The sequence below is a fragment of the Paroedura picta genome, chromosome 16 (assembly GCF_049243985.1).
Source record: "Paroedura picta isolate Pp20150507F chromosome 16, Ppicta_v3.0, whole genome shotgun sequence".
NCBI lineage: Eukaryota > Metazoa > Chordata > Lepidosauria > Squamata > Gekkonidae > Paroedura > Paroedura picta.
The window spans coordinates 9,979,752-10,087,282 of record NC_135384.1 but is presented as its reverse complement, the minus strand read 5'-3'; the positions used below and the strand labels follow the sequence as shown (position 1 = coordinate 10,087,282).

The window sequence follows — 107,531 nt, the reverse complement described above, 5'->3', positions numbered from 1 at the left end:
GTTGGATGTTGGCCAAGTATAACGACAAAGTAAATTATCAAGTAAGAGTCTTGGAGCCAGAGAAGAAATCAGTGTCTTAGATTATAGCATGGGCGTCCTTGAGAATGCCATTGGAATGTTCTGGATGGAATCTTGATACTCTTTTGCATGAGTTTAATGCCTTCCCAAGACAAACCAAGCCGTCCAGTGTTCTAGCTCCCGTCTTCATAAAAGAACTGAAGTAAAGAAGCTGATAATATACTATGGGGGTGAAGAGCAAGGTCACGGATGACCAGTGTTTTAATGGCATTGGAAGGAAAGAGGCACCTGAGGGTTGCCATTTGCACAATCTCCTTCCTATTCTCTCTGGTCCCCACCTGTGTTCAGTCAAGTGACAGGGGAAATGATGTGTGTGTATGTGGGGGGGGGGGGGGAGGATTCCAGAGTCATGTCAATATCACTGCCCGGAAATGATATTGGTGATGCTGTAGGAATTTTCCCTTATGGCAGCCATATTGTGATTGGTTCCACCCCCTTAGGAGCCATTGCCTAGTTCTAGAATTCCATTGGTGATGCTGTAGGAATTTTCCCTTGTGGCAGCCATATTGTGATTGGTCCCACCCCCTTAGGAAACCATTGCCTACTTCTAGAACTCCAAAGGCATCCAGAGGCTCATCCATGTTGATGACCCCTGTTATATCTAAGCATATAATCCTGAATCGAGTCAACCTAGGCAATTATGCATGCATGTAATTAAGTTAAACTACATTATCTCATAATGTAAAATGAAATGCAAGTGAATGGCAGATGTTCTTTATTTTTAATAGGTATAAATTGTACAGGTGAATGTATAAACACAGATTTAAGAGTTCCTTTCTGTGTAATGCAAATCTTGACTAATTTGCCAACCATTTGTTTGGCTAGTGACCTCTATATGTATGTGGTCTTGTTTTTAACAACGGTTTTACATTGTCTGTAGTCATTTATTTCTCTCTTCGGTGATCACAGCATCAACTTGCTGATCAGGGAAACACACTCTACACATGCCCAGAAGACACACTTCATCCATTTCAGTCTTTGTATTGAAAACAAAAGTTTATGCTTGACTAAATTGTATTTAACCCTCTCCCCCCCCCCCCCAGAAAAAGAACCTCAGTAAAAATTTATAGGGTTCAGACCCATCATGAAATGTTAGGATTGAGTTTCAGACTGGAAAACTAAATTGCTTCTCAGAAGTTCCTTGGATGAAGGGTTGATCAATTGAGAGAGGAGGGATCCAGTACTTGCTGCAAAATCTAATCTAATCAGATTGCATAACATGACCATTTGATGTGCCACTGTTTTGTCATGGTTAGAGTGCCAAACCAGGATCAAGGAGATCCGGGTTCCAATTTCCATTCTGCTGAGGAACTTGCATGGGCAGTCACTCTTGGCAAGGCTAAACCTACTTGGATGCTTTCAATAGATTCAACATATATACGGGCCAATAATGGACTTTGACCTCTGTGTCCTGCCCCATGCTGTTCAGTGATTCTGTAATCTTGGAACACAATTTATGTAAGCCTACCATTGAAGATTACCCAGTACTCTGCCGAAACCAACTACTGGGATACTGAACTTCTACAATGCCTGTTCCTTAGGAGCCATTCCTTGTTATTCATCTCATGCTTCAGTATAAGAATGTAGCATTTGGGAGCAAAGATGCACCCCAGAAGACCCACCCCAGAGGCTAAGATGGAAAAGATCTCCACCTCTACCATGTGTTTCCCTTTGGTACTCAGGTAAGCTGGAACAAAGGACAACCAAACAGTGCAGAATACTAGCATGCTAAAAGTGATAAATCTGGTTTCATTGAAACTGTCAGGTAACTTCCTGGCAAGGAATGCCACAATGAAGCTGACAGTGGCCAGGAAACTCATATAGCCAAGAACACAGTAAAACATAGCAGGTGACCCTTCATTACATTCCAGTACAATTTCTTCAGTCATTAAATATATATCTGCATTGGGGAATGGTGGAGAGGTCACCAGCCACACTACACAAATGCCTGCTTGAATAAGAGAACAAAACAGAACAATGGAGTTTGTCAGTCTTTTTCCTACCCAATTCCTCATCCTGGATCCTGGCTTGGTAGTCTTGAAAGCCAAGATCACCACAATGGTTTTGGCTAGCACAGAAGAAATGGCCATTGAGAAGCTAGTGCCAAAGGCAGACTGGCGAAGGAGACAAGTCATTGTCCCTGGCTGGCCAATAAATAGCAATGCAGAGAGAAAACAGAGCAGTAGGGAGAGGAGAAGCATGTAAGAGAGGCTTCTGTTGTTGGCTTTGACAATGGGGGTGTTGTGGTGCTTCATGAATGTCCCGAATACCAGAATTGTGACCAAAGAAAATAAAAGAACAATAAGGGTGAAAGAGATTCCCAGTGGCTCTTCATAAGACAAGAAGCTGAAAGCCTTGAAGATGCATAAATTCTGGTCTTTATTAGGATAGTGATAATCTGGACATAAAGAACAATCCACTGTATCTGAAAAGAAAGTTTTTGTACAATTATACAAAAATGTTTGCTTTTCATGGGGAAATGTGATATAATAATAAAGGTAATATTACTATTAATTTATTATTAAAGGTAATGGTAAAGGTATCTCCTGTGCAAGCACCGAGATGTCTGACCCTTGAGGTGACGCCCTCCAGCGTTTTCTTGGCAGACTCAATACGGGGTGGTTTGCCATTCCCTTCCCTAGTCATTGCCGTTTTACCTCCCAGCAAACAGCTGGGTATTCATTTTACTGACTTCGGAAGGATGGAAGGCTGAGTCAAACTTGAGCCAACTGCTGGGATCGAACTCCCAGCCTCATGGTCAGAGCTTCAGACATCATGTTGGCTGCCTTACCGCCCTGCACCACAAGAGGCTCTTTATTATTATGAGTTATTAAATTTACTCGACTCTCAAGGCAGTTAACAACCAGAGGACATGGCTTGCAATCAAAATATCCCAGATTTTATCCCTGCCACCTGCATTTAAAAAGACTTTAGGTACTGGTGATAGAAAAGGCCTTACTATGTTTGAAGTCATGTAGAGGTCATTAAGGGTAGATGGTACTGAGCTATGTGAAACAATGGTCTAATTTGATATAAGGCAGTTTCATGTATGCATAACTTAATAATAATGTATAACTTAATAATAATGTATGCTTTAGGATGCTTAGGGCTAATCCTGCGTTGAGCAGGGGGTTGGACTAGATGGCCTGTATGGCCCCTTCCAACTCTTTGATTCTATGATTCTATGATTCTATGATTCATAACGTAGGTGAGATTCAGTCAGTTTATCTGTTTAATCCAGGCTTTCTCAACCAAGGGTTCATGAAATGCTGGGGTTTCTTGATGGCCCAGGAAGAGCTTCCCAAATAGGTGGGAGTTAATGTTTAATATATTTTTAAAAAATGTTATGCATTAATTGGTTGATATAGCCACATATGGTCATGTCAACCCAGCTACCCACTCCCCAAATGGCCAGTGATGGGTCTGGAAGGGGTAGGAAGGAGAGGGGCCCTGAGTGGGCATGTACACAGCTATGCTTCCCATCCATATTCGGCATGGTTAAGCAACTTCTGGGGTTTCTTGAAGCCTGAAGAATGTTTCAGGGGGGTTTTTAACAGTAAAAATATTGAGAAAAGCTGGTTTAATCTCACTCAATCCTACTCCATAACATAACCACCATCCCAAATGGGTTTTGTACGTGTAGGCCTCATGATCCTCAGTATAAACTTTTTGGATGGTCAGTGGGGACCTATCCTTCATGTTTCACCAAACAAAAAGGTGACTGGATCTAACCCCAATTATAGTAAATTAGAAAACTCACCTTCTTTCTTGGACACCTTGCCTGCTGGACATGGAATGCAATCATAGCAACAGAATGGTTCCCCTTCCTTTATTTTCTTTCTATAACCAGGATGGCATTTGTCATTACATAAAGAATAAGGTTGTGCCTAATTGACCAAACAGGTTGACCAAACAGGAGAATGAATGTTAATCGACAGAAGACAGGCTTAGAATCCTTACAGTTCATGAAAGAACATGCTAACCAATGAGTAATTGTCATTTCTGTCCTTGAGAATCTCTAGCAATCATGACACTGTCTAATTAGAAATGTAACTAGATTTCTTGATTTTGACCATGTTGAGCATTAGAGAAATAGAACTTTGGCCATGTTGAGAATTAGAGATATTGATTCGAAAGTTCAAGTTTTTCTTCTGGATTCTCTGCCATTGGAATAAAATAGTGCTTGTCCATCTCCCTGGCCATACAAAAGAGAAATTCTGTCTTTAAAATTACTGTCTTTTCAGTTACATATAAATGGAATAAAATGACATGTAACATTAAAATGATCTAAAATGGAACATCATATAAACATTTTGTTAAAATGCTGGGAAAGTAACAAGAATGAGAAACTTGCCGGGGGAAAAAATAGGCAGACTGAAAATGGTTTTGCCATGAGAAGTATTTAAACTAAACACACACATTCATACACACATTCATACAATCATACAATCAGTAATTCTCATAAGATTCAGGTTGGGTTAAGTCTTTTATTATCTGTGGTTGAAAAAGAACACAGAGCCTTGTTCTCCATCATGCTATCTTACATGCAAGATAAAATCTCCGCTATAATTGCCGTGATTCATTGTTCATTAAAGGTAAAGGTATCCCCTGTGCAAGCACAGAGTCATGTCTGACCCTTGGGGTGACGCCCTCCAGCGTTTTCATGGCAGACTCAATATGGGGTGGTTTGCCAGTGCCTTCCCCAGTCATTACCGTTTACCCCCCACCAAGCTTGAACTCCCAGCCTCATGGGCAGAGCTTCAGACTGCATGACTGCTGCCTTACGACTCTGCTCCACAAGAGGTTCTTCATTGTTTATTAGGTTATCTCAAAAAGTGTATATTTCCAATTCCTACCTGATTAAACCAGCTGTGCCATACAATGAGTTCCTTATTAATGGTGAGGGCTGGGGGAATAGGAGCCTGAGGGTCCATTTTGCCCACATTCACTCTAACAAAAGATTGGTTGGGAAACGTGACCCAGTTGATAACATCAAATCCCGCTTCCAAGTCCCCATTCTGGTCAAAGGAAATCTTATCTCCAGCGCTGTTGTTAAACGAGACTCGTTTCAGAAAGTAGTGGAGCTAGATTGTGAAAGGGAACAGACATTTTTAATAAACAATATACACCCCATTTGTTACTGTTAATTGTTATTTATAATGTGGTTTTGCAATGTTCTGATGCTTTATTTGAAAGTTGATGTTACATACTGTTGTTACTATATATTGTTCCATGTAATTTGTATTATATAATGTTCAATGTAAACCACCCAGAGCCGCAAAGAAATGGGCGGTATAGAAATCTAAATAAATAAATAAATCTCGTTTTGTTTGACTTCTCTTCCTACATCTTTTGCAGTGACATCCTCGACTGTCCAACTAAGTCAGGGGTGTTTAGAAGGTTGTAACTCTGCCTATGATTGCCTTGAAAATGATGCAGGTGAGAGAGACGCATCTGCACTGGATGCAAATAAGTTGATATTTTTAAAACATTAGAACCTTTGTACTTATCTTTAATTGGAAAAAAATGCCTCGCCTTGGCCAGAAGATAGGCTTTTAATGGGAAATCCATCTTATCTGGCTGTATCTAGATGCTGGAAAGTTATTTCCCTTGGCAGATAGATGCAGAGTGGGTTATAGATGAGAGACTGAGAATCTTGCCCAGGAAGCTTTTGGGCAAACAGAACTCTGCCAGACTCCTTTCTCAGCTAATACAATGGGGTAGGGCGGTAAGTGAGAGGTGAGCTGGACATTTCTTGGATTGAAGCTGCTATGTCAAACCTGTGACAGGGAAGATGGAGTCTAGTTGTGGCAGACTTTAACAGTGCTTGGCTTGGCATCAGCCTACAGTATCATCTATCCATCTATCCATCTATCCATCTATCCATCTATCCATCTATCCATCTATCCATCCATCCATCCATCCATCCATCCATCCATCCATCCATCCATCCATCCATCCATCCATCCATCCATCCATCCATCCATCCATCCATCCATCCATCTATCTATCTATCTATCTATCTATCTATCTATCTATCTATCTATCTATCTATCTATCTATCTATCTATCTGCTATTACTCAGGGCAATTGTCGCCCCATGGTAGTTTACAATATAAAAGCAATAAAAATCACAATAAAACCTCATAATATCCCATTAAAAATTACAAAACAATAAACAGAACAATACATGGTGGCATAAACCAAAAAGAAGTTCTAAGTCCCAGCTCTACTATTCCAGCCTGGTGATCTAGTCCTAACCTAGATAATATAAACCCGGGGGTTGATCTCAATGCATAGCCAGGGGGGACACAGAGCTGATAATTCCGGTCATCCACCCGGTCTTCTACCCAAAGAGGGAAAGACCCAAACAAGGGACTTGACCAAAGTTCATAATACAGTAGCTTGAAAAACAAAAGGTGATGACTTTAAATTGTTGTCTTCTAGTTAGGGTGCATATTATAATCTTCTCCTTTTAATCCCACCTTAAAATATGAGTCAGAGAAGAAATGGTCCCTCTTATTTCTGCATCACCCACTCAGTTATGAGGACACTGTGCTGATGATGCCAGACTAGTAGCTTGGAGGGAGAATAAGAATTCTCTCTCCCTTTCCCTTCTATGGTTCCCCCTTTCTTAGTGCCTGGAATGTTTCTAAGGCATGATTACTTGCAAGTGCTGGGTTTCTGAGACATGTTGTTCTCCCAGGGTTTCTGAAACCCACAAAAAGAGCAATAGATGAGAGGCCAGGGAAGTAATTTTATAAAAACTGAGGAGTTTGTCTTTTAATGCCCAAAACTTGCTCTACTATAGGAACCAGACAACACTGGTATGGAAATAGCTGAACACCCAGCCTTATGCATACAATCACACTGACATCCACCACAGCACAGCACACATTGTGGATCCCCACACCCCCAATGAATTATTCAAGCTTTACCTCCCATGGCTGGTGTTTCTGAAGATTCCATCTCTCTCTCAGAGTTCCGCTTTGGAATTTGGATGAATACATGGCATGCAATGTGTTGGCCACAACATAGACAGCATTGTAGATACTGTAGCTGTGGCCAGTCATCTGCGTTTCAAATACAGGCCCAGGGAGATTCTCTAGGAGATTCTCTTCAGAACACAGATCCTCCCCTATCAGGTCTGAAACAGAATCTGGAAAGACACAGTTGAAAGCTTGTGCCCAGAAGGCCCTCATGAAACCATCTTCTGTTGTGTTTAAATGGTCTCTGCTTTGAAGAAATTGCTGGAATCCATAGACCTTCTTGGAATGAAGTGCAAGAGAAAGGGCACCGTGAATGGGCTGAATGTCCCACCATCTTTGGTAGCTCAGTGATATGAAGTCGATTTGAGCGGTCAGAACCCACACTTTACCCCTGGGGGTTTGTACTCCATCCTCTTCATACAGATAATGCAACCACCTGAAATTGATCATGGAATCAGCTTCTCCGTAGAAGATGATTGCATTGGCTATGCTGTCCGCCAACTCCTGATATATTTCCACCATCCAGGATGACGTTCCACTTATATCATCATCAAAACCTAAGCTGTGATATATGCTTATGAATGCAAAACAAATGCCGCTCTGAGAAAAGGCCGGGAGCACCTTTTGTACAAATCTTTCTCCGTTCTCACTGTTATCAGCAATGAAACCAACCCAAGTCCACATGAAATGGAAAAGCAACTGGAGGATCCCTGCGTACTGAAGAGCTTCATTTGGGACCATGCTGTAGAAGGGAAGAACCTGGATTTCGTTGGGCATCCTTGGAGCAAATCCATACAAGAGCTAAAGATGCATTTTGAGGGAGGCAGAAGATAAAGACATTTGTTTTTAAATATATATATATATATATATATATATATATATATATGCCTTTGTGCATATATATACATGTGCATCTGATATCATAGAATCATAGAGTTGGAAGGGGCCATACAGGCCATCTAGTTCAACCCCCTGAACATATGCTTGTTTTTTAAAAAAACCTATGATGACTGTCTCTATTTATTAAATAAAATCATTCTTGAAGTTCTATTTGTTCACTAAGCCCAAAAATGTGATGTTTCAGCTTGCTCCATAGTTTATCCTCCTTTTTTAACATGTACAGGCCAGTCAGAAATATATACAATTTCAATGTCATCATGAAATTAAAAAAGCATTTTCGAAAATCCCTCACTCAGTGGCAATCATGCAACCATTCTTCATGGATGCTTTAGGGTGATCTTGCATTGAGTGGAGGGTTGAGCTAGATGGTCCGTTAGGCCCATGATTCCATGATTCTATAAGGAGAGCCTAGTATATAAAGTTTGAATGAGTAATAAACATTTCCTTCATGTCCAACTTGTGGTTTTCAGGGTTTTTTTTCCCAAGTGACTGACAAAGGCCACTAGAGAGATCAACTGGAGGTTGAACTACAAGAAATCTAAAGAGATCAACTGGAGATTGAACTACAAGAAATCTAGAGAGATCAACAAGAAATCTAAAGAGATCATCTGGAGGCTGAACTACAAGAAATCTAGAGAGATCAACTGGAGGTTGAACTACAAGAAATGCCATGTTTGACAGGAAGATGACCTAAGTAGAACTTCTGTGGAGAGCTCTCCAGTGGTTCCCACACACACACTGTGCATTCTTGTGCTCAGAGCCAGATTGCTTTGCAGCCATAGTTGCTTCCTGAAATAAACTACTGAATCCTTTTGCCTAATTTTGCATATTTGGGGGGAATTTACTATAATACATGACACAGATATTCAGAGAGGTAGATGTACAAATTGTTTCCTGGGAAAGTTTGTTGCAAGTGCAGAATGTATTTAATCCACAAATCCATGCAGATACATGGGGACCTGTGGTATCATAAACAATATCAAAAGGCAACCTGTAAGGACCCTGGCTTGTGCGTTCTGCGAAGGGCAGGCCCAGGTACAGTAATTTACAGAAGCCCACTCAGAAGGTGACTGTTGCATGGATGGCTGTGGCCAAGCAATCCAAGAACGGGTAGGGCGCTAGTCGTCTCACTTGGCACAATTCGAAAAACACTGTGCGGGCTACTCATGTGACCCAGGCCTGAGAGGGAGGCATCCAAAATCACATCCAAATTATACAGTTTTGTTTGGAAGCTTTTTTTCCGTCTCATCATCAGGTTTTTCTGTTCACCCAAAATACAAGATCTGATGGATTGCTTTCAGTGCACCCCAAATATTTCTATGCTACAAAAGTTCATACCTGTGGGACAAAAAAAGAAAAGAAAAGAAACACAGATACCATTTGAAAATGTCCATACTCTGTACAGACAACCTACCTGTGGAAACTTGTAGATGCCCAAAACATTTGCAATGTGCTGAGAGGTTTTAGCATGAAGTCCTCCAATGACTGCAATGACATTGTCCTGGATGTCACACTTGTAGTTCGGGACAAATCTGCTCCTTGTTGAAAGAAGTTGCATTGCGGCATGATAGGTCCACATTGTTTTCAAATAGCTATCATAGATATGGAATCCTAGAGTGACATTGGGCAAGATCTGGGGGTTTTCATTGATTTCCTTTATAGCAAACACCAAAGCCAGAATGTGCTGATAGTTGTTAGTTTCTGCCCTAAAACGAGATTTGCATTTTGTATTAACAGCGGATGAGTTACCTTGTAAAATCACGACCATTCAGTTGTCTATTCAGTTGTATTCATTATATGTATAGATTGTGCTTCATGCCACAATTCATATCACAATTCATACCATCAGTTATGTATAGATTGTGTTTCATTACACAATTCTTACCAGCGTTTGCTGGCAAGGGCTCATGGGAATTGTAGTCCAAGAACATCTGGAGGACCACAGGTTGACTACCCCTGAACTACAGTACATATAATGCAATTCTTACACAAAATCTTCAGATAGTAACCAAGGAGGCTGTTCATTGAAGGTCTTCAGACCGCTGTGGAAGATGATATGTGAAACGATGCTTCCAATGATGAGATCTCCTGGCTGATAGTATTTGTGAAGTGTGGGCTGGGGATCCAGCATGCCACATTTACCCCCACAAGCCCTACACACAATGGAAGCCTGCAGCACAAGTACTAATACCCACATCCTAAGGCAGGAAATGTTCCCTCTAAAACTGATATCCCTTCTCTCCGTCTACTATCGCAGCTGCCGTTCCCAGGTGAAACACACACTCAGGTTCCACCTATCAATAGTTTACTTGGCATTGGTCTAGAGAGAAAGAAAGAAAGTACCCAGGTACAGCATGACCCTAGAGTATAAAATGCACAGAAACAAAATCCTGGCAATCTCTAATTCTTCACTTTACTTTTGAATGTTATGGGGATATATTTATATAGCTTTTAAACTTCATTGCAACCCACTGGCACTCCACATGGGATATAGCAAAGTCACAGAGTTATTATCTGTTTTTTTTTCTTTTGTTAATTATGGGGTGGGTTAACTTAATGCTTATTTTTCTCTTTTACAATGGGAATAAAGAGCATGATTGAAATCAAGGGCATAGTAGGTAAAAACATGTGGAGAAAAAAATGACAAGGGCCTATCTTTGTTTCCTAAAGAGGCCATTTTCAGTCAGTAGGGGAAGAAGAGAGTATATACAGCATGTAAACAGCCACAAGTTGATTGTTCCAGAAGTGGTGGTCTAAAAATGTGAATTTAAAAATAAATTAATTAATTAAAAATACACCACACTAGTCATCGATATATTTCCCTGAGTTTCAGTATTGTCTCAACACTATTCAGCAGCATATATGTCACATTGCTAGGTGGGAACTTGGAAGCTTTCTACAGTCATTCAAAGACAAAGATTTCTTATTTGGAAATATTGTTATGGAGGGGCTAAATTTTAGGGCCTAGCAATGCTTTACACAATCATAGGATGTGATCAAGAAGAGCCTGAGATGTCATGATAAAAGTGATCAGTGAATCTTGGTCCAGCTATTACCATGGTCATTATGGATACAAGAGAAACTGACGTGATACAAGAATATTACAATATGAAGGTGATAGTTAGTTTGGTGCTTTTAATTAACTCCTAGAGAAAGTTGAATTGTTTAACTTCCACTGTTTATATCAGCATCAAAAATCTTCATCTAATGATAAAGCAAACAGCTGTAGATTTAAAGTTTTGGGAATGTATTGTTTATTGAATCTATATCCTACTCTTTTTTTGAAGGACTGAAGAAAATAGGTATTCTACCATCCTCTATTTTCATAAAGAAACAAGGAAAACCACAAAAATAGGACATTTTTCTTTATTTATCATATTGCCAGTGGATAGGTCTGTTTCTCTCTGTTTGGTTTAATTATTAGACCATCCTTATACTCTTGTATGAGAAAGAGTGACTGCAGAAAGGTCACATTTCACCGTCATGATTGAATGAAAATTTCAATCTAGATCTCCTTTGTCTTGGCCTAACAAGGTTGGCCCAACTGTCAAAGACCTGCCCAACAAAGGAAACTTTAAGACAAAATGTAGCTACATTTTGTCTTAAAGTTTCCTTTGTTGGGCAGGACTTTGACAGTCAAGAGTATTTTCTTTGATACTATTATTGATGTGGAATTTTCCTATTATTCCCTAAACTGGAAAAAAGCAAAGAAATCTCAGAGACTGCATTGTGTTTTCCTAAATGCTCAAGTAGGTTGGGAAAAGCATCCATTCAAGGACACGCCACTGGAACCTGAATGTGAACTAGATGAATGAATGACTGTAAGTCTAGCTTAGTTGCAAAATACAATTGAATAGACCAAAAGACTAACAATAGTCTAGGAACAAAAAAACTTGACTTTATTGAAACTGCTCAGTAGACTCCAGCTAAGGGAAACCCAAGTGATGCTAAAAATAGCCAGGAAGTCAATACAGCATAACAACAACTAAACATGACATCTGGCATGAGGGTTCCTTTGACAAAACGCTGTCCCATTAGAAGTCATACATGCCATTAGGGAACTAAAGTTCCAAAAGCCATGCTGGGCTTTGATTCAGCAAAGGAATGTTGGGTGGGATACGAAGTTTTGTATGATCCCTCCCAAACAATTTTTTTATGGGGCAGTCACTGAGACGGAAATGGTCATAACATGACAAGAGTAAACGTACTTTTGTGTAATTGGAGAGATGAAATGACAATCAGGGGCCTGGACCTTTCCCCCGTATCAATGCTTCCCTATTGTTTAACTCAGGCCTCAGACAAATTAAGTAGCACTTTGGGGAAAAAATTAAAGTAAGCAAAGCACCACTAGAAGTTAAGATAGAGAAGATCTCAACAACTACCATGGACTTCCCTTTAGTGCTCAAGTAGGTGGGAACAAAGGTTAGCCACACACTGCAAAACACCAACATGCTGAAGGTGATAAACTTGGCTTCGTTGAAAGTATCAGGTAGCTTCCGGGCAAGGAAAGCCACAGTGAAGCTGACACTGGCCAGGATGCCCAAATATCCCAAGACACAGTAAAACAGAGTCACAGAGCCCTCATTACATTGCAGTATGACTTCTTCTGTGATTGTGTGCATGTCAACATCTGGGAAGGGGGGAGAAGTTGCTATCCACACAGCACAAATTCCTCCCTGGCCAAGGGAACAGGTGAGAACAATGGCGATGGCCAGCCTTTTCCCCACCCACTTCCTCATCCTGCTTCCTGGTCTGGTGGCCATGAAGGCCAGGACCACCGTGATGGTCTTTGCCAGGATGCAAGAAATTGCAACAGAAAAGATGCTGCCAAAAGCTGGTTGGCGCAGCACGCAGGTAATTTCTTCAGGTTGACCGATGAAGAGCAAAGCAGAAAGGGAGCACAGCAAAAGGGAGATGAGAAGAGTGTAGGAGAGACTTTGGTTGTTTGCTTGGACAATTGGAGTCTTGTGGTGCTTTATAAATGTGCCCAGCACCACAGCTGTGATCGATGAAAGGGAGAGAGCAAGAAAGGCTAAGCTGAGTCCCAGAAGTTCATCATAAGACAAGAAGGTGATCTGCTTTGGAATACAGAAATCCTGGTTTTTGCTTGGAAAACTTTCATCAGTGCATTTAGAACATTCACTCATGTCTGAAAAAGGGAAAAAAGAAACATGCTTTTGATGTTTTCCTAAAATTGACCCTCCATTATTCATACACCATTTATTATTCCAGTGTTCTTTCAATTTTCAGTTTTGAAGAGATACTTTCTTTCTATGTCTATTTTCAAAGCTCCTGTAGGGCATACCAATGGTACCGACACCTGGCTGGTAATATTCTATCCTTTCCTGAAAACAGGAAGCTTTCTCTGCCCTCCACTAAGTGGTAACCCTTCAAACACTTAAAGAGAATAATCGTGTCCCCTCTCAACCACCTCTTCTCCAGGCTGAACATTCCTAAGTCTCCCAGCCTTTCTTCATAAGGCTTGGGTCATCCTTGTCATTCTCCTCTGCACCCTCTCAGTTTTGTCCATGTCCTTCTGGAATTGAGGACTCCAGAACTGCATACAGTACTGCAGATAGGGTCTGACAAACGCAGCATGCAATGGGACTCTTACATCTTTTGATTTCGATGTGATGCCTCTGTTGATCTTATCCTGCACTTCACAACCAGGGACTTGGATACTCTGTGATAAAGGAAAACCAGCTGCAATAAAGCTAATACTGACATCTCTAGTGCCGGTCTCTTCTCTAGACATTGATCCTGCTTTTGATTCCCAAAATACTGTTATTCGGGTTTCCAAGATGGATAAGCAAGAATATTTCCTCTGATGTCAAACCTGAGTCTGCTGCCATCACAGTCCTCGTTCTCAGCTCTTTTTCTGGTCTCAATAAGTTGCATATGTGAAGAACTATTGTTATAACCCCTTTCACTGTCTGTATAGGAGTTATACTTCGGGACAATGCAAATCCTCAGGGATCCAGACAAGCTGCAAGGTTTTCAATTATGGTTTTTTTGATGATCAAAGTTGAAGGAAAAGACACGAGATGGGATTCCCAGTGGGATTTCAGGTAAATAATATTTATCACTTCTGAACAGAGGTTTTCCATTCCACTGAGGTGGATCTAAAGGGACTTTTAGAATATGAATGGATAGTATCTGATTGTTTTGATGTGCAACTGGGACTCCAGACAAGAGACAAAATAACCAATTACTATTAACAATAGGAGAGCAAAGCAGACCGTAAGAGGATTGAGAACAAACCTGTGTTAGGAAAGTGAGATGTGTAATCCAACCCTATGTAGTCTGATGGAGAAATGTCCTAAAATATGGGGTGTTGCCCATCAATTGATACACAGGATTGTTCCTGCCTTTGCCAAATTTTATCGTCAATGAGACCAAGAACTTTATGCTTGGATAAGACACTACCAAAGGAAAATAGAACTGTCCAGTGCTTTCAGCTGCCTCCTTAATGCTGCCTTTCCTCTTCCCACAACAGACACCCTGTGAGTTAGGTGAGGCCGAGAGAGCCCTGATATTACTGCTCACTCAGAACAGCTTTATCAGTGCCATGGCAGTCCCAAGGTCACCCAGCTGGCTGCATGTGGGGGAGTGCAGAATCGAACCCGGCATGCCAGATTAGAAGTCCGCACTTCTAACTACTACACCAAAGCCCAGCTCGACATGACATGTGGCTTCAGATCAGGGTTCCAATGACTGAAACCTGTTCCTTTAGCAGTCAGACATGATGGTAAGGAATTAAAGTTGAAAAAGCATGCTGGGTTTTGAATCAATTCTCAAACATTTTGGGGGATAGGATGAGAATGCACCTTCTGCCCAAAACCATTGTCCTGTGGCAACAGCCACAGGGGCACCATGTGCATATCAATTAGTGGAATTGGGTGAGGTGTTATAAGCCTGAGAAGGAAAAATAAACACATGGATAAGACACAAACAAAAAATAATAGAATTGTCCAGTGATTTCTACTGCCTTCTTAATGCTGCTTCCTAGTTAAATTTCAGTACAACCACAACCACAGCAAATATTATTAAGAGGCAGCCTCTGAGAAAGAAACTGTCATAGGTGTTCTAATATGAGCAAACATAATTTTGTGTATTGTAAGAGAGGAAATGACAATTAGGGGGGTTGACTTTTCCCCCATATTAATCCTTCCCTATTGTTTAACTCAGGCCTCAGCCAAATTAAATAGCACTTAGGGGAAAAAATTAAAATAAGCAAACCACCACTAGAAGTCAAGATAGAGAAGATCTCCACAGCTACCATGGATTTTCCTCTAGTGCTCAAGTAGGTGGGAACAAAGGTTAGCCACACACTGCAAAACACCAACATGCTGAAGGTGATAAACTTGGCTTCGTTGAAAGTATCAGGTAGCTTCCGGGCAAGGAAAGCTACAGTGAAGCTGACACTAGCCAGGAAGCCCAGATATCCCAAGACACAGTAAAACAGAGTCACAGAGCCCTCATTACATTGCAGTATGACTTCTTCTGTGATTGTGTGCATGTCAACATCTGGGAAGGGGGGAGAAGTTGCTATCCACACAGCACAAATTCCTCCCTGGACAAGGGAACAGGTGAGAACAATGGCGATGGCCAGCCTTTTCCCCACCCACTTCCTCATCCTGCTTCCTGGTCTGGTGGCCATGAAGGCCAGGACCACCGTGATGGTCTTTGCCAGGATGCAAGAAATTGCAACAGAAAAGATGCTGCCAAAAGCAGGTTGCCGCAGCACACAGGTAATTTCTTCAGGTTGACCGATGAAGAGCAAAGCAGAAAGGGAGCACAGCAGAAGGGAGAGGAGAAGGATGTAGGAGAGACTTCGATTGTTTGCTTGGACAATTGGAGTGTTGTGGTACGTTATAAAAGTGCCCAACACCATAGCTGTGATTAATGAAATGAAGAAAGCTAGACAGGTTAAGCTGAATCCCAGAGGTTCATCATAGGATAGGAAGGTGATCTTCTTGGGAATACAGAAATTCTGGTTTTTGCTTGGGAAACTTGTATCTGTGCATTTAGAGCACTCACTCATGTCTGAAAAAGAAAGAAATAATTTTGATTTTTTTCTAAAATTGTCCCTCCATTATCCACGCACTATTAATTATTCCAGTGTTGTTTTTCAGTTTTGAAGAGATACATTCTTTCTATGTGTATTTTCAATGTTCCCGTAGGAAATGACAGTGGTACTGACACCTAACCGGTCATATTCGATCCTCTGCTGAAAACTGGAACCTTTTCCTGCCTTCTACTAAGTGGCAACATTTCAAACATTAAGGAGAATGATCATGTCCCCTTCTCTTCTCCAAGATGAACATTCCCAGGTCTCCCAGCCTTTTGCCATAGGGCTAAGATCATTCTTATCCATCTCCTCTGCACCCTCTCCGTTTTGTCCACATCCTTCTGGAAGTGAGGCTTTCCAGAACTTCTCATAGTACTGCAGGTGGGGTCTGACAATAGCAGTATGCAATGGGACTATGACATCTTGTGATTTAGATGTGATGCCTTTGTTGATACAGACTGTACATCCCTTCTTTACTGCTGCATCACAGGGGCATTATGTAAATCACACATATCAATGCATAAATAATAAATAAATATTTAGTTTACAGTCCATTAAACAAAATAAATATTTAGTTTACAGATCCCATTCACATACACTGGTGCCCAGAATTTTATCTACAACCCAGGATCGTCTGTCTGTCTGTCTGTCTGTCTGTCTGTCTGTCTGTCTGTCTGTCTGTCTGTCTGTCTGTCTGTCTGTCACTGTATTTGTTCACCACCATTTCCAGCCATCCAAATCGAGGCTGTTTACATGTGGGTAAAAACCATAACATAAAATAACCAACAAACAACCCCTCCCTTCCCACCCATACCCATCCTTCAGCTCATTGGTTAGCCCCCTTTTCAGAGGAGGAACCCAATTAATGTTCCATTACCTGGCCTCAATCAAATGCCTGGTGGAAGAGCTCCACTTTACAGGCCCTGTGGAAATGTGGGAGCTCTGACCAGGTCCTTCTGAAAGCTCATTCCACCAGGTCAGGGCCAAGACTAAGGAGGCCCTGGCAGTGTTCAATGCCAGGCATAACCCTCTTGGGCTGGGACCCACTACACTGTTTTGTGCTCTGTGAGGGGCATATGTAGCCAAACAGTCCCTTAGGCATGCTGAGCCCAGACCACTTATGGCCTTAAGGTAAAAACCAATACCTCAAACTTAATCTTGAACACAATTCACAACCAACGCTGTTATGTATGAATGCTTCTAATTTTTGTGACCCAAATGTAGAACTCTGCACTTCTCTTTACACATTTTTACAGGTCTGTCCTTCTTTCCATTTCATTCATTCATTCATTCCCTTTTGGCTTTCAGGAGAAGAAGAGTTGGTTCTTATATGCCGCTTTTCTCTACTTGAAGGAGTCTCAAAGCAGCTTACATTTGCCTTCCCTTTCCTCTCCCCACAACAGACACCCTGTGAGGTGGGTCAGGCTGAGAGAGTCCTGATACTCCTGCTCAGTTAGAACAACTTTATCAGTGCCATGGTGAGCCTAAGGTCACCCAGCTAGCTGCATGTGGGGGAACGGAGAATCGAACCCAGAAGCCTGCACTCCTAACTACTACACCAAAATGGCTCTCTTCATTCATTCATTCATTCATTCATTCATTCATTCATTCATTCATTCATTCATTCATTCATTCCCCTTTGGCATTCCATAGCATTACAAAGTTTCTTGAACATTTCCTTTTTCTTCCTTAGTTCCTCCGGAAGTTCTCTGTTCACCCAAATAGGATTCTTGGATCCCCTACTATGTTTCTGTTTTGTTAGAATATTGTTGTTGTTGTTGTTGTTGTTGTTGTTGTTGTTAGATTTATTTCCCGCCTCTCCCGATAGGCTCGAGGCGGGTCACAACAACTAATCCCATTAAAATTCCCATTAAAACATCAATCTACTAACATGGCGGCTAAAAATCCCATCCCTCCCCCAATTATTAAGAGGTGAAGAGGAAAGGATAGGGGAGTAGTGTACACTCGAACTCCTAGGGGGGGAGCGATGTCCCTGATTCGCTGACCCCAGCCTCAACCATAGACCGGGTGAAAGAGCTTCATTTTACAGGCCCTGCAGAAAGCTGACAAATCCCGCAGGGATTGTTTGAGCATACAATAGTCATTGAGCATACATAGTCATTTGAGCATACATAGTCATTGTTTGAGCATACAATAACACTCGTTAAAGAGAGACCACCCATCACATATTTTATATATATTATTATATATACATATATGTGTGTGTGTGTGTGTGTATATATATATATATATATATATATATATATATATATATATATATATATATATTATATATATTATATATATTATATATATACATAGACCAACTTCTGCCTAGGGATATGGCTGAAGGAAGACAGTATTGGAGACGGAACAAGCACATAAGTGAGCATGCCTGAGTAACTCAAATCTCAAGTAGAAAAAGGAAAAGCACTCCTTTGTTTGTGGCAAACTGCCCTGTACAAGGGCAGATGCACACTGAGATTCTCCTCCACTGTTCAGGCAAACTTTGGAACATGTTTTCAGTGGAAACATCATGACACATGATAATTACCCACCTGCAAATTATTCCACCAAGTCAAAGAGCAATCCAAGACGTACACTGCACTGTCATGCAGACTTACCCCATCCTAAGCTCAAGGAATTCAGAATCCCAGTGACAGTTGACTCTTATAGATACCCCCCCCCCCACACACACACACACACACATGTCTCCTTTCTTCCCACTCCAAAAAGATGCAAGTTTTTAATCAGCTTACAAACTTGAAAGAGAGATAAACTCATGGGCTAAATTTCAAATGCCTTTCCCTCTGACATCAAAAAACGTACACTTTCTTACCCTTCTGGTCCGACATCTTCCCTTCTGGACATGGGAGGCAATCATAGCAACAAAATGGCTCCCCCTCCTTCACTTTCTTGAAAGATCCAGGAGAGCAACTCTGACTACATTCTGAAACAGGCTGTGTCTAATCAACAAATGGAAAATGAGGATCCTTATATTGATAAGTTGTAATATATTAGTTGCATAGAAATGGGTACCTGAGCAGAAGACAATTATACTTTGCTTCCTAAAATTCTTCTTCATCAACATTTGAAATGCTGAGGTCACATCCAATGAGCTAACTAATAATTCATATACAATTTATTAAGTAAAAGCGAGGACATTGCAACGTATTGCCGGGGGGCATTGCATTTCTCCTTGTATCCCTCTGCTACTATTTCCTCTTCCAATCATCTGAAAGTACTCATAACCTCTCCCCCTTTCCTGCTTTCTTTGCTCTTTTCCCTCCACCCACCAAGCTACTTTAAGCTGTGTTTACCTTTTAATAAATATTTTAATGTCACGTCAAATTCTGTGATATTTTCAAGTCAAGTTCAGGACTTCATCTCGGCTCATTGTTCTCCAAAGAACTTCACTTTTCACCCTAAGTGCCCATTCACAACTGAAAGATTTCCTAAAATCCAAAATATTTGACCCCACCTGGTGAAAGATATGTGGCCATTGTATTACTTTCTCATTGATGGTGAACATTTCCTCTGGAGGAGCCTGGGGATCCATCCTCCCAATTTTCTCCCTATAAAAGGTGAGGTTTGGGAAACTGATCCAGTTCATAACATCCAATCCAGCCACCAGCTCCCCATCCTTGTTGAATGAAATTTCATCTCCAGCACTGTTGTTAAATGCAACACCGCGAAGGAAGTGATGGAGCTGGATGGAAAAACAGAAGAGGTCATAAAAGGCTGAAACTTTGCCCTAGTGAATTTGGAACTTTCCCAGTGGCAATTATGAGCATCTGACCTATCTGCCCATTTAATTTTAATATCTGAGGTCCAAATCTAGGAAGACTTTCTACACACACATACATGCACATTGTCAATAGCATGTTTGAAGAACACTTTCTGGGACTGCTACCTGAAATATGAACTAAAAGAAGATGTAATAAGAAATATTTGCAAAAGAGGAATTAGGCAGGACCACACAAAATGGACCCTTTTGTTCCACCTATCAAACCGAAGCTCTCCCATATTTGATTCTTATAACCTTACCTGCCATTGATCTCGATCTGGAACACTCAAGTTCTCACAATTTATTGGTCTTCCGTGCTTGGTTTTAAATGACAGCATAGCATGTACAGCATGGGCAACTGCGTAGACAGAATTGTAAATGCTGTAACTGTGGCCAGTCATGCTCTTCTCAAAAAGAGATGCAGGGAGGCTCTCCAGCTTCTCTTGTCCTGTGCAAATTTCTTCCTCATCTCTCTCTTCCCAGTCCTGAGCTTGACTTGGGAATTTGCAGTTGAAGGCATGGTGCCAGAACTTCTGCATAAAGCCATCCATTTTTGCATTGGAAGGGTTTCTTCTCTCAGCAAATTTCTGAAATCCAGGAAGATTACTGGAATGAACTGTGAAAGCCAGAAACCCATGGATTACTTCAGGATCCCAAGTTGTTTGATATGCATATGTAGTGAACTCCATCTGGGTGTTCAGTATTGTAACTTTACCTTTGGTTTTCCATGCCATGTTGTCTGACAAATATGGTAACCACATCAAGTTATTGAGGGAATAAGATTGTCCAAATCCTACAAATACGTTTGCTTTGCTGCCTAAGATTTGATTATATATCTTTACCCCTTGTTCCATTGAATTTGAAATTTCATTGAGAACATCTAGTCTGGGGCAATATCCTATGAAGGCAGTGCAGATACCATGCCTGTAAAACTCTGGAACTAAATATTGGACAATTCTCTCTCCATTCTCATTATCCATAACAATGAGCCCAATCCATGTCCACTTGAAATAAAGTAATAAATAGAGAATCCCTGTATGCTGAAGGTCTTCATTAGGGGACATCTGATAGAAGGAGAGGACTTGATTTGTATTGGTCACAGGAGCAGAGCCATAGATGAGCTGAAAGTGATTTGGAGTAGAAAGAATAATATAGAGGAAGATATTGGTCAAGAAAAGCTTTTCTTAGATCAATGCTACAGAGTCCACGTCTGTTTTTCCTTACTGGTAAATAAACCAAAAAGCCCATTTTTATTCTTCCCTTTATATGGCATACACACCAAGATACAAGCTATTTGGATTTTTAGAACATCGTCCCATCTTTCTTCAAACCAGCCAGCAGTTCAGAAGAACAAAAGACTGATGGAGAATTTTAGGTTTCAATCCAAATCACCTCTCTTACCTGTGGAATCTTGTATATGCCCAAAATGATTGCCACATCAAGGGAGGTGTCAGAATCCAATCCTCCAATAATTGCTCGTATGTTGTCCTGGCTGTCACATTTAAAGTTAGGGACAAATGTCTTTTGGGAAGACACCAGTTGCATGGTGGCACGATAGGTTTGCTTTCCATTGAAGTAGCTGTCATAGATTTGAAAACCCAAGGAGATGTTGGGTAAGAGCAGAGGGTCTTCGTTGATCTCTTTTACAGCATACACCATGGCCAGGATATGCTGGTAGTTCTTAGGCACCGTGCTAGAATTACAGATATGTATTTTAACAGAAGGAGATCTAACAATTGAAAACTCATCACAGAATCATCTTTATTAATATATACAATTACAATAATATTTTAGGTTGGGATTCCATCCAAGGGTAGCATCCAGTGGTGTCTTGGGGCCCACCCAGTTCCCCCCACCAGGAACGTGGGTCCCCTTGCCACTGGAGTCCCATCATAGGGAATTGTCCACCTGGAGCACCAAGAGAAAGCGTAGACTTCCCTTGGACCCACCCTAGCCCACCCTGCACTGTTAACCCTGGGGTGTCCAGGAAAGGCATCCAACTCCTTTGGTCCCACTCTGGGATACCTGACACGGTGAATGCTATGCCTTCTCTGCTGGGTCAACCTCACTTGCAGACCTGCCACCTCTTAAGGAAGCCACTCACCTGGGGAGGCACAGATCCAAGTCTCTAAGCGGCATTGCAGTAAAGAGTGCTAAACTGCTAATCCTTCAACAAGAGATATTCTATAAGGCTAGAAAAGTAGCTGTGGAAATACCAATAGAGAACAGGTAATTCGGGAATCAGAAGAAGAGTTGATTCTTATATGCCGCTTATATGCCAAGCCCTGATATCACTGCTGGGTCAGAACAGTTTTATCATTGCTGTGGCAAGCCCAAGGTCACGCAGCTGGCTGCATGTGGGGGAGTGCAGAATTGAACCCAACATGCCAGATTAGAAGTCCGCACTCCTAACCACTACACCAAACTGGCAGACACACGAGACAGCAGTGTTTTTTACACCTCCCACACGGACAGAAATGTGGTTTAAGAACAGCATTTTGACCCTTTTGATATTTCTATTCCTTATTGGTTGCTTTACTCCTAAGTGGGAAGTAAAGTGAAAAGGGCAGGAAAAAATGGGATTTAATCATTCAGTTTTTCATTTGTCAGCTTTAAAATATCTTAAAAACACTATAGGGTTAAAAAAATAACTTGATGGCCAAAAAAGGAGTGACTGCAAATCTAATATTGTTCCTTTGAATGTCATTCATTATTCATTATTTAGGAAAACCTAAATAAATAAATCTTTATTTTTATATCCTGTCCTTCCAACGCAGCTCCAATACAGAGAATGGCTTGCAGTTCAGTTGTGGGATACTTGCTGTGCCTACAGATAGCCCGAGGATCCAGGGAGCCATCATGATTACATGTAGTTAAAATAGGACAAGTAACCATTGCTGGGAAAGATCCTTCAGTGCTGGGAATCATGGACAGATCCTGCTTGTCATATGACATGACTGTGTGACATGCTAATGTCTTCTGACTTGTTACACAAGTCATTTTGTGGCACTGGGAAGGAAGTCAAATCAAATATACAGCAGAGATGGAAGAAAGTATGCACAAGAAAAACTGAAGAGGGTAGGAGAATGGACCATCTATGAATATTCCCTGAAATGTGGCTAATGGTTGTAAAATATCAGGTCAACAAATATTGTCATGTCAAAAATATCATGAACCTCAGATGTTAGACAAGGCCAGTTCCGAATTGGGTCCTGTGCACAGAGTGTCAGGCTTGCCTCTATGCCTGATGTCCAATTCCCCTTCTTTCCCACTCACCCAATGGCAACTCCTTTTGGATCATCTTTCCCCACCCAATTCAATCTCTCCCATTGCCTGTGACCAAGCGACCCGTAACAGCTGCACACCCTTACCCTACAGAGCTGGGCAGTGGGTGCCAATGGAAGTACCACTGCTGTGTTTACAAAAAGATCTGCAGCATGATGTATTACATAAACGCCATTCCTGTACAGTGTTGGACAACCTATGCTGCTAGGAATAGGGTAGACAAAACACTCACAGACTAGAGAAGAGCCTGAGTCTGGGGGGGAAATGGAGATGCATGGGTGGGAAGAGATTAGCACAAGGCCTAGTCTGAAGCCCTGGCCTCTGGCAACTGCCCCAACTCACGGCATGCTGATGCCAACCCTCCTCCTGAGGATCAGGTGGCCAAAAATGAACTGAAAATACAAAAAGAGTTAATGGCTTACACCAGCTCTCCAAATGATGCCAGCTGGGGATATTCATGGAACTCTGTTGGATTGAAGTCAAAGCTCTGAGAAACAATGCCACCAACCAAGAAGTCTCCTGACTGGTGATACTCCTGGACTGGAGGGTGTGGATCTCTAATCCTGCACTTCACAACCAGGGACTTGGATATTCTGTGATAAAGGAAAACCAGCTGCAATAAAGCTAATACTGACATCTCTAGTGCCGGTCTCTTCTCTAGACATTGATCCTGCTTTTGATTCCCAATATACTGTTATTCCTGTTTCCAAGGTCCAGAGTCCTTGATCTCAGTTCTATTTCTGGTCTCGATAAGTTGCATATGTGAAGAACTATTTTTCTACCACCTTTCACTGTCTGGATAAGGAGTTCTACTTTGGCACAATGAAAGTCCTCAGGGATCCAGAGAAGCAGCAAGGTTTTCAATTATGTTTTTCTGGATGATCAAAGATGAAGGAAACAACACGATCTGGGGTTTACCAGGGGGAATCCCAGGGGGATTTCAGGGAAAAAATATTTATCACTTCTGAACAGAGGTTTTCCATTGCACTGAGGTGGATCCAAAGGGACTCCTGGAATTTTAATGGAGCACATCATCTGATTGTTTTGATGTTCAACCTGGATTCCAGACAAGAGACAGAATAACTAATAACTATGAACAATAGGAGAGCAAAGTAGACTGTGAGAGGATCGAGACGGAACCTAAGTTAGGGAAGTGAGATGCGTAGCCTAACCCTATCTAGTTATAGGATAAATAGGAATGTTCTTGCCTTCACCAAATTTTATCATCAATTGAGACCAAGAAGTTTATCCTTATTGATAAAAGCCAGACTACCAAAATATCTGTGTTAAAGTGCGAGTTCCTTGGACAGCACGGTGAACAAACCAGTCAATCTTAGTGGAGTTCAGCCCTGACTGCTCTTTAGAGGGCTAGATCCTGAAGATGAAACTCAAATACTTTGACCACCTCATGAGAAGGAAGGACTCCCTGGAGAAGAGCCTAATGCTGGGAGTGACTGAGGGCAAAAGAAGAAGGGATGACAGAGAATGAGTTGGCTGGAAGGAGTCACTGAAGCAGTCGGTGCAAACTTAAATGGACTCTGGGGAATGGTAAAGGACAGGAAGGCCTGGATGATCATTGTCCATGGGATTGCAATGGGTCGGACACAACTTTGCAACTAACAACAACAACAAAGTGTTAAAGACCTATCTGAATGAAAGAAGTAGATCCATGGGTTTGAATAATCATCTGGTGTTTATGTTTATATTAAGGCACATTATTTCTGTTGCCTGTTCACCTCATGAGTCCTAAACCTGCTTCTTACCTATCCATATCCCACAAAGAGAAAAACATCTTCCAAGATTTGATTCACCACCAGACTCCTGTGTACATGTATCAAATGAGGACAAAAGAAGGATTTTAGTCAAAATTCAAAACCTTTAATGAGTCTACAAATACGTAAATGAGTAGTGACAATTCTATAAACTAAGGATAAATATATTTAATCAAAGTGACAGATAATAACAAATAAAAAGTAGAATAATAGCAGTTATACACATTCCTCCATAGATTCAAATGAATAGGTGTGTTGGTCTGAAGAAGTACAACAAAATCAGAGTCCAATGGCACCTTTAAGACCAACAAAGATTTATTCAAGGTGTGAGCTTTCGAGTGCAAGCATTCTTTCTCAGACTAAGCTCCATAATATGGCAATTTCTGTCTGGGTCTCCAGGGTTTTGGCCCAACATACTTACAAGAACATTCTATCACATTCATTTAAATTTTTCTTTATTGGGCAGGATTTTTACAGTTAAGAGTATATTCTGCAAAAGTTATTATTATGGATTTAGACTTTTCTTTTATAATGGAACAATAAACCTCAACAATTTATATGTGGATGATAGAGTAATCCCAGTGACTGCCGAATATTTCCTTTAGAGATATGGTAGGTTGGAACACAGGACAGTTGAACAGAGCAAAAGACAAACTACAGTCTAGAAAGAAAAATTAGGCTTTCTTGAAATTGCTCAGAATCCTTCAGGCAAGAAAAACTACGGCTAGACATGACATGTAGCATCAGATCAGGGTTCCGTTGACTGAACCTTTAGCAGTCAGACATGACATAAAGGAATTAAAGTTCAAAAAGCATGCTGGGTTTTGATTCAATTCAGGAACATTGTGTGGGAGAGGAATTTAGGTGTGACCATCGATGCCTCCCTAACTATGGAGGCTCAGGTCAAAAAAGTAACTGGCCAGGCATTTTACCATCTGTTGTTATGGATATGTCCATTTTGTTATGGATAGTCCATTTTAATGGGGTTTTTAATGGGTTTTTAACGGGTTTTCAGTGGGACTTTTGTAAACCGCCACGAGCCTCAGGGAGTAGCAGTCAATAAATTGAAGAAATAAAAATAAATACATTCAACTAGAAAAGAGAACATGACAAGAGAATTAAAGTCCAAATAGAATGTGGGGCTTTGATATAATTCAGGAACATTGTGTGTTCTGCCCCACACCATTGTCCTGCCCTGCAACGGCCATAGGGGTATAGGCCCAGGTGTACTGACTAGTTAGCAGTCAAAATGTAATGTTGGATACCATACATGGGAAGTACAATTTGGGGCACTAAATACCTATCAATGTGTGGAAATGGGTGAGGCATTACAAGTCAAACAAGACAAATGACTGCATAGATAAAACAGTAGCAAAGAACAACAGAATTGTCCAGTCCATTCCCCCCCCCACACACACCTTCTTTGTGATGCTGCTTCTTAGTTGAACAGCAGTAAAATCAAATAGCAAATATTTGTAAGGGGCTGCTGAGAACGAAACTGTAAGAAATGTTCTAATATGAGTGAATTTATCTATCTGAAACTTGAGAAAGGAAATGACTATTACGGGCTTTGACTTTTCCCCTTACTAAGCCTTCCTTACTGTTTAAATCAGGTCTTAGCCAAATTATATAGCATTTAGGGGAAAAAATTAAAGTAAGCAAAACAGCACAGGAGGCTAGAATAGAGAAGATCTCCACAGCTACCATAGCTTTCCCCTTAGTGCTGAGATAAGTTGGAAAGAAGGATAGCCACACACTGCAAAACACCAACATGCTGAAGGTGATAAATTTGGATTCATTGAAAGTATCAGGTAACTTCCGGGCAAGGAAAGCCACAGTGAAGCTGACAATGGCCAGAAAACCCATATATCCCAATACACAGTTAAAGAAAGTCACAGACCCCTCATTACATTGCAGTATAATTTCTTCAGTGACTGTGTACATGTCAACATCTGGGAAGGGAGGAGAGGTTGCCAACCACACAGCACAAATTCCTGCTTGGACAAGAGAGCAGGAAAGAACAATGGAGTTGGCCAGGCTTTTCCCCGCCCACTTCCTCATCCTGCCTCCTGGTCTGGTGGCCATGAAGGCCAGGACCACCATGATGGTCTTTGCCAGGATGCAAGAAATTGCCACTGAAAAGATTATACCAAAAGCAGGTTGACGTAGCACACAGGTTAATTCTTCAGGTTGACCAATGAACAACAAAGCAGAAAGGGAACAGAGCAGAAGGCAGCCAAGAAGAGTGTAGGAGAGACTTCGGTTGTTTGCTTTGACAATTGGAGTGTTGTGATGCTTTATAAATGTGCCCAACACCCCAGCTGTGATGAAAGAAAGAAAAAGAGCCAAAACAGTTAAGATAATTCCCAAGGGTTCTTCATAAGACAAGAAGATGATCATTTTGGGAATACAGAAATCCTTGGTTTTGCTTGGGAATGTTTCATCTGTGCATTTATAGCAGTCATTCATGTCTGAAAATGGAAATATTAAGGTTTCATTTGATGTCTGGTGTAAAATGTAAGAGCACATGGGAACTCTCCCCTTTCTACATCATTCCCCCCTAAAATTAAAACTGGAGGATTTGTTCAGTGCTAATTGTTGAAACATGGCAGTGATGAGGTGGTGAGAACTGAAATTGTTTATGCTTCACAGTGCTCTCCAAGGCTTTAAGGCTAGCCTGGCCAAACTGCAGCTCTCCAGATTTCCATGGACTACAATTACTATGAGCCCCTGACAATTGGCCCTACTGCCAGAGGCTCATGGTAATTGAGAGCCCTGATATCACTGCTCGCTCAGAACAGCTTTATCAGTGCCGTGGCGAGCCCAAGGTCACCCAGCTGGCTGCATGTGGGGGAGTGCAGAATCAAACCCGACATGCCAGATTAGAAGTCCGCACTCCTAACCACTACATCAAGCTGGCTCCCAGGACAGGGAATCTATTAACTTCAGGACAGGGAATCTATTCATACATGTATACATCAGTTTACAAACCCATGATCAGCTGCTTCCTCTCAGTCTTAGCCCAGAAGTTTCTCACCATTTTAACATGCGTTCAAAATGTGAACAAATGTAATCATCATGTGCTTTTGATTGCAAAAACATAATTGTATAGACTGTAGCCCACTGGAGTGATCACTATGTATATGTTTCTTACCCTTCTGGTCTGAAATTTTTCCTTCTGGACATGGGTTGCATTCATAGCAGCAAAACGGCTCTCCCTCCTTGACTTTCTTGCTGGATCCATGGTGGCAGCTGGCCGTACACACAGAAATAGGCTGTGACTGATCAAGGAAATGGCAAATGAGAAAGACATTCATAATGAGGATCAGAACCTTTATTGCAGAAAGTGGGCGGGGACCTTAAAAACATTTTGAGTTTTGTTTATAGAGTATCCATAGCAAACCGTTTTTTTTATTCCACATATGCAAATGCCACCACGCCCAACCCAAAACAAATCTGTGTTTGTGGCAAGAGAAGACAGTGTGAATCACAACGTATCAAGGGGAAATGCATAGTGCACATGTAATAGAATGTTTCTTTGGGGATTACCCACCCTTCCCGTTTCCATACTAATGAACTTCCATTGGTTTTAAGCTTTCATGTGCACAGAACACATTTATTTATTTATTTATTTATTTATTTATTTATTTATTTATTTATTTATATTTATATACCGCCCTCCCCAAAGGCTCAGGGCAGTTTACATTAAAACTAGTCAACAATACATGAAACATTCGTTAAAAACATACAGTAATTAATAACAGTGGTTGTAACAATATAATAGAATAATGTAACAGGATAACAATATAATAAAATAATATAACGATGGAACAGTGCAATACCACAACAGGTCCAGATTGCTCTGGTGGAGTTCTGGGAGGAAGGGGGGGAGAGGGGGGGAGCGGGGACCCTTCATTCGCTGTTGGTTGTGCCTGGTCTCAACCAAATGCCTGGTGGAGGAGTTCCTTTTTGCAGGCCCTGCGGAACTGTTTAAGCTCCATCAGATACATCTTCAGATACAATGAAATGGGTATTACACATCCACATCTATAAGTAGAGAGTGGGCAAAGAATTAGTACACAGCTTCATGAGGATGTTTAACAGATACAGGGGCCTTACAGGAATAATGCTCAACTCTGGGGTGGTGGGACATAGTAAAGGAAATAAACGTTCCAGATTACTGTGTTTCCCCACCAGCATTGAACAACCCAAATGAATGATGACCTTATAAATGGAGTTTCTTATTCCTATAAGATCCTTGTACCTGATAACGTCATAATTACGCTATGTACTTATTCACGGCCCACCTTCTGCTCATATGTTTGGATTCATAATTCCCATTCCGTTGTCTGAAGAAGTGTACTATGTCAATGAAAATTTACAACTTGAATTAAATTCTGTTGATCTTAAAGGTGCCACTGGGTTCAAAATTGGTTCTACTGATACATAGCAACTTGGCTACCAGTTTTCAGCAGTCTTCTTACTTTAAAGGCATTGTTATTTCAAACAATGCTTGGCTGTGACTTACGGTGGCCGCCATTTCACAAAGGGGAGGGCTGACAGATGTGACTGTCCCAGTGGTTCCTCCAGCAGTGCATGTTGTGTGGGCCCACAGCATCTAATTAAGGCACCATGTGCGTGGGACACAGCCTCTTCAATGGAACGCCATGGGAGCCGCTTCCTTCCCACCCACCCTGTTAAAGTATGTTCCAATGTTGATTTGTTGTTACTTATGTTAAGTTTATGTATTGAAATTTCATCATAGCAGCACGTTTAGCATGAGGAGGGGCCTGTTGGTGGGGAGTTCGGTGTGCAATCAGAATCCCTGGTGCACGGGGCCTCCATAAGAGGTGTCATAAAACGAGCAGTATCAACTTGGCAGGGAAGGCATGTGGGCTTGTTTTGGCCAAGTGGCCAGGGGGCTGGATTGTGCCTTTTTGTGCCTTTTTGCCACCCACACTGGTCGCCTCCCATGATAGCACAATTCCAGCAGCCAAGGGGATCGACATTCCTTGTTGGGAACTACAGCGGACCCCCAGGCTGCCTGTTGGGCTATGCAGTCGATGGACTGCTAGGTCAGGCTCCCTCACTCATGCTGCGCCAACCATCCATTGTGGAGGTAAATAAAAGCTGTGGCCATGTTTAAGCCATCCAGGAGCATTCCAGCAAAAATAATGCCCTCCTACGAGTCATGATGATGATGATGATGATGTTATTCATTCAGTCATGCCCAACCCTTGGCGATTCTATAGGAAAGTCTTTGTCATGTGCCCCTGGCTCAGACTGCTTCTTTTATTTGGTTCATGGTCATCCCTGGATCAGCTTTGATCATGGTGAACTACTGGTCAACAAAAGCTATATTTTGAAACCTAGACATTTGAAATCAAGCACTGACTTGAAAAAAAACATTAACCTTACAATTTCTTTTTGCTATTTTGGCCTCTTTGTTTCATTTGTTTTTTCCTCAGCACATATCTGACCACAGCAAGGAAAGTATTTGTTGACACCAGAGTAATAATTTCTATACTGCTGTACATCAGGGCTGCCCTGGATCAGATCCGTTTACAAAAAAAAAGTTATAAGACTTCTATCTATAACTATATAACTTTATGTTATAACACCCTGAAGGAAGAAGCACATAACTGATAGAACCAGATCATTGAAGAAAATCTTTCGTTCCCAGGTCTGAGACTCAATGCTCATCTACAGTTAAAAAGGCATCTCAATCTTCAGTGGATCCTTACCTGGTTAAACCAGCTGGGCCATGTTATAGCTTCCTCCTTGATGGTGAATGCTTGTTCTGGAGCAGCCCAAACATCCATTGCCCCAACCTTCACTCGGTGAAAGGACTGGTTTGTGGAAAAAACCCAATTCATAATGTCATATCCAGCTACCAGCTCCCCATTTTCATTCAATACAAATTTGTTCCTGGCGCTGTCATTGAATGCAAGCCCTCTGAGGAAGGCATGGAGCTAGAAGGAAAATGAGAAGAAATGAGAAAAGGCAGCTACTGGGCCACAGGGGGTTTCATCCTTGATTGCCCACCCTTGATATGAAGATATGAGGCCCAAAAAGTTGGGTTAAGTTTGGTCTCATTCACTAACAGCCGATTTGTATACTTATCAACTTTCCTTTTTGCCTTATTGTAGAGTGACTTTCCTACTTGTTAGACTGCAAAAGGTCTGCAGATGTTACAGGCAATGCTAGGACTTGAAGCTTCAAAATTCATTTCTACCACTTAATGGCATGCTGAAAAGATTTACTCCTTGACCAGGCTCATTCACAAGAGGCTAGAAATTCCCCACCACCATTCAGTGCCTTAGGGGGCATCATATATCTCTTTGTTTTGCAGTCCAAAACCTTTACTATTTTGGCCCACTACCCACCTTCTAGAGCAAGCAATGAAACAACAAATTGCTATGCAGCACTGGTTCCTATGGGCATGTTAGTCAACCAAATTGTCTGGCCAGACAAACAAAGGACACTCAGAAGTGGTTTGCCATTGCCTAAGTCCACTTCATGATCCTTGTGTCCTTGGAAGAACTACCAATCAAATCCCATCCAAATACTACCGGGGGTTGGCCCAGCTAAGCTTCTGAGATATATGACCAGGATTGACTAGGCTAACCAGGTTACACCATCAAGGATAGATGATATCGCTAGCACAGGAGGAATGGGAGGAGAATGTGTACTACTCAGAATATGGCCTCATGTGACATATTCTGAAATGCTTGCCCATTTTTGCTTCTCCAAGCCTTACCTGCCATTGTTCCTCCCCAAGATTCAGCCTCCTTCTGTTCATCATGGTGTTACGCTTGCTTTGCAATGAATGCATGGCATCTAAAGCATGGGCCACAGCATAGACAGCAATATAGATGCTGTAGCTGTGGCTAGTCATTTTCATTTCAAAGAAAGGCCCAGATAGGCTTTCCAGCATCTCTTCCCCTGAGCAGATTCTACCTTTCTGCTCATCCCAAACACCATCTGGCAAAGCACAGTTGAAAGCATCTTGCCAGAAGTCCCGTATAAAACCATCTCCTTTCGTGTTGAAAGGGTTTCTGTTGTCAATAAATTTCTGAAACATTGGAAGATCATGGGAGTGAACCATGAAGGACAAAGCCCCATGGATTATGTCAATATCCCATTTCCTTTCATAGAAAAACGAAACAAGTTCCATCTGGGCTGAGAGAATCCACACTTTACTTCTGGATTCCCAGGGTCCCTCTGAGATCTGTGGCAACAATCTCAAATCGTTGACGGAATAAGATTGTCCAAACACCACCAATACGTTGGCTTTGCTCTCCATGATTCTATAATATGTTCTTATTCCCTGGAGCATCATGTCTGAAATACCAGCAATAAAATCTAACCTGGGACTTCTTTCTACCAGGGCAATACAAATACCATGCTGGGAAAACATTGAAGACAACGTTTGTACAATTTGTTCTCCATTTTCATCATCCATAGTCAGGATCCCGACCCAAATCCACTTGAAATGCAGCAGCAAATCTCTGATCCCAACATACAGAAGTGCTTCCTTTGGGGCGATCTGGCAAATGGAATAGCCTGGAGATTTGTCCTGTATCACTGGAGCAAAGCCGTAGGTGAGCTAAAGATGGATAAAGGATTTGAACCCAAAAGAACCTTTCTTTATTCCTTGAGGATTCGCAAAGCATTTTACAGACATGGCACCCATTGTAACAACGCTTTCAGATTGTGTCTAGCACAATTATTTCAGTTGATTCTATCTTTAACTGAACTCAAAGAGTGCTCACATAGAAGAAGAAGAAGAAGAAGAAGAAGAAGAAGAAGAAGAAGAAGAAGAAGAAGAAGGTTCTTATATGCAGCTTTTCCCTACCCGAAGGAGGCTCAAAGCGGCTTACAGTCGCCTTCCCATTCCTCTCCCCACAACAGACACCCTGTGAGGTGGGTGAAGCTGAGAGAGCCCTGATATCGCTGCTTGGTCAGAACAGTTTTTTCAGAGCCATGGCAAGCCCAAGGTTACCCAGCTGGTTGCATGTGGGGGAGCGCAGAATCGAACCCGGCTTGCCAGATTAGAAGTCCGCACTCCTAACCACTACACCAAACTGGCACATAGTGCTCAACAAGCTTCAGTTGAGTAGCCATGTTGGTCTGAGGAAGAGTGCTTGCACTGAAAAGCTCACGCCTTGAATAAATCTTTGATATTCTTAAAGGACTCTCATTTTATTGTGACACTTAGCTGTGAGTCCTTTGCAAGGCAGGGTGAGTTTTCTCATGCAGAAAGCAAGGACTGTCTAATTATCCATTTTTGAACCCCTCAATTAGTTTTGGAAAAAATAAATAATTTCTCAGCAAGATGTTAGATCCCAACATTAGAGACAAGCACATCCTACCTGTGGGATCTTATAGGTGCCCAGCATAGTTGCCACATGAAGGGAGATGTCGCTATCCAGCCCTCCAATGACCGCTGCCAGGTGATTGTGGATGCCACATCTGTAGTTGGGGACAAAGGGGTCTCCTGAAGATGCAAGTCGCATTGTGACCTCATAGGTCCATCTGGCATTGTAATAGCTGTCATAGATGTGGAAACCCAAGGAGACATTGGGCAGGATCTGAGGGTTTTCATTGATCTCCTTTACTGCAAAGGCCAATGCCAGGATGTGCTGGTAATTCTTAGAAAGAATTCTGGAATGAGAGTTGCATGCTGTCTCAGAAGAACCATTGAAATTCATCGCACCATATTCTGCTTCTCTGTTGTATTTATGATTTTCTACTCACCATCTTCATCAATTGCTCCACTCATTGGAACTGTCTTGCTTTCTGTGAGACAGCAGCTTAAAGAGGCACAGGTGCTGCAAAGTGAAGCTTTGAGAATTTGAGCTCAAGTTATTTAGGTCACGCATAGCCCTGTTGGGATGATACTTGACTAAAATTTTTTTATACTTTAAAGCAGGGGTAGTCAAACTGCGGCCCTCCAGATGTCCATGGACTACAATTCCCAGAAGCTCCTGCCAGCATCTGGAGGGCCGCAGTTTGACTACCCCTGCTTTAAACCTTAACTTGTAGATAAGAGTTTATGGCCGGTTGTTATCATTTAGAGCCCTAGAGGTTTTCATATATATTTGGAACTTTCCTGTTTTGGGTGAGACTGCAGCTTTAATAGATACAGGTGTGATATGGAGTAACTCTCTCAGCTTGAGTATAATTACCATAGGCAGTTCACAACCCAGTGGGAACAGTCTTTTGGCTAAGCTTCCCGATAAGCTTTGAGCCGAAGGCCAATATATATATTGTTATGTTTAAATGGAAAATAATAGCACAATAAAACCAGAGTCCAGTAGTGCCTTTAAGACCAACAAAGATTTACTCAAGGTAAGAGCTTTCAAGTGTAAGCACTCTTCCTCAGACTATGAACTGACCATCCTGACAGTGGGAATATATGAGCCAAAATTAATCCTGTTACATTAGAAAACTGTGTCACAGCATCCAAATACAGCCATATGATAATTCTTTGCTAAACCAGCCAATCAGACCCAGTGATTTCAGTTGTAGTTGACAAATACATATGAGAAATAAAACTGTCAATGACAGTGATCAACGGCTGCCACCCCACCATTTACTGCTGGCCCCCTCTGTCTCCATACAAGTGTGAAACATTCCTTCAAGTAGAAGCTGAGCTGGCAGCTATCTTTTCCTGGGGCCAGAGAGTTGAATTCAAAATTACATTATATATTACTAACAGTCACATAATCCCAATTAAAATAAATTGTGAGGAATGTGGATACACAAGTTAAACAAGGTTAGCATGTATAGTGAGATAAAAAAAAACCTTTGTCCTTGTTGAGTCCAGGGTATATAGTAGTATTGAGTGTTGTAATAACTTGCATTTCTGCAATCTCCCTTTCTAACCTGTTCTTGAAGTTCCTTTGCAATAAAACAACTACTTTCAGGTCCCTTATTGAATGTAAGAGTTTATTACTAAATGTTATAGTTCTCAAATTGTAATTTAGTAGATTTATGAGTTCTAAAATTTTATTTTATTACAGATTATTTATTTATTTGTTTGTTTATAGATGGATTTATATACTGCTGGTCTCACGGCGGTTCACAGTAAAATATAAAATCACAGTAAAATCACATAAAACCCCCAAAATACCCCATTATTACAATAATTATACAATTATACAATTATAGAATTAGTGAAGGACTAGATCCTCAGTACATACTAGTTGGTAAGACGTGTTCCTTTAGTATTTTCATTTTGATAGACAGAAAAAACCCCAATCTCTTGTTTAATAATGACATTTTAATTTGTAGGTTACCTAAAGGAACAATAGAATCTAGAGTCCATTTTGGTTGTTTGGTTACTATTAAAAGAAGAGATAAGATAAACTGTATTTGCATCCTTATTCATTGATAAATTGTTTAACTGCTAGTTATAGCCTAGGGTAGGTTCTTTTTTCTGCTGTTCAACTTGTTATAATGGACAATAGTTTGAATACTGAATAGACAGTCCTGCTTCCTGCTGGAAGAATGGCAATCAAGGATGAAGCAACAACTAGAATGATCATCCTTTTCTGCCAATTGTAGCCAAGGTTAGATTTATACCATTCTTGGTTCTTCTCCTGAATGCTTGCCCAAAGCAGCTCACATCATTCAATGTACAGATTTATCACTAATTTTTGTGGCTCCCATAAGTTGAACAGCATATATGTTTTACAATTCCCTATCATGGTCAATTAAAGAAGAAGAAGAGTTGGTTCTTATATTCCGCTTCTCCCTACCCGAAGGAGGCTTAAAGCGGCTTACAGTCACTTTCCCATTCCTCTCCCCACAACAGACACCCTGTGGGGTGGGTGAGGCTGAGAGAGCCCAGATATCACTGCTCAGTCAGAACAGTTGTATCAGTGCCGTGGCGAGCCCAAGGTCACCCAGCTGGTTGCATGTGGGGGAGCGCAGAATCGAACCTGGCATGCCAGATTAGAAATCCGCACGCCTAACCACTACACCAAATTGGCTCTAGGAAAGTCATAGGAAAGCCCATTTTCTCACAACTACCATACAAAGACACTATCAACTAAGATAAGCGTACCAATAACTGCTTACAGAAGATCGTTAAACGATGCCAGCTGGGAAGAGTCTTCGAATCCTATTGGATTCACGTTGAAGCTCAGAGAAGCAACGCCTCCAACAAAGAGGTCACCTGACTGATGATACTGTTGAAGTGGAGGGTGTGGATCTGTCATCTTGCACTGAACGTGAGCCCGGCATACCTTGTGAGAAAGGAGGAACAACTTCAACAACACAAAGGCCACCATCCAATGTTCTGTCTAGAAACAGATTCTGCTTTTACTACTGACAAGACAGTCCTCAGAGAATCTAAGATTAAGTGAGTGGGAGAACATTCATGTTGGCCAAAATCACACAGATGTGTGTTCCTGGCCCCAGTTCAGAAAATCCAGGGATACATTTATGTCATTTTTCAAAGATTACCTTATTAATTTAAATTGTGGGCTCTGGAATTCCTTGTGGAGTTAGCCAAGCTGATGATGGCCTTTCTGGTAATTGACAGGAAGGTAATGATGAATGCAAAACTGAAGATTCCCCATTGAACTCAGAAACCCATGTTATCATAACAATACAGAAATTTTCATCTTCAGGCAAGTGAGTAACTCAGAAAAAAAACTATCACAAGCAGAAGACTGTGTCCTGAAGCCAGAGTAAAAGAAATATTTTCATCTATGGGTCAGTGTGATGGAATAGAGGTCATGACTCACAAAGGTGGTATTAAAATAAAGGAGTCACTGGTCTCTAGTTTTAATCTGGCCTTCATGCTCTCAATAGTAGAATGTGAAGTAGGCCTGTTGATGGCTCTGAAAAAATTGTGGTTTGTTTCCCAGGCATGCAAGTAGCCAATGACACAAACAAGGATGTAGAAATCTCAAAACAGAAACATTTATTCTGAGCAAAAGAAAGATTACAGCATATTCAGGAATCACTTCCAAATCAAACATGTCAGTATATAGAAGTCACAGGGTTATATTCTTTTTACGGTAAAAAAAATGCAATTTTATTAGCTAATTATGTATAAAAGGTAAAGGTATCCCCTGTGCAAGCACCGAGTCATGTCTGACCCTTGGGGTGACGCCCTCTAGCGTTTTCATGGCAGACTCAATACGGGGTGGTTTGCCAGTGCCTTCCCCAGTCATGACCGTTTACCCCCCAGCAAGCTGGGTACTCATTTTACCGACCTCGGAAGGATGGAAGGCTGAGTCAACCTTGAGCCGGCTGCTGGGATTGAACTCCCAGCCTTATGGGCAAAGCTTTCAGACGGCTGCCTTACCACTCTGCGCCACAAGAGGCTCTTAATTATGTATAATCACATTCAACTGTTAAATTCCATGTCACGTTCAACCGTTAAATTCCATGTCACTTGACCTTCGTCAAGTGATTACTGAGTTCTTTCTTCCATCAAATGTGTGAATGACAAGTTTCTTTAGAATGTTTGGTTTGGAAATCGGCTGCGAGGCATTTGCGGGCTATTTTGCGGATAAAGTCTTGTCACTCCACCGCGACCTTCCCGCCACAATTAATACAGTGAATGAACTGGAGACCTGTTGGCTGCCATTGGTAGTGAGGTTTGATGGCTTCAGGCGGCTCTCTTCTTCTGAAGTGGACAAGTTGCTAGGTTCGGTCAGGGCGGCCACCTGCCCCCTCGACCCCTGTCCTTCTTGGCTCCTCAAGGGAGGTGGCCAGAAGATAGGCCAGCTCAGAGACATCATCAACTCCTCCCTGAGTACGGGAGAGTTTCCTGAGTGGCTCAAGGAGGCGGTGGTCCGCCCTCTCCTGAAGAAACCATTGCTGGACCCGCTGGACCCTGTTAACTACCGCCCAGTGTCGCATTTAGCGTTCCTGGGCAAGGTGGTAGAGAGGGTGGCAGCCGACCAGCTCCTGGCATTCTTGGAGGAAACTTCAGCACTCGATCCATATCAGTCTGGCTTCCGCCCTGGCCACAGGGTGGAGACGGTTTTGGTCGCTCTGCTGGATGACCTCCGTCGCCAGCTGGATAGAGGCGGGTCAGCCGTGTTGGTCCTTTTAGACCTATCGGCGGCCTTTGACATCGTGGACCACGAACTGTTGGTCCATCACCTGGCCGGTACGGGGATACAGGGCACAGCCTTGTGCTGGATACGCTCCTTCCTCCAGAACCGGTCCCAGAGGGCTGCTGTGGGGGATGAGCTCTTGCGGCCCTATAGACTCCCTTGCGGGGTCCCTCAGGGTGCGGTCCTCTCCCCCACATTGTTTAACATCTTTATGCGCCCTCTGGCCCAGCTGGTACGGAGCTTTGGGCTGGGTTGCCATCAGTACGCTGATGACACCCAGCTCTATCTCCTAATGGACGGTCACCCAAACTCCCCCCCGGAACCATTTGCCAGATGTTTGGAAGCGGTGACAGAATGGTTCGAACAGAGTTGCCTGAAACTCAACCCCTCCAAGACGGAGGTCCTGTGGCTGGGAGGAAGGGGGCGGGAACAGGTAACGCGTTTACCCACCCTAGCAGGGGTGCAACTTACCATCGTGCCCCAAGCTAGGAATTTGGGTGTGACCATTGATGCCTCCCTGACTATGGAGGCTCAGGTCAAGAGAGTAGCGGGCCAGGCATTTTTCTACCTTTGCCAGGCCGGCTACTAGCGCCCTACCTGTCCCCTGACCACTTGGCCACAGTGATCCATGCAACAGTCACCTCCAGAATAGATTTCTGTAACTCGCTCTACGCAGGCCTACCCTTGTCCCTGATCCGGAAACTACAGCTGGTACAAAATGCAGCTGCCAGGGTCCTCACTGGAACATCCTGGAGGGCCCACATCCAGCCGGTGCTGAGGCAGCTGCATTGGCTGCCAATTGCTGCCCGGATCCGGTTCAAGGTTTTGGTTTTAACCTTCAAGGCCATACGCGGGTTGGGACCCACATACCTGAGGGACCGCCTACCGCTCTATGTCCCCCGCAGGGCCTTACGCTCTGCGGGTGTGAACCTGTTGGTCATCCCCGGCCCGAAGGAAGCACGCCTAGCCTCGACCAGGGCCAGGGCTTTTTCAGTCCTGGCCTCTACCTGGTGGAATGAGCTCCCGGGTGATCTGCGGGCCCTGCGGGATTTGTCAGCTTTCCGCAGGGCCTGTAAAACGGAGCTCTTCCACCAGGTCTATGGTTGAGGCTGGGGTCAGCAAATCAAGGACATCGCTCCCCCCCTAGGAGTTGGAGTGTATGCTACTCCCCTATCCTTTCCTCTTCACCTCTTAATAATTGGGGGAGGGATGGGATTTTTAGCCGCCATGTTAGTAGATTGATATTTTAATGGGAATTTTAATGGGATTAGTTGTTGTGACCCACCTCGAGCCTATCGGGAGAGGCGGTAAATAAATATAATAATAATAATAATAATAATAATAATAATAATAATAATAATAATAATCCAATTATCATTTTTTACCACTATGGTCAAACTGTCAGTAAAAAATGGGTTCAGGAAGGTTTCAAAGTCCCTTCCCTGCTTGGAGATTTATTCTGATTGCTCTGAATGCCCACAATGTAAATAATATTTGGAAAGATTATGTCATAAATCCTTGGTCCTTATCTTTTTAAAGTGTTCGTCCAATTTCCTGATGAGATGGCTTAGAAGTTTTCAACAGGTTATAAATATTGGTGACCTGGTCATCCCTAATAATAAACCCCCTTGTAAAGTTGGTGGTCAGAGTTTTTCCTCACACACTGGAAAGTTGCAGACTTTAGAGGATTGTGAAATTTAGTCCTTTAGTCTACCTACTTCCTTATGCTGCTTACCAATTCAGTAGCCTTCAAATCACAACTATATCAAAGATATTAACACTACAGCTGCTATGAAGAAAACATTAAGAACTATTATAATTTGAGCAAACAGATCTCTGCATTACTAAAGAAGTAAATAACAGTTATGTATTATGACTTTTCCCTCTTACTAGCACTTCTCTACTGTTTATTTCAGGTCTTAGCCAAATTATATAGCATTTAGGTGAGAAAATTGAAATAAGCAAACCACCACTAGAGGCTAAAATAGAGAAGATCTCCACAGCTAACATGGATTTCCCCTTAGTGCTGAGGTAAGTTGGAAAGAAGGACAACCACACACTGCAAAACACCAACATGCTGAAGGTGATAAATTTGGCTTCATTGAAAGTATCAGGTAGCCTCCGGGCAAGGAAAGCCACGGTGAAGCTGACAATGGCCAGAAAACCCATATAACCCAGTAGACAGTAAAAGAGAGTCACAGACCCCTCATTACACTGCAGTATAATTTCTTCAGTGACTGTGTGCATGTCAACATCTGGGAAGGGAGGAGAAGTTGCCAACCACACAGCACAAATTCCCCCTTGGACAAGGAAGCAGGAAAGAACAATGGAGTTGGCGAGCCTTTTCCCCACCCACTTCCTCATCCTGCTTCCTGGTTTGGTGGCCATGAAGGCCAAGACCACTGTGATGGTCTTTGCCAGGATGCAAGAAATAGCCACTGAAAAGACAGTGCCAAAAGCAGGTTGGCGCAGCATGCAAGTAAATTCTCCAGGTTGACCAATGAACAGCAAAGCAGAAAGGGAACAGAGCAGAAGGCAGCCAAGAAGAGTGTAGGAGAGATTTCGGTTGTTTGCTTTGACAATTGGAGTGTTGTGATGCTTTATAAATGTTCCCAACACCACAGCTGTGATCAAGGAGAGAGAAAGAACCAAAAAGGCTAAGCAGAATCCCAGGGGTTCTTCATAAGACAAGAAGACAATCATCTTGGGAATACAGGAGTCCTGACTTTTGCTTGGGAATGTGTCATCTGTGCATTTATAGCAGTCGTTCAAGTCTGAAAATAAAAATATTGAGTTTTCATTTGAAGTCTGGTATAAAACGTAACAGTCTTTGTGAACTGACCCCTTTGTTCATCCTTTCCCCTTAAAATTGGAGGATATGTTCAGTGCTAATCCTTGAACCATAAGATGGAGGAGATGATAAAAACTAAAATTCTGTATGCCACCCCGTGTTCTCCAAAGTTCTAAGGAAGGGCTGGCCAAATTGTGGCTCTCCAGATGTCCATTGACTACAATTACCATGATCCCCCACCAATTGTCCATGCTAGGAGGGGCTCATGGTAACTGTAGTTCTAGAGAACCCACAATGATGTCTAAAGTTCTCACTAAGCATTGCTTGGTTATTAAGTCACACATGCCCTTCATCAGTTTCATCAGGATTCTATAACTAGCCTTCCAGGAAAACTCATTAAAGTTCATAGTAGTCACAAAGTATCAATTCCAAAGAACAATCAAAGTTTTGGAACTGCAGTAAGCAACCCACCACCCACACAGAAAGATGTCTTCATTTCTCTTTAGATCTTTCCTACATTATTCCTTCAGGACAGGGAATCCATTCATACATGAAAACATCAGATCACAACCTCATGATCAGCTGCTTCCTCTCAGCTCACTACTTCTCCACCCTTTCAATCAGTGTTCAACAGTGAACCTAAGGAACCACCATATGCTTCTGATTTTAAAAGCAGGTTCCTACAGAGTGCAGTCAAAAGGATTAATCACTGTAGCCGTGTTTCTTACCCATCTCATTGGCTATCTTTCCTTCTGGACATGGGATGCAGTCATAGCAGCAAAATTGCTCTCCTTCCTTCACTTTTTTGCTGGATCCATGGTGGCAGCTGTCCGTACACACAGAAATGGGCTGTGCCTGATCAAGAAAATGGCAGATAAGTTATTCAGAATGATGTTCCGCAAATTTATTATAGAACGGTAGGGGGACTAGCAAACATTTTGAGTTTGGTTTATAAAGTACTCACTATCCATAGCAAATCATTTTTGTTGTTTGGGTATTAGAATATTACTACACCCACCACAAAATAATCTGTGTTTGTGTTGAGAATAACATTTTGCATCACAATATCCCAGGATTAGATGCATATTCCACCTGTAATAGACTATTCTTTTGGAGTTTATCCCCGCCCCTTTTCATACTTACAGCTGTTTTAAGTTTCCCTATGACCGTTTATGCACTGGGAACTTCACTGCCCCAGCTCCCATATAGGAACACAAATCAGCGGTGGATGAGGCGCACCAGGCCAAATGCTCCCCCATATGGGTACAGGAAGAGGTGGGGCAACCTGCCACGACTAAAATTCCAGCCTGCAGCCCAGCATGAAACCTCCAGTGCATAAACGGTCTATGAACAGCACACTTCTTCAGAAACAATGAAAGGGGAATTACAAATTCACATCTATAAGCAGTGCGTGGGCTATGAATTAATGCAGAGCATAAGGAAGATGCTTAACAGATATGAGGGCCTTGCAGGAATAAGTTTCAACTTGGGGGTAGGGGAAACACAGTAAAGGAAGTAAAAATGTCAAGATTACTATGTTCTTCCCCCCCCCCCCCGGTCAAATCTAAAAGAATGATAATCTTATAAACTAAGTTTGTTAATTCTTTAAGGCCCTTGTATCTGCAAAATATCTTCTTAATGCTGTGAACCAATTCATAGTCCACCCTCTTCTTCTACTATATATGCGGATTTAGAACACTTGTTTGATTATGTATGAATAAGTGTGTGCTGCACACAAAAGTATGCACCTTGAATAAAATTTTGTTGATCTTAATGCTCATGGAATGGTTAAAAAGGCACCTCCATCTCCAGTGAACCCTTACCTGGTTAAACCAGCTGGGCCATGTTATAACTTCCTCCTTGATGGTGAGGGCTTGTTCAGGAGCAGCCCAAACATCCATTGTTCCAACCTCCACTCGGTGAAAGGACTGATTTGTGGAAAAAACCCAATTCATAATGTCATAGCCAGCTATCAGCTCCCCATTTTCATCCATTGCAATTTTGTTTCCAGCGCTGTCATTGAATGCAATCCCTCTAAGGAAGGCATGCAGCTAGAAGGGAAAGGAGGAAAAATGAGAAAAGCCAGCAACTGGGCCATGGTGGGTTGGATCTTTGATTGCCTGCTCCTGAAATGAAAACATGATTCCCAAAAGTTAGGTTCGGTTTCATTCAGTCACCACTGATCTGGGTACTTATTAACTTCCCCTCCTGCCTTAGTGCAGGCTGTCCTACCTGCTAGACTGCAGAGGACCTATGGCTGTTGCAGGCAATAGTAGGTATGCTGAAAAGAGCCACTCCTTAATTACCATCTGCCCCAATATCCTGAATATGCTTATTCACAAGAGGCTACCTTGCTGGAAGATTTCCCACCAGCATTTAGTGCCCGAGGAAGCTTTATGTATCTCCTTGCTTTGTGATCAAGAATCTTCACTATTTCAGTCTACTGTCTGTTAAAATCCGGTGCCTGCTGCCTCCTTTCTAAAACAAGGAATTAATCAACAAGTTATTATGCAGCATTATTTTTATTGGTGTGTCAGGCACCCATCATAGCTACAAACAAGTTTGGAAGACATTCAGGATGTTTCTTGTACCAACATACTAATCTTGGGTCCAACGTTGTACATGTAGTTTAAACTCAGTAATGGGTTTAAACTACATGTACAACGATATAGGCTAGATATTAGGGGGGGAAATTCACAGTCAGAGTAGTTCAGCAGTGGAATAGGCTGCCTAAGGAGATGGTGAGCTCCCCCTCACTGGCAGTCTTCAAGCAAAGGTTGGATACACACTTTTCTTGGATGCTTTAGGATGCTTTGGGCTGATCCTGCGTTGAGCAGGGGGTTGGACTAGATGGCCTGTATGGCCCCTTCCAACTCTATGATTCTATGATTCTATGATTCTTACACTCATCTCAATAGATTATCTTAAATTTGTGGGTAAGTCCATTCGTGAAGATCACAGCATCTCTGTGTACTGGTGCTATGTGCAGAAATTGTACCTGGACTCAGATTATAGTCCTTTAGTTCATTAGTATTATTTTGCGATGTTACATAGTTTATTAAATATGGCATAATGCTAGTTACGTACACATCAAGAATATTCCTGCCGGGAGTGTTTCTGCCACTACCCAAATTTAAAATTTATTAATTATTACAGTAATAGGCCATTAAATGTCAAATAAAAAAAACAGTAAAAGCCATCTGATTAAAAATAAAATCACATAAACGAATTTAGCCACTTGGCTTGGAAAAGACAGGTTTTTGCCATTGAATAATTTATCTAAGCAAGTCCACTCTGAGCAGTCATGGAGTTTACTCAGGAGTGGGAGAATAAACTTAGGTATGGACAACGAAGGAGAACATGCTCTGTAGATTCTCTCTCATTGTACATGGGCATAAACTTTCAGAGTAAGGGATCCTCTTATCCTTGCCCTCAATAATGGCTGTGGGCTTCACATCTAGCCAGTGTTAAAGTCCTTCCAGTGGGATGGAGTTCAATAAATGATAGAAAAGGGGCTGGTGACATAACATGCCTCTTTCCCTCCTGAGCTGTGAAACTGGGTGACTTACTTAGGTCTTCTGCCACTACCCAATCAGTTTCCATTGAGCCTCATATTGGGGAGCAAAATGAAGATTCCACATTACACAAATGACACTGTCAAAATCATGCTACCTAGATGGCCACACACAGATTTCCTAATGAAGTCTACAGCAGTTCCGTGGAGAAGTTTGAGGAGACAAAAATAGGGCGGGGAAAGCTGAATCCACTTCTTCCAGTGTGTGATGGGTCAGAAGCAGGAAAAAAGGCATTTTGGAATTACAAAACAGCCATTATGCATGTTCTGCAGATTTCTGCACTGCTCACCACAAATACAAGACCTTTTTAATGTGTAGATGGAGCCTTCATATATGGTAGTCAGTGGACTTAGAGTTGATCTCAACTTTGGATGGCAACCTCTCATAATTGGCTAACCTTGAAGATATTGGCTGGTAAATTAAGTGATGCTGTCAACCTGAGTCCACATCATGATCCCTAGTATTCCTTGGAATAACTACCACCCAAAACCTTGGCGGTCTCCCATCCAAGTTCCAGCTATGGTTGGCCCTACTTAGCTTCCTAAATCTGAAGATTCAAGCTTGCCTGGGCTATACCGGTTACAGCACCAAGGACAGAGGAGGGAAGATGATACTGGGAGTTCAGGAAGAATAGAAAGAGACTGTCTGTTACTCAGACTATGGAGCTAATCATGTTACATCCTCTAAAAGGCTTTCCCATCTTGCTTCTTACCTGCCATTGCTCTTTCCCAAGAAGATTCAGCCTCCTTCTATTCATTCTGCTGGGCTTGTTTTGCAATGAATGCATGTTGTGTACAGCATGGGCCACAGCATAGACAGCACTGTAGATTCTGTAGCTGTGACTAGTCATGCCCATTTCAAAAAAAGGCCCAGGTAGGCTCTCCAACTTCTCTTTCCCTGTGCAGATGACACCTTTCAGCTCATCCAAAACGTGATCTTGGAATGCACAGCCAAAGGCATTTTGCCAGAAGTCCCATATAAAACCATCTCCTTTTGAGTTGGAAGGGTTTCTGTTCTCAATAAACTTCTGAAACTTTGGAAGATCATGAAAGCGAACCATGAAGGACAGAGCCCCATGGATTATGTCTGTATCCCAAGTCCTTTGATAGACCATCGAAACAAGTTCCATTTGGGCTGAGAGAATCCACACTTTATGATTGGTTTCCCAGTGTCCCTCTGAGAGCCATGGCAGCCATCTCAAATCGTTGACAGAATAAGATTGTCCAAACATGACAAATACGTTGGCTTTGCTCTCCAGGATTCTGTCATATGTTCTTGCTCCCTGGCGCATCATGTCTGAAATCCCAGCAATAAAATCTGACCTGGGACTTCTTTCTACCAGGGCAATACAAATACCATGGTGGGACAACATCGAAGAAAACGTTTGTACAACTCTTTCTCCATTTTCATCATCCATAGTCAGGATCCCGACCCAAGTCCACTTGAAATGCAGCAGCAAATCCCTGATCCCAACATACAGAAGTGCTTCCTTTGGGGCGATCTGGCAAATGGAACAGCCTGGAGATTTGTCCTTAGTCACTGGAGAAGAGCCATAGGTGAGCTAATGATGGATACAGGGTAGGAAGAGAAAAGAACATTTCTTTATTTCTTGCCCATTCTCAACGCATTCAGCCCCAATCTAGTTTGATTCAGCCCCAATCTATTCATCCTGAATCCGAAGCATCAATAGAACCCTTTTTTGGCTCCAAATCGGCCAAATCGAAATCGTTTTGGAGCCATGATAACTTAGGATGCCATTAGAGTCAAAGTGAAATTTTCCCTGTGCTTTCTGTTGACTCGAGGGACAAGGGAAAAGTGATTCTCTCTTCTCGTCTCCCCCTCCCCTCTTGCCATTGGAACAGTAGAGGTTGTATGGGTTGCCCATAGAATTGGACCCCTGGCCCAATCTTTTGGCAACTTGAAGGTAAATTTGAAGAAAGACTCCTGCAGCTATGATGCAGATTGGTTGCCTCTACCTCAAGCCTGCTACCCCCAAACATGGAATAGTAGGAAAAATAATATTTTGGCCATTTTAAACTGCCTGATCTTTGCATGGCTGAATCACAGCCAAATCGTGGTTTGATGATGCAGCCCAGGCTGATTCAGGCAGTTTAACTAGAAGGGAAGCGTGACTCTGACAAGATTTGTCAAAAAACTGTCCGAATGAACACTGATTCGGGTATTTTTCTGACTATCCCAAATGGATCACAATTGCCTAGTTATAAATGCAACATTAAGACAGAGTGAGGGATTTTTCGTACAAAAAGTGAGGCCTGTCAAATTATTTATCTTTCAAACGCCAGAATTAGTTTTGGAAGAGTGAAATAATTTCATTTGTCCTGTGTCACTGGAGCAAAGCCGTAGGTGAGCTAAAGATGGATAAAGGGTATGAACCCAAAAGAACCTTTCTATATTCCTTGAGGATTCTCAAAGCATTTTACAGACATGGCACCCATTGTAACAACGCTTTCAGATTGTGTCTAGCACAATTATTTCAGTTGATTCTGTCTTTAACTGAACTCAAAGAGGGGTGCTCAAATAGTGTTCAACTGACTCTTAGCTTAAAATGAGTAGCCGTGTTGATCTGAGGAAGAGTGCTTGCACTCGAAAGCTCACACCTTGAATAAATCTTTGATGGTCTTAAAGGGGCTACTGGACTCTGATTTTATTGTGACACTTAGCTATGAGTCCTTTGCAAGGCAGGGTGAGTTTTCTCATGCAGAAAGTAAGGACTGTCTAATTATCCATTTTTTGAACATAGTTGCCACATGAAGGGAGATGTCGCTATCCAGCCCTCCAATGACCGCTGCCAGGTGATTGTGGATGCCACATCTGTAGTTGGGGACAAAGGGGTCTCCTGAAGATGCAAGTCGCATTGTGACCTCATAGGTCCATCTGGCATTGTAATAGCTGTCATAGATGTGGAAACCCAAAGAGATGTTGGGTAGGATCTGAGGGTTTTCATTGATCTCCTTTACTGCAAAGGCCAATGCCAGGACGTGTTGGTAATTCTTAGGAATGACTCTGGAATGAGAATTGCACCTGTATGCAATTCCTTATCACATTCAAATCATTGAAACAGAGAATTTACATCTCCTATCCCATCTCCTCCCTCAACCTATAAACTTCCTGTTAAATAGAAATGCCAGTTTGATTTCCCTCCCCACTTTTGAGGAAAGGAGGTGTAACTCACAAAGATATTGAAATGAATGTTTTTAGTATTCAAGGTGCAACATCTTTTGTTTTAATCTTTCACTAGCCTTCCTCTCACCAATTCAAAGAGTGATATCCTCCTTCTAAAATGAGTAGTTAAGTTGATGGCCCCCCAAAAACAGGATTTGGTTCACTGGTGTGTGAGTAGCCAATGACATACACACGGATTTGGAAATCTTAAAACAGAGAAAAGTTTATTCTGAACAGAAGAAAGATTCTAGGACCCTCAGGAATAGCTTCCAAGTCAAGCATATTAGTAAACAAAAGCCACAGGGTTGTATACCTTTTAAAGCCAAAATAGTGCAATTTCATTGGCCAGTTACGGAGCAACAGCTAAGAAAGTACATTCGCATTGGTGTGGGTTTTTCTTACTTATTGGCAAACTGTAGACTTGGGTGATACAAAGAAGTGGCTTGGCGCCTGATGTCTTTGGTGTGAAGATTCAAGTTCTTGAATTTACAAATGGGACATCTGCTTTTTCTTCCCCGCCCCTTTTTTGTAACATCCAACTTCTGAAAAATTCAAAACCTTTGACTGCTTTCTGTCACTGGAGCTGGAACTTCTGGGAACTTTCCACACTGGGAACTTCTCTGCCTTGGCTCCCATGTGGGAGCACAAATCCAGGGCAGACGAGGGGCATCAGGCCAAATACTCCCCGCGTGGGAACCGGAAGAGGCAAGGCAACCTGCCCTGGCTCAAACTCCAGCCTGCAGCTCGGCATGAAGCCTCTGATGCAGAAATTGTGATTTTTGTTTTGTGTTTTAATTTGGACCACTACAGCTACCTTTCTTTCTTACATGGGTGTCTTGGAGCAATGGGTACATTTCTTACTATATACTGTATCTGTACAATTTTTTCCCTTGTACATAATTTTGTTCTTTAATGTTCTGGTCATCAGTGAAAGACATTTGGAAAGACAATAATGTCCATATGTGAACTTTTCATACTTTGCCTAATAGATCCTCTTCTTCCCCACTCTTCCGCATGCAGCCAGCTCAGTCACCTTGGGCTAGTCACATTCCTGTTAGATATGTTCACACAGAGCAGTTTCTCTCAGAGTTCTTTCAGCCTCACCTATCTCACAGGGTGTCTGTTGTGGGAGAGGAAAGGAAGGTGATTGTAAGCTGCTTTGAGACTCCTTCTGGTAGTGAAAAGCAGAGTACAAAAACCAACTCTTCTTCTGACAGTTCTAAAATAATTTTTAGATCTATTTGTTGGCTTCATCTTAAGGACAGTTTCTCATCCATTTCTCTTCATCAACTGCCTCTTGTTGTTCAGTCCAGACCTAAAAAGGATCACGTAACATTTAGGGAAAAATATACAAGCCAGCAGTCCAGCACTGGAAGCCAAGATAGAGAAGATCTCCACAGCTGTCATGTACTTTCCATTTGTGCTCAGGTAAGTTGGGACAAATGACCCCCAAACACTACAAAACACCAACATGCTAAAAGTAATGAACTTAGCTTCATTGAAAATATCAGGTAGCCTTTTGGCAAAGAAAGCCATGACGAAGCTCACAATGGCCAGAATGCTCATGTAACCCAGGACCATGTAAAACAGAGTCACAGACCCCTCATTACACTTCAGCAAAATTTCTTCAACTGCTGAGTGCATGTCAACATCTGGGAATGGGGGAGCGGTTACTAACCAGACAGCACAAATGCCTACTTGGATAAATGAGCAGGAAAAAACAACAGAGTTGGCCAGTCTTTTCCCCACCCATTTCCTCATGCTGGATCCAGGCTTGGTGACCATGAAAGCCAGAATCACAGTGATGGTTTTTGCCAACACACAAGAAATGGCCACTGAAAATATGATGCCAAAAGCAGTTTGTCGGAGGAGACAGGTCAACTTCTCAGGCGGACCAATGAATAGCAAAGCGCACAGGAAGCAGAGGAAGAGTGAGATGAGAAGAGTGTAGGTGAGGCTCCGGTTGTTGGCTTTGACAATGGCAGTGTTGTGGTACTTGATAAATGTTCCTAGTACCAAGCCTGTTATCATAGCAAATGAAAGAGCAAGAAAGGCTAAACTTGTCCCCAAGATTTCCTCATAAGACAAAAAGCTTACTTCCTTGGGGATACATGAATTTTGTTTTTCATTTGGATAATTTTCATCTGTGCATTTGTAACAGTCATTCATGTCTGGAAAAAGAAAGTGGCCTCAATCGTACAAATATCTCACCCTGCATCTCACCAAGATGTTATAACTGTTCCTTTCATGGAGATAAAAATATCTGCATTTAGTGCTGTTCCTCTGATATGTGATGTGGTTGTCTGAGAGAGGTGGTGAAGTTGTCCAGTCATTACATACTGAGAGGTGTTTAATTACTTTAAGTGGAACAGAACTTGAAAAGCCTAAACCAACACTTTGGGTTGGGCCCACAGTGATAAGGGGACTTAATTGTGACCCAAAGAATACCTTATTGGTATTTTAAGCATGCTCCATTTAAAGGAACTGCAAGAGAAAGCAGCAGAGAATAGCTGAGTTGTAGATAAAGTGCTCTTACCAGCTCAGCTGATTTGGGCTTTCTTCAGCAGTATATTGATCAGAAAGCCAGGCTAGAACCTGACAGAACCAGTTTCAAATCCCTTCTCTGCCATGGAAGTGTTGTGAAGAGCAAAAAGACAATGAAGACTCCTCTGAAGAAGAGTCAGTGCGCAGACTTGACCCCAATCCCCAGTCAACAGTACAGGTGTTACCAGAGAAGACCATCTATGATGGTCCAGACATGGATTCTCAGCCAGGTACTAGTTCACTAGCCCCTCATGCCCTCCCTGAGCTAGTTGCCAGTCAGTTCACCCACCCCCAATCACTAGAACACCATAGCAGGAAAATGAGGAGATATCTGGAAGTATCAGAAGAAATAGTGCATGCCTGGAAGCCAAGCAACAATCCAGCACCAACAGTGAGGATAAGTGCCTACAGGAGCAAGACTGAGGCAGCCAGTATGAGCATGATGCAATACAGGCTGCTGAGCAGTATTGTGCTTACAAGCAACTGAGAAGGTGTGAGTGTGGAAGGGATTCAGCAGATAGTTACTGTCCTTGCTGCTTGTGTGCTGGATTGTTTTGTATGTCTCTGATCCTGGCCTATACCTTTGTATTTGAGCTCCTAGATTGCCTGTTGCATTTCTAGCTGTCAGTATTGTCAATTTTGTGCCCAAACCTTGGAACCATATTTTGATGACTGGAAAATGCATCTGTATGCCTGCTTGGAGGACACCAGCCTGCAGGATAGTAAGTTTATTAGGTGAATTAGGGCTATTCTTTCAGATTAACATACTTCACAGGGTTGCTGGTGTGAGGATAAAATGAACAAGAGAAGACCCTTACGGGAGAAAAAAATGTGGTCTGAAGTTATGAATACATACAACCCTGTTTTGATGTCTCTTGTAATCAGAAGAATCCACCATGTTGATATATCTGTTCAAGGACAGGTTGAAATGTTCACATACCCTCTAAATCTCTCTGTTTTAGTTAGAAGAATCTGACCTTTTAAAATTGGACCACTTTATGTGGTTTTATCACAGGCAAACACGCATAAACATATATGAGACTTTCCTCTTCTACAAGTTCTTCCCAGAGCCCATCAACCAAAATTTTCAACCACAGTCCAAGCAGGAAACAAATGCAACAGAAGCAAATAGCTTTACATGGACATATAGCTCTGTACAATATAGATCTTACCCTTCTCATTCGAAATCTTTCCTTCTGGGCATGGGTTGCAGCTGTAGCAACAAAACGGCTCCCCTTCCTTCATTTTCTTACTGTAACCGGGCAGGCAACTCTCGGTACATAAAGAAAGAGGCTGTGTCTAAGGTATAGAAGAAAGGTGAGAGCAGAAGATTGATCTTTGAACCCCTACAATTTTGGAACAGTTCTCTGGTCAATGGACCATAAATAAATGGAATGGAACTGAACTGGTACTGCTTCAGATGTTACCAAGCTAATACAGTACTGACTGCTTTTTTTGGGGGGCGGGGGTCAATCTTGCCAAATTCTCCTTCTTCCTAAGGTCTTCCTAATCCAAAAAGGCTTTTGGACATGCAGGTCCCCTGATCTCCAACACAACCCCTTCTAGTGTCTATTGGGCACCATTCATGATTTCCTGACCTGCAGAAAATCTGGTTGGATCTAATCCATCATACATGGCTCTAGTGTATGCTGCTGTGCTGACAAGACTTAAAATCAACATTTCGGGTTACCCTAAATTAACATCTTTTAATATATTTCAATGTTGCCATCTTCTCTTGACAATTTGAGAAATTTGTTCCTGATCAGCTCTTTGCTCCTTCCTTTCAATGAAAAGAAGAAGAAGCTGCAGAACTTATCATGCCATACCTCTGTATACTATCATTTCACTCTGATATTGTTTTTGTATGGTATCTGGCACCCTATCAGGTGTCTGATTTATCTAGGTATTGCAAGAAGGTCAAGCAGTGGTCATCCTTTCATGCAACATCTTGGTTGGAATTTGGCCGAAGGTTCAAGAATCTTGATGGCTGTTGTGTATATTTAAATTAATCATACATATAGAAGCATTCTTTTCCCTTCCTATAGATCACTTTTCCCTTTCTACATATTGTGCATGTGTATAATAATTACAAGAGCCTAAGTAGGTAGAGTTTCATTTCTTACAACTGTTGATAACATTACCCTTCCATCAACCTTCGTATTTATTTCCCAGGATTCCACACTGGCATTTGGCCCATCAAGACTAGAACCTGAGCCTCATCCCAGACTGTTTACAATTGCATCCTACCTGGTTGAACCAGTTGTGCCATGTTATGGCCATTTCCTTAATGGTGAATGCTTGGTCTGGAGGAGTACATGGATCCATCCTGCCAACTTTGACTCTCTGAATGGATTGGTTGGAGGAAACAATCCAGTTGATAATATCCAACCCAGCTGCTGACACCCCATTGTGGTCAAAGGAGACCGTGTCCCCCAAGCTGTTGTTAAATGACAGGCCTCTCAAAAAGCGATGGAGCTAAATGGGGAAAAGGAAATAAACAAGAGGGGCCATGAACCTTGGATAGAACATCTACTTGGCATGCAGAAGACCTCAGATCCAATCCCCAGCATTTCCAATTAAAAGGATTAAATAAGAGGACATGAGAAAGACTTCAGCCCGAGACCCTGGAGAGCCACTGCCAATTGGACCTTGATGAACCATCTGATTTGGTATAATGCAGCTTCATGTTTTCAGGAGTTTACAGAGAATGCAACTGAACCACAATATGTTGGATCTTTCAGACAGATGTCTACAAACATTGCCTTTATGTAATTCTGATGCCCCATCATGTGTCTGATTCATCTAGATATTGTAAGATGGTCAAGCAGTAACCATCTTCTTGGTGACGTGGCTCCATAAACTAGTATGGCCAGGTAAAAAGACCATGACCAAAAAGGTGGTCAATAGCAAATTTGGAGAAATAGCTTAGTTAAGATCTGGACAAAATATAGAGATAGAATAAGTCCCAGTCCTTCCCCACTGAAGATAACTATTCAAAGGAGACTAAAACATGGAATTCCTTCATAAGACTGAATTGATGAGCAAAACAGTGGAGAGGAGAATGATATAGGCCATTTTAAGTCCCCATTGAGAAGAAACATGGATTACAAATGACGTAAATCAATACTGGGAATTCAGATAAAAACTTCCCTCAGAAGGTGAAGCAATTGCTTTGAAGCATGTGCTAACAAAACATGAAAATGTATCATTTTTAGATGTTGGAGAGAAGAAAGAAGATGAAATGGTGAGCACAGGAAGAAATGGAGAGATGTTTTACTTTGCAGACCAAGACCTGTTGCTACAATAGGTATGGTGTTCCTTCATATGAATATATTTGTGCTATTACCTGCCATGACTCTTGATGCTGATGCTTCAATCCCCTTCTGTCCACCATTACTCTATGATTGACTCCACACGAAATCATGGCATGTACAGCATGGGCCACAGCATAGACAGAGTTGTAAATGCTGTAGCTGTGGCCAGTCATGCTCATTTCTAAAAAAGATCCAGGAAGCATCTCCAGTTTCTCATCCCCAGAGCAAATCTTCTCATCCACCTTACCCAAAGATGGGTCTGGCAGCATGCAGCTGAAGACCTGTTGCCAGAAGTCTCTGAGAAAACCATCTCTTGGTTTGCTGGAGGGATTTGTGTTCACCACAAACTCTTGAAACCTCGGTGGATTATTAGACTGAGTTGTGAAGGAAAGAGAACCATGAATGATTTGCTTGTCCCAAGTCCTTTGATAGCCCATGGAAGTAAATTCCATCTGGGATGTCATGATCCATACCTTACCTTTTGGTGTTTTTGAAAGCTGAGGCAACCATATCAGAAAAACCATGGAATAAGAGTTCCCATAGCATACCAAGACATTGGCTTTGCTACCCATGATTTTGCTGTGTATTCGCAGTCCCTGTTGTATCATGTCTTCATAATCAGTGAGAAAAGTAAATGTCGGGCTCCTTTCGATGAAGGAAAAACAGATACCGCGCTTGGAAAACGCTGGAAGCACGGTTTGCAAAATCTTCTCTGCGTTGTCGTCATCCATGGTGAGAACCCCAATCCACGTCCATCTGAAATGCAACAATAAAGAGAGAATTCCCTCATACTGAAGAGCTTCACTGGGGGCCATCTGGTAGAAGAACAGACCTGGGGGTTTTTCATCCATCATTGGAGCAGACCCATAGATGAGCTGAACGGATACAGGAGGAGAGATAATAACTTCACATGTATTATATCAAGATTTTCTATAACAGTCCAGTAGGAAATATCATTGATACTAGTCTGTGCTACTGTTAGAGGGTTATGGGTGAGATTATATTTCCTTTCTCAAGAATTAAAACTCTGCCAGATGCATTTGCGGGTATCCATGGTCCTGCACATGGCACCGGTGGTGTTTCCTGGTATTCACTTCCTGGTATTCACTAGTGGAGAGCTAATCCTATACTTCACTGGAGTAAACCGTTCTTCAGCAAAGCCCAGAAGCATTTGGAAACAGCTGCTTCCATCACAGAAGAATGCTTTGCTTCCAATGTCCTCATGTTTTAAAGACCCTCCCATTGTTTTGTGACTGGACCCAGCCCATTTGTACTCACTCCTTGTTCTCAAAATTCCAATGGGCCAATGAGTTCAACGAGGTTAGAGAACCCTTGTTGAAGACATACATTTAGAAGATAATTATTTTTACAAATCTATGGATGACCAAAGCTGTGTGCTCAGGTTATGGTTTTACAACACACACATTCAAAGCCATTGTTAGTATATCAATATAGATAGGGGAGTAACTGCACTCATGGTTCCTGTACTCAAAATCCACATGTCCTACCTCAAAGGTCCCTTCTATTGTGATATATCAGTTGAAGAACATTGCCTTCTGCAACCATTGACTCAGAGTTTATCTCAGGAATTCTTTTTTAATTGATTCTTTCCCTGTCCCCTTCTCTACCTGATTACTTCCGATGGACCTACTGCTGTCTCCAGTCCCAAGACCCCCCTATCACGAAGCACAAAAGACCCTACTTGAGGAATTTTGTAGATATCCAGGAGAGAAGCCATATGAAGGGAGGTCTGAAAGTCCAGTCCCCCGATGACTGCTACCAGGTTGTTCTGGGTGTCACATTTGTAATTGGGCACAGACATCTTTCCTGTAGATATAAGTTTTATTGTGGATTGATAGGTCCATTTTGCATTGAAATAGCTGTCATAGATGTAGAAGCCCAAGGTGATATTCGGTAAGATGTGAGGGTTTTCATTGATCTCCTTGATTGCAAATGTCAAGGCTAGGATTTGTTGGTAATTCTTAATCACTACCCTAGAATGAAAGTTGCAATCTGTATCAGATGGATTGATCAGACTTGTGATGTTTCCGCATCTCCTCCTTTCATATACACAGCTGTAGTTATACACAACCTTTCTTTGGACAGTCCTTAAGTGACAACATTTCTGCACAAAGTATCATTGTTCTGGTTAAGAAGGTTTTCTTGGAACATTGACAAAAATGCACTACATGAATCATCAAAACAATTAAAACTGTTATGAGCATACATACACATAGTATGATACATTTCTTAGTCTACTTTCTAGCCTTTTGGCCTTAAATATCTTAACACGCTTGGACAACCCAGCTTCATTAACAAAGAACAAAGAGTAACAGATCGTTTTTTTCACATGAAGGATCAGCAACACATCAAGGAAGAGTTGGTGGCTTCCATGCAATGTAGGATTCCTACACATATCTCAGATAGCATCATTAAAAGATGCCTCAATTATATGTGGGGTGGATGGCTTTTTAAAAGTCTGTCTTTGGAATCAAGGATATACATTATTTTGTTAGAAGGGGACTTCTCCCTCTTGAACCAGCAGGAAAGTGCCAGCAGAAAAATCCAGTCCACTGTTTCTAAACATGATAAATGAACTCTTGGTCTATCATGGATGTCTACTTTGTCTGGCATTGACATTCCAGAGTCTCAAGCAGCAGTTTTTTGTATAACCTCCTACTTGTTCCTGTTCAAGCTGGAGACACAGGAGATTGAACTTGGGATGCCAAAACCTTCTGCATGCCAAAAATGGCACTGCCACTGAGCTACAGCCACTCCCTCCAGGAAGCTCACTTTGTATCCTAACATAATGTATTTACAGTGAAACAACTTGTGATAACAATGCAGAAGCTGAGAGAAAGACACATAACATGAGATAATGCGACCAGGAATTTGATATGACAATGGAGTGAACAGAGAGAAATAAACCTGTTCACAAATTCTGAAGTGGTTTGCTCCCCTCTTCCACTCTTAGACAAAAGGGAGTTTCTTTCAGCATTCTTTTAATTTTATTAATGTTTGAATAGTCCAATTGTTATTTACATTTGAACATTCCAATCCAGTGGAGAAAGGCTGTGGCTAAATGTTGGAGTATCTCTTTGGCATGCGGATGTTTCCTGGCATCATTAGGTAGTGATGTGAAAAACAAAACTCTGCCTGAGACCTTGGAGAGCTGCTACCTGCCTGAGTAGACAATGCTGACCTTGATAAACCAATGATCTGGGTTCAGTACACAGCAGCTTCCTGTGTGTTCAATCAGATATGGTGAGACCTCTTAAGCCCAATGGCTCCATTAGCCAGCAAATCAAATGAAATTACAAAGGTTATTATTATTTTTTAAATCCTTACGCAAGTTCTTCAGCCAATGTCTGTTGTGGATCTTCAGTGAAGGCTACTGAAGTGTAGGCAAGGAAAGTCTGAGAAGCAATGGCTCCAGTAATGAGATCTCCGGACTGATCAAACTTGTGGTATTCGTAAAGTGAAAGGTGTCGCTCATTTGCCCTGTACTTATTGACATCATCTTTGCATAACATATGAGGAACGAGTAATAACAGCAGTCTCGCTAAAATCCCCATCCTGAGTGCAAATTTTCATTCTAAGCACAGATTTCCTCTGTTTCCGTCTACTTTAATATCATCAAGTATTTCTGACCCCTAACACACAAAAACTTTAGGATCTAAAAGGGGAAGGATCCAGTCTGTAGATCTTTGCCTAATCCTAGTTGCTCACATCAGTCCAGATAGTGACCAGTTATATGCATAACCCTTCATCTGACCATGTTATTGATTTCATGAGGACAAACCAAATTGACACAGAAGGTTTAACAAGAAGGAGAATTAATCATAGTCCCTTTCTTAATGAGGAAGGAAATCAACCGTTCTGGTCAGGGTGTTCCCCATGGATTTCTTGTTTTCATGTCTGACTAGGGTTTATTTTTTTTAGTATTCCACAGCTGGATCCCAAGGGTCATTTAGTTTTGGAATAGTCCGCAGCAGGAAAACACCACCAGACAGAAGTATCTTGGTCTACTTAGAGAGTCACTTTCGTGTGTTAATTTAAGGCATTTAATTTAAGGCATTTAACCAGCTACGGTGGGAGATCTCCTGCCGTCAGCTCGGGTTGGGCAGAATAATATGGAGAAAATGGCGGTAATAGATGCTATTTCAATGTTGTGATTCCAGGAGTGATATCATTGCAATGGTATGATGCAGTAGGATGTGCCCCGGAGTTTGAGGGGAATCCTAGAGCAGAGATAAATCTGTGTTCCTTTTTTCCCCATGGGATCCATCGGAGCAGGGCTGTGTGTAAGGGGGAAAACTCAGGCCATACCCAGTAGGGTATTGCTCCCCCCTCCAAGTGTTTTTCCATCATCTACCCTTACAACAAGAGCCTCTTGTGGCGCAGAGTGGTAAGGCAGTGACATGCTGTCTGAAGCTGTCTGCCCATGAGGTTGGGAGTTCAATCCCAGCAGCCGGCTCGAGGTTGACTCAGCCTTCCATCCTTCCGAGGTTGGTAAAATGAGTACCCAGCTTGCTGGGGGGTAAACGGTAATGACTGGGGAAGGCACTGGCAACCCACCCCGTATTGAGTCTGCCATGAAAACGCTAGAGGGCGTCACCCCAAGGGTCAGACATGACTCGGTGCTTGCACAGGGGATACCTTTACCTTTACCTTTACCCTTACAACCTTATTTTGTTGTACATTACAATACGATACAATACAAAACATTACAATACGATTCCAAAATAACGAAACAGCCAAAACACACACACACACACACATCCGCTACCACTTTTGGTCAGCACCTTTCTTTCTTTCTTTCTTTCTTTCTTTCTTTCTTTCTTTCTTTCTTTCTTTCTTTCTTTCTAGTTTTTCTTGTTTTTTTCTGAGATCAGGGACAGTCTGCATGTTGGGCTGAGGACGGCATGATAAAACAGCCCACTTTCATCCCCTTGTTTGTGTTGTAACGGTTTCGCGTTACAACGCAATCATGACAATTTTTCAAAAACTATTTTGGACGGAAGGGATATGCTCAAAGGGTGGTGGAAGATGATGGGGGAGTTTTCACCACATGAGTAAAACAAGTGGCGGGAAGTTTTGACTTCCTGTCTCTCAGCTGTCCCGTGCATACACAAATCCTGGGGGCAAATGGGGGAGAGCAGGCCAAAGGTTCCCTGTGCAATTGTGGGAAAAATCACGGCAACTATCCCCAGGCCCAAAACCAGGGGGCAGAGTGGCATGATGCCTCCTGTATGGTAGGTGTCTTTCTGAAGTATTTATCTCTATTCACTTGTTAAAACGGATAACCGTCCTGGCCAACAGATGGAGCTGCAATATAGGTATTATATAGTCTATGTAAGGAACGGGAAATGCAGCTTCAACAGAGAGCTCAGAGAACTTGATGAGGAATTATTGTCACTTACTATATGGTTGCTTGCGACAGAACCCAAATCAGAGAAAGCATGCCTCTGATTTCTTTGAACGATCCACTAATGCAGAGGGTTAGAAATCAAAGTACTTTGCGTAAATCACAGAAGCAAACATACTCCAGAAGCTCTGCTTTCAAAAGAAGCACAAAACATTCAAAAGAACAATGGATATTGCTTTATTTTTTGTACCCTGCTTTCACTACCCGAAGAAGTTCCAAAGTGTCTTACAAACACCTTTCCCTTCTTCTCCGCATAACAGCCCTAAGAGAAGGGCAACCGGCCCAAGGTCACTCAACTGGCTGCATGTATGGTAGGAGTGGGGGATCAAACCCAATTCTACAGATTACAATCCACTGCTCCTAAACACTACACAATGCTGGGTCTCTTAACCATGTCAGAAAGCCTTATTATAGTTCCTGGACCTATGAATATGAAAGGGAATATTCTCAATAACAATGGCTTTCGAGAAACCTCTCTATGGGCTGGATCCAAACAGACATTAAACTCAGAATCAGTCAGTTCTCAACCTTATTACATTTCCTCTTCATCCTGATTTTTGTCCATGCGTTTCCCACAATACCCAGTACAGACCCTTTGAATGGTCAAAGAGGAATGCCTCTCCCTTTTGCATCATCAGAAGAGATGGTTGGATCCCACTTTAAAAATTTATTTTTTATACATCTCCTCGTATCTTTTGCTCATAGACCGTTTCTGCACTGGAGGTTTCGTGCCAGGCTGTAGACTGGAGTTTTAGTTGTGGCAGGTTGCCCCACCTCTTCCTGACCCCCACATGGGGGAGCATTTGGCCTAGTGCACCTCATCTGCCCCCGATTTGAGCTCCTGCATGGGAGCTGGGGCAGTGAAGTTCCCAGTGCGTAAACGGTCATACTGAGACCATCTCTACGTCATCTTCTTTTCTTCCAGGTCTTTTTTCTACGGGAACTGCCAACTCTGTCCAGAAACCCCTGTACATTTGGGAGTATATCCAGAGGACAAGAGGATTTGGAGACAGGAAGACGCTCAACAAGGTATAATCCTGTAGAACTGTGTGTCTCAACATATATATTCCAATAAAATTGACTAACCACACTAAATGTATTTCAGTCTTTCATTTAATCTGGAAGGAACGGTACATTTTCACATCATAGAGTGCGATGAAAAATATCTTCACTTTAACGTCATAGAACAGAGTGAGTAAGAGAACCAGCACTGCAGCTATGAGCCAGTTTTGCAAGTCTTCCTCAGCTCATTCATAAATTAAAGTACAAGACTTGAATAAAATCACACAGTGGCACAACTGGCATTCGAGAACCATTTTTACAAAACAACCTGGTACCCTCCACCAATCAAAGTTAAATTGAGCACATGGTGTCTTAGCAAAAAAAAAAAAAAAAAAAAAGGGGCTGCTGGCAGGCAACATCAAAGCAAAGAATATATAACTACGAATTAGATGCAGGGGCATCAACATACATATCTCTTAAAGGGGCAGTTAAATAATCCTCAAACCAAACAACTAGCTACATATAGTCACAGTAAAATTACTAGCTGGTGCTGCAGTGTCAACACCAAATAGGAAGGAAATTTAGCCCAACAAATACATGGAACAAACACTTAGAAAAATATATAAATACATAATTAAATACATATATAGAAACACACTTAGATGGGTACATAGAATGAACTCTTTAGTTCCAGAGTACTATGATTCCAAATATGCTCATTTTCAAAACTGACACCAAAGATCATTGCTAACTTTATTTGCCAATCGACCCAAAATTAAACAAAAGCAGAAAGGTCAAGACTTATGTTCAGATATTGTAATAACAGTGTCTGGATCCTTGATATCATTGTGGCCTCATATCTCAGTAAAGCTACTGAGATGTCTATGTGGCAAAGAGGTTTGGAGTCTATTGCTGCAAGGACAAAAAAAAAAGTCTTTTTTCTGTCTGGTTAGCTTTGATTCAAAAAGAGACTAAAGGTGCATTTTGAACCTGATTCTAAATTCTAGATCTGTGTTCAGCTATCCTGACCGTAATAAGTCTACTGGATTGCCCTAAAAAGAGTTTTCCACAAGGGCATTGGATTATATATACTCTTTTTTTTTAAATTACAATTGGTGGCCTTAATCATTTTTTAAAACTTTAGGTGGGAATAGATCACCTCTTTTATTTCTAGAAAAAGAAGAAGAGTTGGTTCTTACATGCCGCTTTTCCCTACCTGAAGGAGGCTCAAAGCGGCTTACAATCACCTTCCCATTCCTCTCCCCACAACAGACACCCTGTGGGGTGGGTGAGGCTGAGAGAGCCCTGATATCACTGCTCAGTCAGAACAGTTTTATCAGTGCCGTGGCGAGCCCAAGGTCACCCAGCTGGCTGCATGTGGGGGAGAGCAGAATCGAACCTGACATGCCAGTTTAGAAGTCCACACTCCTAACCACTACACCAAAATGGCTCTATTTCTATTGCCAAAGGGCATACAAAGCAACCTGCTCACTTGTAACATCCACTAATCTTATAATGTCAGTAGCAGGAATACCTAAATCTGTTTGGACCCCAGTGTCTCTCAGTGACTATGTTTGTTTTAGTACCACCAAAGGTTCTACTAGGCAGCCTGGAAGATTTTGCCCCACATGCCCATTTCACCTGATTATTTTCTGAATGTCATGTGCCAGATTGGTATTTTCAAATGAGCAAACCAATTTATTACAGGGGGGATGGCCTTAACCTGTAGTCATTTCTTTCTCTCTACTACAGATGCCGGTGGCCTTGCAGATTGCACTACTCTAAGCTGGAAGCCTCGATCAATTAACCAAGTAGTCAAAATATGTGTTGTGTGAATATAATCAATTTCTTTAGTCACGTTAATTGTGTATTAGATATCTTTTGTATCTTTGATGAATGCATCATCCTGGGTGATTTACTTTTGGGTCATTTTGATTCCTACCAATGGGTCAACAATTCTACTACCATGAGTTGGATCCAACCAGCTTTTTCACCCAGCCTTGCCCAATTTAGTTATTTTTATTTCTAATTTGATTTTTACATCGCCCCTCTCCGCAAGCAGGCTCGGGGTGGTTTACACCGTATAATATAAAACCTCATTCAAACAAGTTCAGCTTCTCTATTTTCCCAACCCAATTGTCTTTCTGTCCCCATCGCAAACAGCTATTGCCCATGCAGGTTTCCTGAAAATCAGCATAGCTGGTTTGTTGCTAAATGTAATTCAACAAAGAATCTAGTTGGATCCACCCCTATGTTTATGGTATCTTTGAATAGTCCAAACAAGGTAAATTTTGAAAAAGCCACCAAATTGTAGACCACATTGGTTTCTAACAGATGGGAGCATCCAGGAGATACCTTTGACAATGTTTTCCCATTGGTAAGGAAAAGAAAGGGAAAACCATCCAGATATGTTCTCAGGTTTATATAGCACTAACTGCATTGCCTATGCCCAATAAAAGCAATTGAATCACTAGTAACCAAAGACTACTGCTGGAGAACCTATTTTTTGGGGTGGCCCCAGAGCCCTGTGGTAGAGTGGTCCTAGTTTCATTTGTTGGGATTAAATTGATAGCCACTTCTGGAGCGTGCCTCAAGATCCATTGGTCATGAGCAGTAACACTAGTATAGACACCAGGGCGTCTAGGGGCGGCACAAGAAGCGCCCCAGCTCACCACCCCAGCCAGTAGCCAAGCCTCATCCCAAGGGCAAAGAAGTGGTCCTCCAGAATCTCCCTGTGAACAAAAAGGAACAACAGGTTATACTCTGTTCTACTGTCCCCCTTCCTGTGGTGTTATTAAACAATAGCAATTCTATGCAGATAGTAGCTTAGATCTTACCAGCTTTCCTGCTAGCAAGCAAAGAAGAAGGGGCAGCCCACCCAAGAGGCACTGATGAGGACCCTGGGCCCCACTGCGACAAAAACCATTCAGGTTACAGTGAAGAAGGGAATTGATCAATATCAAGTGGAAAAGCTGGTAGGATCCAACCCATTGTGTAAGAACCCAAGGTCCACGTGCCAAGAAATTGTCTATTCACCAGAGGAATCTTTCAACCACAGACAGTAGCTTCTGATAGAGGAAGACTCCTTCCACTTCGGGGTTTTAGCATAATGAAGAAGGATGATACCGTTAAAGAAGCTTTTCCTTCCTATTATCTGGAAGGGTTTTTTGAAATAGTCATAGTCGTAATAGTAGTAGTAGTAGTAGTAGTAGTAGTAGTAGTAGTAGTAGTAGTAATAATAAAGCTGTTCTGCACCATTCCTGAAATGGTGAGCCATTGGTGTCAAGCAGGAAGCAGCCTCATGCCACTGAAAACATCAGAAAGTACAAAACTTGTGTGTATTTGTTTTTTTGTGGTGGGAGGGGGAGCCTTTTTTTCTGCTTTATTTACCTTCGATTCACCTCAGGCGGAATACAGTACATAGTAACAACCTGCATGGGTATTAAAAAGCTAAACAGCAACCCTGGGTAGGCGACAGAAAGGTTCAGACTGAAGGAAGCCTCCTATTCCATTCTCCTCATGCAAATCTTTCCCCTGACAGAGCTGCTATTTGCTCTGTTAAGGTTAAACACACGGTACCCTATATGGGGAGAGCCTCTTGTGGCGCAGAGTGGTAAGGCAGCAGACATGCAGTCTGAAAGCTCTGCCCATGAGGCTGGGAGTTCGATCCCAGCCGCCAGCTCAAGGTTGACTCAGCCTTCCATCCTTCCGAGGTCGGTAAAATGAGTACCCAGCTTGCTGGGGGGTAAACGGTCATGACTGGGGAAGGCACTGGCAAACCACCCCGTATTGACTCTGCCATGAAAATGCTAGAGGGCGTCACCCCAAGGGTCAGACATGACTCAGTGCTTGCACAGGGGATACCTTTACCTTTACCTTTTACCCTATAGGGGTCAGAATTTGGGGAGAATGTCATGGGAGTGTCATAAACTGAGGACATTTTGCCACCTGAAGCCAGTCCTCCTCATGTGTATTCAAGAGATCAGGGCTGGTTTATCCATGTAGCATGTGTTATGGGCCCCATGATTCCAGGGGCCCCACATCGTATTTTTACCATTGAGAAACCCCAGAAACATTCTTCAGGCTTTGAGAAACCCCAGAAGTGGCACAATCATGCAGAATATGGCTGGGAAGTATAGCTGGGTACATGCCCACCCAAGGCCCTTCCCCTTCCCACCCCCTCCAGGCCCATCACCGGCTATTTGGGGAAGGGGGGAAATGGGTTGATATGACCATATATGGTCATATTACCCAATAAATGTTTAACTAATGTATATATACAGTATATACAGCAGCATTTCATGAAACCCCAGTTGAGAAAGCCTGATATATGGGAAGGGGGCACTAGGAATGTGGCGTAGGATCCAACATGATGGAAGCCCAAAAAAGTTCAGGAACCACTGGCTGATTAATTTCCTATCTGTCTGTGGTCTGCAGTCATTCTGTCAGTTCTGTCCAAGCAGGGAGGAAGTGTGCTTGAAAGAGCAGGAAGTCTCCAAAAAGCCAATTGGGACACTGGAGGAGAAGACTTGAAAAATTTGAGAAAGTTTCTGTTCTAGTTATGCTAAATACGCATCTCCTCCAATGCCCCCCGTAGGATATTCTTTTTGTTCAATCATGCACACTATAGATCTTGCATATTCCAACCTCTACGAGAATTCAGAGCAGGGTTCATCTTGGCTCAAATTGTGCCCTAGCAAGTGTTGTGTTGCTTTTACCTGGCAGGAATCTTTCATCCCTTCCATGTATCCTGCGCACATCATATCATCCTTAATTATCGGGCGTGTTCCTGGAAGGAAGCTGTAAAGGTCCTCACAGGTGGTGGGATCTACAAGTGGAAGCAGCGCTTCTTGGAGAAGCTCGGGAGGCTCTACGGGTGCTGAGAGAGACAAAGAGATAGGGGATCGACACATGATTTTCTTATCCCGCCCTCCCAAATCTAGGTAGCCTAATTGGCATCTTAAGCAAATTCTACATCTTGTACAAATTATGGAACATAAGCTATCTTATTGAAGCATTGTCTGATCACTGGTATTTTATACTGCACGGCTCGCTGTCCAGTTCTGTTTTCTAAACCACTCTGACCTACCAGAATGTAGTGTGGGGACCTTCTGACAAGTGTTCTTAGGTGGTCCAAAGATAACTGTTAAGGTGAGAACCATCCCATTTTTGCAACCATCCTTAGCTGAGCTAAAAACATCCTGTTTCGTCCTTCCCAGGAATCATAGAATCATAGAGTTGGAAGTGACCTCAACCTCCTGAACAATGCAGGAAATTCACAACAATCTGCCCACCCACAGGGACCCCAATTCCCTGCTCAGATGATCTCCCCCTCCCCCAGAATCTATGGCCACTCTGGCCTGGAGGAAATTCACATCCTGACCCCAAAGTGGTGATTGGCATTTCCCTAGGGTTGTTTGAGGATGACTGCAAGGAAAATCCCAATAATAAAATAAGATCCAGAGAAACAACCTGCATGAAGACCATCAAGTGGACCCAAGCTGAGAGCTGTGCTAGAATTTGATATCCCAAATAAATCTGCCATTTCAATTCCCAGACCATCAAGATACTACCATGGCACCTGAAGATTTCAGGATGGACACTACCTGGACACTTTGCCTCTTTAAATTCTGACATGTGATTCAGGACTCTTAGCAAAATCCCAGAAGAAGCGGGGGAAAGCCAAAGGAATTCTTCAGTTTGTTCTCTTACCATTTTGCTGGGTGCTCCCCCAACCTGCAATCCAACACCCCATCCTGGGAGGGAAGACGATGGAGTGTCCTGGAATACAGGCAGGCTGGATGTGCTTAGTGAACCTGACAGGCCGTTCCAGTTCCAGAAGGGCGATGTCATTGCCCATCCTAAAATTTCTGTAATCGGAATGGAGAATGATGGTCTTCACAGCCAATGTTTCCGATTCAGGGCCAGGGTTTGAGAGATTGTAAGCCCCCAACACGACGTTATACAGTTCGGGTTCCACAACGCCACTAGAACAGAAGGATATACTCAGAACAGGAACTAATGAACAGAAGGGTGCCCTCAGAGCAAATCGCAGCTAGATGACTTAGACATACTGAGCTAGAAAGCTTTGGAGGAGCAGGGAAAACCACCAGGTGCAGCTAGGAGATTGCTTAGGGCACCAGAGCTGGAGGGGCACTACCCAGCTTTGTCAACCCACCCACTCCACCAGTGGCATTAGGTCTGATAGAGCTCCAGTGAGTGACTGGTAGGGAGTCTTCTCCTTCCCTCCTTTGGAGGGCAGGGGCCAGGGCTGCTGGATAGGGAGGTGTGGCCTTCTTCATCCTCTGCCACCCGTTCCTCCTGGCCATCTTTCCTTCCACCATGCAGAGAATGAGGATGCAGGCCGAGGCAACCTGAAGTGGTTTGGGAGGTGAGGAGCTGTCACTTTTGATGCCTCACATCTCACCACATGCCTCACCTTGCAGGTAATGCCCTTGCACTTGACTTGGGGGAGAGGGGATGAAAGGAGGGCAGTGACTTCCTCAAAGAAAACCTTCCTCACCACTGGGGAGGAGGTAGCAAGGAGGGCAGACAGCAGGGAGAGAGTAAGCAATGGGAGGGGAGGAGACAGCAGGGAGAAAGTGAGCAGTGGGAGGGGAAGAGACAGCAGGGAGAGAATGAGCAGTGGGAGGGGAGGAGAATAGGCAAAATAGTGATCGCCAATTAGGGAACCAGAAATCCTTGAGCTGAGACTGAAGGAGCCTTGTTAGATGATAATATAGCTTCTCCCTGTTCATCCTTTAGCTGTTGAAAGATGCAAGATCTGTAGTCTGCATTTTTCAAAAGCATATGCAGAATATTCTACAGGGGACATCGGAGGAGATGTGTACTTAGCATCATTAGACTAGGAGCTTCCTGATGTTTTTCAGGGTTCAGATGGGCTCATTTGGAGACTTCCTGCTCCTTTGATGACACTTCCTCCCTGCTTGCCTCCAGAACAGACAAAATGTATGCAGGATGGATAGACAGGCAGCTAGGCCTCTCTCTCTCTCTCTCTCTCTCTCTCTCTCTCTCTCTCTCTCTCTCTCTTTCTTTCTTTCTTTCTTTCTTTCTTTCTTTCTTTCTTTCTTTCTTTCTTTCTTTCTTTCTTTCTTTACAAAGCTGTATTTTTTATAATAAAATTATTTTATTCCTTTGAGAAGCCCAGGGATTTGCTCTCTATGCATCCTGAAGCTCAACCAGCAATAGCAACCTTGTGAGGAAGATTAGACTAAGACACTAGTAAGACTAACACCTCCTGCTAACCTTCACGACTGAGGAAGGACTTAAAGGTAGCACTCTATGGTCTAACAATCTAGGGCAACTGTAGGTCTGTCGAGGACAGCTCTATGAGGGGAATACTTCTTCTGAATTAGCAGGATGGCAGAAGAGATGAACTTGGGGGAATGAATTTTCTGGGAAAGGAGAAAGGTGGAGGTTGAGGGGAGTCTGAAAACCAGGAGACTACAGGAAAGAGTGTAGCACCGAATAGTTGGTGAATACAGCAGACGGCTGTTGTGTTCTCAGTGACCGAACTAGGTAAGCTCCCAACCAAGTTCTCAAATCTCATCAGCCAGGTTCCTCAAGAAGGAGAGTGACTGTCAACTCACCTGTCAAAGCAATGTGCAGCTGTGAGGACCCATCTTGAGGAAATGAGGGTTCCCCCACAAGAGTGCGAGTCTAGGAGCTGCAGGCTGGCCATCCATGGCCAGGTACCAGTCGCCGCCTCTGAACCTCCCACGATTCGAGTGGAGGGAGCCAGTCGGCCACAAGCTGGAGAAGAAAGCCAGATGGTCAGGTCAACAAGCTGGAAATGGAGCCCATACAGGACAAGTGGAGAAAGCAGGGCAGAATTTAGGAGAGAGAGGAGGGAAAGTTTCTGAAGTGGAACTGGAAAAGCAGGCAACATAGACAATGGGGGTAGAAAGAGCCATCAAGTGGTCGATGACTTACAGGAACCCCATAGGTTCCTCGAGGCAAGAAGGCCTCAGAGGTGGTTTGCTGATGCCTGCGTCTGTGTGGCACCCCTGAATTTCCTTGGTGGTCTCCCATACCAGGGCCAGGGCCTTCTCGGTCCTGGCCCTTACCTGGTGGAATGAGCTGCAGGCCCCACGGGAGCTTTCGGCGTTCCGCAGGGCCTGCAAAACGGAACTCTTCTGCCATGTCTATGGTTGAGGCCAGCATGGCAAGAAAGATCTGATGCCCCCCTCCCCCGTGTTAAGAGCATAGCACTCACTAGGTGATCTGCACTCCCTCCACCCTCTCCTGTATTCATTTTTCTTTGAAGGGGTTAGTGGGGTACAGTCCACCATGGCCTTTTAAATGTTTTTAGGAGTCTGTTGTATATGGAGGTATGTCTGGTTTGGTTTTAATGGCGGTTTAATGGGTTTTTTAAATAAAACTGTAAACCGCCATGAGCCAGTCATAAGAGTTCTAAGCAATATGTCCAAATAGAAAGAAAGGAAGGAAGGAAGGAAGGAAGGAAGGAAGGAAGGAAGGAAGGAAGGAAGGAAGGAAGGAAGGAAGGAAGAAAGAAAGAAAGAAAGAAAGAAAGAAAGAAAGAAAGAAAGAAAGAAAGAAAGAAAGAAAGAAAGAAAGAAAGAAAGAGATTTGGGTCCAACCTTACTGAGGTTTTGCAATCTGATGAGATAGGTCTAGGACAAGTACTGAACCAAAAGCCATTGGAGAAGTTGCTATTTACCTGGTTCCAGCTGAGCCTCTGCAACACCTGCAAAGATAAGGCCAGAAAGGTCAGGACAAGTACAAGTAAGGATTTTCCTGGACAAGAGAGCATTAGGCGACCAGAAGTAGATGAGGAAATGGTTCGTGGAGTTGTGTGAATAGAGAACACGGGAAAGTTCAGATTCTTTTGACCCAGAACCTGCATTTAACATCAACTGGGCCCACCCATCAAAAATATGCCCCTGATCCACATCCACCCGGAGCCCCCTCACTGGCCATTGGGGGAGGGGAACTGGTTGCCATGGCCATATATGGTCATATCACCCAATAAATATTTAGCAATTTTAAAAAAAATATAAAAATTACTTAACTTCCACCCATTCAGGAAAGCCTTCCAGGGCCAGTATGAAACCCTGGTGGAGAAAGTGTGGTCCAAGGATAGAGTGCACAAGAGCTGTCTGTATTTTATTGCCAGTTCTTATTCGCAGGTTCTGTGCCTCTCAAAATAGAAGCCTTACAATGCAGGGGAAGACAGAAGTCGATTTCCTGACGGTCCCCAAAGCTTTAACAGATTAAACAACCCTCCTCTCTCCCACTCCCCTTGAGATGCTTTGGGATAACTGAGATTATTGAGGGCTCTGTTTTTCCGTCGTGTATCTTGTTGTAGTTTAATGACTGCGATTTTTATCTGGGATTTTAATTGGAGTTTTATGGGGGGGGGTTACTCAGATGTTGTAACCTGTCACGAACCATCAGGGAGTGACGGGAAATAAATCAAATTAATAGTGATAGTGATAGTGATAGTGATAGTGATAGTGATAGTGATAGTGATAGTGATAGTAATAGTAATAGTAATAGTAGAAGAAGAGTTGGTTCTTATATGCCGCTTTTCCCTACCCGAAGGAGGCTCAAAGCGGCTTACAGTCGCCCTCCCATTCCAATAGTAATAGTAATAGTAATAGTAATAGTAATAGTAATAGTAATAGTAATAGTAATAGTAATAGTAATAGTAATAGTAATAGTAATAGTAATAGTAGAAGAAGAGTTGGTTCTTATATGCCGCTTTTCCCTACCCGAAGGAGGCTCAAAGCGGCTTACAGTCGCCCTCCCATTCCAATAGTAATAGTAATAGGAATAGGAATAGGAATAGGAATAGGAATAGGAATAGGAATAGGAATAGGAATAGGAATAGGAATAGGAATAGGAATAGGAATAGTATATTAGCTGTATATTCTTTCTAATCTCAGCCGAGCAATGGAAGCACAACATATTGCCCACCTGAAAACAAATGGCAGGGGGGCAACCATGTAAGAGGGACAGCCCTCGTTTGAAGAACGCGTTCAGTCATCGCGATCCCATACAGAGGTCGTTCCCGGAAGAATACAAACACTGAGAGACCAATAGAGGCAGTTTGCCATTGCTTGTCTCAGAGTATCCCACCCACGTACTAAACCAGGGATATCCCTGCTTAACTTCCAAGTTCTGACAAGTTCACAGTATGCTGAGCTATCAAACTAAATTTGGAGGGGGGGGGGAGAGAATTCCTGGTAATGCAAAGTGAATCAAGCAAATCAGTGCCTGCTTAACAGCATTCAACCCCCCTCTGCAATTTCCCCCTAACCCTTCCAAGCGCGGATTGCACAAGGATCTATAAAACACCTCTTTCAACAGGGCAAACCTGTGTGGTCACATTGCATGCCCCCCTTTCTGAGCACTGGCATTTTCAGATCATACAGTGCAATCCTAGGCAACCATTCTTGGGTGTGAATAACCTCCATTAAGAGTCACTGTGGTGTAGAGTCAGAGTACCAAACGACAACCCACTAGACCCGCGTTCAAATCCCTGCTCCACCAGGGAAGTTTACTGGGTGAGCTTCGGGCCAGGTGTACCCTCTCAGCCCAATCTACCTCCCAAGGCTGTTGTGAGAATAGAATGGAGTCAAGCAGAAGGCTGTCCAACCCCATTGGAGATCAGGCCAGGGGACTGATCCAGTAAATAAAATAAATTAAAGCAAATAGACCTGATAAGGGCACTAAGGAGACCTGTTTAGGCTTTCTAGCTTATTTGGGAATATTAGCAAGTGAAGTATATGAAGCCACCTGAGACCTTCACTGTATCCTCCTCGATTTTGTCTCCACTAACCAGCTGGGATGGATCACCAGCCTCTCAGAGCTATTTCTTCCCTAATACCCACTATTATCTGAGATCCTTCTTTTTAAAAATGTAGGTGCCAGGAATAGAGCCTAGGACCTTCTGTCCAGCATAATCATTCCTTCCCATGCCCCAAAATCCACAGGGAAGGACATTCCCTTCTCCCAGTTGGGAAAATCTGGAGATGGAAATGTTCTCTTACCAATCTGGATAGAGAAAAGGGTGAGGATCTTGATGCCCAAACCACTCCACATCTTCATTTTGTGGACTTCTTTCACCTGCAACAGACTCGGAGCTGAGGCAGCAGTAAAGCAGAGTAATATTGCTATGCGTGACGAACTTAAGCCAAATGCCCTCTTCGATATATGTACTCTGCCCTCTCTGGCATGACTCACCTGGACATACCCTGGGAAGTTGCCTGTTACTATTGACTGGGGAATTATTTGTTAAACTCTTCCTGGACATGTAGCTCGAACACGAGTTTGACAGCTTCCTTTCACTCCAGGAAGAAGAGAAGCGGAGGTCTATGTCTCTGAAGAGGCATGTGGCCATGAAGTCAACGTGGGGAATGGGGGAAAGGCAGAATCGTGAAGTTTCTGGGAGGAACTTGGGTTCTGATGTTTCACACTTCCCACTTCCCTGAAGAGTTGGAAATTCCAAGGTAGCCTTACTGGTTGCTCTACCAGGAGGTAAAGTAAGGCAATTGCCTCCAGTGGTGGATTTGGGGAGATAGCAGCCTTCGGTGCCACCACCCACCATGAGACCCCCAAGTAGTTGGGCGATGCATGGTCTTGGGTTGGGTGCAAGAGAGGAGTTGGGTCTCTTTGGTGGTGGCCTCACCCATCCCAGTTGCCAGAGCACCTCACATTCCTTCCTTCCTCATTCTCAAAGTCTCATTACAGACATGGCAACGAGTCAACCATGATCAAAGGGGCTTCCAGAAGCCTCGCAGTATAGCCCATGAAGAATTTTTTTTTCTGTGAAGGTTTGAACTGAGCATTTTTACATTTTCCCCCCTCTCCAGGCAGGGACCAGAGAAGGCAGGTCACCTTCATGACAATGGGTGGGTCAAGTTCTCCTCCTTTCTCCAAGAAGGAAATAAAGGTGAAGAAGAAGAAGCAGAAGCAGAAGCAGAAGCAGAAGCAGCAGAAGCAGAAGCAGCGGAAGCGGAAGCGGAAGCAGAAGAAGCAGAAGCAGAAGCAGAAGCAGAAGCAGAAGCAGAAGAAGCAGAAGAAGCAGAAGCAGAAGCAGAAGCAGAAGCAGAAGCAGAAGCAGAAGCAGAAGAAGAAGAAGAAGAAGAAGAAGAGCTGTTTTTTTGTACCCCACTTTTCACCTGCCCTTTCTTTCCCCACAACAGACATCCTGTGAGGTGGGTGGAGCTGAGTGAGCTCTGAAAAAACTGTGACTGGCCCAGATTCAGCACCTGGCTACATGTGGAGAAGGAGACAGCAATCAAACCCAGTTCTCCAGATTAGAAGTCGCTGCTCTCAGCCAATATACCAAGCTGGCTCTCTTGGACTTTCGACTAGACAGCCTGCAGGAATGATCTTCAGGAGATCTTCAGGGAGGGCCTCTTTGACACAGCCCAGCCTGGTCAGTGGGTGGAGAAACAGAAATAATAAAAACTGCTTGCAGCAAGAGGCAACATTTCTGAGTCAAATGGCATTCCCCACCGCTTCTGTAGGTCTGCAGGCACAGTCAGTCGAGTCTTTAAAAAAAATCACAACCAGTCTGGCTCTGTGTTGCCAGCAAAAGCAAGATAAGACCCTTCTTAAACAGATTGATTATAGCACTTGCCTCACATAGACTGGGACAGATTGATCATAGCATATTCCTTTAATTTAATTTAATTAAACGCAGACTGTTAGACATAGAACTGTAGGAACTTAGCAGTAAAGCTAGAAACGTTTGCTCGCCATTGAGCTGGGGGATCTCACCAAGATCTCAGCCCCTAGCTGCGTACTTCTACCATCTTCCCGCCCCCCCCCCCCCCCGCAGTAAAAAACTTCCCAGGCCGCAAGCTTGCGGCCCGGGAAGCATCTTACTGCGGGAGGGCGGGGAGAGGGAATTAGGGCCGGGCCGCACCCGTGCGGGCCATGCCCGCGCATTGCGCATGCGCAATGCGCGGGCACGGCCCGATGCGTGGCAGTGGTCCGCGGGGGCGCGGCCCAATGCCCTGCCAGTCCCCAGCCTCAGAAAGGTTGGGGACCACTGTGCATGGGTATTATGTGGTTTTATTGTGATTTTAATGTTTTATTGTGAACCGCCGTGAGACCTTTTGGGGAACGGCAGTATCCAAGCCTAAAAATAAATTTAAAAATAATTAAAATAAATACATGTATGTCGAACATGAGTATGAATCATGAAAAATGTGAAAAGCAGTCTTGGAATGTCCATTCTATGACACTTGGGTGTAAAATGCTCCAGAGTCTGCTAGAACAACACCCCAACCAGTTTCCGTTTCTTTCCAATAGCCAACGCCTCTCTCACACCCTCAGATCTTCACTCGGCCTCCTATCTATGACTGGAAAGATCACGCCTACCCACAATGCCGATGGAGGAAAGATTTCCTTTATTTACTTAGTACATTTTTATCCCGCCCTCCTTCTCCAGAGCTTAGACCGGCAGATGTTGTCCTCCCCGCCTCTTCATTCATGAAACATCAGCAGGTGGACCGGTGAATCAGTTGAAAACGTGATTTCGGCATGGCTAGAGAGGTAGGGATGCCAGCTTCCAGGTGGGGCCAGGGGATCCCCTGGAATGACAGCTCATCTTCAGATTACAGACATCAGTTTCCCTGGAGAAAAATGGAGTATGGGGGGTGGATTTTAGGGCATTGTACCCTACTACCATTCCTGTTCTCCCCAGGCTCCATCCTCAAATCAAAGTACAAGGAGGGGGTAAAACGAAAACCTAATTGGAATTAGCTAGGACATGAAAGGTTGGACGTCCATGCAGTTTAGACAACAAGTTACAAAATCATATAAACATGTATTATGTGCAGCTTTTTAAACAATTCTCTGTTAAAAACACACACGCCCATAGGACATTGTTGAAAAATTAGCACATGCACCATACAAATCTTAGGCCTTAGACCTGATGGGTTTCGACCCTCACTGGATCTTCCTCAGAGGTCTAATTTTTGACACACACCCATGGATAAAATACAAAATACACAACAGAACCAGTAAAATAAATACATTATGAGAATGTGTTGTTTAGGGGTCCGTCGAAACGGATCAGACGGAAAATGTCCATCTATCAGATAATAGTCCCCTTCTTTCAGGCTGCCAAGACGTTGTGGTGTGTGCCCATGAAATCAGTGCATGCACAAAGGCAGTTGAGGTCCATCCCCAAATCTCCAGAACTTTCCGAGCCTGAAATTGACACCTCTCCCCTCCATCCACCACCCCACCTACTAGGAGGCCGTTTCTGCCACGGGACTTACCTGTTCATCTGGCACTCTTACCCTAACCCTCCTTCCGGTTTATATGCTTTGTTTAATTGTTTTCGCATTGACTTTAACAGTCTTCTAACGGTCTTGTTTTTATTGCTCTCGTAATATATATATTTTAAAATGTGTTAATGGTTTTGAATGCACAGCACCTTGGGGAGCCTGTTGGATTGGAAATGTTTTAAATAAGTACATTTTCACAGGTAGAGGCACACACAGCAAAGCAGCTTGGCTAATGCCAGTCGTGCAATCCCAAGCAGAGTTACACTCTTCTAAGTTTGTTGAGGCCAGTGGGCTTAGAAAGGCCTAAAGTCTACTTAGATCTCTGTAGACCTCCAAACATCAGCACCTGGAAGTGACCTCACGACTATATTTGCACCCATTAAATCTTCTGATTTGCTTTGTAAATGGACCGCATTACTACAATCCATCTCAGAAGTCACTGGAAAGTACATAAGCGTGACAAAATCGTGCTTCTCGAAGAAAAGCCTCCGATGGAGGTGATGGGGCCTCCTTTCTGTTTTTGGTGGTTTTCTGTTTATTTGCTGTTGCTATTAGTGTGTTGCTCCGTTTCCTTCACTCCTATTGGCCAGCCCTTCCTTCTTTGGCCTGGCATGCTTTTGTTGAATGACAACCTCACAATCTGAAACAGGCAAAGAGGGAAGGCTTCCTGTTCACGCAAACCTTGCGGTCTTTCTCGTCTTGAGATCAAAGGCAACACAGAAGCGCTTCCCAGCAGACTTAATCCCCATAACTGTTAATTCCCCCATTCGGGGGAGTGGAGCTGAAGAGTAATACAGGAATGTAGACCACCTGGTTGGCCCATTACAAGAAATTCCAGAGATCACAGTGGGTAATTCGTTCTTTGTTACATTTCAGCCCGCCCTTCCTTCAAGGAGCTCAGAACACGTCTCCTCTTATTTTAGCAGCACAAGCTTATGATGCAAAGTGGCAGCAATGGTCTTCCATGTGGGCGGTTTCTCTGCACTCTTCCAGCTGCAGTTCCCATAACGGCCAACAGAGAAGGCACTTTTTCTGAAAATATAGGCACTAATTAACCAACAGATATACCATTATAGCTGGATCATCAATATGTCAGTTGCCTTTTGTGGCATTTAGCCCCTCTGCCCAGTGAGTAACGTTCTGTTCTGCTCTCTGAGGCATCTAGGTACCATCCGCTGTCCAAGTCTCCCCCACATGCAGCCAGCTGGGTGACCTTGGGCTCGCCACAGCACTGATAGAGCTGTTCTGACTGAGCAGGGATATCAGGGCTCTCTCAGCCTCACCCACCCCACAGGGTGTCTGTTGTGGGGAGAGGAAAGGGAAGGCGACTGTAAGCCACTTTGAGACTCCTTTGGGTAGAGAAAAGCGGGATATAAGAACCAACTCTCCTCCTCCTCCTCCTCCTCCTCCTCCTCCTCCTCTTCTTCTTCTTCTTCTTCTTCTTCTTCTTCTTCTTCTTCTAGGTGTCAGTTTCCAATGTAAGGTATGAGCCATAGCCGGATTATCCATGTAGTACATGTAGCACTTCCAAGGGCCCTGCACAATGCGTTCCCCCATGGATCAGGCCCATAGCCTCTCTCCTCCCACCTTTCCCCTCATTAAGGACTCAGTGGCAGCTGGGGAGAGCCCTCCCTCCCACCCAGAGAAAGAAAAAGGGGTTTAACTTTTTAAAAAATGTATTCCCTTATTTTGGCAGATTGACCCACCCCTCTCCCAAAGTGGCCATTGTTAGGTCTGGAGGAAGAGGAAGGAGACAGATCTTGACCATTGAATCCTTGCTGACAAGGCTCTTCTTACTTCTGAGGGCTGTGGCCGGGAGGCGTGGCCAGGTGACATCACTTCCTGCTACCTCAAAGCCTGAAAAATATTTCGGCGGGACCTCCAGGGTCCAAAGGTTGAAAAAGCCTGCTCTAATCACTATGCCAAAGTGGCCAAAGCAAGACCAGCTGAAAAACTACAACAAAGAAAGCAAATTTCTCATTTCATTGAAATTCTCCATCAGAAACGGAAAAGGAGGCCAGGGTGTCAGGACCCCTGAAATCTGAAAAGGTCTGAAAGGTGGGATGCAACATTAATTAGATAAAGAAAGATCACAGATGGCCTCAGAGAAGCATGGCTGAAAACATTTAAAAAATAGCTTGTAAGAGAGCCAAGTTTGTGCTGGACTAGAATTTGGGAGCAAAGATTCGAATTCCCACTCTACCATGAAGTTCACAGAGAGACCTTGGACCATCCACCTTCCTTCAGCCTAGCCTACCTTATAGGGTTAGTGGCGTGAGGATAAAATGGAACAGGGGAGAGCGATGGATGCCACCCTAGGCTCCTTAGGGGAACAGAGGGATACAAAGTATTAAATAATATATGTGGAGTTCAACCACGGGAAGAAAAATGGAGCAATTGTTATCCTTGCCACTAGATGGCAGGATTGGCATATTTTTCAAACTGGGAACTGGTTTCCTTTCCTGATGCATCCCCATGAAAAACAGAGTCCTCTTAAATATTTATTGTGGCAGAAACTTTAGTCGCCTACAGCCTGCTTGGTCTGATGCATGATCTGAGTTCTCAGTTGGCACATATGGACAACCGCAGTCACAGAGAGAAAAACACAGCGAAGGGGATCAAAAAGGAAGGAAATGCCGATTACGGCAGCGAGATGGTTACACGCTCCAAAAACGGAAAGCCACAACAGAAGAACGGTTGATAAAAAAGGTGCGATTGGCAGAGATGCCCAAACTTACTTCTTATAGGGCTCCTTATAGACTCTGTGTGACACAAACAAAAATGAAGTTATGCTGCGAGTTGGAGCATTGGGGGGGTGAGATTATAGGAAAAAGGGGGAGTAGATACAAACATAAAGGAAAAAAAATAAGTCTTATTTCTTAAGTCTTATAAGAACCTTCTTATTTCTTTCTCCACCTTTCTAGCTTTAGTTATGCATTCTTCCTTTCTTCCCCTCCCCCGTTCCTTTCGATTTTTTGATGTTATGCTTTAAAACCTTCAGCACAAGTTATCTTTAAAAAGCAATTAAACGCAAGGCACGGAGTTTGTGATAAGCACATTTCACGGTCGTTGTGACAGGCGATAAAACAATCCATCTCCATTTACAAAGCTAACTGGAAAGTGTCAAAGGCGGCCAAACTATAGTTCTCCAGAAGTCCATGGACTACAGTTCCCATGAATTGTGCTGGCAAGTGCTATGCTGGCAGGGGCTCATGGGAATTGTAGTCCATGGACGCCTGGGAAAGCCACCCCTATTCGGTCTTCACTTAAAGCATGAAGCTGCCTTATCCATCAAGAGGAATTTTGCCTACTCAGGCTGGCAGCAGCTCTCAGGATCTCGGAAAGAGGCCTTCCCCATCTGCTGCCTGATTTGACCAGGATCAAACCCAGGACCTTCTGCATCCGAAGCAGGTGCTCTACCTCTGAGCCACAGCTCTTGCCTGGCAGCTTTGCGTGGAAGATTTCCTCTGCTAGTTCAGACTTTCAGATGAATTGCAGAGCGTTCCTTATCAGCTGAGCCATTCATTCCTAGGCGGACAGCAAACTGCAGTGGCTGAGATATGTAGACCCTGGTCGTTTCCCCAAGAGGCTTACGATGTCAGTCTGCCTGCCTCCATCTTATCCTGAGAGGGGACATGGGTGCAGAGCAGGCCTTTGTGTGCATGGCTGAATCTGGTGGCTCAGCTGCTGGGCCTGCTAGGTCAGGGGTAGTCCACCTGTGGTCCTCCAGATGTCCATGGACTACAATTCCCATGAGCCCCTGCCAGCGTTTGCTGGCAGGGGCTCATGGGAATTGTAGTCCATGGACATCTGGAGGACCCCAGGTGGACTACCCCAGTGCTAGGTGATCCATGGTTGCTGCTGCTGAATAATACATTTAGACTAGAAAGAGAGATCTAAGGTAGGAGCTGAGGGTGTGAATGCAACCACTTGAGTGTCACCTCTGGGCTCTGTGGTCTAGGGGCTAGGCAAGGACGAGGCAAACTGGGTTTCAAAAACCCCCACCGGGGCTAGTCACGGACGCCAGTAGTAATTTGAGCTCTTTATTAAGACCCCAGCATAGTACAAGTACAACTGAGAACTGAACCAAATAAACCCCCCCAAACACCAACCGTCCACACTATTGGTCATTTAAACTTTAAACTGATGGGATCTAGCTACACTTTGGTCAATTTCACGCTGTGACTTAAATAACCTTCCATTATTTTGTCATCTATTTTCTGATCCCTATACAAATTCGGGGAAAAAAATTGTACACATCTTTCTTGAATATTTTTATCTCCTATGAATACTGCTTGTCCATCTTTAAGTTTTCTCCTTCTTCTTTTGGCTTTGTCTTGTCTCAGTTTAGTAGCCAGCCATCTACTTGGTTTGTTAGCAAATTTAAAGTTATTTCTTTTAACAAATTTCACTTTTCCTCCCTCCCTTCCTTATCAGAAACTGCAGACACATTCAGAGGTGGTTTGCAATTGCTCACCTCCACGTCACAACTCTCGAATTCCAAGGTGGTCTCTCACCCAAATACTAGCCAGGACCGACCCTGCTTAACTTTTATGATATTACAAAATCCAGGTAGCCTGTTCAAGCCAGGACACCTGTATTTCTCCAGAGGGGCAATTCTAGTTTCTTGAGAGCCACTTTCCGTTTCTGGCGCACAGAACTGAGACTGCCAGATCTGCCTCCAAATTACAATTCAGCAGCTGCATGCTAGAGCTTCCCTCTAAAACTTCTCTCTTCCCCCCTCCCTTTTCCTCCCTTCTTTTCATTTTGCCCTCTTTTTGCTGAAGTCGTTAAACTTTGAAGTCTGCCACTGTGCAGCGATGTGATGGGTGACAAAGACGCTTTGTTGCGTGATCAACAGAAGGTCCCTATTCAGGAAACACAGAGATGCGGGGAGGTCAAGCACGTGAAAGACCAATCTGCATCCAGTCATTGTGTGTGGTAAAAAAATCGAGTCCAGAACTCCAAAATTCATTTCTTTGCTTAAAGACAGGTGGCAGTTTGCAGGAGGGAAGGCAATTGTCAGCCGCTTTGAGACTCCTTTGGGTGGTGAAAAGCAGAGTCTGAAACCAGTTCTTCTCCCCCCCCCTCCCATTTCTCCATCTGAACATTCATCCGGATGAAGAGTTCTGCATAACCCGAAAGCTGGCGTCCTATGGCATTATTCGGGTGGAATAACTCAAGCTAGTCTATGGCTAGTGTTTTCAGAAACCAGAACACACTGGAAGCCATCTGAAGCAGGTCTACTCAGAAGTCCCTTGCTGTTCAGGAATGTTTCCTCCCAAGAAAGTGGACTTGTCAACAGGGCTGCCGACTTTGAGTTGGGACACTTCCGTGGAGCCTGAGAAAAGGAGAAGGTGGATCTGGTTTTCTAAACCACTTTTCACTCCCCAAAGAAGTCTCAAAGCAGCTGACGAACATCTTTCCCTTCCTCTCCCTGTGAGGTAAGTGAGGCTGAGAGAGACCACGGCTCTGTGAGAACAGCTCTAACAGGGCTGTAACTAGCCCAAGGTTACCCAGCTGGCTGCATGTGGAGTGAGGAATCAAACCCTTAGAGCAGGGGTGTCCTAACTGTGGCTCTCCAGATGTCCCTGGACTACAATTCCCAGAAGCCCCAGCCAGCACCTGGACATGCTTATGGGAATTGTAGTCCCTAGACATCGGGAGAGCTACAGGTTGGGCACCTTTGCCATAGAGGCGGCTGCTGTTCACCACTGCACCTTTTCTCCAGGAGAAGATGTCTCTACTCCGGAGTTCCGTTATAAACCTGGGAGATCTGCAGGCCTCGCCTGGAGGTTGGCAACCCCAGCCCCAAACGCAGCCTCTACCTCCCAAGGGTTGGAAGCTTTGCCCCGCCTTGCTCCTTCTGGCCCCGCCCCCTCCTGACTGCCCTCTCGCCCGGCTACTGCAAGATTCCAGGAAAGGGCGGCCAGAATCGCCGCAGAGATGTTTTTACTTTCGTTTCTTGGCTCTTCGCCCTGGGTCGTGGCAGCACCTGCCGATCCGGCTCGGGGACAGGTAAGACCGGAAAGGAGGGAGGGAGGGGCTTCTCCCGTCCATCCCGCCGGAAGGCAGGTTGGATGCAGGGTCAGGGACGGGCGGCAGAAAGAGAAGAAGGTGAGGGGGAGAGAGAGAGACTGGTACATTATAGAGTTGGCCTCTGGAGTCATTCATTTGGGCAAGGAAACCGAAGAATTAAGTTTCCCCTAAAAGCAGAAGAGGTGGGGGGAACTGCAATGACATGCAGCCAAAAGGACCTGGGATGTGTTTGGCCGTGTTTAATGTTCAGAGTGTTATTTATGGAAACTCTCCCCCCTTCCTCCTCCTCCCATGTCAACTCTTGGTGTTGTGGTTAAGGTTGATGGCTTCAAACCTGGAGATCCGGGTTTGATTCCCCTCTCCTCCTCCCCATGCAGCCAGCTGGGTGATCCTGGGCCGCTGGCAGTTCTCTCAGAGAGCTCTCAGCCTCTCCCTAGCGCAGCTGCATACTTACATTATTTCCTGCCCTTATTTGAAAATGTGCATGGTTTTCTCGTGATTCTCTCATTTGCTTCCTGCATGCTGCTCGTGATCTTGGCAGGTTTTTAAAGTCTGTCCTCTGTGGATTGCGCTCAGATCTCCCAGTGGATCAATTCCAAGTGACTCTTAAGTTTGGCAGTTTGCAGAACGTCCATGTGTCTCAGCTGCCATGTTAATGCTGGTCTTCTAGAAACTGCCAAAATAGTTCCCTCCAACATTTTTGTTCACTAAAGCAGGGGTAGTCCACCTGTGGTCCTCCAGATGTCCATGGACTACGATTCCCATGAGCCCCTGCCAGCGTTTGCTGGCAGGGGCTCATGGGAATTGTAGTCCATGGACATCTGGAGGACCACAGGTTTACTACCCCTGCACTAAAGCATTAAAAAGAAAGATGTTTTCAAAGCTTCAGGCTTCCTATCCCAGCTTCTCTCTTTTCAAATCTCATGTCAATTTCATTATGTGCTGATGATTCCCCCCCCCCTTATTTTCTTTGCATGCAGCACTGAAATCCTTTTCTTCTTCATTTTTGCACTGGGCACAGTGCAGTTTGCCTCCTCTCCAATCCTCCTTTCAAGTCAATACCAGCAGGGAACTAAACCTCATACAGCTCCTTTTAAACTTTTTCCTCCTGTCATTTTAATTATTTGTATTCGGTGATCTGAGACTAGCAATAGTCTCATATTGTTAGACTCATGCCACTTGTCAAAAAAAAATTAATGAGTGCAACATAGAGCTTGTGCACCAATGAAGCGAGGAGAATGGCAGAAGGTGCAGAGTGGGTGGAAGGATCTTGATGAGGGCAGGGGGGGATAACTTGAGGGAATTTGTATGCTTTTGAATTATGTTCTGCTTGGAAGCGAAACAAGGTTGTCTTATCTTTCAGAAATAGTCAACGATGGCAGGATCGTAAACAGGAAGCAACCAGTTTGGACTCTTAAGTCTTATTCTATAGATGATGATTTATCCTTGCTACTCTTTTGACTTCTTTTTCTTTAGTACTACTGCTATTTTTAGTTGTTTGTTATTTTTGCTGGTATTTGCTTGTTTCTGATGCGGGCTTTTCCAGGCTTAGAGCACAGCCTTATCGGATGAGTCAGCAAAATAAAGAACACACCCTTTCCCTACAGGAGATTCTGAGAAATGGGCCAGCTGCCTTTCCCTCACCACAGGGCGATCTCAGCTAGACTGCCCCTGTATTAGGGAGCATGACCCACACAACCAAAACACAATTTCTGAGGCATCTGGTATTAGAAGCACTGAGCCACCCTGCCCCTCTCTGATATGAAGATATACAAGACCAAAAGAGAAAGAAAAAGGGGAAATGCTGAGGTTGGGGAGTTTAAAATTGTGAAATTCCTGTGGGATGACTGGAGGAAGCTACCCTACCCGCTCTGAAATGGACTTATACACGCCGCCCTCTCTGAAATGGCGTTATACAAGACCAAAAATAAAAGAGAAAGGAGAAATGTTGAGGGTGAGGAGTTTTAAAATGTGACATTTGGGGGAACAGGGGGAATGACTTTGGGTTGTTGATAGCGCATTGCCCCGCCCCCCGCTCTTTCTGATTACCAGAAATGGGTGGAGAAGACTAGAAAAGCCATGAAGTAGAAGTGAAGCATAATGCCGTAGTTTTCCTTTCTCGTTCTTTCTGCCTTTCTCAGTGCAAACAGTCACTGATTTGGGTGGAAGGCCATTTGGAATGTGTTTTGCCTTTCAGAGCAGAAATGTGGGCATGCCTCGGACGTTTTTAAAAACATATTTTAATGCCTGTGTACATGTGAAGGCATGTGAAGGTTGGCAACTCTGGCTTGAGAAGTCCTTGCCGATTGGGGAGCGGTACCTGGGACAGGTACCTTTGATGCCTTTGAGTCTGCCCCCCAAAGTTGCTAGTCCCTCCAGGAAAAATCAGGTGTAATTCCAAGAGAACTGGACTTCATGTCATTCCCACCCACCCCAGAGGCTGGTTCATGTCAAGATCCCCCAGCAGATTGCTCCAGAGCTGGGTGGCTCTGATTATTTGACCCCCACTGGTTTTTCAGCGGAAGCTTACCCGAATGGCCAGGATGCAGCTATGAGTTCTTGCCATTGTCTCCAATGCATCACCCAGGCCATTGTGAAAGGGGGAAGGCCTCGCTCCACTTTTGCGATGATCTTTTTATATTCTAGGAGGAGGGACATTTATCTCATCGGAGGCAGTTGCCACAGCATTAGCTGCAAGATGGGAAACACAAACACAAAACCGTGAGTTGGGTGGTGGTTTTTACTTGGGTGCATGTCCATGGGGCTTTAGAAATCATACCATGTGGGTGGAAAGCAGCGGGGAAATCACTGGATCTGACTAGCTGTGATATTATTCCTGGGACATTGAAAACAATATATTAGGTCAAGAGGATTTAGGGATTTAGGTAGAACTCAACCAGAAGGTCTTGTGCCTTAGTACAGGGATAGTCAACCTGTGGTCCTCCAGATGTTCATGGACTACAATCCCCATGAGCCCCTGCCAGCAAATGCTTATGGGAATTGTAGTCCATGGACATCTGGAGGACCACAGGTTGACTACCCCTGGTCTATAAATCACATAAATAGATATGGATTGTCTTGCTGTGACACACTGGTTGTCATAAGAAAATGGCTGCAAACGTAAAAAACAGACTTTTTTGTTCCTGTCATGGTGAGACCCAGGTTATTGAGGGAAGCGGTGGGTAGGAAGAAAGGTATGATCTAGTGCAGGGGTGGCCGAACTGTTACTCTACAGATGTCCTTGGACTACAATTAACTGCTGGCAGAGACTCATGGGAATTATAGTCCACGGACATCTGGGGAGGCACAGCTTGGCCACCCCTGATCTAGAGGGCAGTAGCTGGAGATTAGCTGGAAACTTCCCTGCATCCAGGTCCTGCTTCCTGCAGCTAATGAGAGAATTTCATTTACTCTGCTCTTTCTTGCTCCCATGCCAATTTCTGCATCTGTTATCGTCTCTCTTCCATCATCTCACTGGGCATCACCTTTCCGCTTTAAGACTAACTAGTAGGCCCCAGTCTTTGCCCACGGTTAGGACCAGTACCCAAGGACTGTGGTTCTACTGCATCCTGCTGAATCCTTTTCAGAGAAACAGATTTCCCCAGAATCCTTTGCTTAACCACTTAAGGCTATGCTACCTCTAGAGCGAAGAATATATCTGACGGTGCGGAATTCTTTTTCTTCCATTCCTCCCTCCAAATTTAGATTATTTAGGAAGTCTTGGGCTAAACTCGCCTTTGTTTCATCCTGCACATTTAGGGCCTTAAAGTTTTAACTTCACCCCTCGAGCTTCTCCGTCATTTATTCCTTTTACTCCCTTCCTCCAGCAATTCTTTGTAAATCCCAGTTTGTAGGTCATTCCCTGGGGTTTCTTGACGGCCCTGGAAGGGTTTCCTGAAATGGTGGGCATTAATTAATTCGTACATTTAACAAAAATTGTTAAACATTTCTTGAGGGATATGACCATATATGGTTGTGTTGACCCTCCTCCCCCCCAGTGGCCAATGATGGGCCTGGAAAAGCTGGGAAGGGGCGTGGCCCCGAGTGGGCGTGTCCACAGCTCTGCTTCCCGACAATATTCTTCACCATCACACCACGTCTGGGGGTTCCTCAAAGCCCCCAAAAAATGCTTCACGGGATTCTCAGTGGTTAAAAAAAGTCGAGAATGTCCTGTCTATAATGATGTACGTCCTTTGTATGCCCTGCAGGCTGACTCCACCCCCTCTCCCTGCAAAGAAGCCCCCAGGAGGCATGATCCATGAGCTCCAACAGGACATCGTGTGCTCCATCTGCCTGGATACTTTGAAGGACCCTGTCTCCATTGACTGTGGGCACAATTTCTGCAGCGCCTGCATCTCTACCCACTGGAAGGGTCTCTCACTCCGCGGCCATCACTGCCCTGAGTGCCGCTTTCCCTGCAGCCCCGAGCGGATGAAGGTGGACACTCGGCTGCGAAACCTGGTGGAAAAAATCAAAGAGATTCCTCTGCTGGAGATGGAAAGGGAGCCGGTAACTCACAGAATTCCGTGCTAGTGCGGAGGTCACAATGCCAACGCATATAAATGGCCTATCAGTGGGTAGACCAGGGGCAGTCAAACTGCGGCCCTCCAGATGTCCATGGACTACAATTCCCACGAGCCCCTGCCAGCAAACGCTGGCAGGGGCTCGTGGGAATTGTAGTCCATGGACATCTGGAGGGCCGCAGTTTGACTACCCCTGGGGTAGACAGATTTGTGATGGACAGGTCAATCGGTGGCAGTGAGCCTCGGTAACTAAAGCGAAACTCCATTTTCAGTGGCAACAAACCTCTGAACAGCGTAGGAGGCAGCATCAGCACCTTGGCCTCTATGCCCTGTTTGTTTTTCCCTCCTGGGCGTCTGCTCGGCTGCTGGGTGAAAAAAAAGATGCTGTGCTTGGTGGGTGACTGATCCAGCAGGGCACTTCTTATGTTCTCGCATTTGGCTAAACTCTATGATTCTGTGATGAGCCTCTTGTGGCGCAGAGTGGTAAGGCAGCAGACATGCAGTCTGAAAGCTCTGCCCGTGAGGCTGGGAGTTTGATTCCAGAAGCTGGCTCAAGGTTGACTCAGCCTTCCATCCTTCTGAGGTTGGTCAAATGAGTACCCAGCTTGCTTGCTGGGGGGTAAACGGTAATGACTGGGGAAGGCACTGGCAAACCACCCCGTACTGAGTCTGCCATGAAAACGCTAGAGGGCGTCACCCCAAGGGTCAGACATGATTTGGTGCTTGCACAGGGGATACCTTTACCTTTATGATTCTATGATTCTACCTCTTTCAGGCCACGCCAGCAGCTACATCCCAGGCAGCAAGGCAAGCAGTGCAGCTGGTGGGCTTGGATGAGGAAGAGAATCTGTGCCTGGATGAGCAAGCCCTGAGAAGCTGCTTGGAGCAGGGAGAGGTGAAGGGCAACCCCATCTGCTTGGTCTCCATCTTTGGGAAGCAACGGCATGGCAAATCCTTCCTGCAGAACTTCCTCCTGCGGAGACTTCGAAACATGGTGAGTGTGAGAACGTGTCCTTTGCAGCTGGATTTTCCTGTGTGCAGAAGCAACATCCACTCAGAAACAGAAGCTGAAGCAGATTGAAGCTGCGCTATTTAGCAGGTGTTGAAAGTCTCCCTAAGTCAGTGGTTCTCGGGACCCCGTTGGGGGTCAAACGACCCTTTCACAGGGGTCGCGGCAGGGCAAGCAGCTTGGCCGGGGGAGGGAGCCATCTATGCAACAGCCTTGCGGGGTAGATCAAGATAGAGCGTTCGTCTGTCTGGAGCAGTGGAAAAGAGCAAGATGGGCATGGTGGGACAAGAGGCAGAACTGAACTGGGAAACCCTGGGAAAAAAGATAATTTATATACAATCATGAACAAGGGATCTTCACACCACTGGTTAGTTTCGGTTTGATTTCTGTGAAAGAACCCTTGCATAATTTTAGGGTTGGGGGGTCATCACAACAGGAGGAACTGTATTAAAAGGTCGCGGCATTAGGAAGGTTGAGAACCACTGCTATACAAGACTCCTAGCCAAGAGATCGCTACCATCTTGATACCAGGATTTTCTTGCTTCAAAATGTCTTTCTTATGGGCAGGGAGCAGAGGAAGCATCCTGGATGGGCCAGGAAGATGAGCCACTGACAGGATTTGAGTGGCGACCTGGATTTAACAGTGCCACCAAAGGGGTGTGGTTGTGGAGTCAGCCATTTTGGATCACCAGCGAACAGGAAAAGGTATGAGTTTGGGTTGCGGACTGCGGAGGGAAGTAAGGAAGGGGATGAATAGAGGGGAATACCGTGTTGCGGGAACAACAGATGCTATCCGGGACACCTTGGTGCTCAACCAGAAATCAGGAAAAACCTATTTGGGAAGGCCAGAGCAAAACTTGCATTTGGGTGCAGTCAAATAGCAAAATTGACTCTCGGCTTGAATTTGGGCATAGCTAACCCCTTAGTCTGTGGGATGACCTGGACCCATTCCGCATTTGTAGAATAATGCACTTTCAGTGTACTTTTGCAGCTGGCTTTTCCTGTGCAGAACAGGAAAATCTACTTCTAAAGTGCATTGAAAGTGCATTAACTGATGTGTGCAGAATGGGCCCTGGATAGCCCAGGTAAGCCTGATCCCATCAGACCTCAGAAGCTGATGGCGTCTGAAGCACCACAAGCTAAGTTTAGCTATTATACTCTCTCAAGAGATTGATTAATAAGTTGAAGTTGGTTCTTAAATATAAAAACCGTCCCTTGAAAAAGCTGTAAGTCAAAACGCATTGGGACGTGTGTGAAATATAATAAGAATAAAATAATTACTGAAGAGAGAAAACTCTATATAAGTCCAATTTGATATTTTATTGCCATACTGATTTCCCAGTGCGTCTATAATTTTCTATATTTGTTTCTTCACTGGGACCCCACCCTTCCAGTTCATTATTTTAGTTTATGCCAGGGGTAGTCAAACTGCGGCCCTCCAGATGTCCATGGACTACGATTCCCATGAGCCCCCTGCCAGCGAATGCTGGCAGGGGGCTCTTGGGAATTGTAGTCCATGGACATCTGGAGGGCCGCAGTTTGACTACCCCTGGTTTATGCGATAAATCTGGACTGAAAATACAGCAGCTGGCCAAAAGGAGAGTGCATAGAAATGCTCTCAATTCTATAAAACGGCTGGAATTCGGCCATAAAGCATGCAGCAGAAATACATAGGAGATTTCACCTGATAAGGAGCTAAAAGAGGAACAATGGCCTTCTTTTCAGACCAGAGTTCCCAAAATGCTTTGCAAAGATGATAATCGGTGGGAAATGCCAGAGGGCTCCATGGTGGGTCCCACTCACACGTCTCTGGACTCCATTCATTGTGGACTTCCACAACACATTCCTCCTCTTCTCTTTGAAGCAGTAGCAATAGGAGCTCTTGCCCCCAGGTTAAAGCAAAGCTGAAAATTCTAATTTGTGTGTGTGGGGGGGAAGCATTTAAAGGGGGAGGGTCCTGAGTTCAGGAGTCCCAGCTGATACTTTCAGGAACTTAAGACTAAATAAAACGAGCAGCAATTACAGTAACACCATCAAATTAAATATGATGGGAAACGTCCATAGCATTCTTGGTGAGTTCCATAGAGAGAACTTCCAAGTAGTGGTCTTTTTAGGAGTTATTTCATGGCAGTACAGACATTCAATCCATTGACATCCATCATCTGTGTCTTGCACAGTAGCACGGCCAGCAGACAGCAGCTTATAATCAGCACCAGGTCTCTGAGCAAAAGCCATGAGAAGTTTGATCAGGCTGGGAGCGACCATAAAATGTCCTTGGTTCCAGTAGGCCTCAATGAGTGTCCAGTGGCCTTGTTCTCCCCCTCTCTAGGTAGCCACGTTCGTGATAGACACCGAGGGTTCTCAGGACCTGGAGAGAAGCAAGGAAACTAGCACTAAACTCTCTGCTTTCTCCATGCTGCTCAGCTCTTACCAGGTAAGACAACCACCAGACTCTGCTCTTCCATTCATCTTCTTCTAATCTCCGTTCATTAAGTCGCTCGCCGCTTCTGACACCCCTTGATGATGCCTTCTGTTGTCTCCTAGATATTCAATGTGAGCAGCCAGATCAATGACAGTGATCTGGAATACTTGGAGGTGAGTGAGAGGCTATAACAGGTAGGAACAAAGTGGATGGAAATGGTATGGGAATCAGATGGGTTTTTCAGTCTAGGCCAGACTCCATGAACTGGAAGAGCTCAAAGATCAAAAATGTACGGTTAGTGAAGGTCAACAGTGGAATCGGATACCTAAGGAGGTGGGGAGCTCCCCTTCACTGGTGGTCCTCTCCCCTCCCCGATTCAGGAAAAGAAAGAGCCTTCTGCTGTGCTTGGCTCCCCTCCCCACTCTGAGCTTCCCCAATCAAGTGTGGAACACTTTCTGCTTAGATTCGTGGAGGGGGGGGGGGACAGGGGAAGACCCGGGTTCAAATCGATCTGAATTCAGAAGGATCCACAACGGAAAAACAAAGTCAGTGCAGAACCAGCCCAATTCTCCCATGTTCACTAGCTTCCTCTGCCCCACAGATGTTTGCATATGCCGCTGAGATGGTGGGGAAAGCCTGCGGCTTGAAGCCCTTTCAGGTAAAGAGCCCCAACTGTTCTGTTTCCCTCCCTTACAAATCAGGCCATGTTCTTCTCTTCTCCCCCCTCCTCCCACCCCCACATTCATGCCTCCTGTCTCGCCATTCGATGAAAGAGCCTTTTTGTTCCCATCTCTGTAGCTGGTTCCTGTGGCCTGATCTTCCTCTGCCTGGTACCCACATCTCTCTCGCTGTCAACCCTTTTTCTTTCCCTCCCGCACACCAATGCTAATGAAGTTCCTTTTTTCCCCTGTATTCTGTTTGTGCTTGGGTGGGCCGTGAGTCCCAATACAAAACGTCTGATGAGAAAATCAGATGAAACTTCCTAATGTTTTATTTTTTTAAAAACAACATAAGCAAACAGAACTCTCCAGGAAGCTGGTAGCCCCCACAGGTCAAGTTCATAAAGACACAGAATCATAGACTCATAGAGTTGGAAGGAACCTCCTGGGTCATCTAGTCCAACCCCCTGTACTATGCAGGACACTCACAACGCTATCGCTCATCCACTGTCACCTGCCACCCCCTTGAGCCTTCACAGAATCAGCCTCTCCGTCAGATGGCTCTCCAGCCTCTGTTTAAAAAACTGCAAAGATGGAGAACCCACCATAAAAAGGAGAACCCACATGAAAAGCCCTTTGCTGGGTCATACAAAATGGTCCATCTCATCCAGCTTCCCATTTCACAATGTAGCCAGCCAGAAGTCCTAGATGCAATGGGTATTCAGTAGTGTGTTGCTTTTGAAAAAAAAGGTAAAGGTATCCCCTGTGCAAGCACTGAGTCATGTCTGAGCCTTGGGGTGACGCCCTCCAGCGTTTTCATGGCAGACTCAATACGGGGTGGTTTGCCAGTGCCTTCCCCAGTCAATACCATTTACCCCCCAGCCAGCTGGGTACTCATTTTACCGACCTCGGAAGGATGGAAGGCTGAGTCAACCTTGAGCCGGCTGCTGGGATTGAACTCCCAGCCTCATGGGCAGAGCTTTCAGACTGCCTGTCTGCTGCCTTACCACTCTGTGCCACAAGAGGCTCTTAGAGAAAGCAAATATCATGTTAAATTTAAAACAAAACCAAAACCACAAGAGGCTCATTGCTTTCGAAAAGGGAGGTTTAATTCAGCCACTACAGCTAACAGTCACGGATGAATTTATCCCCCAAATAATTAACCAAGCCAAGATGTCTAAATTAGTGGACATCTCTGCATCCTGTGGCAGTGAGTTCCCAAGAGCCATTTTGTGTTGGGTGAAGCCTGTCGACGGGGCACTCCCAAGCTGCAGTTTTGGGGGGGGGGGGATAGAAAGAAACTTCTTTCTCATCTGCTCTCAAAGGCACAATTCCTCCTTTGGCACGTCTCTGTAAATGTCACTTTTCAAGCGGATCACTTAGCGCCTCCAGGGGCTTGGCTAATTTAGGGGATTGGAAGCTAGGGCTTATGAGCCGCTCCTGTGGCCACCGTGACCCCATTCATCATGGGGACAGGCCTGAGTGGAGAGAGGCCGAGGGAGAAGGCATCGCTGAGAAAGGGGGACCAAGCAATTTCTCTCTCTGTTGCAGCAACTCGACATCTTAGTGCGTGACTACGTGTTCTCACCTGTTTATGGACTCCAGGAAGGCCAGAAATATCTCTGTAAAGTCATACAGGTAAAAGTTGCGATGGGCACACTGGTTGTGATACATGACAAAGCTGAGAGCGAGACGGTGTGGTGTGGATGGACGTTGCGGAATTAGGGATAAGCATTGGAAGCCAGTGCGGTACAGGAGTAGGCTATGTATAGGTATAGGCTAGGATCCATAAGGCTCACGTGCCGCAGAGTTCACTGGCAGACCATAGTATGATGGAAAAGAGGACCATATAGGTTGCCCTGAGCTCCTTGGAAGAAAAGTGGCGATACTGGATAGAACAGGGGAATCTCCAGAGGCACAGCTCCCATCTGGAGCAAGAAGGAATCTGATTCTGGAAGGCAATCCCAGAATAGCTCAATCTAATTCTCGTTCCCACACTCTCATCCTTAGAAGCTGGAGTCTAATAATTGCAGGCACCAAAGAGCACTAGAGATCCTCAAAAGCAGCAGCACTCGATGTTACTTGATGCCCTTCCCTGGCAAGAAGCTGGTGATGGGAACTAAGGGTTCCCCCGCAGGTGAGACCTTCACACTATCTTCTCCTTTTCTTCTCTGATTTCTGCTTCTCCGATCTGCTTTAGTTCTGCTGGCACTCAGAGCCCTTTCTCCAGGCTTCCACTAGAGGGAGCGCCAGTTCCATACATCCTCCTTGCACGGAACAGATTTTTGAGTCCTGTGGCACCTTTAAGACCAACAAAGTTTTATTCAAGGTGTGAGCTTTCGTGTGCACGCACGCTTCCTCGGATACGATATCCTTGAATAAAACTTCGTAGGCCTTAAAGGTGCCAATTTGTTCTGCTTCAGACCAGTATGGCTAGGGTTGTGCATTTACCTAAAACCCCAGACCATCTCAGCTTTGGAGAAAGCTGCCTCGGCTTTGGAAGTTGCTGCCTCAGGTGCCTCGGAGATATCTGAGGCAGCACCACGGAGTCAAGGCGAGGGAAGGGGAGGAAGCAGCAGCGGTGGCAGCAGTAGCTCTTGCCTGGTTCTCAGGGATGGGCGTGGACAGGGCTTGTGCGCTTCTGCAGGCATATGGCCAGGCCCAGGACCTCCTTTGGGTGGATCGAGGCGCGTTATGTGCTGGAACGGAGCCCGGCCACTGGGGAGTGGGCAGGCACATTGTCGTCATCCTCTTCTTCTCGGGGGAGGGAGGGAAGGGGAGAGGGAGGAAGGGGCATCCCTACTTTCCTTTAAGAGGTAAATGGCTGCGTCCAAAGCAGCTCAGAGCACCCCGCTTTGAGGTGGACAGAGGTGCCTCAAAATGCACCTCGGAATGCCCGCTTTGGATCTGTTTGGCAATGGGATTTGGCTCTTCGGACGACCTCAGGGCGATCTGTCTCCAAAGGACCTGTGCTTTGGAGGTTTTTTGGCCAAGGTGGCCTGAAGCGCACGTCCCTGAATACGGCTACCTGTTTGTATTCAACTAACGTAGACATTCTTCTGAACTTCTAGGTCCGGGAGGGGGAGGGGGTGACTGGATGGACAAAAATATCAGCCGGGCAATACCTTTGTTAAGGTCGGTGGAACTCAAAGTAGTGAGCAGCCTTTCAAGTGCCCCAGAATTCTTCAGGCTGGTTGTTCCGTTCAAACAACAAACCAAAGGGAAAGTGCAAAAGATTTCGAAGGTATGAAAATCCCTGCAACCGCAGTTATTAATTAGATTAGATGACATCACTGGCAAATAGGCTTTAAGGTGCATGGAGGGCTATTGGGATGCAGGGGCAAGGAAAGTGTTGACTCTCTGTAATAATTTCCGAGGTAGCAGTCATTCGCATCTGTTTCAATTTCTAATCAGAGGCGGAGTTGAACAGCTGCCGTCTTTCCCATCTTCAGAGGGAAAGGTAATATTCCTTGCTTCTCCATTACAGTCAACAGCATATTTACAGTATGGGGACCAGGACTCATGCTCTGGTCGCCATACTTGATGGAGGTTCACTGGATCCTGCCAAGCCCCCACCCCCCGCAAAGAGAGGGCCCCCATCTGGCCTCCGTTGTTTCTGGTGATTCTCTAGTCTTGTTTCTCCATTGGAAACAATGGAGGGCAGATGGGGGCACCTTGTTTGGGTGCCCCTAGAATTAGACCCTCTGATCCAATCTTCTTGAAACTTGGGGTGGGGTCTTTTGAGAAGAGGCTTCTGCAGCTACGCTGAAAGTTTGGAGCCTCCAATTCAACACCACCCCACTACCCCCCAGCCATGGTCTGATCTGAGTCAAGGCCAAATCTGAAACAGTCCAAATTCTTTTCCATTTTGCACGTGCCTAAATGTCCTCTTTTTATGTGAATTCTTATAAGCCTCCATTCCTGTGCCCGAATCAGTTTCCTTTTTTTCTCTCTTCTAGAAATGGATGCTGATTTTCGGGAATGTTTGAAGGATTATGTAAGTGGCTTAGCCAGATCATCTGGTACCTATTTAAAGAGAGACCAGAATGGGAAGGCTCTTACTGGAGCCCAACTTGCAGCCAAAATAAAGGTGAGAGTAAAGGACGCTGTGTTTGCTATAGCCAAAACCAGGACAATTCACCTCTTTGCATTTCTTTTGTTGAAACCTTCCACTGTGATTGAGCCTAGCCTCTGTAGCAGCCATTTTATGATGTCCCACTAACCCACATGGCAGCCATTTTGTCTGGTGTCCACTGCTTGTTTTCAGCATTCCAATAGCACTGACCCAGTCAATAATGTTGGGAGATCCCTTGGTTAGAGAGCAAGACAAGGGCTAGAGACATTCCAGTTCAGACCCCTTTTTGTTTGGAAATGCATTGGGCGGCCTTTAGACCCATTCTGTCTCAGCCTAAGTTACCTTACAGAGTTGCTGTGAAGGTCATATAGAGGAAGAGTCTTGTATGCCGCCTTGGGCTCCTAGAAGGAGCAGTGGGCTAAAAAGGTGCCAAATAACAGTACAATGCATGGTTAGACAGTGCACGATCTGAGGTGTGCATAACGGAGCGGAATATAAGGTGTGTCCTACAGGGGACATCGGAGGAGATGTATATTTAGCACTGATAGGATTGCAGCTTCCTGGCGATTTACAAATTGTCTCCGCCAGTGTCCTGACCCACTCAACAGGAAGCTTCCTGCTTTTTCAGCACCCTTCCCCCTGCTTGCCTCCAAAACAGCCATGGAAGAATGATTGCAGACAACAGTTAGTTAGACTGTAGGTCTCGATCCCTCTCTTTCTATACACAGTTATTTGCCTTCCGAATAAAAACTATTTTATTCTTTAAGCATCCTGGTGCTGCGCCCTCTGCATATTCAAACTGCCAACATGCTGTTGGGCTACATTTTTTCATACCATTTGGGGGTGGGGTCTGGTTTTGCATCTTCCCTTCAGTGATGTTTCTGCTTTTGTCTCTCCTCAGCATCTCTCACTTCTCATGAAGGAACATCGTGTTCCCTTCGATTCAGTTGTGCAGGTACCAATTCCCCCACCTTGTATTTTTATTTGTATTTATTTATTTCATTTGTTCAGTTCTTAGGCTGCCCCTCTTTAACGGCAATCTTGGGCAGCTGATAACGATTAAAATCCCATACGTCGAAGTATAAAACCATTAGCACGTAAAATCAATATCCATTAAAAAAAAAAGGTATTCTATCACAACCCCAAATGCCTAGAGTCAAATAGATGGAAAAGCATACAACCCAGGTTTAGATAGAAGGGGGTAAGCAGTGTGGGGGTTGGGGGGCAGCTAGATGTCAATGAGTGCTAACCTAGATCTCAGCCATATGATCTGGTCAAGACCAAGGACACTTCTCTGGGACTGGAACCACCACCAAACTGTAGTTGGCAGAGCAAAGCACTCTTCAGGGGGTATCCTCAGAGAGGGGGTCCCTAAGATTACTTGGCATTTGATGTGAGTAGTGTAGAAATATATGTAGAAATTCACTTCTATCTATCTCAGCGCTATGAACTCTTGAGGCCCTAGACAACGGTTTGGCTTGCCTATACAGTCGGGACAGCCCTGGTAGACAGTAAAAGGTAAAGGTAAAGGTATCCCCTGTGCAAGCACTGGGTCATGTCTGACCCTTGGGGTGACGCCCTCCAGCATTTTCATGGCAGACTCAATACGGGGTGGTTTGCCAGTGCCTTCCCCAGTCATTACCGTTTAACCCCCAGCAAGCTGGGTCCTCATTTGACCGACCTTGGAAGGATGAAAGGCTGAGTCAACCTTGAGCCGGCTGCTGGGATTGAACTCCCAGCCTCATGGGCAAAGCTTTCAGACTGCTGCCTTACCACTCTGCGCCACAAGAGACTCTAGACAGTACTGGTAGACAGTACTGAGCAAAAAAGACTGAAAATCCAGTTTGGTCTGTGAGTGTTGTTTCTGTTGCCATTGACCAGTCCGGAGGCACAACCAAAGATGTTCCATTGACATGTTTTTGTCCCCTCCTCTCTCTCCCTCTCTCCATCTTTTTCTTCAGATGGCCATCAGGTTAACCAACCAGGAAACCCAAAACACCCTGAAGGGGGAATTTGCAGAGTTCATCAAGGAGCAGGTACGAGCAGAAAGAGAGACAAGGCTGGATTAGCTTTAAGAAATGATTGAGGGAAAAGTTACCGAGAATTCTGAGTATCAAGTTGAGGAGTAAGGAAAAAGTGTAGGATGCTGGTGGTGGACCTGGCTGAGGATTTAAGATAGGTCTTGCTTGAAAAGGTGTTCCCCATGCTTTGGGACTTTCAGAGTAGTTTCCTGACAACAGTGTGGAGGGGAGGGGGTCCAGCAAATTCTGCTGAGGACACCAAAACCAAGGCATATTGTGGAGAGTTGTAAGAGGATCTCTCCCAGCTGGTTCGACAAACGGTAAAGGAGCAGACGAGACTGACTGTAAGCATCATGCAATGTGCATTTGAGGGCAAAATATCTTCACTGCAAGGGACTGACTTTGAGAAAGAATTCCACTGGACAGATTGATGAAAAATGTTGGCGGAGAGCAGGGCAGCAGTGCAAACTCGGTTTCTGAGATTATTCAAAAAGATATGGGTAAATCTGGATCCGTGTCCTAATATCCTAGTATCAGTCTAAGGCAGCCTTGCTCAACTTTTTTACTGTTAAGAAACCCCTGAAATATTCCTCAGGCTTCGAGAAACCCCAGAAGTGGTGCCATAGTGCAGAATATGGTTGGGAAGGATAGCTGTAGACATAGAATCATAGAATCATAGAATCATAGAGTTGGAAGGGGCCATACAGGCCATCTAGTCCAACCCCCTGCTCAACGCAGGATCAGCCCAAAGCATGCCCACCCAAGGCCCTTCCCCTTCTGATCCAACCAGGCCCATCATTGACCATTTTGGGAAAGGGGAGTATGGGTCAATACGACCATGTAAGGTCGTATTGATCCGATAAATGTTCAACAGATTTTTAAAATATATATAAAAATTGACTCTTACCCATTTGGGACACTCTTCCAGGGCTTTCAAGAAATACCAGGGTTTACGAAAGCCTGGTTGAGAAAGCCTGGTCTAAATTTAAATCGCCCAAAATCAAAATCACATTCAGTGCAGATGGCAGGGACTGAATCGACCTGCGATGGGAATAAAAGCTCCTTGCAGATACAGCCCTAGGTTGGTGGGGAAAGAGAGCTGGAATGAAAATTGGTAGAACGATGTGGAAGTCTCTGTGTTTTATGGGATGGGGATGGAGAATATTACTTGGATTCCATTGAGGGCTTGTTTTGGTATTGATGTCGTTTCTCCTTCTGCTATTTCACCCCTCTTTTTACCTTTCTCCTGCAACCCTGGTGTTTTTTCCTTTGCCTCAGGATCAGCTCTCGCGCCCCCGGTTTGCAAGCCTAAAAGTCCGACCCAGCACCATGGCAGTGCGTCTCAAGGAAAAGCAACAAGAGCTGTTAAAAAAGTGTGAGGAAGCAGTACGGGGAAACGAGCAAGAACGGCTAGATACCAAACTTGTTTTGGAGTGCCACTTGCAGAAAGAGGCTAATGATTTCCTGGAATGTTATGGCCGCCGTCACAAAAAACATGCCATCGCAGTTGGATTCGCTGTCGGAATGGGTTCCCTGGGGCTTGCCGGTGGGGTCACTGGGGCTGGGGTGGTAGGCGCCATCTTGGCTACAGAAGCCATCGTGCTGAGCACAGAAATGGCTGCCACAGTTGCCATTGGGGCCGTGGCGGGAACAGGAACCCTTGCACTAGTTGGCGGAGGAGTAGGAGCAGGCATAGGGCAAAGGATAGGACAGCGTAGGGCACAGGAAGTGCATAGATTGGCTGAAAGTGATGTGGAGGTTGAAGAGGGGGAGGAGGATGTGTCAGACCAAAGGTTTCTCATTAATCAATAGGATACACTCTGTGGGATTGGCAACAAAGGGGGCCTGAGGCCTATCTATTCTTCTGCAGCCAAGGGGTAGATTATACCATAGGCCGTATCCACTTTTGTTGCCAGAGAACCATGGATCCTAGGGGTAAGGGGAATAAATTTGATATTTGACCCTCTGTCCCATTAACCGTGCAGGACTGATCTCCCCCTGGTGGTTATGGGATAACAATATGACACAAATTCCAGTATCTGTTGCTATGGAGATATGAACATTGGTGATGGGTGAAAAGGGTAGCCTTCTGCATTCCCTCTGATGATACATGAGGGAATAGAATTTCCGAGTCTCTCTCTCTCCCTTCTCAGGAACAGGGGACCACAAACCTTAGTGGGTTCATTGGGTGTTTTTCAGGTTAGTGTGCTGCTTCTGCTCTCTCCCACCTCCCCTGAGGAAACCAACTTTGTGGAGGGGATGGGAAACTAGGTCTGCTTCTACTTTCTTTGGTTGTGCGGAAAGAATAGCCTGAGCCAGGGAGCAACTTGAGAACATTCCTTCACTGCCACACATTCTGGGGTGACCCTGTTGGCACAGAGCAACATATTCTACAGCTCTCAATAAAGTGCTTTGCAGTAGCCGGCTTCTGCTTCCATCCTCGGTCAGAAAGAGTTGTTAGGTAGAGTTTGCCACGGGATGGAGCTAACATTTCTTTATGGGATACAACTATACCCCCTAGCCTTGACTGTGGAACTCTGCATCAGTTTCCAACTGTCTCGTATACATTGTATGGGTAATTGATAGATATAGTTTCCACTCCAGAAAGGTCTTCTGGCAAATGTGTGTAGCCTCAGGGAAAGGAAGCCTCAGCCTCAGGAAAGCTTCTCCTCCTATCTTTGGTAACCTGTTTTGATGGGCACAGAGACATTGAGTGGAGCACAGTGTCATCTGAGATACTTGGCTGAGGTCTTGTTACACCCCAAGTGCCTTGACCTTTATAGCTGCGCAAAGTTTGTTCTTCCTCACCCAGCTTGCCTTGGGTCCTCTCCGAAATATATTTGTTTATTGCACTTTCTGTCTGGAACGTTTTTTTTTTCTCTCTCTCTAAATACGAACATCTCCCCATCCCCACCGGCCCTGCCACCCCCTGATTTTGATGGAAACACCAAAAGAATGCCAGTTTTCACTGGAACTTGGCCTTTACAGCACTGTAGCCTCAGGTGACTTGCAGACTTAATGAGAAGACAGAATCCAGATGTGAGCAAACCAGAGTCAAAAGAAACCTACTGGCAAGACACCAGAGAATTGGGAGGGGTTGGAAAGAAGCATTGTCTGCCTGCCCATCTAATAATTTCACTATACACTATGGACCCTTCTTCTGGCCTACTGGATGTCGGAACTCAAATCCCAAGGTTGAAAGATCCAATTGCCAGGTAAGATCGAAGGGGGAAGGGACTAGTCTGGCCTATGATAGTCTTTTCCATTTAGAACACAATCGGTTTCTCCACAACTGTAGTTTCAGATAACGGGGCTTTATTTAAACATAAAAACCAAGGGGTAACAAGCAATACTGATTTTTCAGGTAAAGAGTTTGGTTGGCATTGCCTTTTCGTACGTTGTCATTTTAGCATTAATTCTCAGTCTGAACTATTAAGTCTCTGTCAACGCTATTAGTGACCATCAGTTCCAGCCCTAAGGAAACCGAGGGCAATTGCAACCCGTGTTCATTACGCACTTAAGCCAGTCTCGGAGCGGTTTACCAGCCTTCGCTTTGTCCAAAGTACTTTGAGAAGTGTATGTTTGTGAGAGTGCTGACGTGTCTTTAAGAGCTACAGTAGCCATGGCAGGATAAAAACAAGTGTGAAACTGGTTTAAATTGGTGTGTGTAGGGTAGGCCGGTCCCCCACTGAACGAATGCCAGCTTTTGATCTCCGTAATATAATTTCCCCCATAAAAAGATGAACTGGACAACAAGCCTACAGCATCTCTCCAGTGGCTAATTGCTATGATGGCCATCGGCCACTGGTCTTCTTGGGCCTCAGACACGGCGGATTTTCATCTCGCTTTCCTTGAGGGAGTAATAGAAGCCCTTCCAAGCAGCCCAGTTAAGGCCATTGGCATAGGAGAGGTGGGCCCCACCAAGGTAGAAGCCGTTGAGGTTGGAGAAATGACAGCTCTTGAACCACCAAGCGCCCGAAGAGAGTGCTGCGCAGTTCTGCACATAAAGGTCCTGATCACGGTCAAAAGTGGAGAACTTCTGTCCATGATGGTAGGACAGTGAGTCACCTGGAGGGAAGGTAGAGAAATCACAGAAATAAGGACTTCATAAAATCTCTTGAGTGCAGCTAGAATGATAAGCCCACTCACATGGCTTAGGTTCATGCAGCCACCATGATCCTTTTTTGAGTGGCTAAAGTGGACCCCTCCTATTGTTTCTTTTGCCAGTGGAAAAGCTGGCTGGATGCAACCGTGAGGTTCTCTTTGAGAATGGTTTGGATGCCATTGGGTGAGGGGGGTTCAACCTATGTGTTTGAAGGCAGCTATGCACTCATTCCCTATTCTGCACACAATAGATGATGCACTTTCAATGCACTTTAGAAGTAGATTTTCCTGTTCTGCACAGGAAAATCCAGCTGCCAAAGCACATTGAAAGTGCATTATCCTATGTGTGTTGAATCAGCCCTGGGAGAGGAATGGAGTCAATCATTAGGGGAAGAACTGGGGACTAAGAATCCGGGGCACTCTCACCTGCACCCCCATCAGTGAAGCCAGACACGTGGAGCGTATACCCATCTTCCTCTGCGCTGATGGCATTGGGCGAGAGTGAGAATTCGGCATATTTGGCAAAGGCTGTGTTGTTCTCAAAGTCCTCCAGCTCCACACGTAGCTCGTACTTGTTCTTAAGGGTCAGGAGGTGAATGTTTTGTAGTCCTGGGCCAAGAGGGAAATAGGAGAGCTTTCGTTCCCTTAAATATCCCATTTGCCCTTCCCCTTGGGAGCTGCGCAGGTCCCTTAAATATCCCATTTGCCCTTCCCCTTGGGAGCTGCGCAGGTCCCTTAAATATCCCATTTGCCCTTCCCCTTGGGAGCTGCGCAGGTCCCTTAAATATCCCATTTGCCCTTCCCCTTGGGAGCTGCGCAGGTCCCTTAAATATCCCATTTGCCCTTCCCCTTGGGAGCTGCGCAGGTCCCTTAAATATCCCATTTGCCCTTCCCCTTGGGAGCTGCGCAGGTCCCTTAACTATCCCATTTGCCCTTCCCCTTGGGAGCTGCGCAGGTCCCTTAAATATCCCATTTGCCCTTCCCCTTGGGAGCTGCGCAGGTCCCTTAAATATCCCATTTGCCCTTGCCCTTGGGAGCTGCGCAGGTCCCTTAAATATCCCATTTGCCCTTGCCCTTGGGAGCTGCGCAGGTCCCTTAAATATCCCATTTGCCCTTGCCCTTGGGAGCTGCGCAGGTCCCTTAAATATCCCATTTGCCCTTGCCCTTGGGAGCTGCGCAGGTCCCTTAAATATCCCATTTGCCCTTGCCCTTGGGAGCTGCGCAGGTCCCTTAAATATCCCATTTGCCCTTCCCCTTGGGAGCTGTGGTCTGTCTGACCTACCGTCTGCAGAGCAGAACAGACCAACATGGGGGATCCTGGCTGTGTCTACTGGCCCACGGCCATTGTAAACACAATCTCACTTAGCGCTAGAATCGTCTGGGCCAGGGAACATGTTTCAGCTGCTTGAGGGAGCAACCCAAACAGATGGCGCTCCAGCAGATTCTGGCAAAGGAAAACGTCTGAGTCCAGAGCTGGAGGAATGGGAGAAGGAGGGAAGCCAGATAATGTTTGGGAAGAGACGCGGCCCTTGAGCACAGACTTCTTGGCCTCCTCGCGAAGAAAAGGAGGAGAGGAGCGTTCTACCCCCTCCATATTTACCTAGCCAGTATTCGCCATCCGCCCTGCCAAAGCCAAACTTGTAGTCATTCCAGCCCCGAAAGAAACTGACCGTACCGTTGAAGCGTTTCTGGAAAATCTGAACACAACGGGGAGGAGGGAAGAGGCGGTGTTAGGGTCTCGTCAAGCTGCATTTCGGACTTCAACGCAGAGACTGTAAGTCCCCAAGTAACCTTAGAGGTACGTGAAGATTCAGGGCCAGCTGCAGGTTTTTACAGGCCCTTGGGCACGTTTTGCACCCAGATCCATCTACGGCTGATTTTTCTCCCCCAAATGCATGGTCGCTCTGCCCCCTCTCAGTTGTTGCTCTCATTACCGTCCATTTTCCGTCGTCAGTGGTCATGTCACAGTACACAGGCACAGGGTTGTTGGGTCCTGCAGGGTAAATGAGGTACACGCCATCTGCCACGGAGCCTTGCTCGTAAATGTCGTCACAATCTAGTGGGAAGACATCTTCTCCACAACGTTGCTGCTGAGCTGCCCCGATAGAAAAGGGTTTGGGTGAAAACAAAATGCAAAACGTCTTGAGTTTCAGCTCCCTGCTAGCTGGATCCTATCCCTTGGCACTGCTCACTTCCCCAAGCCATCGGATGTCTCGAGGTGGCTGCCTTGCAAGAACGGCGTAGCCAAGTCTGAGGGGCCACTACCCAGGACAGAGTTTGAGGCACTTAAACCACCTCCAGCAAGCCAAACAGCAGTACACCAGACCATTGTTCCACATACATAGTTATCTGCTAAAAGGATGAAGGCAAGCCCAGCAGCACCGCCAGGGCCCCTATGGAAGGCAAGCCCAGCAGCACCGCCCGGGCCCTTATGGCTTGCTCCCAGTTCAAGCCTGACTATAATTTATCCCCCTTTGGTTTGCCCACAGACTTTGGGCATTTGGTCTAAAAGGCTGCCTGGCCCTCGATAGGTGTCCTCTTCAAAACCCACCAAATTTACATTCAAATCAAATGTATATTATCCTCCCCCGTCAAAACACTGGCCAAATTTACACCAGAATCTGAAATCAAGACCATCTAAACATCCAGAAGAAGTTCCTGACAGTCAGGATGTGAGTGTCCTGCATAGTGCAGGAGATTGGACTAGATGACCCAGGAGGTCCCTTCCAACGATTCTATGATTCTATGACCTGTATCAACCCTCCCAACTTAAGGAGGAGGTGGTTAGGGAATGAATTCAGGGATCTATTGTGGCTTTTAATGTTCAAATGTTTCATTCAATTATTGCTTTAAAAATGTGGTTACCCACCCTCATACCCCAGGGAAAGGTAAGCTATAAATAAAACTGTATTACTATCATTATCATTATTATCTGCTGCAGCATCCAAGAGCAGGGAGGGGAAATTGCTTTTGAATTCAGGGAAAGAACTGAGCAGCGGAATTGAAAGCAACAGTGAACATCCCATCTGTGGGTTAATAAAACTCCAGTATTCATTTTCTTTTCTTTTTTTTAGCGCTGTTTCTGATGCCATATTCCCACTTCCAAAATAAGACATTTTGAAAGCATCCCTAATTTTAAGGGTTCTAGTTCAGGTTAGCTCGCTGACGGGTGTGTTGTAAGAAACTCTGCTTTTCACCCAAGGTTTTATACAGTTTTTATCTTCAAGTCTTTTCATCTGGGCTGTAGCTAAGTACTCTTTGTCAGTGTTGGGAAAGATAAAAGGACTACCTTATCTCCTCCACGTCCTTCTGACTCTTTGTGACTTATGCTTGAGGCTCAACAGCAACCTTGTTTTAATACTTGACTTAATCCCTGATTTTAAGCAGTCACCCAAACCTGTTCAAGGAACATCATTAGTTCAGAAGAAAATCCACCCCCTCACTTTGCACAGCAATAACACAGATATTGCATGGCTGAGAGAGGCAGTGCAGAATCGAGGATCACAGCAGTGGCCGTGCCATGGCATCCCCAAGAGTTGGACACGACTGAATGCCTGACAACAACAACAACAACAACAGTAGGAAACCCAAAACCATAACGCCAGCATTGCACACATAGAAAGGCGCTTGGGGAAAACTGTTCCCCATGCTGTTCTGTAACCACAGCCTTGTAAACATCTCAGAAGAGGTGGTCCTCCAAATTTTTAAGATGAAAAAGAAGCCCACCCTGAAAGTGATGAAGCTCTCCATTGGCCAGCTCTCCATTGGACCTGGGCAACCAGCAAGTATAAATCCAGAGGAGTAGCCATGTTAATCTCTTACAGCAGCTGTCCCCAAATCCTGGTCCGGAGACCGGTACCGGTCCGTAGATCAGTTGGTACCGGGCCGCGGCTCCTCCTCATCCTCCTCCCCGGCTGCTGCCTCAGGGGCTGCCCTGCCACTCTGCCGCTGGCTCACCTTTGGTGCTCTCCAGCGGCCGCCATGGGGCTCCCCCTTGGCGTGGCACTGTGCAGCTGCTGCTGGCAGCGCCCCCCAGTGGGCAGCAGGAAATCAGGGGCGCCGGCAGGAAAGCAAGTGGAGCAGGGGCTTAGGAGGCAGCAGTGATGTCCCTTGGGAAAAGATTACCCCCCCCCCCGGGCCTCAATAAATTTGTCAAGTGTTGATCGGTCCTTGGTGATAAAAAGGTTGGGGACCACTGTCTTACAGCAAAGCTAAACCAGTGGCACCTTAAGGACTGACCAGGTCTATTCCAATAGCAGCTCTGCTGAGTCAAGAGCTAACTTCATCAGATATGTGATGCGTCCATCTGCTCTTCCATCCTCCTGCTGTGTTAATGTTAAGTAAAAATAGCTGCAATAGATGTGCCTCATGTAGATCCGACCAAGTGAGCCCTAGCAGACTCCATAATCAAAGGTGCCTACCTTGAGCACTGATAGCCTGTCCTTGTGCAACGTGCACCTGAACGAGGAGGAGGAGGAACAGTGACCCTGGCAGCAGCAGAGAGGCCTGAAAGGAAGAACACGGCTTGGGTAACTCGGCAAACATTGGCACACAAGTGAAGAAATTGAGGATGAAGTTCCCTCCCAGAGGCCAGCTTAGAAGATCAGCAGCAGGAAAATATGCAATATAACAGCTGAGAAAATTGTGACTAGCCCAAGGTCACCCAGCTGGCTGCATGTGGGGCTGAGAGAGTTCTGAAAGAACTGTGACTGGCCCACGGACACCCAGCAGGCTTCATGTGGAAGAGTGGGGAATCAAACCCAATTCTCTTAGCCACTATACTACACTGTCTCTCACACTGGAAGGTCTTCAGGTCCCCATTGGGAGATGAGCAGGATATAACACCATAGAAATTTACCTTTGTTTCAATGGAACTCATATAAGGCAACTTTCCAGTACAATAGGCCACCTGCACCAGAGGTCTTCCACTCCGCCATGCTTTACAACAGGGGTAGTCAACCTGTGGTCCTCCAGATGTCCATGGACTACAATTCCCACGAGCCCCTGCCAGCAAATGCTGGCAGGGGCTCATGGGAATTGTAGTCCATAGACATCTGGAGGACCACAGCTTGACTACCCCTGCTTTACAACACCCAAAATCAGACAAGATAAAAAGATACGGCTATTTGGGTACCAGGATGTCATATGACCCAAGTTTCTAGGTTCCGGCGCTTGGCATCCGCTTGGACCGCCAGCTGGACAGAGCCACAGTTTCAATTCTACTTCAAAAAGTCAGCCTCTTGCCCTTACAAGTCGTCGGCAAAGAAGTCGACTGCATCCTGCCCAGTGTGAGAAACAAGACGGCACCCGCCTTCCATTATTCTCAACAAGGAGGCGAGTTACCGCTGTGATTGACAGTCTTGTCGCAGCCCTCTGAGACAAGCTTCGCTGTCATCCGGAAAGGAAAACCTAAATCCCCACGGAAGCCGGTGGCACCCACACACACTCAGCAGCACTTGCCAAGAGCAGATTTCAAGCAGCAGGTAGACAAAGCAACCGTGAATGGGTTTGATTTGCATAGCTTACAATCTATTTGAATAGCACGCGGATTACACTGTCTGGATTTGGAGAACTGGAACCTTCCGTTCTACATGGCGTAGCAAAGAGCCATAAAAAATCCAGTTTTCCAACCTCTAGGTGGGGCCAAGAGACTTCCCAGAATTTCTGCCGATTCCCAGACAACACAAATTCATTCCTCTGGAGAAAACGGCTACTTTGGAGAGTGAACTTTGTGACGACCCTGCTGAGGCCCTCCCCAAACCATCCCTCCCCAGAATCCAGCCCTAAATGACCAGGAATTGTCCAGCCCGGAGTTGGCAACAGTGATGACTGTGAAAACTATCACCAGTCAAGATCCAGAATTAGCGAAAACACATGCCCAATAAAGGATACATTGAACTGAATGCATGATTCCATTACTGTACATTTATGTTCCTGTTCTCTCATTCCTCTCCTGGCTCTTATAATCCTTGTTCCCCCACCCTTTTCCCTTATATCGGAAACTCCTTGAAGCTGGCATCCTCCCCCTTTCCCTCTTTCCTCAGTTTTCAAACTACCATGAGGTTGGTGCCATGTAAAAGAATGACAATATTAATAACAAACCAAAACATCCTGTTCCGTTCACAAATCAAGCCCTAGCCACCGACAAAGGTCCTGGAAATCGGCTGAGCAGTAAATATGTGCCTGGATTTAAGTGGATGGTCCTTAAAAGCAATTCATATGACAGTGGGAAGGAATTGTTGCAGCAGAGAATCCAGCTTGGCCCCCCTCTCCCCCCATCGTCACAACCCCGTTCCCTCCCCACGGCTCCCCCCCCCATTACCTTCATGTTGTCTTAAGGCTCCTCAATGGCAAACGTTGGTCCTCTTATTTATAAGACCGGACAGAATTCCCTCTAGAAGTTCTCTCTCCCACCCACCCTCCTGCCTCGCTGTGTCTGGCATGCAGGTTGTCTCTGTGTCCCGCTCCCAGCCCACCGCCTGCCTGCCACCACCCCCTCCCACCCACCCCAGGCCAAGGATCAGCAGACAATTTGTAAATCCTGGATTTATAGCCCAGAAAGGAAAAGGAGGGGGGGGGTGTAAAACAACAGTGAGACAGGAAATGAAAGTTGGGGAAGGGGGGGGGAGGGAATCACTGGAAATGCCAAAGGCGGAGATCCTTTCCAGGGCTCTTGGCATAGACACGTTGCTATTGTTCACCCGTCGCAGGGACGTGCGCGAGGCTTTGTGTGTGCAGGACGGAGAAGGGTGAATTCCCAAATTTGGACAGGAGGAATTCTTAGGAAACTGGGCTTTTGAGCGTCACTCTGCGCTGGGGAGTCCAGTAGGCTTCGGAGCAAAGAACAATGGGAGTTAGCTGGTCTCGAATTTCATTAACGAGAGACGTACGTCTAGAAAGCCATCGTTTTGGCAAACGAGAGGACTAAACCTCTGGAAAGGCATGAGCCAAGTCAGTGCTTTTTGTTTTTTTTAATGGGTGCAAGTCCTTCGATAGAATGATGGGTGGTTTCCCAACAATTCCCCCCTCAATATCTGGGAGAACCTTCCCCTCACACAAAAAAAGGTGCCTGCAGGGAATACAAGAAAACCCATGTGGTTAGTTGATAAAAGTCTGTCCCCTAGAATAGCGATCCCCAACCTGTGGGCCGTGGACCACATGTGGTCCTTTGACTAGTTGGAGGTGGGCCTAGAAGGAAATGGCAGTTATGGGGGGCAGGCTCTATGGCACTGCAGCCCCATAGAAGTCCCCCCTGAATGCTGTTTTTTCAAGGTACCATAATTGTGTGTGTTTGTGAGAGAGAGAGAGAGAGAGACTAGTTGCTTTGGAAATCCCCAACCTGACTTGAAGGCACTCAAGAAATGGGTGAACAAATGCCCCCAAACACTCTGCAGCCCAGAACCAGCTAGGGGTAGTGGTGGAGTGGCAACCTCTAATCGGATACCTGGTTTGATTCCCCACTCTTCCCCCACGTGCAGCCAGCTTGGGCCAGTCACAGTTCTCTCATTCAGCCCCACCTCCCTCTCATTCAGCCCCTTGTGGGGAGCGGAAGGGAAGGCATTTGTAAGCCGCTTTGAGATTCCTTCTTTTATTATTATTATTATTATTATTATTATTATTATTATTATTATTATTATTATTATTATTATTATTATTATTATTATTATTGAATTTATTTCCCGCCACTCCCTTGCGGCTCCTGGCGGGTTACAACAGTATAAAAACCCCATAAAATACATTAAAACCAATTAACATGTCAATAGTTAATGACTACCTGGCAAGAGCGGCTAATCAACTACCCATTCCCCCCCTAGCAAGTGGAGAGGGGATACTGATGGTACTCGTGTCTAATCCCAATCCTCAGGTCCTGGGGGGGCGTAGATGTTAAGCCTGGTCTCAACCGTAAACCTGGCGGAAGAGCTCCGTCTTGCAGGCCCTGCGGAACGATGGAAGGGCCCGCAGGGCCCGCAGCTCTCCCGGGAGCTCATTCCACCAGGCAGGGGCCAGGACTGAGAAGGCCCTGGCCCTGGTTGAGGCCAGGCGTGCTTCCCTAGGGCCGGGGACGGCCCTAGGGAATAGTGGAAAGCAGGGCAGGGGCATAGACTTCCCAGTTTCCAGGGGTGGGCTGGGTCAAAGTCAGAAGTCCAGTGGCATCATAGGGAGGAGTCAGTGACATCACAGGGAGGGGCCAATGGCAGTGGGGCCATGAGGGGTTTAGGAAGGGGAAATGTATAGAGTTCAGAGTCCTAGTAGCTGTCTTCTCACTTGAAATTCATATCTTGTGAGTACAAGCACATTTTGAGGTAATTCAGAATGGTGCCCATAGCGGTGACTCCAAAGAAAACCCAGTTATGCCACCTAGGATTTTCTATGCCTTGCTTTCTCAGCGCACTGCTTAAAAACTCCACCTTAAAAACACAGGCATTCAGAACAAATTGTTATTAAAGTCACATAAATCAGTTTATGGGAAATGACTGCATTCCTGTGCTGAACTAATTTCTGCTCTCTAGGTTCAACTTGTAAAAAACATTTGGCTTCAGCACATGATCGTCAGATCGTATAGACCTTTAATTTTTAATTAGCA

At 44.5% G+C, this 107,531-nt stretch overlaps 5 protein-coding genes across 6 annotated transcripts; 1 reads left to right on the top strand and 4 right to left on the bottom strand.

The window, feature by feature from the left end:
- Positions 1-1,580: 1,580 nt before the first annotated feature.
- Positions 1,581-7,844, bottom strand: LOC143825139 (vomeronasal type-2 receptor 26-like). Its single transcript, XM_077313163.1, has 4 exons — positions 7,017-7,844; positions 4,935-5,162; positions 3,839-3,965; positions 1,581-2,503 (listed from the first exon to the last, which is right to left on the bottom strand). Exons 1-4 carry the CDS (start codon positions 7,842-7,844, stop codon positions 1,581-1,583), a joined length of 2,106 nt encoding a protein of 701 aa, XP_077169278.1.
- A 1,455-nt stretch (positions 7,845-9,299) lies between these two features.
- On the bottom strand, positions 9,300-56,949 carry LOC143825138 (uncharacterized). The gene is made up of 21 exons (XM_077313162.1): positions 56,723-56,949; positions 55,077-55,368; positions 53,407-54,249; positions 52,308-52,535; positions 51,233-51,359; positions 48,832-49,687; positions 47,099-47,357; positions 45,046-45,894; positions 42,582-42,809; positions 41,487-41,613; positions 40,038-40,741; positions 35,971-36,137; positions 33,258-33,357; positions 30,627-30,854; positions 28,037-28,163; positions 20,086-20,441; positions 19,520-19,747; positions 18,878-19,004; positions 12,417-13,116; positions 9,382-9,673; positions 9,300-9,305 (listed from the first exon to the last, which is right to left on the bottom strand). The coding sequence occupies exons 1-21, from the start codon at positions 56,947-56,949 to the stop codon at positions 9,300-9,302; spliced, it is 7,071 nt and encodes a 2,356-aa protein (XP_077169277.1).
- A 2,948-nt stretch (positions 56,950-59,897) lies between these two features.
- On the bottom strand, positions 59,898-70,964 carry LOC143826208 (serine protease 27-like). The gene is made up of 6 exons (XM_077314882.1): positions 70,841-70,964; positions 68,506-68,532; positions 67,415-67,577; positions 65,517-65,791; positions 64,523-64,683; positions 59,898-62,536 (listed from the first exon to the last, which is right to left on the bottom strand). Exons 1-6 carry the CDS (start codon positions 70,896-70,898, stop codon positions 62,225-62,227), a joined length of 996 nt encoding a protein of 331 aa, XP_077170997.1. The 5' UTR covers positions 70,899-70,964; the 3' UTR covers positions 59,898-62,224.
- Positions 70,965-79,839: 8,875 nt separating this feature from the next.
- Positions 79,840-97,695, top strand: RNF112 (ring finger protein 112). Of its 2 annotated transcripts, none has more exons than XR_013227032.1 (14): positions 79,840-80,113; positions 82,781-82,855; positions 84,343-84,643; positions 85,433-85,651; positions 86,234-86,371; positions 87,996-88,100; positions 88,211-88,261; positions 88,690-88,746; positions 90,299-90,385; positions 90,758-90,884; positions 91,819-91,991; positions 92,707-92,837; positions 93,724-93,777; positions 94,784-94,859. XR_013227032.1 is itself a non-coding variant. In XM_077314877.1 (14 exons), exons 2-14 carry the CDS (start codon positions 82,833-82,835, stop codon positions 96,653-96,655), a joined length of 1,902 nt encoding a protein of 633 aa, XP_077170992.1. In that variant the 5' UTR covers positions 79,840-80,113; positions 82,781-82,832; the 3' UTR covers positions 96,656-97,695. The 2 variants fall into 2 exon arrangements, 1 of the variants encoding a protein (XP_077170992.1); XM_077314877.1 differs by lacking the exon at positions 91,819-91,991 and adding an exon at positions 96,122-97,695 and having other exon boundaries at positions 94,784-94,858.
- A 446-nt stretch (positions 97,696-98,141) lies between these two features.
- MFAP4 (microfibril associated protein 4) lies at positions 98,142-105,426 on the bottom strand. The gene is made up of 6 exons (XM_077314886.1): positions 105,270-105,426; positions 103,369-103,453; positions 100,882-101,042; positions 100,548-100,644; positions 99,374-99,556; positions 98,142-98,911 (listed from the first exon to the last, which is right to left on the bottom strand). The coding sequence occupies exons 1-6, from the start codon at positions 105,273-105,275 to the stop codon at positions 98,664-98,666; spliced, it is 780 nt and encodes a 259-aa protein (XP_077171001.1). The 5' UTR covers positions 105,276-105,426; the 3' UTR covers positions 98,142-98,663.
- Positions 105,427-107,531: the final 2,105 nt, after the last annotated feature.

Bases quoted from the DNA above. Each gene is read 5' to 3' on its own strand.
- LOC143825139 (XM_077313163.1), bottom strand. From the start codon at position 7,844: ATGCCCAACGAAATCCAGGTTCTTCCCTTCTACAGCATGGTCCCAAAT. The intron at 3,966-4,934 runs GTAGGAATTGGA...TTGGTCAATTAG, and splicing joins GGCACAGCTGGTTTAATCAG to GCACAACCTTATTCTTTATG. The intron at 2,504-3,838 runs GTGAGTTTTCTA...CTTTCTTTTCAG, and splicing joins CAAGGTGTCCAAGAAAGAAG to ATACAGTGGATTGTTCTTTA.
- RNF112 (XM_077314877.1), top strand. From the start codon at position 82,833: ATGGGAAACACAAACACAAAACC. The intron at 84,644-85,432 runs GTAACTCACAGA...TACCTCTTTCAG, and splicing joins TGGAGATGGAAAGGGAGCCG to GCCACGCCAGCAGCTACATC. The intron at 90,386-90,757 runs GTAAAAGTTGCG...TCTCATCCTTAG, and splicing joins ATCTCTGTAAAGTCATACAG to AAGCTGGAGTCTAATAATTG.
- MFAP4 (XM_077314886.1), bottom strand. The intron at 101,043-103,368 runs GTAGGCACCTTT...CTATCGGGGCAG, and splicing joins ACAGGCTATCAGTGCTCAAG to CTCAGCAGCAACGTTGTGGA. The intron at 99,557-100,547 runs GTAAATATGGAG...CTCTTGGCCCAG, and splicing joins GGATGGCGAATACTGGCTAG to GACTACAAAACATTCACCTC.
- LOC143826208 (XM_077314882.1), bottom strand. From the start codon at position 70,898: ATGAAGATGTGGAGTGGTTTGGGCATCAAGATCCTCACCCTTTTCTCT. The intron at 68,533-70,840 runs GTAAGAGAACAT...TTATCTTTGCAG, and splicing joins CCTTTTCTCTATCCAGATTG to GTGTTGCAGAGGCTCAGCTG. The intron at 64,684-65,516 runs GTAAGAGAACAA...TGTCTCTCTCAG, and splicing joins GGGGAGCACCCAGCAAAATG to CACCCGTAGAGCCTCCCGAG.
- LOC143825138 (XM_077313162.1), bottom strand. From the start codon at position 56,949: ATGGGGATTTTAGCGAGACTGCTGTTATTACTCGTTCCTCATATGTTA. The intron at 41,614-42,581 runs GTAAGGGTTCAC...TTTCTTGATCAG, and splicing joins GGCCCAGCTGGTTTAACCAG to GCACAGCCCATTTCTGTGTG. The intron at 9,674-12,416 runs GTTGGTGTTTTG...ATCTCGTTTTAG, and splicing joins AAGTTTATCACCTTCAGCAT to GGCAGAAACTAACAACTATC.